Source organism: Dromiciops gliroides, chromosome 4 (genome assembly GCF_019393635.1).
Source record: "Dromiciops gliroides isolate mDroGli1 chromosome 4, mDroGli1.pri, whole genome shotgun sequence".
Taxonomy (NCBI): domain Eukaryota; kingdom Metazoa; phylum Chordata; class Mammalia; order Microbiotheria; family Microbiotheriidae; genus Dromiciops; species Dromiciops gliroides.
Window position 1 is genome coordinate 322317127 of NC_057864.1, and position 144179 is coordinate 322461305.

At 36.6% G+C, this 144179-nt stretch overlaps 2 protein-coding genes across 5 annotated transcripts; one reads left to right on the plus strand and one right to left on the minus strand.

Moving 5' to 3' along the window:
• Positions 1 to 13209: 13209 nt before the first annotated feature.
• LOC122753409 (phosphoglycerate kinase 1-like) lies at positions 13210 to 16301 on the minus strand. Of its 3 annotated transcripts, none has more exons than XM_044000788.1 (2): positions 16144 to 16301; positions 13210 to 15652 (listed from the first exon to the last, which is right to left on the minus strand). In XM_044000788.1, the coding sequence occupies exon 2, from the start codon at positions 15582 to 15584 to the stop codon at positions 14331 to 14333; it is 1254 nt and encodes a 417-aa protein (XP_043856723.1). In that variant the 5' UTR covers positions 15585 to 15652; positions 16144 to 16301; the 3' UTR covers positions 13210 to 14330. The 3 variants fall into 3 exon arrangements, with proteins under 3 accessions (XP_043856723.1, XP_043856722.1, XP_043856721.1); XM_044000787.1 differs by having other exon boundaries at positions 13210 to 15649; positions 16144 to 16241; XM_044000786.1 differs by lacking the exon at positions 16144 to 16301 and adding an exon at positions 15907 to 16131.
• MANEA (mannosidase endo-alpha) lies at positions 16256 to 94180 on the plus strand. 2 transcript variants are annotated; one of them, XM_044000783.1, is made up of 6 exons: positions 16256 to 16375; positions 43043 to 43140; positions 45428 to 46013; positions 75122 to 75231; positions 85784 to 85860; positions 86914 to 94180. In XM_044000783.1, the coding sequence occupies exons 3-6, from the start codon at positions 45467 to 45469 to the stop codon at positions 87548 to 87550; spliced, it is 1371 nt and encodes a 456-aa protein (XP_043856718.1). In that variant the 5' UTR covers positions 16256 to 16375; positions 43043 to 43140; positions 45428 to 45466; the 3' UTR covers positions 87551 to 94180. The 2 variants fall into 2 exon arrangements, with proteins under 2 accessions (XP_043856718.1, XP_043856720.1); XM_044000785.1 differs by lacking the exon at positions 16256 to 16375 and adding an exon at positions 37257 to 37342.
• Positions 94181 to 144179: the final 49999 nt, after the last annotated feature.

Genomic DNA, 144179 nt, shown 5'->3' on the forward strand with positions numbered 1-144179 from the left:
CTATTGAGGTAATCATATGATTTCATTGTTTTTTTTAATTGATATGGTCAATTATGCTGATAGTTTCCTATTATTGAACCAGCCCTGCATGCCTGATAGAATTCCCACCTGGCCTTAGTGTATGATCCTTGTGATGTATTGCTGTAATCCTTTTGCTAGTATTTTATTTAAAATTTTTTCATTAATATTAATTAGGGAGGTTGGTCTATAATTTTATTTCTCTGTTTTGGCTCTTCCTGGTTTGGGTATCAGCATCATGTTTTTCTCATAAAAGGAATTCAGTAGGATTTCTTCCCTTATTTTCTCAAATAATTAATACAATGTTGGGATTAATTATTCTTTAAATATTTGGTAGAATTCACTTGTGAATCCATCTGGTCCTGGGGATTTTTCCTTAGGAAGTTTATGATGGCTTGTTCAATTTCTTTTTCTAAAATTGGGTTATTTAAGTATTTTATTTCTTCTTCTGTTAATCTGGGTAATTTATATTTTTGTAGATATTTATCCATTTCATTTAGATTGTCAAATTTATTGATGTATAATCAGACAAAATAGTTGCTAATAACTGTCTTAATTCCCTGTTCATTGGTAGTTAGTTCACCCCTTTCATTTTGGATACTAGTAATTTGGTTTTCTTCTTTCCTTTTTTTTTTGATCAATTTAACCACTGATTTATCTATCTTATTGTTTTTTTCCCCATAAAATCATCTTGGAATTTTATTAATTCAATAGTTTTCTTTAATTTCATGAATCTCTCCTTTAATTTTCAGGATTTCTAACTAGGTTTTTAGTTGCAGAAACTGCCAAATCCTGTATAATTCTGACTATACCTCCATCATATTTGAATTATTTCTTCTTGGCTGCTTGCAGTACTTTGTCCTTGATCTGTGAACTTTGAAATTTGGCTATGATGTTCTGGGGAGTTTTCATTAGGGGATCTCTTTTAGGCAGTAATTGGTGTATTCTTTTGATTTCTATTTTTCCCTCTGGTTCTAATATATCAGGGCAGGTTTCTTTGAAAATTTCTTGAAAGGTATTGTCCATGCTTTCAATTTTTTTTTTTATCATGGCTTTCGGGTATTTCAATAATGCTTATATTTTCTCTCTTGGATCTATTTTCTAGGTCAGTTGTTTTTCCAATGAGAAATTTCACATTTTCTTCTATTTTTAATTTTAAAAAATTTTTATTGTATCTTGATGTCTCATAGAGTCATTAGTTTCCACTTCTTCAATTCTAATTTTTAGACAATTATTTTCTTTAGTGACCTTTTGTACTTCCTTTTCCATTTGGCTAATTCTGTTGTTTATGGAGTTATTTTCCTCAGTAAATTTTTGTATTTCTTTTTCATGGTTCTCTTGTATTACTTTTATTTCTTTCCCCAATTTTTCTTCTACTTCTAATTTGCTTTTTAAAGTCCTTTTTAAGCTCTTCCAGAAATTCTTTTTTGAGCCTGAAACCAATGTAAATTTTTCTTTGAAGCTTCACCTGTAGCCATTTTGTTACTATTATCCTCCTCTATGTTTATGCCTTGATTTTACCTATCACTGTAGTAACTGTCAATAGTCAAGCAATTTTTTTGTTTGTTTGTTTGCTCATTTCTGTGCCTTTTATGTTATTGGATGTTTTTATGAGAGTTGGGCTCTATTCCTGAACTATCCCAAGTTTTTGTGCTGAGACTTTGGGTCCTACTGATGGCTTTCACTGGGCTTTAGGACTCAGCTACTTGCTTTCTCTGTAGAGTAAGCTTCCCTTCTGATTGGTATGGAGGGGGGGTTAGTCCTCCCTTTTGGTCACCCCTGGATGTGGACTGGTCTTCTTTAGGAGTGGTGTCTTGGTGCTGGGTTGCAAAAGTTGACAAAGTCTTTCTGGTGGCTGACCCTGGAGGAGTGATCTTATTGTTGGACTGCCTCAGGGGTGGTGCCCTGCTGCTGGGTTGCTCTGTTAACAATGCTTCTTTGTTGCAGGACCTTGAGGAATAATTTTGTTGTGAATCTGCCGAAGTACAGAGGCTCTGCTGCTGGGTTGCTATGGTAACTAAGTCATTCTGCTAGCAGGCCTTGGAAGAGAATTTTTTTGTTTTGTTTTTAGATCTGCTGAGGGTTGGAGTCCTCTTGCTGCTGGTTTGCCCTGGAAACAGTCTTTCTGCTGATAGGCCCCAGAAGCGGGAACTTGCTATTGACCAGTGTTGGGCAGAGCTTCACCTCTGGTCAGTAGTGAGGTCAAGTCCTCCTGGTGGCTTGTGCTAGTTATGGGATGCTTGGTGAGGGTCCTGGCTATGCTGCCCAGACTGTTCACTTGCCAAGGGAGCTGCTGGTTTGCAGGAGGGTGGAATCTCACTGATGATTTGCCCCAGGCTCAGAGCCCTGCTTCAGGCTCCCTTCCATGAGCCCAGAAACTGCTGCTTCGCTGCTCCTGGAAAGATTCAGAGGCAGTTATGCATTGGTTTAGAGGAGAAATTTGGGAAAGCTCCAAAGCGTTCCTTCCTCACTCCCCCATCTTGGCATCAGAAATCCTGGGAATACTTTCAATGCTGGTTCTGAGATTGGGATATATCTAAGATATGATTGGGATATAAAAACAGAAAGCATAAATAAAATGCATTTTAGTATAATTGAACTTAAGGAAAATAAATACCAATTATCTAATTATGAAAAATACATCAGATTTAGAATAGCTCAAGTAGTCAGATGAATATGGTAATACTTTTACCTTTGATTTTTGAATGCCAAACAGTTACAGATTACTAAGCAGTATGTTCTCCTTGATCACTATGACAGTAATGTGATATTTTACATTAGGCACTTGACAAAAATATCTCTGCACAATCAGATTTTTGAGAGTCAAATGACAGGTGGTCTTGATGTTTCAATTTTAAATTTCCCCTGCCTTCTTTGATTTGACTTCTGATTTAAGGAACTTCTTAAAGTAATTTCAGAAAAACATCTTATTGCAAACAAGGTGCTTACTGAAATTAAACTTCAAGGACTAGGTTAAGACTGAAATGCATCTTTTTTATCTTAATACTGGTTGGCAGATTTCTGAAATTCATTAAAATCCTAGATTATGTGTCTTTTATGTTATATCTGAATCCTTAATAAAAATTAATTTTACTTATAGTTAATATTTACTTGGAGGCAAATTTTTATTCCTTGTCTACCTAGCTCATTGTCACATTATGAGTGGTATGGGTGAAAAAGTGCTAGATTTAGAATCAGAAGCTTCGTAAGAGTTCTGACTTTGCTGTTCATACCCCTTGACCCAGTGGTAACACTACTAGGTCTGTATCCCAAAGAGATCATAGAAGAGGGAAAAGGACCCACATGTACAAAAATATTTATAGCAGCTCTCTTTGTGCTGGCAAAGAATGGGAAATCGAGTGAATGCCCATCAATTGGGGAATGGCTAAACAAGTTGTGGTATATGAATGTAATGGAATACTATTGTGCTGTAAGAAATGATGAGCAGGAGGATTTCAGAGAAACCTGGAAGGACTTACATGAACTGATGCTGAGTGGAGTGATCAGAACCAGGAGAACATTATACACCATAACAGCAACATTGCATGATGATCAACTGTGATAGACTTGGTTCTTCTTAGCAGTGTAATGATCGAAGACAATTTCAAAGAACTCATGATGGAGGATGTTCTCCACATCCAGAAAAAAGAACTGTGGATTCCAAATGCAGATTAAACCAGACTGTTTCTACTTATTGGCTGTTTTTTTTTTTCTTTCTTGAGGTTTTCCCTTGTGCTCTGATTCTTCTTTCACAACATGACTAATGCAGAAATATGTTTAATGTGACTGTACATATATTACCTATATCAGATTGCTTTCTGTCTCGGGAAGAGGGGAGGGAAGGGAGGGTGGGAGAAAAATTTGGAACTAAATATCCTATGAAAACAAATGTTGAAAACTATCTTTACACATAAATGGAAAATAATAAAATACTTTTATGTTAAAAAAAAGAGTTATGACTTTGCTACCTTCTATGTGCTACATAGATCTAGTCACATAACTTCTTTCTACTTTAGTTTCTATATCTGCAAAATAAATATAATAATACTTGCTTTACCTAACTAAAAGTGTTACTGGGAAAAGAGCACTTTGTAAACCTTAAAGTAATACTATAAATGCAAGATTTTTTTCCCAAAAAATATTACTAAGTCAAAGAGAAAGTTGGATTAGAATAGGAATTCTTAACCTGGGGCGGGTAGTCCATGAATTTATTCATTTATTCACTTATTTATTTATTCATTCATTCATTTATTTATCTATTCACCCATTTATTTATTATTTATCTATCGATCTATTTATTTATTCACTCATTCTTTCATTTATTTGTTTATTTATTTATTCATTCATTTATTCATTTATTTGTTCACTCATTTATTAATGCATCTATTTAATTATGTATTTATTCATTTATTTATGCATTTGTTTAATCATTTATCTATTTGGTGTTTTTTATTTGTTTATCTATCCATCTATTTGTTTATTTATTTATTTACTTATCTATCCAGCTATTTTTTGTTTTTGTTTGATTTTTTAAAAATCTGTCCATTTATTTATTTTTTGTTTATCTGTGTATCCATTTATTAATTTATTTATTCATTCATTTGTTTTTATTTATTTATTTGTTTGTTTTTGCAAGGCAGTGAGGGTTAAGTGACTTTCCCAGGGTCACACAGCTTATAAATATCAAGTGTCTGTGGCCAAATTTGAACTCAGATCCTCCTGAATCCAGGGCTGGTGCTTTGTCCACTGTACCACCTAGTTGCCCCATGAATATATTTTTTAAAACACCTTGATAGCTTATTTCAATGTACTTTTCTCCTCATTATCCTATGTATTTTTTATTCATTTAAAAGCATTCTTTGGTGGTGTCAATGGGCTTCATTATGCTACTATACGCATCCATGCATGGCACAACAAAGTTTAAGAACTGGGCTAAAGGATTTCTAAAGTTCCTTGGGGTCTAAGATGTTTTATTTTACTTCAAAGACATCAGTGTTAGAAATTCATCAACCAGTGGTCAACCTTCTAGTGATGTGTGTTCTCGTAGCAAGGGAGCTCCTCAGATTACAGGTGCACAACACAAATCCATTGCTTACAGTAGTAGCTGAAGCTTTTCCACATACATAGAATCTACCAAAGTCTTTTCTCTACTTGTATAATCTTTCATAAGCAAGTATCATCTCCTTGCCTTCAGAAGCCATTAGAGAGTAGTTTTAGTAGAAGATTGCTTTTCTCTAATAAAGAAGGAAAGAAATCCATCATTGATTAGTGTAAAGTATCTAGGTATACATAGCTATTGCTGTGTAGAAATGAATCAAATACAATGCCATGAAATATAGGGGCATATTGAAACATAATCATATAATTCATAAATATGCACCCCTTATGCTAAAAAAGAAATTTCACAGAAAATTCTGTTATTCAAACATGAGATCTGATGCAATGGCGATGACCTGAAATCATTGAGAAGAATGATTAGGTTAGCTCTAAATTATCTGAAATATTTTTTTTTACCAATTTATAAGATCATTGTTTTTCCCGTTACTCTATAGTTCAAATACAATTAATCAAATAACTATCTTTCATTCACTGTCTATATGTCACGCAGTAGAGGATCCACAGACACAAGGCCAAAACCCAAACCCCAAACTAAAACAACAAAGAAAAAAAACTGCACAAAAAAGAATAAATCAGAAGAGAGTGTAAAAGCCACTCAGATTCTTGCAAAGATGACCTATGACATTTGACATAATCCAGATCCTATACATTCTAATTGCAGAAATGAGGAAACAGCCTGCCTTTGAAGAAAGTGTAATTTTTTTCAAATTTTCCTCAAAAAGTTGTTACCAAATATTAGTACTGTCGTACAAGTGGTTCAAGTTCCATTTGGTAGAGGTTGATCTTTAACTAATGCATTGCTGAATTCCTCTGTGGCTAAAATCAATAGAAATTCCCAAAGGAATACACAGCAGTAATAAAATTAAAGGCTTCCAGAGGCATAGGTGCCAATGATATTGACTGCACAATTGAGAGGTTGCTGGTTCCCTGCCAGATGTATGCAAAAATATTCATTTAGTGATGGTTGTGATTATCAGATCATAATTGCATACTAATTGTCTTTAATCAGGGTTGGCTTAACTCTATGAGCTAGATCTATGCTAAACTAATAGCTCCCTTCAGCAAACTTTAATTTCCTACATGTTATTTATTAGAAAGCATGAAAAATGACCAAATAGCATCAGTAGATTGCATTAAGTAAATTTGGATATTGGAAGGTATTTAACTCAAGGGAACCCAGAGGGAAGTTACTAGTGCTATTTATTCTGTTACATATGGCTTGGTCTTAAGACTTTTTTAGTGAGCAAAAATTTATATTAATCTTTACAGGTGCTTTATCTTGCTACTTTTTTTTTTTTTTGGCTGTGGGGCAATGAGGGTTAAGTGACTTGCCCAAGGTCACACAGTTAGCAAGTGTCAAGTGACCGAGGCCAGATTTGAACTCAGGTCCTCCTGAATCCAGGGCCAGTGCTTTATCCACTGAGCCACCTAGCTGCCCCCTACAGCTGCTTTATATCTGTCACTCAAATGTCTGTCTCCATGCAGGAGTTAGCTGTCACCAAATTCAGCTTTGCTTAGAGTAGTCACTTATTACCTTGGATTTTAAAAGCAAACTAGGTTCTTCTATAAACTAACTAAAAATGCAAATGGTGAGGTGGGTACTATTCATGGACAATTTCTAGAAATCTTTAGATATAACATTTATATTCTCCATCAGCTTAACTTGTCAACTAATGTCCTTCCATTCAAACTTACTAAAACAAAAGCTCTTGAATTCCTGCTCTCCTGATGTTCTTCCATATCATTTCTCAAAAATAGGTCAGCCTTGGGGCAGCTAGGTGGTGCAGTGGATAGAGCACTGGCCCTGGAGTCAGGAGTACCTGAGTTCAGATCTGGCCTCAGACACTTAACATTTACTAGCTGTGTTACCCTTGGCAAGTCACTTAACCCCAATTGCCTCGTTAAAAAAAACCCCAAAACCAAAAAACAGGTTATCCTTGTTTTGCTTTCTCTACTCCTATTCTTGAAATGTTGAGCATTACTGGAGAAAGTCACAAAGCTATATTTACTGGGCCCATTACAAAGTACACTATTTAATGTTTCTCAGGATCTCACTGCCACTTAGCAAATCATGGAGACATTCCTTATTCATTCACTCTCACATATGCCATTCTTCAGTCCTTAATCTCTATCTTTCTCCCTGATACCTGAAAACCTTATTTTTTTTTCCTTTGGAAAGGATCAAGACCCTGCTCTCCAACTCACATTTTTTCTTAACTCTTACACTATTACTTTTGATACAATTCCCTCATGCCTAATGCCAGAAACTTACTCCATAAATTATCCTCTTGCTTCTTCAATTTTCCCCCTTTCACTATCTCTTTTCCTCAACCTAGAAAGTTCTCAGCTCTCATCTCTCCTAAAAAAAAAAATCCCCTGACACTGATAAACTTGATTTTCTTTACCCTTTCATTGACAATTTTTTCAAAGGTAGTCTACATTCTTGGCTAGAATACTTCTGTATACCTGGAAATCTTACATTATCACACCCAGTGACTGAAACCAATGTCTTTGAGGTCACCATGAAATTCTAACAAATAAACCAATTTTTTTTTCTTGTTCTTCATACTGCTTTTCTTACCTATCAATTAGTTAATTTTGTTTTTACTTGGAAGTCTACCCTCCCTTGGCTTCTGCTGTATTCTACTATCCTGATTTTCCTTCTAGCTACAATCATGGGTTCCTAGAACCAGGAGGTTGGAAGATTCCTTAGAGACCATTTAGTCAAATTCCTTAACTTTAAAGGGTAGAAAATTTGTGACATACTGAAAATTTTACCGAGAATATCAAACTTTATAGAGAAATGACTTTCCTATGGTCCACAGGAAGCCAATCATAGTGTAGCCACAAACTTTAAGGTTCAGTACTACAAAGGATCATAGATCAAGAGCTATAAGGACTCTCAAAGATCATCTAATTTACCTGCTTCATTTTATAAAAGGGAAGACTGAAACCCAAGGAGATTACAGGATTTGTCCAAAGTCTCACCGGTTACTAGCATAGGCCAAATTTAAACTCAGATCTTCTGATTCCAGAGTCAGTGCTCCTACAATTGTACCATAATTCTTCCCTACAATTAGATCATGCGAATTAGAGCTGGAATGTGCTTTCATGTATCATCATTTTAAGAAAAGGAAAAGGAGTCTCCAAGTAACTGACGTTTCCTGGTTATATGGACAAATAAGTAGAAGAGATGAGGTTCAAATCAAGGTTCTTTGACCATAAATCCAGGGTCCTTTCCCATCTGTCTGCTGGAAACTACATATGCCTATTTCACTAGCATCTCAAAGTCAAGGTCTATAAACCTGAACTTATTATCTGCCACCTTGTTATATTCAGAGCTTGTTCTATAGTAGATTGGTTCAACATCTAGGTACTAGACAAACTCACAGATAAAGGGAAAGGAATTAAGGGAGGTCCAAGAAGCAAGAGAAAGGAAGAAATACAAAATAAGCCAGGATATCAATTATCATAATAGAGGTTCAGTGATGCAGATATGTTGGCTGGTAGGTGGAGCAGAATGTTTGGGATTCTGACTATAGGAAATGAGAAGACAATCTAGACAGGCAGGTAACTATCATTAAATAGGTTGGCTCTAGAAGTGGGGAGAAAGAATCCAGTTATAGGGACTGGAGCTGGAGGGGATGAGTCTGTCAGTCAATAAACATTTATTAAGAATCTACTATTGGGGGCAGCTAGGTAGCACAATGGATAAAGCACCGGCCCTGTATTCAGGAGGACCTGAGTTCAAATCCAGCCTTCGACACTTGACACTTATTAACTGTGTGACCCTGAGCAAGTCACTTAACCCTGATTGCCCCGCAAAAAAACAAAACAAAAACAAAAACCCTTACTATTGTGCCAAGCACTGTGCTAAGTGCTGGGGATACAAAGAAAGGAAAAATACAGTCCCTATTTTCAAGGAGCTCATAGTCTAATGGGAGCAATATGCAAAAATCCACATAAAACCAAAATATATACAAGATAAAGGGGGAATAGGAAAGGTTTCCTGTAGAAGGTCAGAGTTTAGCTGGGAATTGAAAGAAACCATAGAAGTCAGGAAGCACAGAAAAGATGGAAGAACATTCCAGGAATGGAAGATAGCTAGTGAAAATGCCTAGTCAGAGGGCAGCTAGGTGGCACAGTGGATAAAGCACTGGCCCTGGATTCAGGAGGACCTGAGTTCAAATCTGGCCTCAGAAACTTACTTGACACTTACTAGCTGTGTGACCCTGGGCAAGTCACTTAACCCTCATTTCCCACCCTGCCCCCCAAGGGGCATGTCTTTTTTCAAGGAATAGCATGGAGATCAGTGTCATTGGATTGCAGAGTTTATTTGGGGGTATAAATTTTACCAAGAATGACATGGTGCAACATAGACAGATGAAACCACAAATCTGTGAAAGTAGTGACATATTGTATCCTTATTTGAAACCAAGCTTAAAATTTTTTCTTCTTGACCTTTTTAATGGCATCAATAATAGTAATGTTCAGTTAAAGGGGCAATAAAATTGTTCATTTTATGTAATATTTTCATGCCTTTTTTATTCTCATTTGTACTTGGTCCATAATAAATAGTTCAGAGAATAAAAATTAGTATTAAAAATTCATATCTCGGGAAACTAATTCTATTCCTTTTTTAAAAAAAATTAATGTCCAAATTAATTTGAAAGTTATCTATAGTTTAGATACAAAATCAGATGATTTCTATTTCCATTCCTTTTGATTTTTATCCTTAAACTAATTATTCCCACCCCTGCTCTACACCAAGCCCAACCCAAATTCCATTGAGGACCAGCATAATCTCAGGTGAGACTGATTGGCTTGATGATTTGATGAGCCTGGATATCATACCTTGTCTTCTCAGGTATCTAAGCATTCCCTATCTCCGACCAATTCCTGTTCTGCTGTTTCATAATGTTGAGTCTCTGTCCAGACTAATTTCAAACTTTCATAATTAGAACTTTGGTTGTCTAGGAACATATCTTCCATTTATAGTATTGTTCTAATGGTTGACCCAAGAGGGTCCCCTAAAGTCAAGTTGTCATAGAACTGATTTATAATATTAGGTAAGGTACCCTCATATAAGAAATATTTTGTATGCACATAGTACAGACAATCTCAAAACTCATTAGTATTAATTCCAGTTTATAGATTAACTGGGGACATTATTCTTATAGATCATTTGTTGAAAAACAATGCTAATTAAGTCCCTTCTAGCCTGGATAGTCTATGGTTCTGTTATTTTATAAATACCTGAAGGAGCTATGCTTTCTTTAACATAACAATCTCTAAGAGTAAGAATTCCTGTGGTACAAGACTTCTCTCTCAATCAACAGATTGACAATATATGAATGAAACAAAGAAAAAGCATTTATTAAATGCTTAGTATGTGAGTCAATTGCTAACCCCTGAGGATACAACCAGAAAAAGCTAAACTCCAAAAGAGCTTATATAAAAGAAAATTCAGCTACAAGGCAGATGGAAAAAAGAAGTCCTAATCATTCAAAAGGGGAATTATTGATAAGACTGAGGCATGCTTACTTTACATCAAGTAGGTCAGATGTGATAGTAAGTTGGGTATGTAAGACATAAGAGACAGAGTAGATGTTATGGCCTAGACAGGTAGAGGCAAGTGACATGGCAGATGGTGAGGCTTGATGGCCCTCCATTTTAACTGAAGAAATAAGAATGTGTGCCCTCTATCTCATCTAAGCCATGTGAATAGTCAAACAGCCAGGGGAAGGGAGAAAAAGAGAATGAAGGGGGTGAGAGCACCCTGTGGTTACAGGCCTTCTTGCCTTGTTATGTAGCTCAGTCGAGGTCCATATAGGGTGACAGTATAGCATAGTGGAAAGAGTGCTAGATTTAGAGTCAGAGGACCTGAGTCTAAATTCCAGCTCTGCTACTTGCTACCCTTGTAATCTTGGCAATTCACTTAATTTGTCTGGGTCTGTTACCTTCTGTACAAAATGACTAGACCACCTCTGAAATTCCTTCCAGCTGAAAAATCTTCCATCCTATGGCTTTGAAGAGAGCTCTAGGCAGTAGCCTGACAACGTAAAATTAAAGGTAATGTCAAAAATGGGATTTAAAGAGAAAATGATCCTTTTTTTTTTAACCTCACAGTGTCAATATAAAAGGAAGCAATATACTTAAAAATCACTTTGGGGATAAAAAAATTAATAAATCTAAGGAATTCTAATCTAGATAAATCTCTTAACTATTCCTAGACTGGTCCCATGATTTTGTTACAGGAAACTCCCTTTCCTGATGCAGACTGGCTGGGACCCATTCTGTGATTTAAAGCCTGAGATGATTGGTACAGTGAGAGATTACGTGACTTGCTCATGGTTACACAGGTAATATGTGTCAGAGGCAGGATTTGCATGCAGGTTTGTCCAAATGCAAGGTTGGCTTGACATTCACTATGCCTGTCATATAAAATAGATGAGCCATTACTACTATAGATCCTTGACTAAACACATTACAATAATTTGTTCAGACAGAAATCTCTAAATAATATAATTATTAGAAGGTATTTATAAAATGCCATTGAAATCCAATTCCCATTTCCTTAAGATACCTTATTAGAAAATTAGATAGGAAATTTGGCTAGATTGCCTTTGGGAAGTAGTGCAGTTTTTAAATCACCCCAAGCTTATAAGTGAAACAATGGCCTATATTTCTTTAATACCAATATTCTAGTATTGCTATATGTCTGCAAATCAAGGAATATTTCAATCTCCAAAGAAATGAAATTCAGGTTTTCTCAAAAGGCAATGGAGAAGAGCAAGGATAGTATAAGTTCCAACATACAATAAATGAAAAATTATATGGAAGTAGCAGGATGAAAGAATGCAACTAAAAATGTAAAAGAGGGGGAAGCTAGGTGGCACAGTGAATAGAGCACCAGCCCTGGAGTCAGGAGCACCTGAGTTCAAATCCGACCTCAGACACTTAACACTTACCAGCTGTGTGTGACACTGGGCAAGTCACTTAACCCCAATTGCCTCACTAAAAAAAAAAAAAAAAGTAAAAGAAAAAAAATGGGCCAGTTTCATTCATAGGAAAAAAGCATTAACTGATGGGCATCCTTCATGATCCATTGGTACCCACATGCTATAAAGAGGCAGGTCTCTCTCCATCCCCCAATTGGATGACACCTGGTGGTAGATTGAGAAGCAGACATGGATGGATTGCAGTCCTGCCGTGTTGGATACTTACATTAGTGAGGTGTGATCTATGGAGGCAATAGGGTAGATAGCAATTGACTAGGAGTCAGGAAAAAACCTAGTTTTATAGGGCAGCTAGGTTCGGCCTCAGACACTTAACACTTACTAACTGTGTGACCCTAGGCAAGTCAACCCCAATTGACTCACTTTAAAAACAAAACAAAAAAACAAACAACCCCCCCCCCAAAAAAAAAAAAACCAAAACAGTTTTAAATTCTTCCTCTGGGGGAAGCTAGATGGCACAGTGGATAAAGCACCAGCCCTGGACTGAGGAGGACCTGAGTTCAAATCCGGCCTCAGACACTTGACACTTACTAGCTGTGTGACCCTGGGCAAGTCACTTAATCCTCATTGCCCTCCTGCCCCCTCTAAAAAAGAGAATGAAGGATAAATTCTACCTCTGACACTTATTAGCTGTGGGAACTTGGACAAATCACTTACCCTGTCCCAGTTTTCTTATTTATAAAATGGGGATAAAAGCACCTATCTCACCAGATTGTAGCAAATGATATGTATATAAAGTGCTTGGTAAAGTTTGGAGCTCTTTATAAACATCAACTATAAAGGGAAAACAAGTACAATACACATAACTTCTCTTAATAAAGAGAATATTAATATTTTATTTATAATATTTTTGTTGATGAATAATTTAAAAAGTCTTAAGCAATATTGTATGTTTTCAGGTGATTAAACAAAACATTTTCATCAGTGTTAAAGTTAACAAGTTTGATGAAATCAGTGCCTTTGCCAATATTGGAATGTAGCTAATCACTATAAGGAAAATTTGCAAACTGATGGTATGCATATGCAGGTAAAGGAAAGACAAAAACTTTTCCTCTCATTTTGAATCAGGTTTATTTCAACCACCAAAACTTTAAAATAATCATGTTAATACATAAGTAATTCCACAGAAGGATAAAAAAAAATCTCGACAATGTTTTCTCATCAATAACTTTCAGGTTATTTTGTTTATTGGGTTATTTTAGGAAAAACTGTGCATTTGGCCACAAAATGAATAAACCTCACAGTAAAAAGTCCTATTGTTCTGTCTCTGTGGAGTTAGCCACCTTTGGGGTAGAGGTATCACACCAGTCCCTGTGACAGCAAATTTTAAATTGACATGTAAAAGAGCAGATCACCTATCTACATCACTTGTACCTTTCTAGAGAACCCAAAATTTAGAGATTAAGCTGATTTTAAGCTCAGGTGATTCCCTCAATGTCCCTGCTAAATAAGGGGCATAAAAGGAACAAAGGGAGGAGGTGGTAGTAGAGAAGTTAACAGGAGTACTACAGCCTCAAACATGTGGCAGACGGGTTCTAGGCCCAGAGGAGCTGAGGCTCAGCTGTGGCTGATCTGGATCAGAAAAGTTTTAAGTTTCTTTGGAAGTTACCAGGAGTTTGGCCTATCTTGCTGCCGCCACCGCGCCCCCCCCCCCCAGCCAAGTTGGCACTCTTATGAATCTTCTCTTAACAAAACATTATTAACCTTCCCTTCTTAAATAGTAATCATCTTGTTTCTACACCATTACACCATGGGTGGTGATAAAAATAGTGGTTACAATACTAACAAAGCTGAATTGTACAGCTTCAAAAGAGAAAAAGAATATGGTTAATAGCGCCTTTAACTTTTTCAGTTATGAAGATAAAATATATAACACACATATATATTCTACAAATCACAACAGTGGAAAAAACCAAGGTTTTATCTTGTTTTCATACTGTAGTGACAAAAAAGAGTCACTAATGTACTAACAAAGGTGAATGGTACAATCTATTTAAAAAGATAAACAACATAGTCAACAGCTTTTTGGACTTTCTTTTAACTTTGTAAGGGCAAAATACACACACACATATATATTATAAATCATAACAATGTGTTTAGAAACACTAAAGAAGGTAAAGTTGGGTCCTGCAGTCTGGAGGATTGTGTACAGGAACCAACAGGTGGAAAACTCTGTTAGATATTGCTCAGGGCAGCCACCCCAGGGAGGACTTTGCCTTCCAGAAGCTCTAGACTAGCACCACCTCCAGTGCTCACGTGGCTGACCTTATCTTCAGTGTTCCATTTGGCACAGCAGGTGGCAGTATCCCCACCACCTATGATTGTGATGCAGCCGTTTTTGGTGGCCTCCACCACATTGTTCATTAGCTCTTTTGTTCCCTTTGCAAAAGTTTCCCACTCAAACACTCCAACAGGACCATTCCACACAATTAGCTTGGCACGGGCCACAACTTCAGCAAATTTCTTGCTGCTCTGGGGACCACAGTCCAAGCCCATCCATCCAGCAGGTATGCCAGACTGCACCGTAGCTTCACCAGCTGTGGCATGCTCGTCAAACTTTTCTGCAGTGACAAAGTCAACAGGTAGGGTTATCTTCACACCCTTCTTCTCAGCTTTAGCCATCAGGTCTTTAACAATCTTGGCTCCCTCTTCATCAAATAGAGAATTGCCAATCTCCATGTTGGAGATAACCTTAAGGAAGGTGAAAGCCATCCCACCACCAATGATCATCTCACAGACTTTGTCTAGCATGTTGTTGATCAGTTGGATCTTGTCTGCAACTTTAGCTCCACCTAAGATGGCCAGGAAAGGTCGCACTGGGTTCTCCAGGGCTTTGGCAAAATACTCTAGCTCCTTCTTCATTAGGAAACCACATGCTTTCTGGGGGAGGTTCACTCCAACCATGGAGCTGTGGGCCCGGTGGGCAGTACCAAAAGCATCGTTGACATAGACATCCCCCAGCTTGGAAAGGGATGCCCGGAAAGCTTCTACTTTGGCTGGATCAGCAGTGATCTTTTTCCCAGATTCATCTTTGCCTTTCCCCTCTTCTTCCACATGAAAGCGGAGATTCTCCAATAGGAAGACAGAACCATCAGCAGGGTTAGCACAGGCTTTCTCCACATCGGGTCCCACACAGTCCTTCAGGAACTCAACATTTTTGCCAAGTAAGGATTGGAGCTCGGCTGCCACGGGCTCCAAAGAGAATTTGTCTGGCATGGGGACGCCGTCGGGCCGGCCTAGGTGGCTCAAGAGCACAACCGACTTACAGCCGTGATCCAGGCAGTATTTGATGCTAGGGACGGCGGCTTTGATCCTCTGGTTGTTGGTGATCTGCTTGTCCTTCATGGGCACATTGAAGTCCACCCTCATGACAACCCGCTTTCCCTTCACGTCTACCTTGTCCAATGTGAGCTTTTGGGAAAGAGACATCTTCTCTGGGGCATCCGTAGCAGGATGGTCCACGGGGCTCCTTCTGCTGACTCTGCTGCAACCTACTTCTAAAGAAAAATAATACATAGTCAACGTTTTTTCTGACTTTCTATTAACTTTGTTTCTAAGGTAAAAATATACATATGTATATTCTACAAATCGCCAAGAATGTGTTTAGAAACGCTAAAGAAGTTGTTCAAGTGGAGTCCTGCCATCTTAAGGACTGTGTACAGGAACCAAAAGGCGCCCCAGCACTTGCTGAGACGGTCCGTGCGCGGCCATGGTGGGGACTGAAGCAGGGGAGTCACCGACCGACTCTTACCAGAGCCAACCCAACTGTAACCCGGCGGCCGTTTCTAGCACACTGTCGGGGCTCGCGCAGGGCTCCACCCAGGTGGCCATGGCTCTAAAATCGTCGGCCTCGAGGTGGGAAACTCTCATCATTAGGACAGCCCGACCTTCAGTCCTCCTGTCCTCCTGACGGGTCCCTACGCACAAACACACAAAACCCTCCTCCTCCCCCAACTCTTCAAACAAGCCGCCAGCCAGCCCCACTCACCCCTTAAGCTCCTAGCAATGACTCTGACCCAGCAAAGCGCGTTCCCGCGCACGCCCACGAGGAGGCGGGGCCTATGTTGGAGGTAAGGCCAGGGTCTGGCCGTGCGCGTACCCTGGGAGACCGTGGGGGAGGGGCCACGGCTTAGTTCCGCGGGAAGGGTTTGAGACTGTCTCCTCCGGCTCTCCGTAGTTCTCTCTCTGGCGTAGGCGATTTCTCTGTACCTCCAGAACTGGTGAGTAGCGGGGACTTTGAGCTGCCGGAGGTTGGGTCACAGTGACCTCCGGTGCCCCCCTGTCAGCATGCTGTCCCGACCTCCTGCTCAGTTTCCTAAGTGCTTCCTAGCCTTACCCCCCAAACATCCTTAGGGCAGCTGGGGGAGTCTGGGCCGAATCCCGCAAACCCCGTGGCCTCCTGCCAGCTCTGACTTCTTCCCTCATCTCTTTGGATTGTCATCCTTCCGTCCTTTCTCCCATCTTTCCTCTCCTTCCCTCCTTTCCTTCCTCTTATCTTCCCTCCTTTCATTGCAGTTTGAAAAACGTCAATAATAGGCAACTAAATATGTCCAGAAGGAAGCCCTTCTACTTTGGAATTGTTAAGAGCGCTTTCCCTTCTCTTAAATTGAAGTCTTCCTCCTTTTCTCTTTGCCTTCTCTTCTCTCCTTTGCTCTCTCTTAGCTGCTTCCCTCCCCTCTTCACATCTCTGTAATCACTTCTCACCTCCCTAAGGCACACCTCTTGTCCTTCTACCCCTTTCTGAAACTCAGTTTTCAGTTTTGTTTTTGCCTCCTCCCGCCCCACCCCCTTCTCCATAATGTACAGGTGTCCATTAAGACATATCTCTGTTATTGCTTTTGTATATGACTTTAGCTAATTGGGGATTCGAGACGTCTTCCCCCTAGTGTTCACTTCTGAAATTATTAGGTGACCCATCCAGGGAATTTTGTTCCTAGTTGAGAATTCCCTTGGGAGTAGAGGGGAAACGTCATGGCCCACAACCTGTTTCTTGTGACTAATATGTTTTTCCCCTTCAAAATTGGTAGCAACAAATCCCCCATCCTAGATCAGAATTTCTCTTGAAATAGTAAGTTGGTGGTTTGAGGAATCCAATGGGTCGAAGTTTTCCTGTGCTATCACGCTTGGAAGTCTTTTGATTAGCATTGTCTGCTAAGACAAATTACAATTGTGTGGAAGAAACCACTAACATTTATCAGGTAGCAAGAAAGTGCAAGGCATTTTGCATGGAACTTGATTAAGGTCCTTGTTCTCTAGGTGCTTATAACTAGTTCAGAGATAGGCGGCTACACAAACATAGTATCTATTGGAATGAGAAAAGTGCATAGGAAGGACCAAACTAGAAGCTGGGGAAATTAAGTGCATATCATAACCTTTGCATTTTAGAAACAAGGGAATTAATAAATGGTTTTTGAAATATGGAACAAACTCCATTTAGTCATGACTCAACCAGTTTGTTTTATATTTTGGTGTTTTTTTCAGTGAATCAAAAAAGGTAATGCTCTGGATAAGTGATTTTAAATCATAAAATTAATATTTTGCCCAGTAATAGAATTTGAAAATTACACAGCATTTACAGCTTGGAAGAGACCCTGGAGATCAAACGTGATGGAGTAGGAAGGCTGGTAGGTTTAGAATCAGAGAACCTGGGTTCTAATCCCAAATCAGGTACTTAAACGCTTGGCCGGATTTTTGGCAAAGCCATTCCTGGGCTTCAGTTTTCTATTTGTAAAATATAGGGTTGATTGAGAAAACTTCTGAAGCCCCCTCCTACACCTGACCTGTGGTCCTATGAGCTAATTCAAATCTTTTAACTTGGTGGGGGGTGGGGGGGAGGGGGGGAGGGTGAGGGGGAGGTAAGACGGTTCTTCAAGTATCTGAAACCAGAGTCATTTGGAAAAAGGATTAGATTCTGTTGGCTCCAATAGTACAGAACTAAGGGTAATCACTAAAAATTGTATAGAGATAGATTACTGCTCAAGATGAGGAAAAATTCTCTAACAATTCCAAAAATAGTGAGAGACTGTTTCAGGAGAGATTTAGTGAAGTTTTGTTTTTGTTTTTTCAAAATGAATAGGCAACCACTTGTTGATTATAAAGAGGAGATTCCTGTTCAACAATAGGTTGGACTAGATTATCTCTGAGTTATCTTCTAACTCAGAGTGTTAGTCTATATTTCTGCCAGGGTTCTAGTTTCTATTTTATGAATTGAAAAGTAGTTGGGATAAGATATTAAGTATGATGTATACAAAACTACCGACATCTGGGTTTATTTCAGTATTGAAAAAAAATCCTGATTTTTAAAAATTGTGATTTTCTTTTGTAAGCATTCAAAATATAAGAATAGAATGGGAATGTTTAAGAAACAAGACTAGAAAATACCAGCTTTACTATTATAACATAGATAATAGGGATTTTCCTGTTACATAACTATAAGACACTATTAGGGACATTGATGTTGACCTTATTTAAGTTCTGGATCTTGCCTATTGTGTTGCTGGGCTATAAAGGGGAGGATGGTCCAAAGCTCAGGACTTCAAAGCATATTGAAAATGTTTTTATTGTTTTCATATCCATAGTTTACTTGGTGACTAAGATAAAACATAATATTCAGGGTGAATTCTCCCTTTAGTTTTTGGCTAGACAATGGTCTCTGTAATAATTCTTCATAAAATGTTAATGTAAGCATTACCATGAGGACTGTGTCATTAAGAACTAAGTAGTGTTATAGAAAGTCAGGCTTTCCTAAGGGTTGTGATTATTGTTCTGGATTTAAGTAATAGACACATCAATTTTTCAATCAAAAATAAACTTGAAAGCCTTATTCTCCACAAGCTCTCCACCAGTGCTAGTTGTCACAGTAGGTAATGGTTACCTTGCCCTCATCCCTTCCAATCTTTGTCAAAGTCATAAAATGTATGCAATTGAATAAAAAAAAGAAAGTTTGAAACCATTGTATAAAAAGTTCTTTTTAAACATCTAATTCTGTTTTGAAACATTTATTTTGTCTCTGAAATGAATTTTAAATTACTTTTGTTACAGCTTTTAACAGCTAGTCTCTCAGTTCAGTGTTCATACATTATTTAGGATCTACAATGATGGCAGTACAAAAACCTCAAACTTAACATTACATATCTTAAAAAGTAATAGTTTTTCTTCTCACTTGTTTAAGTTGAAAATTTCACTAAGACTTCAAACCTACTCAAATGTGTTGGAAAAATTTTGGATTGACTATGGGAGAAATGGATTTAGCAGCTAAGAGATCATTAGTAACTTTGGAGATAGTAGTTTTTCTTATTCTTATTCTTATTATTTTTTTTGGCGGGGAAATGGGGGTTAAGTGACTTGCCCAAGGTCACACAGCTAGTGTCAAGTATCTGAGGCCGGATTTGAACTCAGGTACTCCTGAATCCAGGGCCAGTGCTTTATCCACTATGCCACCTAGCTGCCCAGAGATAGTAGTTTTAATGGAATGAAGGTCAGAATACAGATTGTAAGGGGTTAAAAAGAAAGTAAGAGAAGAGAAAGTAGAAGTATCTACTATAGATGGCCTTTTCAAGAGATTTAGTTGCAGAGGTCAGAAGAGTAGTTGGCAGGGATGGAATGATCAAGTGATGATTTATTTTAGGATGGAGAGTAGATGTGGGTATGGTTGTAGTTTTTAGGAAATAAACCAGTAGAGAGGGAAAGACTGAAAATAAGAGAAAGAGTGAGGATGACTGTTGGAGGAGATAGAATCCATTTGATCCTTTGGATAAGGATCCTTTTTTTTTGGGGGGGGGGGATCCTTTGGTAAGGAGTAAGGCCACTTGGTAATGTGAAATAGGTGAAGGAGGAGAAAGTAGCAGAAGGCACCAGAGTGATGGGTGATGGAGAGAAGAGGAAGTTAATGGTGAGAATGGCCTCAGTTTTTTTCTGCAAAATATGAGGCATGGTTCTCAGCTGAGAGACTGGGTGGGGGAGGGGGGAGGGGTGAAGCCATGGGAAGTTTGAGGAAGGATGAAAGATTTGTAAGAGCTACTATGGAGAGTGGATAGTGAGTTGATAAGGGAGGTATAGTATGATTTCCTATGAAATTTGTTGTGGTGACGGCAAGATCAAGGGTATGATCTTTGTGTGTGGCTGAGGTAGAATGGAGGAGAGTTCATGGGAGGTAAGTAGGTTGAGGAACTATTGAGTAGTTAGGATATTTGAAGAAGAGTCAATACATATGCTGAAATCCTTTAATATAAGGGCAAGAGTTGGGGAGGAGAGAAAAATTATAAGCCAGGTACCTTGAAGAAGAAAGGAGAGTAAGGGGGGGGCGGTGTTTGTAGACAACAGCCACTTGGATTTTGATTGATTGGTAGATATGAATAGCATGCACCACAAAGGAAGAAGAGGGAATCTGGAATTGGCAAAGAGTATTCCAACTCTCCTGCTGAACTGAGGAGACTAAGTAAAGGTGATTCCAGTATTGGAAAGGGTGGCAGGGGAGCCTGTATCATCATGGAGGAGCCACATTCAATAATAGCTAGTAGATGGCAGGACTGGCAGAGGAAAAGATTTAAGATAAAGGAAACTTTGTTGCATACAGGTGTTTTTCAATTTCCTTTTGTAAAATGGGATTCTCTCTACAGGTTTCACCCTACATCATTTTCTTTTCTCCTATCTATTGAAATTCTGTCTATCCAGATTAAGTGACAACTCTTTAGTGAAACCTCCCTCCTTAGGCATGTGATGTTTAAAATCTAACTGTGATGTCTAAAAAATCTAATGTGTGGGGGCAGCTAGATGGCACAATGGATAAAGCACCGGCCCTGGATTCAGGAGAACCTGAGTTCGAATCTGGCCCCAGACACTTGACACTTACTAGCTGTGTGACCCTGGGCAAGTCACTTAACCCCAACTGCCTCACAAAAAAAAGAAAGAAATATGGGTGATGTAAAAACATGATTCCAATTAAAAAAATATATATATATATACATATATATGTATGTATATATAAAATCTAATGTGTGGTTGCCTTAAATTAGAACCTTTAGCACTAGTCTTTGGGCATTAAGCATTTATTAAAGCATACTAGGTATTAGAAAAAAGAGAACACGTGGAGTTAAGAAAAGGCCTATCTAGCCTAGAGTTCCAGCCTGGTCTGGTTCTTCCTCAAGTCCTCTACCATGAGCCTGCTTCAATCATGAACTCCCCTCAAAATGAGGGTGGAAGGCTTTTTATAGATCTGGAGCAGAGGCAGTCCTCACTGCTTCAAGCTGATTGGTAGACGTCATCCAAATCCATTGGTTCACTGGACTTGAAGGTGGTCTCAGTTGAGTTCAAAGTCCTTAGCTTCTTAAGGGTCAGCCAGGTGTGGTTACAATCTAATTTGAAGTAGGCTAATCAGCAAAGTCAATCACTCTCACTTAATGCAACCACTTTAGATTAATCTCCAGGTGAGCCTTTGAGTATCTGCCAAAATCCCATTATTTTCTCACAGGCACTTGTTTTAACATGTTTTTGTTACCTGTGTTACGCACTTATATTCTAACTTAAGGTATATTCAAATAAATATAGAATTTATCTTACTAAATTTTAAGTTCCTTTACTTATAGCTCCTTTAGTACCTAAGCCAGGTCTCTGTAGTTTCATGTTCAAGATGTGTTTGTTAACTAAATGTTGTTGAACTAATTATATTGTAAAACTAGTTAAAGTACCTAGGGGGAAAAATTGAGTATAAAAACAAAATACTAATGTAACAAACAATGTTTGGCTTAGGTTCTTAATGATTTGAGTCTAATTGAATGAATTATAGAATCAGAGTTTTAGAGTGATTATAATATTAATGATGAAGAATTTTAGTTTCCCAGTTCAGGCCCCTTATCTTACAGGTAAAAAAATGAAGCCCTGAGAGGACCCAGGTCTCTATATTATATGTTTAGCATCAGTTATAGATGTGATTTTTGCCAATTCTTTGTGCAGTGTTTTTGTTTTTCTAAATGCTATTTGTATAAGAATAGCTAGTTTAAAAAAAAAATTGCCTCTTTTTTGAAATGAGCTATTTACAGCTTATTCTATTAAAATGGATACAATTGTTTTCCTCCTCATTAGTATCTCAAAAAGCCTAAATAAATTTTCATTTATTTAGAATTTCTAGTTAATGAGTTTTCTAACCAATGATTAATTTAGTTACCACATATAAGAATTATTTAGCATTAATGCCATAACCAAAGTAATTTCATCTGATTCTGATGTCATTGTTATAGACAAAGTGTTATGTTACAAGATTCCTAAAATATAGTTGTATGTTGTCTTGTTCAGCTTCATATCCCCCTATTCCCCTTTCCCCTGCCTAGTACAGTACCTTGAATATAGTAGATGTTCAATAAATACTTGGCAAATTGAGTTATTATACCATTTGAAAAATATTCCAAATTTTAAGCCTTCTACTTGTTTCGATTCATGTAGGCATCTTCATGGGCACAGTTTAATACACTTTTTTTTCCTTTTTTTTTGTGAGACAGTTGAGATTAAGTGACTTGCCTAGGGTCATACAGCTAGAAAGTGAAAAGTTTCTAAGGCTGGATTTGAACTCAGGTCCTCCTGAATCCAGGGCTGGTGCTCTATCCATTGTACCACCTAGCTGCCTCTTAATACTCTTTTCTAAGAAAAATGTTTACCTTTAGATGACATTCCATTATAGCCAATATCATACTGATATGAATATTATATTCAGAAATTAAGATTGTAACCCATGTATGTGTGCCCATCCTTATGATTCATCTACAGGCTGTCCTGTAATGTCCCAGGGGGTTCATCTTGAAAGCTGAGAATCTTCCTTGGTATAATGAGATGCCAGCAGGGCATGTGGGCTGGCCCTTGTTTTTAGAATTTTAAAGCATCATAGAGCTGTGAGTGACCTAAGAGATAATCTTGTTAAAACTTTCTACAGATGAGAAAATCTTATTTCAGAGAAATTAAATGACTTAACCGAAGGTCACAGAGGTAGTAAATGGTAGAGCTAGGTTTGAACACTGGCCATCTGACTCCTAAATTCTGTTCTCTTTTCACTATACAATTTGTTCAACCCATCCAATTTTTTTTTAATCTTATATATATTTGAGATGTAGTCCTTTAAAAAAAAATACCTCTCCTGTATAATTGCTTTTTTTGTAGTATGTTGTAGAGCACTCATTCTTATGAGCTTGTCTAATTCCTATTGATAGATATTCAGCTTTAGGTCTTCTGAGACATTGTTTCATGACTATTGGAATCCTAAAAACAATTATTTTTTATGAAAATTATAAACTAATGATAACATATATTTTAAAAAAATACCATCTTTAGGGGCAGCTAGGTGGCGCAGTAGATAAAGCACTGACCCTGGATTCAGGAGGACCTGAGTTTAAATCCAGCCTCTGACACTTGACACTTACTAGCTGTGTGACCCTGGGCAAGTCACTTAACCCTCATTGCCCCACCCCCCCAAAAAAATTTTAAAAAATACCATCTTTAGCTTCCATTTTCATGGTTGCTTTTATGGTAAGCCTCCCCCCCCTCCACACACACATGTAAATGATCACTGAAGTTAGAAGTTAGAATACCAATCTATTGAGAATTTTAAAAACTGTACACTGCTTGTTTGGTTGTGCTTTTGGGGGGAATTTAGACAAAAACAACAGTTAATTATTCACTTTAAAATTATTCTTTATTTTAAAAAAAATTTTTTTTACTTAAAAATTATTGACAATATCCAGCGTCTAAGGCATTGTTAGTTGCTATGTGGGATACAAGGAGATCAATTTGGTATGGAATATGCTAGCAAGCAGTTTATAATTTATACTAGATGGTAATGTGAGAGAATGTCATAATGTTAGAAAGGCAATATGGTGGTAGGTAGTACAAGGAGTCCTGAATTTGAAGTTTGGTGAGACTTGAATGAGAATGTAGGCTCTGATACTACCTATTTCTCTGACCTTAATAGTATTTACTTTTTTCCCAAATCACATGTAAAGATAGTTTTCAACATTCATTTTAGTAAGATTTTGAGTTCCAAATTTTTCTCACTCTCCCCTCCCCAAGACAGCAAGCAATCTGATGTAGGTTATATTTCCACATTAATCATGTTGTGAAAGAAGAATCAGAACAAAAGGGAAAAACCGCAAGAAGGAAAAAACAATAACAACAATAACAAAAAAAACCTGAGCAACAAATAAAGTGAAAATAGTATGCTTTGGTCTGCATTCAGACCCCACAGTTATTTTTCTGGATGTGGAGAGCATTTTCCATCATGAGTTTTTTGGAATTGTCTTGGATCATTGCATTGCTGAGAAGAGCTAAGTCTATCCCAATTGATCATCACACAATGTTGCCATTACTGTGTACAATATTCTCTTGGTTCTACTCACCTCATTCAGCACATTGCTCCAAGCAGAGTTCAGAAGTCCTCCATCACCTAGAGACAGCCTTCCTCGGCCAGCCCAGCACCACCCAGAATGGCATTCACCTCAATCTCAGTCTTTTTCCTCTGCCAAAAGAGGTGGCTCTTACACACTGATCAAAGCTAACTGACTAGCATCATTCAATTCTGTTAGTTGAAGTGACCTGAGCATGGTCCATATTAAAATGAGCTCTACCTTGATGAGGTCAGGGTCTAGTGAAAGACAGACCCCTGAGGGCAAATGCACTTTCAGATACATATGGTTTTGATCTCTACTTAGTTTGATTTCTATTGTTTCTTGGGCTAGCTTTGAAAGAGATCAGCTAAAATTATCTCTACATGTAACTGGAAAATAATAAAATACTTTTATTCCAAAAAAAAAAAGAAAAAGAGATCAGCTAAGGTTCCTGAGCTAAGCATCCAGTATGTGTGTGTGTGTGTGTTCCCCCCATAATTAATAATTATTTTCTCACACCAAATGTTGAATTGGTTTTGGCCATAGAAACAGTGGAGGAAAAAAAACAAAGCGGATGAAATGACATAATTTGAAATTTTAGAATATTTCTTAATAGCAATAGCATCTGGTAGATAACCAGTCTTTCCCATCTTTAGAAATGAAAATGAAGGGGCAGCTAGGTGGTGCAGTGGATAGAGCACTGGCCCTGGATTCAGGAGGACCTGAATTCAAATCCAGCCTCAGACACTTAAAACTTACTAGCTGTGTAACCCTGGGCAAGTCACTTAACCCCAATTGCCTCACCAAAAAAAAAAAAAAGAAAAAAGAAAAAGAAATGAAAATGCACAAGGTTCATTTTAATATTAATTCACAAATTTTTGCCTGACATTTTTCATGATCCTGAGTTTAAAATGATGTAGCCAAAATATTTATAGTAACACTTTTTTAGTAGAAAAGAAGTAGGAAACAAAATATATGCCCATCTATTGAATGGGTCATAGCTAAGCAAATTGTAGATTTGACTATAATGGGATATTACAGTATTTTAAGAAATTACAAGAAGAATACAGAGAGTGTCAAAGGCTTTGGTGGATTGATGCAAAATGAATGATTTAAGCAGAGGCAAAAAAACAATATATAGTCCAACATTGAACTCGGGCTTAGGAGAACTGGATTTAAATGTAACTTGTGAATCTTTAACAAAATACATAGAGATACAATACAACATAGATTATGTCAATTTTTGGTTTTCTGAGTCAGTAGGGTTCACAGGAATCTGGTTCTGTTTGTGATACTACTGTGACCATAAACTGTGACCATAACAGTGTAAATGGAAATAACAATAACTAGTTAAAAATGAATGTTGTTAAACTATTTTTTTAAAAAAAAATTTGGTCCCCAAAAAAGAAATAGAGTGGAAGGAAAGGGTTTGTTGAAACCCAGGTGTTTCAGAGGTTCAGAAAGTTAAGGCTACTGAAAGAGCAAGATCTAAAATATAACTCTGAGGTGGGGAGTTGGGGGGTTAGCAGAAACTGCTCCCAGTCTCCCCCCTCACCCATACCTTATTCCTGAGGTGGGAGGCAGAGCTGTTTTTCCCTTGGGAAAATTTAAGGATTCCTTGAGGGTTGGAATCTTCAGGTTTCTTGGGATCCCACTACATACCTTAAGTATCTGTGCCTAGACTTATGCTATATGACATTCTTATCAGTGATCTGGATAAAGACATAAATGATATGCTTATCAAAATTACCTCTGACACAAAGTCAAGAAGGCTAGCTAATCATTTATTGAATGACAGAGTCAAGATATAGAAAGATTTTAACAGGCTAAAACATTGAGCTGTGAGGGCCAAAATTGTATATACTGAGAGCTACTTGGGTGATTTGCCTTAATATTGGGGTCCCGGAAATATGAGGGACCCTTTTAGGTTTAACCTCCCCTCTGAACTGCCCTATTTAGATATTTCTCCCAGGTCAATAAGAAAGGAGCCCCTAAGCTTTAGTTAACAAAAGGATCAGATCTTATTACTTGGGAATTAATTAAACAACAAAGGTGAAACTATTAAAAATCAAAGATAAGGAAATAGGAAAATAGAAATACAGAGAAATGCTCTTAACTCTAAATTTAGCTTAAGCTGGTTCAAAGGAATTTAGGGTTTTCAGTAAGTAACTCACCAACCTGAACAGCCCGCCAGTCTAAGGTTGCTTATGCCATCAGGACCTCAGTCACCAGCCAGAGAGCGAACTCTCATTCTGGAAGTCACTCTAGAGTTGGCGTTCCAGAAGTGCCTCGAGAGCTTAGCGGTCCAGAGGTGCCCTTTAACCTCCCTTCAGGGAGTGTTCAATCTTTTCTCCCCAAAAGGGGAGGTCCTTCAAAAGCTACCTATACCACAAATAATTTTTATCACAGAGCTGAATCTAACAAGATGAAATTTCATGAGTATAAATGTAAAGTGTTAAACTTGAGTTTAAAATCAGTTTCACAAGTTCAACATGGGGGATACATGAAAGAGACTAAAAAAGATGCTAGAGTTTTAGTGGATTGTAAACTCCATATGTCATAAGTATAATATGGTAGTCAAAAAACCTAGTGTCTTAGGTACAGTGTTGAAATTTAGGAAGAAGTTAGTATGAAAAGGTTTATTAGAATCATTTATACTGTTCTTATGGATAAGATATCAAAATGTGGGCTAGATGATAGTAAAATAGGATGAGTTTGAATAAGATTGAATGGCTATATTCAAAGAATAGTTATTGCTAACTTAGAAGATGTCTAATGGATTGCCCCAGAGACATTTTTTTCAGTGACTTAGATAATAACATATATTGTATCTTTATCAAATCTGAAGATGATATGAAGCTGGGGGATACTTATGGGATGACAATCAGAATGCAGAAAAAGGTCTTAAACCTAATTTAGATGAAATTAATAAGGATAAAGTCATACTTGGGTTTAAAGTGTTGACTTCACAAGAAGATGGAAGAGGAATGCTTAGATAGTAGTTTAACTGGGAAAGAAAGGAACTTTTTTTGTAGGCTGCATTAGGAATGATAGAACAGCTAAAAAACCAATAGAATTTGAGCTGCATTATGTAATGATTGGAATGACTCCACCTGCTGGAGACTTACTATAGGAAAGCTCCACCATGAGGAGAATGCCTCAGAGGGCAAGGCCAGGTGGCTTTTCCTTGGCGTCAGGAAGTAACATTTGCGCATGGGTACTTTCCACCAAGGCTACCAGCCAATCAACTTAAGCCTCCCATTTTCTGGAAGGGACAGGAAGGAGGAAAGAGGGCCTGCGCGGAGAGGTCTGTCTCTTTTGGGTTCCTGACTTGATGGTGGTGGTGGTGGTGGCAGAGGACCCCACAGGAAATTTGAGGAAAGATAGGAATGCCAGGCTGTTGGAATTCTGTTCTCAATCTTTCTCTTTCTATCTTTCAATAAGCCCTTAAAAACCTAAACTCGTTTTATCAGTGATTTTAGTCAGTTTCCCTCAAAACTGGGGGAACAGATTAGAACCCACATTTAGAATCTTAAATTACACAATTACAAGAGTCATGGCTTCTAGAAATCAGAAGGGGGTAGTTCCCTTTATTGTGTTCTGATGATATTTGTAGTACTGTTTTTAGTTTTGATGACCACAGTTTAGGAAAGACATTGATAAGCTAAGCTAGAGAATGTCTAGAGAGGGATAACCAAAATGGTGAAGGACTTTGAATTTCATACTGTTTGAGGATTGGTTGAAACTACTGGGTTTGTTTTACACTCAAAATAAAAGACAGGATTGGGGTCAGGATGGGTAAGGGAGGGGAACAAAAGATAGTTCTCAAGTATTTGAAAGGCTCCCCCTACTTTGAAGTCTCTTAAACCTGTTCTGTTTGGCCCTAGAGGGCAGATCTATTATGATGGTTAAAATTTATAGAGGTAAACCTAGCCTTAATGTAAAGAAAAACCTTAACAATTAAAGAGAATTTGAAAGTGGAATAGGCAGGCTCAGTTTTTAAAGCAAAGGGCTGGCCACTTTTTCGATATGTTGTAAAAGAGAAATCTTTTTGGGGAATACATTGCACTAGTCAGTGTGGTCCCTTCCAAATCTGAAATTCTCTGTTTTCATTAGGTTGGCATGGCAAGAGGAATACTTTTTAGGCATAGCAGACAATACAAACAACTGTACTGGACAACATCAGGGAACTGTTTAAAATAATCCAGTTTGGTAGGATTGTAAAGTGTGAAGGGGAGTATGTATTATAAGATAAGCCAATTATGGAATTTTGAAACTAGGTTGTGGAGGCTCCTGACTGATAATTTAAGGAGTTTGAGTTTTCTTTGACATTGAATGAAAATTTGGGTTTTTTTGTTTGTTTTGTTTTTTAAGCAGTCTGTGCAATAAAAATATTCTGTGGCAGTTGCACATAAAATAGATTAAAGTAGGAAGATATTTAAAACAAGTAGACCATTTGGAAAGGAACTGCAGTAATTCTGATAGAAGTTATAGTCAGGAGGGATGGACAAAATTTTTAGGACTTAAAATGTCCAGGTCTTGAACGATGATTGCGTGGATATAGGTAGTAAGGGAATGGAAGAAGTAATCAAATTTTCAAGCCTGGAAGAATATTGGCATCATTAACAGAAATAGAGAATATGCAAGTAGCAGATGTTAGGGGAAAGGTGATGCTTTAAAAAAATATTGTTATAGATGCCACTGAAATACACTGCTTGCTGGTGATGTACAGCAGGCAGTTGAAGATAGGAGTCTAGTTCATTGGAGAAGATGGGGATAGATTTGGGACTCTTACATACTTGAAATCATAAATAAAACTACAGAACAGGATGATGGGAAAAATATAGAGAGTAAAGAGGGGGCAGCTAGGTGGTGCAGTGGATAAAGCACTGGCCCTGGATTCAGGGGGACCTGAGTTCAAATGTGACCTCAGACACTTGACACTTACTAGCTGTGTGACCCTGGGCAAGTCACTTAACCCCCATTGCCCTGAAAAAGAAGAAAAAAAAAGAAAGAAAGAGAGTAAAGAAAAGATGACTAAGGACAGAGTCTTATCTGAATGATGTCTATATTTAAAGAAAAGAACACAGAAGCTGAGCCCACAAAGGGTGTAGTGAAGCAATGGTGAGAGAGCTAGGGGTATTTAAAAAGTTTGAGAGACATAGTTTCTGGGTAATTTAATCATTTTATTAATAAAGCATGTTTATTAATAAAAGGATGGTCATTTGGCCATCTCTCTTATGCCAAAGATGCCTCATTGTGAAAAGTTCCCAGTTTTATATGCTCTTGGGTCATCAAATGTCCCCGAGTGTGGCAATCAACTCTGACTGGTTAACAATTAATGAGAAAATAAATATTAAAATGAGAAGGTAGGCTATATTAAAATGAGGATCTTGGGGGTACTGAACCTAGATCACCTGAATGTTGATCAGAGAGACTTATCAATTTCCATATTACATATTGGACAAAAGGGATAATCCTTCCCAGACCTGTCTGAACAAACACAATGAGCAGTAATGCATCCATAAACCTAAATTTAGAATTACTTTTACCGTCTTTGAATAGATCTCAGCCATCCTGGCCTGGTAAGTCTTTTAGAAAGATTTCCCACAATGATTGGCTTCTGGATGAGAAAGAAGAACAAGGGAAAAATGCCTTGGTCCTAATACAATAGTTAGTTATTAATACTAGAGAGAAAAATCATTTCTCAAAGAGGAGAATGATGAAGGCAAGGGAGGAAAGAGTATCTAGAAGGAAGTAGTAGTGGTCTTTAGTGTTAGATGATCCTGGCAAGTCAAGAAATAGGAAGGACAGTAAATATTTGATGATGGTGATCATTTGAGAGCTTGTCACATTAGAATGAGAGGTATTTTTTTTTCCTGCCAAACAAGAAAAAGGTCACATTATCTGAATTAATATGCATCCTGAATATGGTCCCAAATCAATAGACACTAAAATATCAACTGCAGGTAGACAATAAACCATATCAGCTATACTAACTCATCACAGGCTCTTCATGTAATATTAGTTGAAAACTTGTAGGAATGGTTATAGCATTAATTAATTAGAAAATTAAAGGACCTCCTTCTATACATTTATTATTATTGTACTTTTAAAAAAACATTATTTTAAAGTAAAAGCACTCATCCACTGACTTCACTATGATGTACTAAATACAAGAAACAAGTAAGAGTGAACATTAGAGATGGGAAAACTTGTGGTAGTGTGTCATGTCCATTTAAATAAAAGAAAGTTTGGATTTGGCATAATTGATATTTTTCTATCTGCATATCTTAAGGCATAATTAAGGGAGAATTTTGAATAAAACTAATTCATATTAATAAAATACATGTTATTCATGATACTAAATACTCTTAAATTGGCTGCTACAAGTAAGGTCCTATCTTAGTTTCTGGGTAAAGTACCTACCTTGTGTGGGTAGGCAAATAAATATAATAAGCAATTTCTTCCCTTCCATTGAAATTTTTATAGCTTGCAACTCTCTTCAGTATACCATGTCTCTCTTTCAATGTGAAATGAACACTTACAGACCGTGGTTAGGCATATAAAAATAAATTAGAAAAATTACTCTATAGACATAATGATCACAGTTTTAGCTCTATTGGAAAAATTTTGGACTTCTTTGAACTTTTTTTTTTAATTTAAGGACTTCAAAGAAGAATTAAAGAGATCAGATATTACCATTTAATCTTTGCAATAAAGCTTGAGGAGATAGAAATATCAACTGGTGTTCTTTCATTCTAGATTTTGGAAATGAAACTGTGGTGTGCAATAGGTGAGTAAGAAATATATTAGCAGAGAGAAGCACCTCATCTAAAACTTATTAGAAGTTTTTAAGGGAAGCTGGTTAGGGGCAGATAAGGATTCTCTTTCTAGAGCCATGCTGGGAAAATGAAACTGCCAGGAATTTAAAAAGTATTGCTAGTGGTTATGAAGGATTTTCAAGCTACTGCTTGAAGATGGTAAATTCAGAAAGAGAAAGGCTGATTTGAGAAGTAAACAGCTGGTTGAGAAAATATCTGAGAAAAGGAGTTCAATTCCTGAGCCATGCCTTTTTATATAGGATTTTTATGGATTCTTGACTAGGGATAGAATCTTATCTAATGAAGACCAGTTTAAAAAAAAAATCATTTAAAAAATTACAAATCTAATCAAGAGGGCTTTTAACTGAGATAAAAGGAAAAAAGAAAACTGCACATATATTTGCCAACTCAGATTTCACAACATTAGAAGACACAATATTATAGGGAAGAGGAGCAGCAAAAAAATACATGCCTTTGATATATATAAACAAAGGTGTAGAATTTGGGTAATAAGGTGCACAAAAGATTAACACGAGTATCAATGAGGCTTTAGTTGAATGTCATGGATGATTAGAACATAACCAAGAAGAGAAAATGGGTAGGAAAATAGTACTGCATGTTAAGAAGTAATGTAGTATACTCATGTGGAAATTTATGACCGGGTTTGGGGGTAGTGAGCATGATGGGGAAAGATTGGTGAGGAATGACAGACGGGAAAAAAAAAAATTGAATCATTGTTTTAGTAGTATACTACTGATACCCGGTCCGAAGTAGGAAATAGATGATAAGGTCAGCTATATAAAGAGACTGTCTAAAGAGAGTACCATTTGCCCTCTTGGTGATCTCAGTAATACAGCTTATGTTTTAAAGAGATGTATAGAAAAAAATGAGAAAAAATAACAGGTAATTGAACATGAATACAAGATATAGTCAAATCTCATAATAATATTGTCTGCAGTGTTAAAGCTCAGAATGTTAGGCTGGTGTGAAATCCTAGAATAATAAAAAATGACCTAAATTCATGTTGGAAATAAGAGAAGGTATAGGACTATAATTTGGGGTGAATAAGTTGAGGATAATATGTGACAGAAGACTGAACTGTTTAACTCCAAATTTATCCAGCCCTGATCTCGCTCTTTTTTGGGGGACAGGGAAATGAGGGTTAAGTGACTTGCTCAAGGTCAAACAGCTAGTAAGTGTCAAGTGTCTGAAGCTGGATTTGAACTCAGGTCCTCCTAAATCGAGGGCTGTGCTTTATCCATTGCACCACCTAGCTGCCCCCCAATCTCTCTTATGCCCTTCAAAGTCACATTTCCAACTGTCTATTAGAAATCTTGAACTGAATGTCCCATAGATATTAAACTTAGCATGTCCAAAACTGAACTCATTACCTTTCTCCCTAAATACTTCCTACATTTTAATTTCTCTGTTACTGTTGAGGGTATCACCATCCCTTCAGTTACCCAGCCTTGCAACCTAGGTGTTATCCATGATTTCTCACTCTCACCTCCTATGTGTACCTAAGACCTGTTGATTTTACCTTTATAATATCTCTCACAAACACCTTCTTTTCTCCTCTGATATTTCATTGCTTTGCTGCACATCCTTATTACCTCATGCTTGGGCTATTGCAATAGCCTGTTATTTGTTCTCCCTTCCATAAGTCTCTCCTCACTCTAGTCCATCTTCCATTCAGCTGTCCAAGTGGAACTTCCTATATTGAACGCTAACCCTGCTGCCCAATAAACTCCAATGTCTCTCTATCATCTCCAGGATCAAATATGAAATTTAGTTGTTCATTTAAAGTCCTTTATAACCTTCCTCTCACCACATACACCTGTATTTTGGGATGCAGTGACACTGTCCTTGCTACATTCATGCTAGAAACTACATCTCCCAGATCAGGGCATTTTTACTATCTGTTTGCCCACAATTTGCTTCCACCTCATCTCTGCCCCCAGGCTTCCCTGTTTTTCTTCAGATCCCAGTAAAAATCCCACATCTTATATATAATTTGTTCTTTGTCATCAACCCTATTAGACCGAGCTTCTTGAGAGCAGGTCCTGTCTTTTGCCTTTCTTTATATCCCCAGAACTTAGCACATTGGCTGGTATACATTAGGTACTTAATGGCTCAGTGGATAGAGTTCTGGGCCTGCAGTCAGGAAGTTGTTGTTCATTGGTTTTTAGTCATGTCCAGTTCTTCTTGACCTCATTTGGCATTTTCTTGGCAAAGATACTGGAGTGATTTTCCATTTACTTCTCCAGCTCATTTTTACAGATGAGGGAACTGAGGCAAACAGATTTAAGTGACTTGCCCTGGGTCACAAAGCTAGTTGGCCAGATTTGAATTCAGGAGATTGAGTCTTCCAGCCTCTAGGTCTGACACGCTATCTACTGTGAAACCTGGCTGCCCTGGAATCCTAAGTTCAAACCCTAATGTCATCAAGGGTCATAGAAAGAATTCAATAAAATAGTGGACCTGGTAGGGGGCAGCTAGGCAGCACAGTGGATAAAGCACTGGCCCTGGATTCAGGAGGACCTGAGTTCAAATCCAGCCTCAGACACTTGACACTTACTAGCTGTGTGACCCTGGGCAAGTCACTTAACCCTCATTGCCCCACCAAAAAAAAAAAAAAAAAAGATAGTGGGCCTGAGAATGGTTTTGCTATGTCTTGATCAACTTAAAAGATAGATAGGTAAAGAAACTTAAAAGAAAGGTAAGGTAAGGAAAAAATGAATGTACAGTGGCAAATGGGAGAGAGGGGGCTTATTTCATGTAATTAGAATATATAAATAGAAGCTATACAAACATGGAGGAAATATTTGTAAAAAATGGGCTCTCTAACCTCAAAACACACACACACACACACACACACACACACACACACACACACACACAATTTGGTATAATATATTCCCAGGTATATAGGGATCTGGGAGAAGGGGGAAGAGAAGCACATATAACAAAGAGAGTAGATTGAGGAGGAAATTGGTCATAAGGAAAACCAAACTCCACTTTCAGACAATGAATGATGAAGTTTAAAAGAAATGGTAAGAACTTATAATTGGATTCATTGTAAGGAGAAGAGATAAAGGAGAATATTGATAGACTCCACTCTCACCATTCTTTTCTTCTTTGTAAAGGGCAAAGAGAGGAAATAATATGAGAAAAGAATTGAGGGAAAATACACAATTTGCAGTTTATGACTGCATGTAAATGACATGAACTTGCCTATAAAATGGATAAGGATTGCAAAATAGGTTAGAAGTCAGAATCCATCAAAATTTTTATTATAAGAAACTCACTCAAACTATAATGATTTACCCAGATATAAAATAAGGAATTGAAGCAAAATCTATTATTTTAACTATATTCAAAAAAGAAAGGAAAAAAGTTGGAGTAGCAATTAGCAATTATAATTTCAAACAAGTCAGCAACAAAAATATATTTGTCTAAGAGATAAACATGGAGACTGCATTATCATTAAAGGCATGAAGGGACATGAGTTAACATTAATACTTCATATATAAGCACCAAAGGGCATAGTATCTGACTATTTAAGGAAAAAGATAAATTATAGAAAGAAATAATAAAGCCATAATACCTGGGGACTTCACCCTTTTAAGATCTAGACAAATTTAATTAAAAATTAAGAACCTAAATAAAATTTAGAAAAAATTAGATCTGATCTAGCTATAGTGACTACTAAATAGAAATAGAAAAGACCATATCTAGTTTTAAGCATTCAATGGTAAACTTATAAAAAAATATGAGTTTGTATTAAGGCATACAAAACCCAGAAATTGAGAAAAACATATTAAATATAACCTTTATTGACTGTAACATAATAAGCATTATGTTCAATAATGGGCCATTGAGGAAAGGATTACAAATTAATTGAGTTCTGTATAGCTAACCTAACAAAAGGACCAAAAATTTTATAGAAGTCGGTAATTTAATCTGTGTTGTTTAAAATCTAAATTGTGGGTTCTGATCTGCCTCCACCCCCAGTCTTGGGGGAAGCTGACTAAAATCACTGATAAATTAAACAAGAGTTTAGGCTTTTAAAGATTTATTAAAATATATATTATAAGTTAGTGAAGAGAGAGAGAGATTGAGAACAGATTCCTTATAGCATGGAAATCCTAGCTCAGATCTAATTTGGTATAGCCAGAGAGAAAGAAAGCAATTTCCTTTTCTAGCAGCCCACATGAAATCTCACTGCCACGCAGGTGTCCAAACAACTAAGAGGCCCCACCCCCCCACCCCACCCCTGTTCTCCATCTGCTGCCACCACTCTTCCTGGATGAAAAGAGGTTGATCCTCAATGACTTCTCCCAGAAGCCATCTGTGAAACAGGAAGCAGACCTGTCCATACACACAGCCCCAAGCTAATTGGCTGGTATCTCTGATTGACAAGTCCCACAGGTGATTCTATAGATGTAACTTCTGGATGCAAAAGTCACATGGTTTCTAAATTACATGCTTTTTCCTCATAGCGGAGCTTCCCTACAGTATCTCTCCAGTAGGGAGTGCAATTCCAATTCTCACAAATCAAAGAAAATGCAACAATAAGACAACATCAAAACTGTTTTGGATTCAACCGTCATCCTTTATTTTTAAAGAGGACCATTGACCATCACAAGTGATGTCTTGACTCTTCTGTGAATTGGATTTAAGTGAGGCAGTTGAGCAGCTTTGAAAGCCTTACTCTCCCAGAGTCCATCCAAGTCCAATGGCAAGACAAAAGTCAGGTAACTGTCATTGGTAACTTAGGAGAGATCAATTTCAGTAGAATTATAAGATCAGAAGCAGGATCTTAAGGGGTTCAGAAGAGAGTGAAAGGAGAGGACGTGGAGGACACCTCTTATAGACAACCTTTTCAAGGAATTTAACCACAAAGGGCAGAAGAGGAAAATAGTAGGTATGGAAGGATCAGCTGAAGGTTTTTTGAGGATGGTACATATATGGGCATGTTTATAAGCAGCATGGAATGAACCAGTAGAGAAGGAGGGATTGAAAATAAGAAATAAGAGTGGAGATGATAAAGGGGGTGGTGTGTTGGAAGAGAGAGGATAGAGGTGTTAGCCCTGGTAAGAAATAAAGGCCACCTCAATTTTTTTCTGAAAAAAATATGGGGCAAGGTTCTCAACTGAGAGAGGAGACAGTGGGAGGCTTGAAGAGAGATTGAAAAGGGTTTGAAGGAAAGTGAAAAGTGGGATAGTGATATACCTGATAAGGTAGGTATAGAAGGATTGCTTATCAGCAGCAAGAGCCCATTTGGGGTTGTGTGATATAATTTTTTTAGTGTACCCAGTCAGAATGATTGTGTGATTTTTCTCCTTCATTCGGTAGCACATGTGTAGGAGCAAAGGTGGCAAATGGGAGCGATCCAAGGCTGAGACTTGGCAAGGCATAATTGATAAAATGATAAGGGAGCTGGGATTCAAGAGAAAAGAACAGTATAGAGTTTGATTGGTTCACCAAGAGTTCCAGATGGGGAAAAGAGGAAAGAATAGTATGGAAAAAAAGTAAGACAGACAGGTGAAAAGTAAAATAGATTATAGGGAGACAAGATTATTTCAGGTAACATTTATAGCTATCTTTAACCCAGAAAAGGTCACAGTGTGAGATAATACAGTTTGGGGTTAGCATTCTACTCTTAACAGAAAATAGTCATTTAAGCTCTTAAAACTACTTAATTTCTTCTTTGGCTACTCCTCTCAAGTGCTCTCTCCTAGGTAATCACAAGTGACCTGAAGTAATCAAAAAGACCTTTGTCCTCTGATCAATACCATAATCCCTTCAGAATGAGAAACTATAGTATAGCTCTTGGATAGGCCATAACCTTCCTTTTGGAGTTGGAGAATGCAATGATTTTAACTAAACCAGAGGTATTTTCTTCTAAAGATTGATGCTGAAGTACTCTCTCAATCTTTTGGCTGAGGGACATTCTACGTGAAGAATGAGACACTTGTTTTCTGAAGTAGCCATGGTATGTTTTTTTGTTTTGTTTTTCTTGGCTAAATTTACTTGGGAATGTAGAGAGGGGGCAGCATAGAAATGCAAAGTAGGTGGCACAGTGCTTAAAGCCCTGGGCCTGGAGTCAGGAGGAACTGAGTTCAAATCTGGCCTCAGACTTGCTAGCTGTGTGATCCTGAGCAGATCACATGATATCTGTCTGTCTCACTTTTTTCAACTATAAAATCAGAATAATAATAGCATTTATCTCCCAAGGTTGTTATAAGGATCAAATTAAATAATATTTGTAAAGTGCTTAGTACAGTGCCTGGCACATAGTAGGTGCTTGATAACTGTTTGGGCCCTTTCCCCCTCCCCTTACATGTTGTCTACTCCTTGATAGTGATGAGCAAGTTTCATTTTTTTTTTGTCTTTATATCTCCATTGCCTGACACTTAGAAGATGCTCAACAGTTTTTTTCTTTTGTTTTGTTGTGGGAAATTCTGACGGAGAAACCCCAACAGCACTCAGGAATAAGGAAGAGCAGTTTATTGATGCGCCAGCCCAAAGCAGAGTCACCTCTGAAACTCTGGGCAGCCCCCAAGTGTCCAAGCTGCAATTTTTATATCTCTTAAGTGCGAAATGCATGCAGGTTTTCACAGGTACATTGTGGTGAGCTACTTGGCAGACAGGAAGGCATATTTCAGTAAACAGAGGCATATGTCAGGAAGTTGGTACTAAACCACAGACTTCAGGGGAACAAACAGTATGTTCTACTTTCATTTTGGGGGTCTCAGCTAGAGCCTCAGTTTCATCCCCTGTATTTTCCCATATCATTCCCCCCTTTGATGCCCCCTCTATACCCCCCAGGTTCTAGAGGGGCATCATCTAGGGCCCACTTTGATCTCCCCACTCCCTCCAGTTCAGGGGACACAGCCATAACTGGGGAAACAAAGTCTGAGTCAGCATAGACAGACAGCTGGGGAACCAGGAAGATGATAAGGCAGTTATTTAGGCAAAACAGATATATAGCAAGTGCCAATTTACAGAGGAGGAAAATCAAAATGGTTAAATGAGTCTCTTGCATCAGCACAGGGGTCTTGGGAAAGCTGTCCATGTCAGGCAGTCATCCATTTCTGGGCCAACGGCCTGCTGGCAGAGTCCCATTGCTCCTTCATGATCTGAAGCTTGTTGGGGCAATCAGGAACCAACTCGCATCTCCACCTGTCACTGGGCAGCTGAGCCTTCTTTACTCTGGAATGATGGACCCAGGGAACGATACCTGCAACTTTAAGAGACGTGGGGGTGACAAGAACCACTGTGTGGAGGCCTGTCCATATATGTTGGAGGGGTTCCTTCTTCCAATCCTTGCCCTAGACCTGGTCTCTCAGCTAGAAACGATGCACCAGGTAACCAAGGTCGTATCAGTTCCCTTTCTAGAACTGTTCTGTGTATCTGGGCTAAATAAAGTCTTCCCTAGCTAGGCCAAGGCTGCATCCTGGGTGAGTTCTATTGCTTTGGAATCATGGAGAGCCCTGGTGAGTGGGGGTGGTCTCCCGAATAGGAGCTCATACGGGGAGTATCCTATGACTCCTGGTGTGCCTCTAACTCTAAGCAGGGCAAGGGGTAGCATGCCTACCCAATGCAGACTGGTCTCTTGACAGAATTTAGCTAGGGTAGACTTTAGGGTCCTGTTCATACGCTCCACTTTCCCTGAGCTCTGAGGTCTGTAAGCAGTATGCAATTCCCACTTGATTCCCAAACACATGACCAGCCCCTGCACCACAGTGGCCACGAAAGCAGGGCCATCATCACTCCCAGTTGTTAGGGGAAGGCCATAATGGGGCAGAATCTCTTGGAGAAGGACTCCAACCACTTCTACTGCTTTTTCTGTTTGGGTTGGAAAAGCCTCCACCCAGCCGGTGAAGGTGCAGATCAAAACCAAAAGATATTTATAGCCTCTGCAGACTTTAATCCCTGTGAAGTCTACTACCAAGTCCTCGAAAGGGGCTGTCCCTTCTGGCTGAACCCCCAGAGGTTTATTGGGGCCCTGGCTGGGGTTATTCTTAGCACAGGTCTGGCATTGTAGGCTGGCAGAAGCACACAGGGAGGCCATCCTAGCAGCATAGCAATATTTCTGAAGCATGGCTTCTAGGGCAGTCTTCCCCAGGTGGGTGAGGGCATGCTGCTGGAGAATGAAAGCATATGCATCCTTCCGAGGGATAAAGAGGCACCCATCTGGGAGCACCCAATTCCCAGTGGTGTTCTGTTGTGCCCCCTCCTTTTGAGCCCAGCCTACCTCCTCGGGGGTGTATGCTGGGGCTTCAGTTTCAGTTTCTACTGGCGCTGATTCCCCCCTTTGCACAAGGTGGTAACCCTCCCTTGTGTTAGCCCAATCTGCTGCCTGCCGGGCTGTCCTGTCAGCAAGATTGTTCCCTTATATGATGGGATCATCCCCAACCTGATGGCCTCAGCAATGAATGACTGAGACCCTTCTGGGTTTCCAGACAGCCTCAAAGAGTTGCAGGATTTCAGACTGGTTTTTAATATGCTTACCCCCTGAAGTAAGGAGCCCTCGCTCCTTGTAGATGGCCCCGTGGATGTGGAGGGTTGCAAAAGCATACCCTGAGTCAGTATAGATGTTCACTGACATGTCCTCTGCCAGTTGCAGGGCACGTATGAGGGCCCATAGTTCTGCCCTCTGGGCTGACCACCCCTGAGGCAGGGGCCCTGCCTCCATTACTGCCTCCTGAGTAACAATGGTGTACCCTGCCAGTCGTTCACCATCCCTCATAAAGCTGCTCCCGTCAGTGAAGAGTTGGATGTCAGGGTTAGGCAGGGGTTGATCAGACAGGTCGGGCCTGCTAGAGTGTATTTCCTCTACGACTTCGGCACAGTCATGTTCGGGGAGGGGGGCGGGCGTGCTCGGTGGGCAAAAAAGTGTCAGGATTCAGTGTCTTAACTGTCTCAACCCAAACTCGGGGATTTTCATGTAGGAGCCCCTGATATTGGGCCAGCCGTGGATTAGATATTCACTGGTGGCCATGGGAATTCATGAGGGTGATGACACAGTGAGGGACCCTAACGTGGATAATCTGTCCCAAAGTCAGTTTATCAGCCTCTTTGACAAGGAGGACAGTAGCTGCCAGAGCTCTCAGGCAGGGAGGCCATCCTGCTGACACAGGATCAAGGTGCTTGGATAGGTAGGCAATGGGCCTCTCCCATGACCCAATAGTTTGGGTAAGGACCCCCAGGGCAACTTTGTTCTTCTCAGTCACAAATAGATTAAAAGATCTGGAGACATCAGGGAGACCTAATGCAGGAGCCTGTGTGAGTAGACGCTTAATCTCCCTGAAAGTTTACTCTTGTACCTCCCCCCAAAATTGGGGCTCCTGCTCCAGTCCCGAGAGGGCCTCATACAGGGGTTTGGCGAGCTGGGCAAGCACTGGCATCCAGATGCGACAGTATCTGGCTGCCCCGAGGAATTCATGGAGCTGCCTCTTGGTCCTTGGAGTAGGAATGTTGAGAATGACTTTTACCCTTTCTACACCCAAAGTTCGGTGGCCCTGTGTGACAACAAACCCCAAATACTTCACCTGGTTTTGGCAGATCTGGACTTTCTTCCTGGAGACCTTGTACCCTGCTTTAGAGAGGAGATCCCGCAAGGCCTGGGTTCCCATCCAGCACTGGTCTTGTGTAGATGTGGCAAAGAGGAGGTCATCTACATACTGGATCAGGGTGCAGCCAAGCTCCTGCCAAGGGAATGCCTGGAGATCCTGTGCCAGCGCTTCCCCAAAAAGAGTGAAGGAGTTCTTGAATCCTTGGGGAAGGCAAGTCCAGGTTATCTGGGTTTTCTAGCCTGAGTCCGGGTCCTCCCACTCAAAGGCAAACAGGGGCTGACTGGCTGGGGCGATTCGCAGGCAGAAGAAAGCTTCCTTGAGATCCAAACCTGTGAACCAGGCAACCTCAGGGGTTATCTGGGCCAGTAGGGTGTAGGGGTTAGGAACCACTGGGTGGACTGTGACGGTGACATTGTTGAGTGTGGAAGATTGACTCAAGGAGGTCTATCATGGCCTGGGGCTTCTCAGAGTAGGGAGGGGTATGGTTTTTCCAATTCAGGTCATTGGTGGTGAAGGGCTGATAATAGAAGACAGGCCAGTCTGGTTGGTAAGTCCCATTTGGGTTCTCTCGGCCCTGCCTCAGGGTCTCTCGGAGGGGCATCTGGAAGGCAGGTCTGGCCTCAGCTACATGAGGGGGGCTCGGTCTTCCTCTCCAGTCTGGGGGAAAGGGCCGGAGGAAGCAGAGGAGATGAAGCCGACAGAGAGGGAGTCTCGTAGGGAGCCAGAGCTGGATAGAGGTTCGGATTCTGGGGTGATGGTGGAGTTGAAGCTGAGATATATGGGGGAGGCTCGTCTTCTGGTGCCCCCTGTAGGATGACTAGCTTGTGGGGGTCTGACCCTGATGCCTGGCCAACAAAAATCCTAGCCTGTCCCTGTGCTCCCTTACACATCCGAACCCATGGGGGCTTGGTGCAGACAACGTCCAACCAGGAGTCTATATAGGGGAACTGATCTGGGTGCTTGGGCTGGTCTAGGAGACCAACTACCACCTTGTAAACTGCTCTGGTGATTTCTGGGTCTAGAGTTTCATCTGAGGGGCAACCCACATTGTCTTCATGACAACCCTTCAAAGTAGGTGCTATTATTATGACCATTGAGACTGGATTTGAACTCAGGTCTTCCAGACTGAGTCTGGAAGAATGCTATCTATTGTTCCTCTATCTGCCACCAACTCAATTGCAAAGTTGGCTTTTTCTTTTTTGGTGGGGCAATGAGAATTAAGTGACTTGCCCAGGATCACATAGCTAGTAAGTGTCATGTCTGATTCCAGATTTGAATTCAGGTCCTCGTGGGCTTGTGCTTTATCCACTGTGCCACCTAGCTGCCCCCACAAAGTTAGATTACCATCTATTGTGCCAACATGCCCCATATTGCCTGTCATAGCAACTGACTTTCAAGGCTCTCTATATACTTCCACCTATCCTCATACATTATCCAACCCAGTTTCATCCTCTATAATGCTATTCTTCCATTTCTGTTAGCATTTTCTCCTCTATGCCTCCTGAACATTATTGACTTATGTCTTTATTTATGTTATTTTCTGCCTCCATCCTACCTGGGATGCCCTCTTTAATCCCTAATGCCTGTTCATCCTTCAAGAATCATCTTAACTCCAATGATACTATCCTTTGTTCGTCTCTCACTTCTCTCTACTTCTATATAAATATGTAAAATATATAAAAATGTAAATATAAATATAAATGTATTTTATTCTGTAATGTTTTTAATTATCAGATTATTTTGTTTGTATACAAGTTTCATAAATGCTTAGTTTCCTCATCTGTAAAATGATTTAGAGAAGGAAATGGTAAACCACTCCAGTGTCTTTGCCAAGAAAACCCCAAATGAGGTCATGAAAGTTGGATACTACTGAGACAGCTAAACAATAATCTCTTAAAGAGCAGAGACTGTGTCTTCGTGTCTTGCACAATATTTCATATCCAACAGCACTTTGTGCAGCATTGGGCACATAGTATATGCTCCTTAAGTGGCTGATGAAACAAATGCCATAGATGGATGTTAATGCTTTTAGTCCTTTGAATTTATCAGTAGAGAGGAAACTATGGATATTAAACAAACATGTAATACTAATGCTCTGTGTTCTGCTTTTTTAGAATCATCTGGATAGTAAATAAGCACAGGAGGGTAGAAGAAAATACTCATTGATTCTGAGAAGATAAGAAGTGCTTCACCTCTCTGGCTTTAAAGACAAGTACGTTCATTTCTCAAATGATTATTGGCATATGCCTTATTGTTGATGAATTATTGGTATTTTGTCTCCTCAGAATAGCTTGTCCTTTAAGTTGTACTTACAATTTGTTCACTTATATAATAATTTTATCTCATGTTATTTTATATATCATATATTACATGTAATATACATATTATACTTATACAATAATTACATTGATAGGTAAAACAAATATAGTAATTCATTTTGGAGCATTTGAAAATATACCTGTATAGGGAGGAAGGGAAGGAAAGGGAAGAAACATTTCTATAGCATCTACTATGTGCTAGACACTATGCTAAATATTTTAAACATATTATCTCATTTGATCCATACAACAGTCCTGTGAAGTAGGTTCTGTTATTATCCCTATTTTATAGTTGAGGAAACTGAGGCAAGCAGGTTAAGTGACTTATCCAAATGACTTGCCCAAGGTCACAGAGCTAGTATCTGTATCACATTTGAACTCAGGTCTCCCTGACTCCAGTCTCAGCTCTATATACTATTCCACCTACATATATACAGAGTCCTTTGAAAGTCTTTGTGAAATTTTAAGCTATTTAAGTTTAAACTCCTAAAATGCTACAATCTATAAACACAAACACCGGAAATAAAAAGGAAAGTTAAGGATACAAGCTAAGGAAAAGAAGTATCTGTAGTCTGGAGCAGTTGAGCAACCAAAGCCAATAGCTACATAGAAGGAGGAGCAGGCCAAGGCCTGGGCAAGCTCCTCTGTAATACCCCAGACTGAACTTTCCTGTTTATCTGCTACCTACTATTACAGCTAAGGCTTTTTCTATCTCTTCCCTTATTTCTTTGCTAAACTCATTATTAGTCATTTAGGAGAAAACTATCCCTAACCTCCTTTCATTTCTGTATTCCTTAACCCTAACTCTAACTATCTCCTACTCCAGTCCTTCCCATCCCTTATAGTAATTTTAAGCTAATAAAGTTTAAAACTGCACTAAGATTTTTATGTTATTCTATATAGTAAGAGCCTTAAAGTTTAGGCAGAAGAATTAGATAAACTTTATTAATAGTAGTAATAAACTTTTTCTCCTAATAAACCTTTTCTCCAAACCGGTGAACTACCACAGTGATATTATAAAATCCCCAAACTTACCTACAAACTATATATCTAATTTCACTTAGGATGAACTTAAGAAAATGAGAACAAGAATAAGGTAGTGGTAGAAAATCGGGGAGAGAATATAGGTTAATGGTAAGGAATAATGCCTTCCAAGTGCTTTAAAAATTTTATTCTCTATAGTTAAGGGCTTCTTTGAGATTGCTAGGAGACTGGAAAATAATGCTGAGAAATTTTGTGGAGATTAAGGGTCAGAAAAATTATTAATTGAACAGTCTATACCTTCCATTGGTTATTCATCTATCTAAATTTTCTAAGCAAACAGTGCTTAAAGGCATCTAATCAAATGATTAATTTCTCCCTTAGAACATATATAGTAAGTCCTAGATAGCCAGTGAGTAAATAGACATTTTGTAAACCTCTACAGCAAAAACAAAATTACAGTTTCCAAAATGGTTTGCTATCAGCTAACATTTCCGCCCCCCCCCCCTCGAATTCACAGTTGAAATTTTAAAAGCTTCATACTGAAAAATTATTCATAAAAACTTTAAAATTGTGGACATTTAATTATTACCCATTTCTTAGGAATGTTTTTCGTTGAGACTTCCAAGCTGAATAGTAAGAAATCAAGAACTAATAATACCTTTCACTTCTTTTTTCTCCTTTCTATTAAAGGCTGTCTTTTCCCTTGGTTATATTCTGTACCAGCACATCATTTATAGAGTGTGAAGACTCTTCTTCTTTAGAAGAAAGATACGGAATAATCCCTTTTGATGTGGGTTTTAAATACAAACTTAATTAACCTATAGGTATTTTTTGTTAATTAATTATTAGATCTTCTTGTTAAAAATAATATTTGGGAAATTTTAGCACGCGTGGATAATAGGATTTCTCCTGTCTTAGTAGTAGTTTATATTTAATAAGTTAAATAGACTTGACTTTATCCTTACTAAATTTGATTAGCATTTAAATGAAACCAACAACTCCAGACTATTATTTTTATAATTCATATTAAAGTATGTCTCAGACCTTCATCAAAATTGATACTTAGAATTAGTATTTACACAATTTTTCCTGGGTTTCTTATTATTATGAATATTAGGGAATATACTTTTTAATTTGGATTATATAGGAAAGTATTGTTAATACTATTTGCTAATTTTTTTCTTTAATCAATTGCAGCTGGACAATTGTCACTTTGGATTCTAAAATAATGTCATCATGGCAAGGTTTCGAAGAAGAACGTGCATCATTTTATCACTTTTTATTTTGTTTATTTGCTCCCTGATGATGGCTTTGAAAACCTTGAGACCTGATAGAGCTGTTTTTGGGGATACATTTGGACTTGATCTTCTACCAGAACTTCACCAACGCAAAGTCCACTTGGAAACTAAGCCTGACATGCCAAATGGGGCCAGGGATGATAGTATAACAAACAGCAAAAGTATAAAGAGTGTTGCTGCCAGTAGCCTAAAAATTCCTGTGGTACCTGAGATAAACATGGAAGATCTGCCATCCCCTAATTATAATATTCATGTATTTTACTATAGTTGGTATGGAAATCCACAATTTGATGGCAAATATTTACATTGGAACCATGCCATCTTACCACATTGGGATCCCAAAATTGCTAAAAATTATCCAGAAGGCAGCCATAGTCCTCCAGATGACATTGGGTCCAACTTTTACCCTGAGTTGGGAACTTACAGCTCCAGAGACCCTTACATCATAGAGACTCATATGAGGCAAATGCGCTCAGCTTCAATTGGTAATGACTTTTTATTTGTTACTTTGATTTGATTGTGTTGGTACATTGATAATTAGACCTTAGATCTTGGTAATCATATTCTAGTTTATAAGGAATCTTTGTGCCTAAAGGCAAGTATGGGGTAGTAGAAAGATTCTGGACCTAGATATAGGAAACCTGGGTTTTAATCCCACTTTTTGACAATAACATTGGGCAAATCATTTAATGTCATTTAAATTCCTCATGGTACAGCAGAAGGAACACTAGATTTGGAATTACAAGAAGGAGCCAGGTCAAAAGCCAGTGTTGTCAGCTATCTGACCTTAGGCAGGTCACTTCATTTACTTGGGTCTGAATGTCTCATCTGTAAAATTAAGAGGTTAGACTACATGATTTCTAAGTACTCTTTTGACCCTAAATTCCTGATCCTATGATGTCTTATGTAGGGATAATACTTCTGTTACCTACCTCTCAGGGCTTTTTTTTTTTAATAAACCATTTAAAGTATGCTCTTTGTTCTTGTGACTGTTACTCAAATTGAAACCTTTTTGGCTTTTAGTCAGTTTCCCAAAAGCAAGAGAAAACCACCTTTCAGCAGTGCTGTTAATTATATTTTAAATTTGGATGTTCTTATTTTCTTAAATTGGCTGTTTTCAATGACTACCATAGTATAAAGAATTTTCCTCATTTCCAAATTTAATTCCTTTAAAATTTCTAAATTTCCCACTTCCTTAATAATATCATAAGGAAGTTTTTAAGTCTTGGTGTTTAAATACCCCCTCACTCTCTCTTGCAAGAGTATATTCATGTGGGGGCAGCTAGGTGGTGCAGTGGATAAAGCACCGGCCCTGGATTCAGGAATACCTGAGTTCAAATCTGGCCTCAGACACTTGACACTTACTAGCTGTGTGACCCTGAGCAAGTCACTTAATCCCAGTTGCCTTACAAAAAAAAAAGAGTATATTCATTTATATCAGGTTTCTTTTTGGGGGGTGAGGGGTTGGGGGAAAAGGGAAGGAGAGGTGATGTGTCTTGGAATAATTTATAGAGAACCTTTTAAAAAAACCCTTTTTACAGGGCATAATTTTTTTCCTATCATTTTTATCTTTATACAGCACAGGGCTTCTTAACCTGAGATTTAGCAAATTATAATTTTTAATACTTTTATAATTCAATATAATTTGTATCCTTTGTAATCACATATATATTATATTATGCATTTTAAAACATGATTCTTGAGATGGGGGCCATAGTCCTTACCACACTGCCTAAGCAGTCCATGACAGCAACAGCAACAAAATATTAAAAACCCCTGGTCTAGCTACTCATTCTGAAAAGTTAGTGTTATAATTTAAAAGAACCAAAAAAATCCTTGTAGAGTTAAGGAAAGGTAAGAAACAAAAGACTTTGTTTTGTATATGTTAACATTGCAGAGGACCCAGAATTGGACCAGATGTGGAAAGATTGCTGGTCTCACTAATATAATTTTGAAGTACTGTACAGGCTAATGTTATAAAGCAGTTAATCTTATTAATTGTAGATATAAAAACCTTGGGAAAATTATTTTCTGTGTCATAAAGAGTAGCAGTCATATAGAACATATAGGATACTTTGGGCTCTGACTCTGTGGCCTCTGAGAGCTAAGTTGGATTGAGAAAATGCTTAGTCTTGGTTCTTTATGCAGACTAAAACTATGCCTTTTTCTAGAAGGACAATTTTATATTTTAATTTTTTTAGACAAGGAAAAATATAGGTTTTGTATATTCATTCATTGGACCAATTTGTTGCTTTTAGATAAATGTTTATCTACTAATAGCTGAATGGGTTTTTTTGTTTTGTTTTTCCAAAGCATATGAGCATAATTTACTCATCTACAAAGCAATTATTTCTATTTTAACTATTTCCTAGTCCATCATGATTTATCATCAATATAACTATTATGCTGATTATCATATGATTTAATTTGATATATTGTATTCTCATTTATTTGTTTTGATATGATATGCTGATTTGCTTTCCGCCCATGTAAATTATTTAGATATACTGTCAAAATGTAAGAATACTCCACCTAATATTAATTGGTTCCATGAAAAAGAAACATTACAGATGGTTAATTAGTTTGTGAGTTATGAATGGGAGATTCCTGGCAGATCAAATTTGAGACTATAAAAGCTTAAATTAGGTGTTTACAGATACCTGAGACAATGTAATCTTTATAGTGGTAGTACTGTTTGCCTCTTCCTCTGTCCTAGAGACCCAAGGATTTTTACTAGTTTGTCTGTTGCTACTGCTCTCCATGGTTATATTTATTCTGATTGAGGCCCTGTTTCTTATTCACATGACTATGGACAGTGATGACAACAGTAGCAGTGGCAGTGGAATCTAACCAACAGAGTTGAATTTAGAGAAAGTTAAAGGGTAGGTCTGGCCACCCGTGGACATGCATAAAAACATCCCAAGCCTCTGAAATGTTCAGGATAGTATTTTGATGACTTATTGCCAAATTGAACTATGTTTCCCACCTGAATATTGAAATTTTAAGCTTTCCTCAGACCTTGCTTCTTATTCAGCCTCCTGGCTTTTGATTCTGGCATTGGCCCTGCTTGCAGCCCAAATACCACCCCTTTTAGCTCTACAACCCATCTTGTTTAAATACCTTGATTTTTTTTTTCTTTTGGCCAAATATTTCTAGTCCCTCCACACCTGTGGTATTCTATTGATGCTGTATTCTCTCACTTTCCTAAGCCAGGGACATACCATTATGAACCATGGAACCTATCTTACTACAGCAGCACAGTAAAATGGAGTGATGTGAGGTCACTAAGATCTAGATGGTTGTTGTTGTTGTTCAGTCGTGTCCAACTTTTTGTGACCTTGTGGACTATATAGCATGCCAAGCCTGGCTATCTTTCACTATCTTGCAAAGTCTGTCCAGGTTCATGTTCATTGTTTCCATGATATTATCTATCCGTCTTATCTTCTCCTGACCCCTTTTCCATTTGCCTTCAATCTTTCCCAACATCATGGTCTTTTCCAGTGAGGCCCATTTATTCATTATGTGGCCAAATGTATTTAAGCTGCAGCTTCAGTATTGACCTTCTAAATGAATAGCTGAATTAATTTAATTAATTTAAGCATTGACTCATTTGACCTCCTTACAATCTAAGGTACTCTCAAAAGTCTTCTCCAGCACCATGATTCAAAAGCATTAATTCTACAGCCTTCAGCTTTCCTGATACTCCAGCTCTCACAGCCATACATTACTACTGGATAAACCAAAACTTTGACTATACAGACCTTTATCAGCAAGGTGGTATCTCTTCTTTTTAGTATACTGTCCAGATTTGCCATAGCTTTTATTCCATACCTGCAGTTGCCATCTGCAGTGATCTTTAAGCCCAAGAATGTAAAATCTGACACTGCTTCCATTTCTTCTCCATCTGTTTTCCAGGAAGTGATGGGACCAGTTGCCAAGATCTTAGTTTTTTGTTGTTAAGCTTTAAGTCAACTTTTAGAGTCTCTGCTTTCAAGAGGCTTCTTAATTCCTCTTTACTTTCAGCCAACACAGTGGTATCATCTGCATACCTGAGATTATTGATATTTCTCCTGGCAACCTTAATTCCAACTTTTGATTCATTTTGCATGATGTACTCTGCATATAAATTAAATACATAAGTTGACAATATACTGTCTTGTTGCATTCCTTTCCAATCTTAAACTCATCAGTTGTTCTATGTTTGATTCTAACTGTTGCTTCTTGGCCCAAATACAAGTTCCTCAGGGGACAAATAAGATGAACTGGTACTCCCATCCCTTTGAGGACTTGCCACATTTTGTTGTGATTAACACAAGTCAGCTTTAGTGTGGTGTTGTGTAGTCCATAATCAAGCGACTGTTGGCAATATGGTCTCTAGTTTCTCTCCAGCCTGATGTTCTGGTTATTCTCACTATTGCTGAAGCCTAGCTTGCAGAATCTTAAGCATAACCTTGCTGGCTTGTGAAATAAGCACAGTTGGTCAGTGATTTGAATATTCCTTACATTGCCTTTCTTTAGAATTGGGAAGTAAACTGATCTTTTCCAAGTCAGGGGCCACTGTCGTGTTTTCCAAATTTGCTGCTTATATTGAGTGCAGCACTTTAGCAGCAGTCTCTTTTAGGGTTTCAGCTCAGCTGGAATTCTATTACCTTCACTAGCTTTATTGTTAGCAATGTGTCATAAGGCCCACTTGACTTCATTCTCAAGGATATCTGGCTCTAGATCCAGATGGTCAAATGGTACCTGATTGTAATAGACATTATTTGACACATGAAGTGCAAAAAGCCCTGGTTTAAGGCTTTTTAAAAACAAGTGTGGGGGTTAAACCAGTTTTTACTTTAATCTTTAAAGTGCAGTTTTCTTTGATAGATTTGATCCTTACATTGAATGAACTTTACTATCACAGAGTTTCTGTCAGCATAAAAAAACAAAACCCCAAAAAATCAGCTTGGTATTTTGCTTTCAAACTTGGAAACTGTGTGTAAACTACATTTCATAATCTTGTGTATTTTTAGCCAAAGTGTGTTAGATATAATATAAGCATAAATGTTACATTGAACTAGTTTGAATTATTTAAAATTATAATGACTTTAGATTCAATAATTGTCTTACTAAAGTAATAGCTCTTTTGTAATCTATTCTACCACTTAGTGTGACCCTGAGCAAGCCTTTTAACCTCTCTGTTTCTCAGTTACCTCATCTTTAAACTGGAGATAATATTTTACCTACTTGACTGGAGGAAGCTAAAATACTCTCTGGAGCTCCTTTCCAGCCCTAGCATCTTTGAATTATTTCCTTGTCATAGAATCATCAGATCATATGTTTAGAGTTGGAAGGGATTTTTGAGGTCATTGATTTCTTCATCCCCTTTTTACATATTAGGAAACTGAGGCTTAGATGAAATGACTTGCTCTCGGTCACACAGTGGCATTTAAACCTCTCTTTTCCTAGCTTCAAGTCTAATGTGCTATCCATTGTATTGTAGCCTTACTATTAGACAGTAGTAGCTGTTTTGAAACCCCTGTTCTCCCATATCAAGATCATTAGAAACACATGTTGCTATTTAATTTGGAAAAACCTCAGAATTTCTACTTAACAATTTTTTGTGTGTGGGTTTTTGTTTTGTTTTGTTTTGTTTTGTTTTTGCGGGGCAATGGGGCTTAAGTGACTTGCCCAGGGTCACACAGCTAGTTAGTGTCAAGTGTCTGAGGCTGGCTTTGAACTCAGGTCCTCCTGAATCCAGGGCCAGTGCTTTATCCACTGCACCACCTAGCTGCCCCCTCTACTTAATTTAAAAAAAAAAAGATTTTAACTTTTCCTCTTCATTTCTATCCATCATAGTTGCTACTTTCAAAAACTAGAACTAGAAATCAGCATTGGTTTACTTGCTAAAATCATCATATCCCTTCTTTCAAAAGGTCAGAATTCTAATTTCTGGACCTGGTGACTTTGAAAATCATGAAATGAAGTGGTAGAAATGGAAAACATAATTAGATGAACTACATTTTCAAGTTTAAATGTCACTTATTAAATGTCACCTAATTTGATGCTGTCCTTAAAGTTCTCTTGTGGAATAATTACATTTGTTATAAGCTTATATTTATTTATGTATTTGTTGGGTGAGATATACTTCTGCCTCTTAGGCAAGTTTAAAACCCTTCCGCATTGTTGCTTGTGCTATCAGAGCTCATAAGATGAGCTCAAGAGATGTGTTAAGAAATACATTACAAGTATGATGGGGCATAGCAGTACAACAACACAGCCATGGAAAAATGAGTACTGTTTATGAGAAACAGTAAAAAGGCTAAACCAACTGGACTGTAGAGTTCATGAAGTACACAGTGAGACTGAAGAACAGTCAGTTTCTAAATCATGTTTATTTGTTTTTTTCAACCTTCACAACATCTCCAACATCTGCTTCCTTCCTCCTCAGACAGATGCCACCTTGGTTCAGCCCTTGATAACCTCTCCCTTAGATTATTGCATTAGCCCCTTAATTGGACTCCATGAGGTCTCTGTCCGCTCCAGTCCATCCTACATACTGCTGCCAGAGTAATTGTCCTTAAGCTCAGATCTATGTAATCTGCTTACTCACTCAACTCTACTGGCTCCCTATTGCCTCTAGGATAAAATATGTACTTCTCTTTTCATACTCTTTTTTTAAAGGCCTACACAACTTGTTCCCAACTTATTTTTTCAGTCTTATTGGGCATTGCTCAGTTGCTCTTGCTCTCTAACATCTAGTCACACTGGCCTTTTGCCCCCCCCTCACCGATACTCCCTTTCCTATCTGAACTTTTGACACAGGCTGTTCTGTGTGCCTAAAATGAATTCCTTCCTTACTTCTGCCTCATAGAGTGAGTCCCTCTCTTCTTTTAAGGTACAAGCTGGTATGATCCTCTGCATCAAACTTTTCCTGTTCCCTTAAACTTCTACTGCCCTCCTCCAGCTATCTTCAATTTAATAATTTTATATTTATACTGTGTATAATGTATACTTGTTATCCACCTTCATTAGAATGTAAACTCATCATGAACGGGGATTATTTTGTTCTTTGTACTTATATCTCCAGTGCCAACATGATCTCTGGCACACATAGATGTTTAATAAATATTTGTTGATTGTGACTAGGGTGTAATGAAGGGTTTTAAATGTCACACAGAGGGATTTCTTTTGCATTTGTAGAAATATTTTTGTAATCCTGAAAAGTTGATTAAGAAGTACTTTTAGATTAATTTTTTCCATTTGTTTGTTCATGCAACAGATACTTAACTGAATACCTATCCGTGAAAGCAATGTGGGGAGATTGATAAAAAGAGAAAGAAAATATGGCCTTTAAGGAGATTACAATCTAATGGAATATAGAATACTTACTGGAAACTACAGTTCTAGGCAGAATATGCATATGGAAGTATAGAATCTCCGAGTTGAAAGAGGCACCAGTAGCCTGTAGTCCAAGCTCTGCCTGAGCAGTGATCTCTATAAGAAACCTAGAAGTGGTGATTTTTCCTTCGTTCAAAGGCTTCCAAGGATGAGGCAACTCAGCCTCCCAGAACTGGCCTTTCCATTTTTGGAGAGCTCTCGTGGATATGGAGATTTTCCTAATATCCCCCAAATCTTTCTCTACAAAATTTATTGCTCTGAAACAAATATAACATGTTCAGTTTTTCTTCCATTTGACAACCCTTCCTTCAAATACTAGAGAACAGTGATCATGCTACCCCCTGTCATATTCTTAAAGATAAATATCTCCAGTCCCTTCAGCTGATGTTCCAATGGCATGGATTCAAGTTTTCCATTTCAGAAGTTGTTTAATCCAGGTAGAGTACAGTGGGACTATCATCCTAACATCAGCTGGACCCTTTTTTCTAGAATGATAGTCTCTATCTTGCACTAACATTGCTCACAGTAGCTTTCTTCTCATCGGGTTTCCAGTGCCGTTCTCTCTACCATCCCTCTACCATCCCTCACTGCAGATGACCTCACCTGCTTTTACTGAGAAAACTGAGGCCACCTCTCATGAGCTTCTTCATTTTTTGTACTCTCTATCTTAAAACCTCTCCACATTTTTGCCCATGTCTTCCTTCCTCTGTGACCCTTCCCTTTTCTAAGTTTGACTCTTATTATTTGAGCCCTTGGTCCCATCCTATCTTTTCTGTAAGCTTGTCCACTCTTTCTTATTCTTTCTCGCACTGACTACTGGTCTCTTTACCTCTGCCTACATGTATTATAGTCAGGTCTTCCCTAACATTAAAAAGGAATAACATTGACTTTCATTTGTCCCTCATAATCCCTCAAGCTATCATATCTCTACTGTCTTTAATTGTTAAATTCATTTACACTTACTGCCTCAACTTCCTCCCTGTACACTCATTTCTCTGTTCTTGGGAATCTAGGCTTCTTATCTTGGGTATTAATTCCTTGTTAACCATCTTTATTACATGCATTACTATCTGGGTATTATTCTCCTTGACAGAGAAAATCTTTTCATTTGTACTGTTGTGTACACTTGTTCTCTCCTTCATTATGTTGTAAGTTCTTTAAAAGTAAGGCCAGTGTCATCTATTTTTATATCCTCAGCACTTGACAACTTAGCATAGTGCTTTGTACATTCTACATTCTCACTGTTTGTTAAATTGAATTACAGATAGAATTTAATAATTGTATTTTCTCTTTGTCCTTGATTAACATTATCTTCCTCGGTTCCAAGTAGTTATCTTATCCCTGTGATCTTTCTCTTGAACCTAATCTAGCTTTAAAAAGACTTTTTTTTGGCTGTTCTTTTCCTCTATTATAAGCCTCGGGTTTGGTTATTCAGTCAGCATGTCATTCTTTTGTATTCATTTTGTACCTTCTTTTGTTTACTTCCTTTTGCACTTTTTCTTTAAACCTGAGTGGGTTGGTGGGTTCTCTCTATCTGCATAATTTTCTTTATGTAGCTCCCCTTTTTTCCCTTGTCAGAATCTTTTCCATTTACATCATAGGATGTCATTCTAGAAGGGATCCCATTCCTCTTGGGATGTTATTCCCCATGTGCCATTTGAGGGCCTATCCTTTCTCTGGATTCTGACATCTGCTTTCCTCAAAGATAAGGTATCTGTCCTATTTTTCCTGACTCTCCACAGGTTATTCATTATAAACTCAAGAAGGTGAGATCATTTCCTCCCAAGGTTTTTCCCATTTCTGTTTTGGCAGCCAGTTTCTTATCAGTCAGAATTAGGTCCAAATTAGCAGTTTTTCTCATCATTTACTCTACCTTTTGAAGTATAAAAGTTTTTAGATTAACTTTGATGTTTTGATCTAGTATGTGAGTTAAGTAAGTATAATCAAGTACTGCACAAGATTCTTATGTTGGAGAGGCAGATTCTGCTTATATTCTAAATCTGTGGTACTCTTAATATCTTTGTTAATCAGCATCAGCCTTGTTCTCATACTTATAAATTTTGCTTTGGAGTAATAAAAGTGGACTATCATATTTTTTGCCTCATCTTTGCCATTACCATTATGAGACCCAGAAAAATATAAGAATGTTATGTCTATATATCAATACTGTTATTTTATTAGTAATATTTATTGAACATTAACATTAACAAAACATTGTGTAGAATATAGCGATAGATACAGTCCCTACTCCGTGAACCAACAGGTCATAAAAATGTAAGAATGTGAATGATTTCATGGGTGTTGGATATTTAGTATATGGTTTCATTTGGTTTCATTAGCCTTGCATAAGCCATTAGCTCTAATTCTACTACTGCTAATGAAAAATTTCCTGAGGCTTGAACAGGATGAAGACAGTAATAAGTCTACAGCATATGAGAGTGGGTGGGTAGAGACCATAATATTAATAAGAAAATAAATTAGTAAAAGAAGAGGAAAAGACTAACTCCTAGAGAAGAAGATAGAGCATGCAGGGGAGGGAACAATTGGAGAGAAAGGAAAGTTACTGAAGATGTTATTTTCAAAAGGAATCAGTGACTTTTTTTTTTTTTTTTTGGTGAGGCAATTGGGGTTAAGTGACTTGCCCAGGGTCACACAGCTAGTAATTGTTAATTGTCTGAGGCCGGATTTGAACTCAGGTTCTCCTGAATCCAGGTCTGGTGCTCCATCCACTGCACCACCTAACTGCCCCTCTGCTCATCATTTCTTACAGCACAATAGTGTTCCATCATAATCTCATCTTTTGTAGCTAAAATAGCATTTGTGAGTGGCTGGTTGGTAGCTCAGGTTGAACCCCACAGTTCCTTTTCCTTGGTGGGGTCATCACAAGTCCAGGGTCTAGTCCTCAGCTTTGCAAATTCAAAAAAGATTCACCCAGGTGAGCTGACTCTGAGAAACCAATTCATTTAGTAATTAAAATGTCATTAATTTGTATTATATCCATTTCTGTATATTTTGGTTTCCCTACTGCTGCTACTACTACAACTACAGTGTTTGAAGACTTATAAAGTGCTTTCATCACCCAACGACTCTGTGAGGCCATAGTGTGATAGGAGGCTGGAAAAGTTGTTAGGTGGTGCAGTAGATAGAGCACTAAGCCTGAAGTCAGCAAGACCTGGATTTAAATGTGACCTCAGTCATTTACTAGCTGTGTGATCATGGTTAAGTGACTTAACCTCAGTTTGCCTTAGTTTTCTCATCTATAAAGTTTGGATGTTAATAGCACCTACCTTGTAGTTAGCTTGTGAAGATTAAATAAAATAATAATTATAAAGCACTTAGCACAATGCCTAGCACAAAGCAAGCACTATCTAAATATTATTTATTTTTATAATTATAATTATTATTATTTTAGGAAACTGACCCAGAAAAGTTATATGATTTGCTGAAGGCCATATAAATAGTATATTTCTAAGTGAAGACTTAAGCTTGGATCCTCTCATTCCAGAATCAGTGTTCTTTCTTCTTAACACTCTGCTTCTTCTTCTACTATATCAGAGTATAGGCATTATTTCCACATGCCTTTTCTCTTTCTCTTCATCATCTTAGCCATGTCCAAGGCCCAACTCAACTCCCTACTTCTGTGAATATCTTCCCAGATGACACTGATATACCCTATCTTTCTTTCTTTTTTTTTTTTTGGTGAGGCAGTTGGGGTTAAGTGACTTGCCCAGGGTCACACAGCTAGTAAGTGTCAAGTGTCAGAGGTTGGATTTGAACTCAGGTCCTCCTGAATCCAGGGCCGGTGCTCTTTCCACTGTGCCACCTAGCTGCCACTACCCTATCTTTCAATGCACAAAATACTGCCCTGTGAAATATCTGACATTACTTTATATTATACAATTTCCATATCAGAGGAAGTATGGAATAGAAAAAATTCAGAACCACTTGAAATAATTGCCAGTTGAAGGAACAAAATATTTTAATTTCAGAGGGTGAAGTTAAGAGTATGATTTCTGTCTTCAGTTATTTGAGGAGCTGCCATATTGGAAAGGAATTAGAGAAGTGATACTGGAACCCAAAGTGACTTTTCTAAGGTCACATACGTGTCAGAGATAGAACTACACCTCAAGTCTCCTTATTCAACTTGAAACTGCATGACCATTGGTTAGTATGTTGTTGAGAAAGTTTCTGTTTTGAATTGGTCTTGGGACAGGATTACCCGTGAGATTGCTTACAATTCTATGGTTCTGTGATTCCATTGAATATGCCCTCAAGTTGATCTTTTGCTCCTTTGTACCTTTTACATGTATTTGACTCTAAGCAGAACATTACTTAAAGTAATTGTTTATTATATCTGCAAGCATTTTTTTAACCTTAGAAAAAGGGGAAAAATATAGTAAAGGGTGCAGTATTTAGGTAGTGATGACAAATTATAGCATTATCTTTTTTATCCCGAGTGCTTTTCCCCCCTTTTTAAAAAATTCCAAATGCAACAAACATCAAATAAAGTATTTCCATTTACATTGTAGAACAAAAGGAGGAATTATACCTGAAACCGTGATCTTTATTATGTAGAGCTTGCTTTTCCATTTAAATATGTGGTAAATTCAACAATTATCAAACCTTCCTACTTTGCTTCCTTCTGGCTTTATGTTGTGTTCTCTGTCACTCTCTTTGTGTGTGTATGTGTGTGTGTGTGTCTCTCTCTCTCTCTCCTTTTGGAGGAAGGAAAGGATCCTATACCTACTGTCTCTCTCCTCACCTCTTCATGGGGTGGGGGGAGCAGTAGATTCTCCTCCTACTTATATGAATACTCCTTAGTTTTCTTTGCTATTTGCACAGGAATCCTTAAGCTTCTATCCTAGACCCTTTTAAAATTACCTCTCTCACTATAGTCATTTCCTTGGTAATTTCATCAGCACTCAGTGGTTTAATTATTACCTTTGTGGATAACTCTCAAATCTCCATATGCATTTCTGATTTTTGCCTTAAATTCCTGGACAGCTAAACTTGGATACCACATTGTCACCTGAATTCATGATATTTTAGGTCCGTAGGGGTAAATGAAAATAAGTGTTGCCCATTTTTTTCTACCCATTTTATTTCCTACCATTTAACAACAAATTCTTGTCTAAATAATGATTTTGTTGTCAATCAATGTTTATACCAAGAAGAGAAAGAGAGCCATGTACCAAATTTACATATTCAAGTATTTCAGATCATTCTTTACAGCATCTGAAGGACTGGAGATGGGGGATGCTTCAGGTGTCTAAGTCTGCATCTTGAGATGGCCCTCCAGTAGCTGTCTAAGTGGATGTTTGCAGTATCAATTCAGGTTATAGGATTGCAGCAATAAAGTGGCCCTTGAGTTTTCCTTTTTTGACACAATGGGTCCTATCCTATCTTTGACATGCATTAAGGAAGTTTTAACAGTATTCCATGCTTCCCAAGACTTCTCACTCAGTGATTGGTTAGAGAGGAACTAATTTGTTTCTTCTGCTCCTAGATCTACTTTTTGAAATCTTTGAGCATTGTAATTTATTAGGGGAGTTGGGAAAGATGAAAGAGAGAGAAGTGAAGTGTCTAACTCCCTGTGGTTGATTGTAGATTTATTATGCCTTCTTTTGTAGATCATTATCAACTCCAATAAACTTTCACAAAGCCCATAGGTTCCTTCACAATGGAGGATTTACCAAAGGACAAAAGTGCTCCTTAGACTTATGGCTTTAAATTCTGACTCTAAATCTTAATTGTCTTCTGCCAGTCTCCCAATTCCAAAGTATTCTGTGTTCAGTAAACAGGTTAACATTCATTCAGGGGGTTTCATTCAATCACATATTATAGGAATTTTCATCAATGAAATGAACCAGTAGTCATTCATTACCTGAGAGCTATATTAGGCCCTATAGCACTATATCAAAGTTGTCTAAAATGGTACTAAGGTAGCCTTGTATAGAATTAGACTTGGAATCAAAGGATTGGAGTTTGAATCCTAGTTCTGTTACTACCTGTAATGTCTTTGGGCAGGCTAGTCTCCCTTTTTAGGTCTCAATTTCCTTATCTGTAAAATGCCAGGATTGGATGGTTTTTAAATTCCTTCTAAATCAAGCAGGCATTCAACAAGTATTTATTAAGTATCTACTATATGTCAGGTGTTAGAAATACACCTATAACATTCCCTAAATGACCATCTTTCTCTCAAAATCCTCTCCTCCTACACTTTTCCCTATTTGTGGTGAGGGTAATGTTATCCTCCTATTCACCCAGGTTCATCACTGAAGAGTCATCCTTAATTCTTTCCACTGACTCAATGCTTCCCCAGCCCAATCAATCCTCCTGTGAAGCTTTACCTGATATCCCCAGTCGTTAATATTCTTTCCTCAAAGTACCATACCTTTATTTATATGTATAAATAGTCCATCTCCCTACTGGAGTTAAAATTCTTTGAATAAAAAGGGACTGCTTATTTTTTAATCTTTATATCTCCAGTGCTTAGAACAATATCTTGCATATAATAGGCACTTATATATAACAAAATGCTAACTTTCAACAGTATTATAAACCCTTTGATAGCAAGCACTATGAATTAGGTTTTTCCCCCAATCTCTCAGATCACCTAACATAGTTAATTGTACTCAGTAAATATTTGACTGATTTGTTGGTTAAGAGGTGATAAAAACGTACTCAACATTGCTTCTCATTAGTGAAGTTAAAACCTCATTGGGAAGAAGAGTAAAATGACCTCTAGGGCTAAAATCGATTCCTAAGTGTGATACCCTATATCCCTATAGAGTATTGTTATATATTTCCACTCTCTAATTATGTTAAACTTAGGGAAGCTAGAGATGTGTTACGTTAACCCCAAGACTTCATTCTATTTTTTCCTTAGAAATTTTATGCCAGGGATTTTTCTAACTAAGGATCTAAGAAAATTTTATAGTACTTGAGCACAATAGCAAATCAGTAAATTTCACTAGAATTGTAAAGTAGCCAAGGGAACTAATTAGCAAGTGAATACAATTAAAATAGATTGAATAAAGTCCAGAAAAAGCTATTTCTCAGTCTCAGACCAAATAAAAGTTTTATAAGAGTATAGACAGTATATTCCCAGCTTTCATAGGAATTTGTTCATTTTTACTGAAAATTTTTGAACCTTTGAAAAACATTAAATATACTATTATAAAAAAGGAATAGAGGAAATGTGGGTTTTTTCCCTTTTATTGATAAATGTGCACATATCCAAAGGAGAACCATGAAGAAAGGGGAAGGGACTTATCAACCATGCTATATCCGGATTTGCTGAAGGGTCTGAGAATGTTTGACCTGGAAAAGAGAAAGTGTAGGAGAAGGACATGATGACTGTCTTCAGGCACTTAAAAGATTGTAATACAGAAAAAGGACTCTTTGCTTTGCTTGGCTTGGCTTCAGAGTACAGAACTAAGAGGGGTAGAATTTGCAGGGGCTGATTTCAGCTCTCAGTGTGAATAAAAGCTTCCTAACCAAGGTATCTCGAAGAAGCATGGGGTGCCCCAACCCTGGGAAGAAGGCATGTAAGTAGACTCTGGCTAACCCTCAGGGATGCCATGGAGAAGGGTCATGTTCACAGATGTGTTTGATTAGATGTCCTCTGAGGTCTCTTCCAACTCTTGAGAGTCTATAGCCATATAATCCAGACTTATTATGTTTAATATTTTATGTGATCTGGGGATGCATTTAGATTTAGTTTCTTTGTGTTCCTTTGAGAACATATTTTTTAGATTTCAATATCCATATTTAGTTTTTGTTTTCAAAGCGGTGGTATTCCTTTTAGTGGCACCTTTGACCATTAGGATATCTACACAAGAAGTACTGAGTATTCAAGTTTTAGACTCCATTTGGTTCAAATTCTGGGAGCTGGCCCCTGTTTGTTTTTTCTTTCCCCAGGGAAGGAACCTCATTAGTATTAGAATTCATAACTTTGTCTTAAATATCTGTTAAATACCTCTTGTGTACAGAATTTTAGAGGAGAGAAGCTCTTCAGAGCTGATAGTCTAGTAGGGGTACCACATAGGCATCATTTGTATTATGGTTATTTTTATAAATGCATAATAAAAAGAAACCCAAGTACTGTGTGAGGTTTAAGGAGGGAGGAATGAATTATACTATTATAGATAAATATATCATAGGTCTGGAGCCGGAAGGAACCTCAGAGAACATCTAGTCTTGTTCTCTCATTTTAGAGTTGAGGGAACAGCTTTCCCAGAGTCATACTGGTTGTAGGTATCAGAGGCAGAATTAACCCAGGTCCTCTGACACCAATCTGTGCGCTTTCCTGTAGGATGAGAAAAAGCCTCATGAAGGAGTTGTCATTTGAATTACACCTTCAGGAATAAAAATGATTTCACTGGAGGGGGGAGGGGCAGGAAGGAAGAAAGGAAGAGTAAAGGCAAAGCATGGTACATTTCATTATGTGGAAGAAAATGAACAAAGGCAAAGAAACAGAGTGATTGAGAGAGTTTGGAGTTGATGGGATTTCAATTTCGAGAACAACATACATTTCAGAAGGTAGTATAAAATAACTTAGGGAAATGTCATTTAGAGAAAAGATGCCAGGGGTGTTGCTGAATCACTGTATGTCATAGGTAGTTGGGTACTTAGAGATTCTTTAATTCATCAGGAGATGGAATAGAAATCCCCTTTACAATATACTCAACAAATGAGTTATTTAAACTGTGCTTGAACCCCAATTGATAGGACTATCTACTGAGGCAGTCCGTATTGTTAGAAAGTGTTTTCATATATTAATCAAAACCTTCGTTTCCACAACTTCTCTTCTTTTTCTGCACCTTGGGGCCAAGTAAAACAAGTCTAATCCTTCTTCCATATGGCATATGGCTTTACGGCCTTTGAAATAATTGAAGAAAACTAGCATGTCCCCACCAAGTTTTGTCTTCTCCAGGCAAACATCCCCATTTTTTTTTTCCTTTGGTTAGCCAGTAGGAGTCAAGTGACTTGCCCAGGGTCACACAGCTAATAATTATTAAGTGTCTTAGGCTGGATTTGAACTCAGGTCCTCCTGAATCCAGGGCCAGTGCTCTATCCACTTCGCCACCTAGCTGCCCCTCCCCAATTCTTTTAACTGAGCCTTCTATGACATTGTTTATGGTCCCACCATCATCCAATTGACTGCTGAGCTCACCACAGTTATCAATATCCTCTATAAATATGGTGTCTAGATCGGAACACAGTACTTTGGCTGTGGTCTAACCCTCACAGAGTACAATGGTATTATCATTCTGTATCTATTATGTAGTTTTATAGAATTGAATTTTTGTGCTTAGGACAGGCTGCTATTATATGAGAGATTAAAATAGATGATTTCTAAGGTAAATGCTATGCTTAAGATAAATGAACAGTCATGTCAATATTGAAACTAGATATTTTCCCATACATTAATAGACTTTACAGATTTTTATTCATTATTGAAAACCTCCTATGCAATTCCATTAAACAAACATTTATTAAGTGGGAAGCAACAAGGTATAATAGGATAGAGGGCCAGCTTTAGAGTCAGGAAGACTTGGGTCCAAGTCTTGCCTCTGGTACATACTACTGTAGCCCACTCTAAGACTGGAAGTTTCAAGTCATTGGCCAATCTACATTAGTGGAGGAGGTTTCCATATTAAGAGTTCCCTACACCAAGGACATAATAGTTCCAAAAGGAGACTACCTCCTCTCTTTCCCATGCACCTCCCCCCAAAAGTATAAGGCGCACTATGCCAGACTCTGAAGATAAAAGAAAATCCAAAATAGTTGCTGAATTGAAGGATCTTATATTCTATTGGCAAGATAAAATATATACATACATAAGTATAATAACCCAGGAGAGGAAAAAAATGTTAATAACTATAAAGATCATAGAAAGCTTTATAGAGCATTTTGCAAGATAATTAATTCTAGAAAGGATTAAGAGTAAGTTTAGATAATAACTAATAGCTAATAGGTAATAACTGTAGTTAATAGCTAGTAGTCCATTTTGGTCAGATTGTAGAGTCTGTGAAAATGAAATAAAATTAGAAGTCAATTGATAACAAACATTAAGTACTTATTATGTGTCAGGCACTATCTAAAACACTGGTAATAATACAAAGATAGAAATGAATCATATTGCCCTAAAGGAGCATATATCCTCAGAGCACTAATAATAATGGAACCACATTTGAACTTTGCTATGTTTTAATTACCTATGTACTGAGTGAAGATGTGTCATTGGCACTTAATATGAAATAAAGAAGGCAGGAGGAAAAAATCTGTGTGGGAAAATGCAGTTATAAATGTCCTCAGAGATAAAATTTCAAAGCATAGCCAACTACAAAGAACTTGGGGGGGGGGGTGGGAAGGAAAAGGCTATGAAGAGTATTTTAACCAACAAAAAACAACCAAAAAGGCATCAACAACTTTGATATTTCATGTGTCCTTGAGATGAAGAGTGCTCTCCACTGATGCCATTGACATCCCCTCTGTTCCTTAGAGTGGGTTAAATGCTACTCTGAATATGAAAAGCACACTGGTGTTAAAGTCAGAGAAACTTGGGTTCAAATCCTACCTTTAGTACTTCCTGTGTGACCTTGGGTAAGTCATTTAACTTTCTTCAGCCTCTCCTTCCTTATCTGTAAAATGAAAGAATTGACTGCCTCATACATATTGGATTGGATGATAGCACAGAAGAGGAAAATGACTAATGTTGTAGGGGATGTGGGGAAAATGAGACATTAATGCACCATTGGTGGAATTACAATTCAGACATTCTGTGGAGCAATTTGGAAATATGGTCAAAGGGCTATAAAACCATGCATACTCTTTAACCAAGCAATACCACTACTGTGTCAGTATCCAGAAAGAGATTATAAAACAAAAAGTTAAAGGACCTATATGTACAAAAAATATTTCTGCAGCCCTTTCTGGTGCAAAGAATTCAAAATTGAGGAGGAGACACCAATCAGTTGGAGAATGGGTGAACAAATTGTGAGATGAGATTATGATGGAACACTATTGTGCTGTAAGAAATGATGAGCAGAGGGGCAGCTAGGTGGCACAGTGGATAGAGCACTGGCTCTGGATTCAGGAGGACCTGAGTTCAAATCCAATCTCAGACACTTAACACTTACTAGCTGTGTGACCCTGGGCAAGTCACTTAACCCCAATTGCCTCACCAAAAAAGAAAAGAAAAGAAATGATGAGCAGGATACCCTCAGAAAAACCTGGAAAGGCTTACATGAGCTGATGCAAAGTGAAATGTACTGTATACAAAGTAACAGCAATATTGCAAGATGATCAGCTGTTAATGACTTGGCTATTCTCAGCAATGCCGTGATCCAAGATAACTCTGAAGGACTTATGAAAAATGCAGTCCATCTTCAAAGAAAGAACTGATGGTGTCTGAGTAGAGATTGAAGCATATTTTTAAAGTTTATTTTTCTTAATTATTTTTTCTGTTTTATTTCACAACCTGACTCATGTGGAAATGTTTTGCATGACTACACACGTATAACTTATATTGAATGGCTTATATTCTTAAGAGGGGGAAGGATGGGCAGGGAGGAAGGAAGAGAATTTGGAACACAAAGTTTTTAAAATGGATGTTAACATTGTTTTTACATGTAATTGGGGAGAAAATTAAATTAAAAATTAAATTAAAAAGAATTGGGTTAGATAGCTTCTAATATTCCTTCTAGCTCTATGAGCCTGTGAGCCTCCTATGACTTAGTATCCTATTCTGATGTCCAGGGAAAGAATAAGCATTTGTATAGCATGTACTATGTGTTAGTCACTGTGCTAAGTGCTTTACAAATTTCCGTTGAAACTCACAACAATCTTGCAAGGTTGTTGCTGTTATTATCCTTATTTAAAGTTGAGGAAACTGAAGTAAATAAAGGTTAAGTGACTTGCTCAGGAGTACATAGCTAGTACATACTAGGGCCAGATTTGGGCTTAAGGCTTCCTGATTCCAGTCCCAGCATTTCATCCCCTGTACCACCTAGCTGGTCAAAGATTTCTGGTCAGGGGAGTGGCATGATCACACCTGTGTTTTATGATATTTAGTTCCTGTGTAGAAGAGAGATGGAGTCAACAAGTCATGAGCATTTATTAACTACCTCTCTATGCCAGGCACTATGCTAATCTCTCAGGATACAAAAAAAAAATGTCAAAAAGACCCCCCAAAAAACCCAGATCCTGCTCTGGAGGAGCTTACAGTCTAACAAAAGAGACATGTAGACAACTATGTATAAACAAGATATATAGAGGATAAACTGGAAATAATCAATAGAGGGAAGGCACTAGTGTAGATGAAGGTGACGAGAAGCAGAGAGAACAGTTAAAAAAGACTGTTACAGTAGTCCAAAAAAGGTGATTAAAGTCCTGAAGCAGGATGGTGACTGTGTGAGGAAAGAGAAAGGGACAGATATGAAAGATATTGAGGAGGCTGAATGCATAAAAATTAGGTTAGTGGTCGGATTTGGGTGGTGAGTAAGAAGGAAGAGTCATTACTAAGAAACTAGGGTGAGTGGGAATCTGATGGTGCTGACAGCAGAGGGGGTACTTTAAAGGATGGAAAAGTTTTGGGGAGATCAGTTCTGATTTTGGGATGTTGAGTTAAAGATGAGATGCTAATAGGGAATCCAGGATAGGTTCAACAAGTAGTTAATAATACAGGGCAGGAGTGCAGGAGAGAGGCAGAATATATATCTTTGTGTGCGATAAAAATAACAACATAATTCATGCATACCCTTATGGAACTATCTGGAAATAAGATCTTAGTCTTAAGTCATCAGTTTGTAGTGTAAAACCAAGAGCAAGGGATTGATGGATAAACCAGGAATATGAAGTTTTAACATGCAGCTTTTTGGGGATCATATATCTAGAGTTGAAAGAGAATTTAAAGGTCATTTAGTTTAGCATCCTTATTTTATAGACAAGAAGACTGAGGCCCAAGGATTTTTACTTTCCCATGGTCACATCTGTTCTTGATAGTCTTAGTGGTCACTACTTCTTCTAAATGTTCATAATAAAGTAATGGGCAAGTTCTCTTTGATGTGGGCATTTTCTCTAAAATCGCAGATTTTAGGTGATCTTTGCCTGCTTATGGTGTCCATACCTTCTCTCAGATTGGCTTTCTTATTATTTTTCCCCAATTCCTTTTAAAAAAAATATGTATTTTTAGGGGGCAGCTAGGTGGCACAGTAGATAAAGCACCGGCCCTGGATTCAGGAGGACCTGAGTTAAAATCTGGCCTCAGACATTTGACACTTACTAGCTGTGTGGCCCTGGGCAAGTCACTTAACCCTCATTGCCCCGCCCCCCCCCCCCCAAAAAAAGAAAAGGTATTTTTAGCATTCTTTTTTTTTTTAATTTAAAATTCTTTCCCTCTCTAGCTTCCCTACTCCCATTGTGATGGCAAGAAATGTCCTATTAATTATATGTCCAAAATCATGCAAAACATTTACATATTATCCATGTTGTAGAAAAAAATCAAGAAAAGGTGAAAAAATTATGCTTTAATTTGCATTCATACTCCATCAGTTCTTTCTCTGGGGGTGGATAGCATTTTATCATAAGTCCTTCAGAATTATCTTGGATCTTTGCCTTCATCAAAATAATGAAGTCAAAGTTTTTAAAAATTGAGTCAAAATTTGTTTTTGCATGTAATTTGGAAAATAAAATTCTAAAAAAAATAATGAAGTCATTTGCAGTTGATCATCTTATAATATTGCTGTTCCGTATATGATGTTCTCATCATTCTGCTCTCTTCACTTTGTATCAGTTCATATAAGTCTTCCCAGGTTTTTCTGAAACCACGTTGCTCATCATTTTTTGTTGGGGAGGGGGTGGGGGAACGGGGCAATGAACTGCGCCATCTAGCTGCTCCTCATCATTTCTTATAACACAATGATATTCAATCATAATCATATATCACAGCTTGTTAAGGCAGTCTCCAGTTGATAGGCGCATTCCCTCAGTTTCTAATTCTCTGATATCACAAAAATTGTTCCTTTTTCTTTGATTTCTTTCACATACAGGCCTAGTAGTGGTATTGCTGGATCAAAAGATGTGCACAGTTTTATAGTACTTTAGGCTGAATCAATTTGCAACTCCACCAATAGTGCCCAATTTTTCCACATCCCTTCCATTTGCCATTTCCCTTTTCTATTATTTAGCCAATTCGATACATGTGAGGTGGTACCTCAGAGTTGTTTTAATATTCATTTCTCTAGTCAGTAGTGATTATATTCTAGCTTTGATTTTTTTCTTCTGAAAATTGCCTGTTCATATCCTTTGACATTTATAAATTGGGAAGGTACTCAAGGTCTTATAAATATTATTTAGTTTTCTATATTTTGGGAATTGGGGACTTTATCAGAGAAACTTATAAACATTTTTCCTAGTTTCCTGCTTTTCCTCCCCTAATCTTGTCTGCATTAGTTTTGTTTCTGCAATTTTTTAAAATTCAAACTAATCAAAATTATTCATTTTATATCCGGTGATCCTATCTATTTCTTATTTTTTTGTTTGTTTTTTAGTGAGGCAATTGGGGTTAAGTGACTTGCCCAGGGTCACACAGCTAGTAAGTGTTAAGTGTCTGAGGCTGGATTTGAACTCAGGTACTCCTGACTCCAGGGCTGGTGCTCTATCCACTGCGCCACCCAGCTGCCCCTTATTTCTTATTTTTTAGTCACAATCCTTCACTTATCCATAGATTTGACTGGTAAATTTCCCCATATTCCTTTAATTTGCTCATTATATGACCATTTATGTCTAAATTATGTATCTATTATGACCTTATCTTGGTGTATGGTATGAAATAATCATCTATACCAAATTGCTTCCCAATTTCCCCAGCAATTTTTATCAAATAGTGAGTATTTTTTTCCCAAAGTTTAGATTTTTTTATTTATCAAACACTTGATTACTCTGGTCATTTATTACTGTGTATTGTGTATCTAATCTATTCCACTGATCCATCTCTCTGTTTCTTAGCCAGTACCAGATTGTTTTGAAGATTACTACTTTTTTTTTTCTACACGTTTTTTATTCATTGATTCCCTTGATATTCTTGACCTTTTTTGTTCTTCCAGATGAATTTTGGCATTATTTTTTCTAGCTCTCTAAAATATTTTGTACTCTATTTATATCATAAAAGGAATTAGGTAGGACTCCTTCACCTATTTTCTTAAATAGTTTATATAGTATTGAAATCAATCATTCTTTAAAAGTTTGGCAGAATTCACTTGTAAATCCATCTTGTCCTGGGGATTTTTTCTTAGGGAGTTCATTGATGGCTTGTTCAATTTCTTTTTCTAGGATAGAATTATTTTCTAGGATAAAGCTATCTGTTTCCTGTTAATCTGGGCAGTTTATATTTTTATAAATACTCATCCATTTCACTTAGATTGGCAGTTTTAGTGGCATATAATTGGGTAAAATAATGCCTAATATTTGCTTTAATTTCATCTTAATTAGTGGTGAATTCACCTTTTTCATTTTTTTATATTTAGTAATTTGGTTTTCTTAATAATCAAAAGTTTATCAATTTTATTTTTGCCACATAAAATCAGTTTCTAGTTTATTAGTTTAGTGGGTTTTCCTTTTAATTTTCCTTATCTTTCCTTTGATTTTCAGAATTTCGAATTTGGTGTTTAATTGGGGATTTTTAATTTGTTATTTTTCTTGTTTTTTTTTAATGCATGGTGAATTTATTGATCTGTTCTTTTCCGAATTTATTTATATAAGCATTTAGAAATATAATGAGGGCAATGAGAGTTAAGTGAGTTGCCCAGGATCACACAGCTAGTAAGTGTCAAGTGTCTGAGGCCAAATTTGAACTCAGTTCCTCCTGAATCCAGGGCTGGTGCTTTATTCACTGTGCCACCTAGCTACCCCTACCATTGATTCTTAAATGATCTCTCCTTGATCAGGTTTCCAGGTCAGTTGTTTCTTATATGATATGCTTCTAATCTATTGACTTTGTTTTTGTTTTGGTATTTCTTATTGTTTCATGGAGTCATTAACTTCTATTTGGTCCATTTTTATTTTTAGGAAGTCTGTTGCTTGGATGAGGTTTTGCATATTTTGAGTTAAACTGTTCATTCTCTCCAAATCTCTTCTCCATAGCTCTCATTTGCTTTCCACTTCTTTCATTTATATCACTTTTAAAAAGAAATCTGTATATAGTCTTTAATATTCCCATTCAGAAAAAGTCTTAAATCTTTCAGCTCTAACATCTCCAACACGTGGTTCAGTTCCATATTTTCTTTTTTATCTGTCTTATTTGTTCTGCTTTGAAAGAGGAGCATTACATTCTCCTATAATTAGAGGGTCTCTATGTCTTTTCACAATTCGGTTTTCTCCTTTGTGAATTTACATGTTTGGTCATAGATAGATAGAAAGAAAGAATATGGTATATAATTTGTGCATATGTACATATATATATATATATAAATAAAATTGACAGTGGTCATCTATCTGAGAGCATTCTTTTTCTGTATAACTACTCATTAATAATGTTGCAACCTATTCATTTTTACTCAAGTGTCTCTCCATTCACTTTTTTTTTTTTTTTGGTGGGGCAGTTAGGGCTAAGTGACTTGCCCAGGGTGTCAAGTGTCTGAGACTGGATTTGAACTCCGGTCCTCCTGAATGTAGGCCTGGTGCTTTATTGACTGTGCCACCTAGCTGCCTCTCCATTTACTCTTCATGACTTGCAACTCAAATTCTTAGGTTGCAGTATTTCATGATGATGCTATGGAAAGCTTCATTGGAAGAATATTAGTGTTAAAATATGTCTTTGTATTAAGGAAAAGCTTGTTACAATCATATGCATATACTCTACATATATATGTGTGTGTGTATTATATATATATACACATATATATATACACATATGTGTATATATATGTGTGTGTGTGTTTATACACACACATATTTTTTTAGTTATTAAATAAAGGTTTTATTGGTCTTTCAAGAATGGAATCTATTTTTTAAAACTTAAGTATTAAATTTTCAAAATAGGCCTATTATTCTATCATTTCTTCTGACCTATTGTGTTCTTTCTCTTTTTTTTTTCCTACCCTATCCCTTACATTCCCTCCATTGCAGGAAAAAAAACAAAACCCAAAAACCCATGCATTGTCAAGCAGAACAAAGCCCACACTGGCCATGTATAGAAATATATATTTAAGAAAAGAAATATATATTTTATTCTTTATCTGGACTCCATCTCCTCCTTATGCTTCTTCATTGATTCTATGTAGTTCCTGTTCATAATTTCATTTGATCAGAGTCCTTGTCTTATTAAAATAACTTTTGGATTTATGTAATTTTTATTCTGAAATTAATAGACATTTATAAATATTAATTGGGTAATACACAAATAAGGACTGAAAAGAGGATTATTTTTATATGAAACTACCACAATACTGTACAGCATCTTTGTCTAATTCTAAACTTCCTTCTATTTTCTTCTTTGTATATTTAAATGTTTCATTGATGCCAATTTCTTTAATTTCTTCTCTTTTAGGAAACCATTTTATCACTATCTACCAATCTCCCTCTCTAGTGCAAGTCCTCGCCATTTTTTCTTTTATTAATTTGCCCCTCCTTAAATTGAAGGAGTGAATGACAAATTAAAACCTCAATAGGAAAAACAAAAAAACAAAACAAAACAAAACAAAAAACCCTCAGTGGGTACAATCCTAGACCGGCAAAACAAATTCCTGTATCACCAATGTCCAGAACCATATGTTTCTCCTTTTTATGTTCATCACCTCTTGGTTTAGAAGAGAATTCTGTGTTTCAACATCATTCCTTTATACTCGTTTATTTGCATTAACCAGAATTCTAAAGTCTTTCACTATTGATTTTCTTTATAATGTTATCATTTTATGAAATTAGTTCAGCTTATTTTGGTGTTTCAGTTCATTGGTCTTTCCAGTTTCCTCTGAAACTGTTCATATCATAATTCCTTATCCCATTCCTTATCTCATATCCAATAATATCCCATTAGAATTATAACAATTTGTTTAGCCATTCCCCAGTCGATGGGTGTACTCCCTTTGTTACTAAAATTTTCACTACAACAGAAGCTATTATATATTTGTACACATAGGTCCTTTTCCTCTTTCTTTGATTTATTTAGAATATGGATCAGTAGTGGTAGATGCTATTGGGGGGTCAAAGAGGACACATTGTTTAGTAACTTTTGGGGCACAGTTTCAAATTGCTTTCTAGATTAACTGAACCAATTTACAGCTCCACCAACAGTACACTAGTATGCCTTGTTTAACACATCTGGTCCAAAGTTTGTCAATCGGCTCCTGTTATCTTTGTCAGTCTAAAATGTGAGATGGATTCTCAGAGTTGCCTTAAATTTCATTTCTCTAATTATTAGTGATTTAGGGAATCTTTCATAGGTTTGTAGATAGCTTGGACTTTTTTTTCCTTTGAAATCTATCTGTTCATATCCTTTGACATTTTTGTCTTTCAAAGTTCCATTTCTTCAAACATGTTGTTACTGTATACATTTTTCTCCTGGTTTCAGTTCACACAAGTCTTCCCGAGTTTCTCTGAAACTGTCCCTTTTATCACTTCTTACAGCACAATCATCTATTATTTTCTCTAAACATAATGCGTTTCTGGGTTCTCATTAACAAATCTAGAAAGCTTTCTCTCCCTCACTTGAAGAATCTACCTTGTTCTTCCATCACTGGGCTGTATGTACTTCAGAAAGCAGTGTTTAGGAACTTTTAAGTTACTTCAAATGGAAGATTCCAGCTCCTAGCTCTTAATCCCAAGCCTCTTAACATGTTGTCACAGATAAATTGTGTGCTATATTTTAGCAATACCAGTAAACCTTGACAGCATGCTGCCAGAGTAGATTTCCATTTTCCTTGACTGCCTTGACATTTGGCAAGAATAGTTCATTCAGAGTAGGAAAAAACTTGATAAGATCAATTGAAGGATTTTCCCCTTATTTCTCATTGTGTATTATCCCAAGAAATTTCCAAGGGATGTAGTCAAAGTGTTTTAACTAAATGAAGGTAATCTTGTATTTCTGAATAGCTTTTGAATATCAAAGAAACTTTTCCATTAGGCATATTTATAGATACCCCTTAGATTCCAGAGTAAATTAATAACACCTAGACCTTTGTTTACTTTTCCCCAAAAAATCCTGCCTTAAAACTAATAAAGAAAAATAAACATGCTTTCTTTAAATTGGTGCCAAATTAAAAAAAATTTAATTGGTTTTAAAATACTAAAATATTTAATAACTGTAAACTGTGGAAGGTCTAAATTTGGGGGCTCCGGAACAGCATGGCAACAGAAGCTACAAGATAGTAGCAAAAAGAATGTTATTGAAGCAACAGAAAAATCAGATGAGGTTGAGTTTGTGCTACTGTCAGCAAGGGGAGGCCCCAGTAACATCCCTGTGGAGGAGCTAACTGTATAATGAACTTCCAGCCTCCTGTTTTTGATCTGAGTAGAATCCTCAGGCCAGAGTAGTCGTTGTTATATGAATGACAGTAATTTCTTTTTAACCAACTCAGTAATTGGATCTTGTACAATGTCACCCGGTGTACTTGGATATTATATAATAAATATTATACAATTGTGAAATTGTATAATAAATATTAATAATGAAAATGAAAGGACAAAGAGTATCCTGGTGGCTATCTTCAGGCAGAGGTCACTGATTTGGGAAACTGAGAAATCTTTTGTTTCTTCTGTTTTTACATAAACTCTTTAGAGAATTCCCTCTCTAATCAGAATTTTAAAGGAGTCATAAGAGGACATCTGCTATGATACCTTTTAGATCACATTCATATTAGGTTATCTCAGATTAACCTGAACTTCTTATGTTCTTTTCTTAATTCTCTCTTTCTCTCGCTCTTGTTTAAACTTTTCTACAGCCTTGACCATGCCAGTTACCATCTTCTCCTGGATTCTTTCTCCTCTCTAGGTTTTCATGACACTGTTCTCTTGGGGTCTCTCAGGGTCTTCCTCCTACTTGTCTTACAGTTCATTATCAGTATCCTTTGTTGGTTCTTTATCCAGGTCACACCCACAAATAATTAGTACTCCCCAAAGGTCTTTTTCCTGCATCATCTTTTATTTTCACTCTATACTATCTCACTTAATACTTTCATCAGCTCTGAAGACTTTAGTTATCATCCCTATGCAGAAGATGTTCCAGATCTACATATCCAGTCCGCATTTTACTATTACTGGCAAGGCATCATCATCATCTTAGCCATCGAAGCCAATTATAAACCTAAGTATCATCCTTGACTCTGCACAGTGAACCCACCTATCTAATCTCTTGATAAGTCTTGTTATTTCTTCCTTCCAACCTCTCCTCTATGTTCCCTTCTCTCATCATTCACAAAGCCCTGGTATACGTCTTTACTACCTCTTATTTATACTAGTGTAATAATCTTCTACTTGGTCACCCTACCTTAAGTTTCTCTCCAGTATAGCCCATCCCTCACCTAGCAGACAAGTGGTTTTCCTGAAAGGCAGGTCCGACTGTCACCCTTACCCTGACTCCTATCCCATTCAATAAAACGCCGTGATTCCTTATTACCTCCAGGTTAAAATATAAAATCCACTTTTTGGCATTTAAAGACATTTAAAACTTGGCTGCTTCCTGCCTTTTCAGTCTTCTGATGCTTTATACCCCTCCATTTATTCCAGGATTCAGCGGGTACTTGCTGTTCCTTACATACAACTTCACAACTTACTGCTTTTGTCCAGTCTCTCTTCCATGTCCAAAATGTGCTCTTCTTCCGTGATTTCCTTTGGGACTCAACTCAAATACCAACTTTTTTTGAAGCCCTCTCCTGGTTTCCACCCTTAACTGTTTCTTCAGCCTCACCCCAGGGCCTTCTCTCTGACTTTACCTTCCAGTTACTCTTTATAATGTTGTATGTACATCTTTATTTACATTCTGTTTCTCCCTTTAGAATGCTCCATGAGGGCGGGGAGTGTTTCCCCTTTGTTTCCCTGTTGCAGAGCACAGTGCTCGTTAGGAAGTGAGGCCTTATTGAGTGTCTGTTGACCCACTGGCAGCGTCTTTGTAAAAATAGATAGGCACATTTTTGTAAGTATTCACTTGGGGGACAGGTAGGTGGTACACTGGGGAGAGAACTGAGCTGGGAGTCAAAAATAGCTGGGTTCCAATACCACCTCAAACACTTATTAGCTGTGCAACCTTTGGCAAATCACTTAACCTCTAATTACCTCAGTTTCCTTACCTGCAAAATGGGAGTGATGATGATAACAAATGAGATAATAATGGTAAAGTGCTTAGCACAGCACCTGGAACATGGTAAGAGCTATAGAAATGTTAGCTATTGTTATCATTATTTTTATGCTACATGAATGCTGAAAGCATTCAAAGTAAAGATCTATTTAGTGTTAGTCTGTAAAGATCTTTTGGGGGAAAATATTTGGCAAGTTTTACTTCATGGAAAAGTAGAGCTAATCCTTGAAAAAACCTAAAACATTTCTGTATCTTATAGTTAACCTTTTTTCTTTTTGGATGATGGGATCCTTCAAGACAGGAATTGCTTCCATCTATCTCTTTGGGGTCTTTCCATATCTTTTTTAAAGTGTTTTGTATGTAAATTATATTCATTAAATGCTATTGCTAAGATAATGAAACATCATTTGAAAATATATTGCTGTCTTGGGGAGGGGGGAGGGAGGGGAGAGGAGGAGAAAAATTTGAAACTAGAAGTCTTATAAAACAAATGTTGAAAACTATCTCTACATGTAACTGGACAATAATAAAATTCTTTTATGAAAAAATAATAATTAAAGCAAGCTGGTCACTCTCAAAAAAAGAAAATATATTTCCTTTTATAAGTAAATTATTGCAAACAGCTTTAAATAATATCAGGTAATTCAACCTGCATTTGTAATTAATTAAACTTTAATAAAAAGATCTTTAATATGTAGATCCATACCACCACCTTCTATTAGTAGATGTTTTCTTTTTATCCAGTCTTATTCTATGTGGACTGATCTTCTAGTACTGCTTTCAAAATAGCACTTCCTCTTGAATGTTGATTATTAAGCTATTAAAAGAAATTACTACTTTCAATTTATGTAGTACCCACAAATCATCTCTTTCTCTGTTTTGTTTTTTTGTTTTGTTTTTTCCTTTGTCTCTTAGGTGTAATAGCCCTATCTTGGAACCCACGTGGTTTAGCTGATAATAATGGGGAATCTACTGATGAGTTGGTGCCTGCTATTTTGGATAATGCTCATAAATATAATTTAAAGGTATTTTCACCAATATATCGAAAAGTAATTATTTTGAATAAGGAAGATAATAAGTATAGGCTATGAAGTAGATTAATTATGTAGCCATTTCGGTTAGAACCTTGATTTATATAGCAAAATGGGACTTTATATCTTTTTGCTGCAAATGTATTCTATTCATAGGGGAATATAATTTAGAGCTGAATTTCACATCTTTTGGGGAGTTTTTTACATGTATTTTAGATTATTAGTCTTTTTTCAAATAACCTTTATATTTATTTATGTCATAATGGACAACCACAAACATTTTAGCAGCAAAGTGGATGAAAATGAATGAATAATGAAAATTTGGCTGTTTATGGGTTTTGAAGGACAACTAGGTGGCACAGTGAACAGAGTACCAGGCCTGGAGTCAGGAAGGCTCATCTTCCTGAGTTCAAATCTGGCCTCAGACTATTAGTAGCTGTGTGACCTTGGGCAAGTCACTTCACCCTGTTTGTCTCAGTTCCTCATCTGTAATATGATCTAGAGAAGGAGATAGCAAATTATTCTGCTATCTTTGCCAAGAAAAGCCTATATGTGGTCACAAAGATCAGGTAGGACTGAAACTACTGAACTTAGGGGGATCAGAAACAGAAACTGATTGATTTTAAGTGTTTTGTCCTTATTTTTATCTTTGAACTATAAAAATTGTTTCTGTGAGTTCCTTAATATTTGTGACACTTCAATATCAAAAGAAAATTAACTCCTATAAAAATAGGGAGAAATTATATTTCCAGTTAGCATAATTTTTACTCAAATGATATATGTGAGTGTGTGTGTGTGTGTGTGTGTGTATAGATATATAACTTGATGAATTCTACACATTCCCTCATGTTTGAAAGCCCAGAAAGCTCTAGGAAAGAAATTCTTAATTTATAGTATGTGTATATAATATATCTCTAACTATATCCATATCTATATATGTGTGCATACACATACATGCACATACATATGTGTATAATGTATGTATATACATGAATGCATATATTAGTTTTGCATGTATATAAATAATTGCTATATTTCATTAGTAATTTTTCTTTGTAATCCTGTGGATTTTATTTTACACATTTTAAACATTCCGAGAAGTCCATGGGCTTCCCCAAAGGACATGACACAAAGGAAAATGACACAAAAAAGCTTAAGAAACCTTGTCCCTAGGACAGAGAATTCTCTTCCAGCTATTAGGATATGCTTATCCTGCAGCCAGGTTAAAAAAAGTCAGGATCCATTAAAATTATTATTTCTGCCTATAAATTGTCCTTAGCCATGTCCGTGTATGTCATGGATACTTGGTCCTATATGCTGCAAACTATTCCTCTAACAGCAAGAATATAAATGGATGTTTGGGACCAGATATATTTAAAGTTTATTCCAAAATCCAGTTTAAAAAACTAATATATAAGATATATATAAAATGTTAGCTCTGATCTGACAAGTGGTATGGAAAAATGACATCTAGATTTTAAAATCTTTTTTCTTTTTTTTTTTTGTAAATGGTCATTTATGACTTAAAATCACTATATATTTTAATCATACTGCTCCTGTTGTCATATGTGTAATTCGGAGGAAGTTTATTAAATATATATTTAAACTTTGGAGTAATTGGCATAAATGGACTAGTGTTATATTTATATTACCTTAATATATTATATTTACATAAATCCTACAACCTTGCTTTGAAAGCTGTTGTTAAATCTGTCCTTACTTAAGGATATCTGCCTTGTCTATAGCATTTATGCCTATATAGCTACCTGGAAAGGCTAGTGGAACTCTCTTTGTTGCCTAGCACTGTCCTTCCCAGGCACTTAGCCTTGGAAAGAAGGGAAAAGTGAAGTCTAATTTACAATTGAAGTTCTGGAGATGAAAAAGGGGAAGGAGGAAGGGATGGTAATATCCTTAGACACTTCTCCCCTGATATGTTTGGCAGCTTTCTGGGGCCTTCTTCCATTTATTTAGCCCATTCCTACCTGGAGGCCCCATATGCACTTCACTGATGAGCCACTTACCCTGTTTCTCACTTTAAATTCCTTTGATAGCCTAAGTATAGTTTATCTTCAAAATGTAAATGGATTTAACTTTAATCCTTTGTGCACAAATTAATATTCAAAAAATAATGAGGATTTTACATAAGAAATATCTGATATATAATCATAGATGTGATGAAAGTCTTGCTCTTGTGGAATTTACAGTTGAGTTAGAAGGGGAGGATAAATACTCAAATAACTGGTACATAGGAAAATGAGAAACGTAAGAGAGACTTAGGCAGTGTTATGAAAAATTTGAAGAAGGAAAGGACACATTTGTGATAAAAGGGTATCAAGAAGGGCTTCATGGAGGAGGCTCATGCCATATGAGTGGCCTTGAAGGAAAAACTTCAAGCTGTGATGTGCATTTGACTTCGAAGGAGAGGGCTTTCTGCTGGAGACGGAGGGAAGGTTAAAGAAGGAAGAAACAACCAAAGAGAAGGAATTTCTGTCAAACTCAGTGATCAGAAAGGTCAGCATCCCAGTCTATGGCAGAGGGCAAGGCATGACCTTGCACATTATTCACAGACTGAAATGGAAGATGGTGTTTGGCATGGAGTTGCTTCTCATTTGTTGAGAGGATGACCTGTATGAATGACAGATTCCAGCTTAGCTATCCCAAATAGGATTTTGGAACACATAAAAGTGTAGCATCTTAGTATTATTCATTCATTCAAGATCATATTTGCTGTCTTGGTGCCCCCACACTAGTATCACTAAATGAGCAAGAGCCAAAAAGCTGCTATTATTCAGCCATCACAGCTACCCTATTCCATGATTGACCACAAATGATCCCCCCCCAAAAAAAAAAACTGAAGGAAGAGTTTCAACAAGTGAAAAAAAAATGAAATTTGGGGGGTTTTGGAGGGACATGGAAAAGCCAAGAATAGAAGGCAAAAAAAAAAATTACTCAGTGAAAAATAAATAGGACAAACATCCCTAGAAATTTAATACAAAACACTTAGAACAAAATCAAATGCTTGGAGAATTTAAATAATATATGAGATGTGTACTATCAAAATAATAGAACTAAAAAAAAACCAGAATCAGTAGAGATAATTTAAGAAAACATTGATAAAATAGGAATCTTCTGCCATATTTTAAGAAATAATAATAGTGAACATTCCTATAGACCCTGCTATTTTCTAAACACTGTGCTGAGTGCTTTACAAACATTGCCTTCATTTGATTCTAATAACAACCCTAGAAGATAGGTGCTATTATTTCCATTCCACAATTGAAGAAACTGAACCAAACAAGTTTAATGACTTGCCCAAGGCAATAAAAGAAAACCTCCCAGAAGTAGTAAAAGCAATCATTCATTCAATCAAGAATTTAAGTACCTATTATGTACTAGACACTGGACTATGTGTTGTGGTTGCAAATCATAAATGATATGTCTGTATCTTCAAGGAACTTAGATTCTAAAAGTGAGAACAGCATATACACATTTAAGTACATACAAAATGACCATATGTAAAGTAAATATAAAGTAATTGGAGTGCACTAGTAGCTGGGGAAATTAAGAAAGTCTATATATAGGAGGTATTCTTTGAAGAAAATTAGGAACTGATGTTTAAAAAAAGTTGGGGATTCTTAAGAGTCAAAGATAAAGAGGGAGAGAGTTTTCGAGGTGAAAGAGGAACTTATCCCCAAACCTCCAAATCAGCAGCATACCTGCATCTTCTGGAGCTAAGCTTAAGGTTGGGTTAGAGGGCTGAATGGCTGACTGGGGGGGGGGGGGAAATGCAGGAGTGTCTGTGGGACCTAAGGAGGAATTCGGCTATCCCACCCCAGCAGGGAGCCAGGAAGAAATCCTGAGCAGCAGGAGGCCCAGGTGGGGGTGGGGCACTGGCTCATCAGAGCTAAGAACCACCTCAGCACTCTACTGGCTGGTTAACTAGCAAGTTGGCTTAAGGTTATCAGACCAGAGAACAGGCCAGGTGAGAGAAAAACCTGTCCTCCCTCAAACTGAAATACCTGGGGGGCAGGTAGGTGGCGCAGTAGATAGAGCACTGGCCCTGGATTCAGGAGGACCTGAGTTCAAATCCGGCCTCAGACACTTGACACTTACTAGCTGTATGACATATATGGTTTTTTTGACCCTAGGCAAGTCTCTTGACCCCAGTTACCTCACCCCCAAACAAAACAAAAAAAACACTGAAACACCTGGGACCCTCTGAAGCTTGGGACAGTGTAGCTTAGAAGTAAGGCCCCACTGTAAGAGGGAGTTAAAAGTCAAGTAAAAAATGGCAAGATGACCAAGCAAAGAAAGTTGAGAACAATAGAAAGTTTCTTTAGTGACAAGGAAGATTGAGGTGTGCCCTCAGAAAAGGATAGCAACCTCAGGGCCCCTACATCCAAAGCTCCCAAGAAAAATATGAATTGGTCTCAGGCCATGGAAGCACTTAAAAGGTACTTTGAGGAGAAAGTAGGAGAGATAGAAGGAAGATTTAGAAAGGTGGAGGAAAGAATGGAAAGAGAAATGAAACTGCAGGAGAATCATAAGAAAAAATGCAACAGCTTGAAAAGCCAAATGGAAAAGGAGATAAAAAAAGCTATCTGAAGAAAATTATTGTCTAAGAATTAGCATTGAACGAATGGAAGCTAGTGACTTTATGAGAAACCAAGACACAGTAAAGCAAATCCAAATGAATAAAAAAAATAGAGGGCAGTGTGAAATATCTCCTTGGAAAAACAGCTGACCTGGAAAATAGATCCAGGAGAGATAATTTGAAAATTATTAGACTACCTTAAAACCATGATCAAGGAAAGAACTTAGACATCATCTTCCAAGAGTTTGTGAGAGAAAATTGCCCTGATATTCTAGAAGCAGAAGGTAAAATAGAAGTTAAAAGAATCCACCAATCACCTCCTGAAAGAGACTGCAAAAGGAAAACCTCCAAGAATATTATAGCCAAATTCTAGAGCTCCCATGTCAAGGAGACAATGTTGTAAACTGCTAGAAAAAAGGAATTCAAATACTATGGAGCTACAATAAGGATAAAACAAGATCTAGCAGCATCTACATTAAAGGACTGGAGGGCATGGAATATGATATTCCAGAGGGCACAATAACTGGGACTACAGCCAAGAATCATGTACCCAGCAAAACTGAGTATAATCATTCAGAGGACAAAATGGGACTTGAATGAAAAAGAGGGCTTTCAGGCATTTGTGATGAAAAAACCTGAACTGAATAGAAAATCCGACTTTCAAATACAAGGCCCTGGAGAAACATATAAAAGTTAAAAGAAAAAAAAAATCATGTGGGATATTGAACTGTTTACATTCCTACATGGGAAGATAATATTTTGAACTCATAAGAACTTTTTCATCAAGGAATACACAGAGGACACAGGTCTGAACCAAACATGAAGGGATGATATATGTAAAGAATTTTTTCTTTTTGTTTATCTTTGTGGGGAAAACAGGGTGGGGTGTCTTATGTCTGGGGCCAGATTTGGGCTCAGCACCTCCTGGGTCCAGGGCTAGTGCTTTGTCCACTGTGCCACCTAGCTAACCCATGATGACATCTTTTAGGGTTGAGGGGTAGGAGAAATAGACTGGGGGAGGGGAAAGGGGGAAGGGGAAAGGTGGACTGGGGAGAGGTAGTTCACACGAAGGAAACAAGAAATTCTCTTCTTCATCTCTGCCTCATAGCTTCCTTGGTTTCTTTTAAGTCCCAAATAAAACCTCACTTTCAGGAAGCCTTTCCCCATCCCCCTTTAATGCTAATGCCATTCCTCTGTTTATCCTCAGTCTATCCTCTTTATGTCTGGCTTGTACATAATTGTTTTCATGTGTCTCCTTAGTTAGACTGTGATCTCCTTGAGAGTAGGGACTATTTTAAAAAAATCATTCTTTGTATTCTCAGTACATACACAGTACCTGACACATGGTAGGCACTTAATAAATGGTTGTTGACTTACCATCCCTGCTACCTTCATGCTTGCTCTTCTCATGGTATTTCCAAAACAGGGAGAATGTTGAGGCTCTCTACTTTAAAAAAGCAATCCATTTCAACAGTTTGACTATTGTTGTCTTCTTCAGAGATGTTGTAAGAGATTCCTGCTTTAGCTTGATTACTTCTGAAAACCTTTGCACATCATAGATTCTCTGAAATAAAGCATAATGTAAAAGAAATCAATTTTAACTTTTTGGCTACAATAAACATCATACATAGAAAATATTGAATTAATCCTAATGGAAAAATTCAAGGTTTTTAGCTGTGCCCTTGTAAAATATAATCTATCTTTGTGTTAGATTAAAGTTAAAAATACATGTATAGCAACTGGGGAAGTTAATAATCCTAGCTATAATTATCTGACCGTGGTTCATGATGGACAAAAAAGAATTCTCTTCTTTATAATTTAACTATGTTTCATTCATAAACTGTAGCATAATGCTATTTTCATTAAATCCTGCCTAACTTTAAAATTGCTTCTATGAAAACTAGTAGCACTGACTAATGTAAAATACTGTTTACTTTAATTGGCCAGTTGAAAGCAAAAGAGTTTTACATTAGACTGATCTGAAGTTTATAGGAAACATTTTTTTTCATAGAGCCTGAGGCCTAGAATTCAAAACAGTGAAATACAGTATAATACATTGTCTTAAGTATTTTTATAGCTAGTCATGTGTCAGTAAAATTTGAAGTGAAAGTGAACATCTTTACATTCTATGTTTTAAAAATCTGTTTTCATGACTTGATTTCTCTGCAGAGAAATATTACATAAAGCATTTACTCAACATTGTTACTTTGCATTGTTATGCAGAAATGGAATATAAAAAGCTTTCCTCAGCCATAATGTTTTTATTGGCACATAAATGGGCAAGCTTTGTTTAGTTAAATAACCTAGAATACTCTGTAAAGAAGAATTCCTTTATTTTCAGGGTTTTTTTTTTTCCTACTATATTATTTATAGTAGTTTCAGGATACTGAAAACTCCATTTGCAGATTTTCTCTTAATACAATTTAGGCGTTTAAGATGTATGTGATATCAGTAAATAAGGTACTAGGAAAAGACCTCTACAGCACTGGTATGCCTTATTTTATAGTCTAACCATAGAATTTTAGCATAAATTGTAGGCATACATACTGTTTACATTGATCATGTTTCTTATTTTTAGTGTAGTTAACAAGCTTTCTGTGGAAGGGTTATATGGTTTAAACCTTTTCAAAGTAGAGAAGATTTCCCCTATAAAGACACAGGTTTTATGTTTCAGCATAACATAAAGCAGGTTTGCATACTGCTAATTTAATTCTGTGGATTTCTGGGGTGGAGCTAAGATGGCAGAGGAAAGGCAGGAAGCTCTTGGAACTCACGACATGATTGCTCCAGAAAACCTCCAAATAATGCCATAGGACAATTCCTGCAACAGCAGAACCCGCAAAAGAACAGGATGAGATTATTTTCCAGCCAAAGATGTCTTAGAAGTTTAACAGAAGGGGGCTGCTATGCTGGGGCGAGAGTGGACCTCAACCCTGAGTTCACGCTGATACAGATCCAGTCCCAGGCAGGCCTCACCAGAGAAAAAGAACCCCAGAGCCTCAGAATCAGCTGCAGTGCCAGAGTCTTCTGGAATTAAGCTCACAGTCTGGTGAGAGGGCTGAGCGGTTGGCTGGGGGGAGATTACAGGGTTCTCTGCTGGCACTGAGGCAGAACTTGTCACCACTGCTGGGAACCAGGAAGTAGGCTTGAGTGGTGATGGCCCAGGTAGGGGAGGGGCACAGGCTCATCTGAGCTAACAATCACAGCACACAGTTTTGCTGCCTGGTTAATTAGCAAGTTGGCCTGGTGTTATCTATGGACCAGAGAACAAGGCAGGTGAGCGAACAACCTGCCCCTCCTTAAATACCACCTTAGACCCCCTGAAGCTTGGGACAGTACATCCTGGAAGTAGTGCCCCACTTTAAGAAGGAATTAAAAGTCAAGTAAAGGAGGGGCAAGATCAGCAGACAGAGAACGATGAGCACCATAGAAAGTTTCTTTAGTGAGAAGGAAGATCAAGGTACACCCTCAGAAGAGAATAGCAATGTCAGGGCTCCTACATCCAAAACTTCCAAGAAAAGTATGAATTGGTCTCAGGCCATAGAGGTGCTCAAAAAAGACTGAAGATAAAGTAAAAGAAGTAGAGGGAAAAGTAAGAGAGGTAGAGGAAAAAATGGAAAGAGAAATGAGAGTGATGAAGGAGGATCATGAAAAAAAGTCAACAGCTTGAAAAGTCAAATTGGCCAAATGGAAAATGAGGTACAAAAGCTCTCTGAAGCAAATCATTGCTTAAAAATTAAGACTGAGCAAATAGAAGCAAATGACTTTATGAGAAATCAAGACACAATAAAGCAAATCCAAATGAATTAAAAAAAAATAGAGGGCAGTGTGAAATATCTCCTTGGAAAAACAGCTGACCTGGAAAATAGATCCAGGAGAGATAATTTGAAAATTATTAGACTACCTTAAAACCATGATCAAGGAAAGAACTTAGACATCATCTTCCAGGAAATTGTCAGGGAAAATTTCCCCAAAACTCTAGAAGCAGAAAGTAGAATAGAAATTGAAAGAATTCACCAAACACCTCCTGAAAAAGATCCCAAAATGAAAACTCCCAGTAATATTATAGCCAAATTCCAGAGCTCCCAGGTCAAGGAGAAAATATTGCAAGCAAACAAAAAGAGACAACTCAAGTGCTGTGGAGCCACAGTCATGATAGCACTAGATCTAGCAGCTTCTACATTAAAGGATCAGAGGGCATGGAATATGATATTCCAGAGGGCAAAGGAATTGCAATTACAACCAAGAATCACCTACCCGGCAAAACTTAGTATAATCTTTCAGGGGCAAAAATGGGACTTCAATGAAAAAGAGGACTTTCAGGTATTAGTCATGAAAAGACCTGAACTGAATAGAACATTTGACTTTCAAATACAAGACCCTAGAGAAGCATAAAAAGGTAAACAGGAAAAAGAAACTAAGAGGGATGTTAAAAGGTTAAACTGTTTACATTCCTACATGGGAAGATGATACATCTAACTCATAAGAAATTTCTCAGTATTAGGGCAGATGATAGAAATAAATCTAGATAGAGGGCACAGGTGGGAATTGATTATGAAGGAATGATATCTGCAAAGCATTTATTTTTTGTTTATCTTTTTGTGTGTGTGGTGGTTGGAGATGGGTGACATGCCCAGGGAAGAGCAGTGGGTGAGTGTCTTGTGACTGGGGCTAGATTTGGGTGCAGGTCCTCCTGGGTCCAGGGTGGGTGCTCTGTCCACTGTGTCAACTAGCTGTTCCATGATGATATATTTAGGGTAAAATTGAGGGGTGAGAGAAATATGCTGGGGGAGGGGGAAGAGGACAGGTAGAAATCCCACATGAAAGAAACAGGAAAGGGCTTATGGAGTGGGGGGAAAAATGGGGGAGGATTGAGGCAGTGAATGAACTCATCAGAATTGGCTCAGAGACCTTAATCTCATCAGAGTTGGCTCAAGGTGGGAATAACATACACACTCAATTAGTTGGAGTAATCTATCTAATTCTGGAGGAAAGTAGGAAGGGGAGGGGTGAAAGAAGGGAGGGCAGATTCGAGGAGAGGTCAGTCAGAAGCAAATCCTCTTCGAGGAGAGATAGGGTGAAAGAAGATGGAAAATAGAGTAAATATCATGGGGAAGGGAATAGGATGAAGGGAAACAGTTAAGAATAGTAATTGTGAAAAAGAGAAAAGGAAAAAAAAATGTACCAAAAAATATATATATATTATAGCAACTCTGTGGTGGCTAAGAATTGGAAATTGAAGGAATGCCCATCAAATGGGGAATGACTAAATAAGCTGTGGTATATGATTGCAATGGAATATTGTTGTGCTATAATAAATGACTAGCATGATGATTTCAGAAAAACCTGGAAAGACTTATATGAACTGATTTATAGTGAAATAAGTAGAACCAGTACAACATTGTGCACAGGGATAGCATTATTTTTCTGTGAGCAATTGTGCATGACTTAACTATTCTCAGCAATACAATGATCCAAGACAATCCCAAAGGACTAATGATAAAGCATACTGTCCACCTCCAGAGAAAGAACTGATATTAATCAAACACAGACTGAAGCATGCTATTTTGCATTTTCACTTTTTTTTTTTTACTTGAGTCTTTTTATATAAAATGACTTACATGGTAATGTTTTATATAATTGCACATGCATAACCTATATCTGATTGCTTACCATCTCAGGGATAGGGGAACATAGGGAAGGAGGGAATGAGAGAGGGATAGAATTTGGAATTCAAAACTTTAAATAAATAAATAGAGATAATTTAATGCTGTGATTGATCCATGTAGTTAATGTGGCATTTGATACTCATGTTCAGTAACCATTCATTGAAAGCTATGACTAAAAAATCATTTAATTAAACCTGATATCACATGGATTTTAATTTATTCTGGACTTAATAAAAAATTTCTATTTTTTTCCCCTTCTAATATTCTAATTCTTTTTTTTTAGGTCACTTTCCACATTGAACCATACAAGAATCGAGATGATCACAGTATGCACAAAAATATCAAGTACATTATAGACAAGTGAGTTTCTTTCGATGATTATTGCTATTGTTTGCTCTTTTACTTTTTCTTATAGCAAGATATTTGCTTAATAATATTTGAAGTTGTTTCATAGTCTGCAGCAAAATTATTTGTTACTTAAGTGACTTTCCATTATAATTTGTTAACCATCTCACAAATGACAAAGTGAAAGGACCAAAACATTTAATTGCGTTGTAGATGCAAGGAATAGGCAGATCGATGGCACAGTGGTTAGAGTTCTAAGCCTGAAGTCAAGAAGATTCATCTTTATGAGTTGAAATCTGGCTTCACACACATACTAGCTGTGTAACCCTGGTAACAGTGTTATCCTCAGTTCCTCATCTGTAAAATGAACTGGAGAAGAAAATGGCAAACTATTCTAATATCTCTGCCAAGAAAACCCCAAAAAGGGTCACAAAGAGTTGGACATGACTGAAATGACTTGACAACAAATAACAACAAAATTAATACAAGGAAGCCACAAATATTTTTATCATTTAATTTATTTAATAAGCTTTTTGGACTTCTCCTTTCAGAAGAATATGTTTAACTGTTTTTGTCCTCAGATTATTGTACTATTAACAGTTACAGCTTTTTTTAAAAAATTCATCAGAACATGGTGACTCCTGTGGTAAAAATTGAAGAATTTATATTGTACTCACTTAAAATCACTCCCAAGTGGAGGGGAAAGGAGATTTTTATTTTTCCTCAAAGGATAAGAAAATATAACAGACACATCTTCCTCTTACAAAAAACCTAATCAACCCAAGTAGAGTATTTAATAATATTACCAATTTTAGTTTTCATATTTGCCTAAGCATTAGACATTTTATTTATGTTTATGTATAATTTCTTGTTTATTGACATATCTAAGATCTAATTTCTACTCTGAAAAATTCAAAATATTATAATGTAGCAGCTTTTGGCTGAATGATTTGAACAGTGTCTTTAAAATGCCCTAATAATCTTCAGGTTGATACCAAAAAAAAAGACTTTTCTCTCATAAGTTATTTCTGATTATTTACATCCATATTGTATATATTTGTTTTCTAGATATGGAAGCCATCCAGCTTTTTACAGGTATAAGACCAACAGTGGGAGAATCTTGCCCATGTTTTATGTGTATGATTCCTATTTCACAAAGCCAGAAACCTGGGCCAATCTTTTAACTGCCTCAGGGCCCCTGAGTATTCGTAACACTCCCTATGATGGATTGTTTATTGCTCTTCTTGTAGAAGAAAGACACAAACAGGAAATCCAGAGAAGTGGTTTTGATGGAATTTACACATACTTTGCCACAAATGGCTTCTCTTATGGCTCATCACATCACAACTGGGCAGGCCTAAAAGCCTTTTGTGACAGCAGTGGCTTACTGTTTATCCCAAGTGTGGGGCCAGGATACATAGATACCAACATCCGACCCTGGAACAACCACAACACTCGGAACCGAGTCAACGGGAAGTACTTTGAAACTGCTTTTAGTGCTGCGCTTCAGGTGCGACCTGATATTATTTCCATTACCTCCTTTAATGAGTGGCACGAAGGGACTCAGATTGAAAATGCTGTTCCCAAGAGAACTGAACGCATAGTTTACCTTGATTACCAGCCTCACAAACCAGGTATTTACCTGGAACTTACTCGTAAATGGTCTGAAAAATACACTAAGGAAAAGGAACAGTGGCTTGTGTGAAGTGAATCCAGTGGCCACTTTAATATATTTAGTCCAAAGTGCTGTCATAATCATAACAGCCCAGTGTAAGTAATTATATTTTGTCAGGTATACAGAAGAAATCTTAAAGTCAATATGCATCATTCCTATATCTTTATTAGAATGAATATAGACTTTTTGTAAAGGGTTAAAATAACAATATTGTCATTGTCAACCTCTTTCAAGTTGCATTTTGAAAGTATTTGAAAAGAAAGCTGCGTAAATTTTTATAGTCTATAAATCAGATTTAACTAACCTCTCTAAGATAATTTCTGAAATATTTATGTACAGTATTAGCATAGTTTATGTTATTTAAGGTTGGGATTGAAATTCAACTTTTATGACAGTTTAATTTTTATTTTGTAACCTGTTGTACAGAAAGTAATTAGCATCTAATTAGAGGCTACTTGCTTCCTGGACTCAAAATCCAGTTTTGGTTTATCTGTGGTAGAAATCACTGTGGTAGAAAAGCAAGGTACTATAAAATAATGTGTTTCCTTCTTCAATTTTGAAAGCCATTTCCCTACAGTAACTCAGCTAGCTAAATTCATGCCTTCTTAAGAATTGAGGCTATTGGTTACTGGAACGAAAAGCAGCAAAAAAATCTCCTAAGATACAGCATACATATAATCTATGCCTTAAGTTAGCATTACTAAAGTGTTGTTAAAGATAAAGGGACCTTTTAAAAAAAAGAAAACAAAACAAAAAACCAAAAAGATAAAGGGACCTTTTCACATAGCTCAATGTATATTGTAACTTTGCAATTTTCTAAGTACATATACTATGTCAAATGCTATGCAAGTCATAAATACCTTCTCCGTGTCAGAAAAGGTTTTGTTTGGGATCTTTAAAATCTTGAATTTGTGGGATTAAATGATTAGCAAAATGCCATGTACAAGTTCATCTCTATCATATATATGCATGTATATTTACATATGTGATGTATATATATGGTTTTTAAGGCTATTCAGTGCAAAAATTTTTTTTACTACACTTATTTGTGGTATCTTATTCCTTAGTCTTGTCAGAGAAGTGATTATCATTGGATTGAATTCAGCAATGAAATTTTAAATTAGTCTGAATGTAAGATTTCTTTTTTTTTTACTCACATGTAAAACTTGAGTATAGCCTTTAGTCAGTATTCATCTATATATTATTTTCTTTTCAATTATTATTTTAAGGGCACAGTCTATTTTAGGAAATGACCTATATACAGATTGATATGATAGTGTACAAAATTATTTAAATGTACATAGGGGAAACTGAATGAAGAATTTAGGTTAATTTTATTTCTACAATTTTACTTTTGCCCAAGTTTGGTTTTATTGTGGTGAGAACAAGAATAGTGTTAATTTTTTCAATATATAGAAATATGCCTATATTTTAGTACTTGGCACTTTCATAGCACCTTTAATCTGAGAATTAAAACACTTAAATATGGAGATCAATGGTTATTAACAGTAGCTGTTTGCTATTTAAAAGTAACCTATTGTCAGACAGTAATCACTCATAGTATTGAAATTCATCTATTAAGTTACCACCAAACCAGGATGTTGAAATGCAACCTTAACTAGTACTGTAAATTATTTACTTGTAACCCCATTCAGCAAAACATACTGAATCTGCTGTTATAGCAATACAGTTAAAGTTAAATATAGAATCTGTGTAGGGGTGAAGAGATGAGAATAAGATAAAACAATAAATGATAGGTCATCCAGAGTAGCAATATTTGTCTTTGAAAAAGAGTCAGAAATACACATTCAGACACAAAGGCAAATACTTCATGACCCTCATTGTAGTTTGGCCTTGATTTATCTGTGTATGTAGAGCAAGTGGTAATGATATGCAGGTTATCACAAATAATTGAAAATCAGGAACAATGTAGTCTAGCTTAATCACTTTTATGTGTTCCTTCAATATATAGTGATGTATCCTTTGCCTTCCTCACACCAGAAAAACAAATAGACTACTGTATGAATTACACTGACATGGTAATTGTAGCAATAATAATAATGGTAGCTGATATTATTCTAATGCTTTACAGTTTGCAAAGCACTTTGCATACCTTATTCATTTTATCCTCACAACGTCCTGTGAGGTAGGTAATACAAGTGCTATTATCCCCATTTTATAGCTCAGAGAGATTCAGAGAAATTAAGGGGCTTGATCTTATATTTCTTTACTCCAAATCTAACACTGTACCAACTGTGCCTCCCAATTAACCAGAAATATCAATTAAATGAAATCACTTTGTGAATTCCATCTTTAGGGGAAAGAAATAAGTCATTTCTCCCCACCAACCCCCTCAATAAAAGTATATCACAAAAGCAAATGTGTATTAATATTTAAAAGTTACTTGTAGGGTACCAATACTGGTCTAATTTATCTTTATATTCATTCTACAACTACAAGACCGTGCACTAAAATTTTACATTCAGAATGATACAATCAATTTTCAACAAGGAGGCAAAAGTCAAAAACATGAATATTAATAAATTAAAACTATGGAAAATAGGGGCTTAGGTTCCCACAACCACTAAAACTAATCTTTCACTACAGATTGCTAAAAGTACACTTTTCTGCATACAATTCTTTATAACAAAACACTAATTCTTACAGTATGCACTTTGCCTAACACAGCAACCATGAAATAACCTATAAAACAAGGTACACAAAATAAAACTGATAACATGCAAAACATTTTTTCACTAGTAATTCCCTAGAATTCTGTGACCTTTTGTGCTAACATCTCAATTTAAAAAAAAAAATTATTTCAGACAATATTCATTTCTTGTAAAATATGAAATCTACAGTACTATAAATACTGCATAGTAAACACAGTTCTTAAAACTAAAACTTTTTTTTTAACCTGAACCTTAAACTTACCTTCTACTGTGTCAGATGGCAGTGTTAGGGTACTGTATGATATACTACTTCCCCCCCCTTTTTTTTTTGCATACTTTCCTCTTTTTTGCAGATATAATGAACCGTTGATTCATTAACACCAAACTCACAACCAACATTCCAACACAAAGTTAGATTTATCTAACACCTTTAATTTTTCACTAAGACATATCACTGGCTTAGAGCCAAATGGACTTGCTCTACACTTTGGGGGCAAAATTGCAACACAAAACTTGAATGTTAAAGGCAAGCAATGAAAATATGCAACAGATCCACAGGGAGCTCTTTACAATGGTAGCATGAACAAGACCAGTGAAGTCCCTAGTAGGATACTAGTCACTCCACAAACTTACATGCATCATGCCTCTTATTTTTTTCTCTACTTCACATAACTGTGAATGTGTGTGGTTACCAATGCAAAAGTGAAAATAAAGTTACTAATAAATCACAGAAATGTTTGAAGTCATGAAAGTTAAACATAAATGTTGAGAATTGACTATAATCTTGAAGCAGGGCAAGTTTCTCAATCAACAAAGAAGGTTTCAGAGTGTTTATTTTGCTTATTAGTAAGGCAGTTAGGGAATTAATATGTTGAGTTTTTTAAGTTTTCAATAATCATGGTTGAAACAAAAAGAGGCTTCAAAGAAGCCAGTTAAGTAGAGCATCCCATTACACTCAATATTTCCTTTAAGAGATTTTATCACAAACCATTATTGTATTGAAATAATCATGTACTAAGTAAACCTATTTATTTAATGTATTAAAAAAGCTAATTCAATGACATTTTAAAAAATTCAGTATAGCCACTATAGCATGCTTGAAAATGAGGAAACACAGCCCAAGGTAAAGAGAGGCAGTGATAGGGAGTCTGGAGACATGGCTCTAAGTCCTAGCACTTCCACTATGACATTAGGCAAGTCCCACTTAATTCTCTGACCTCTATCTGCTTATCTACAAAAAGAAGGGATTCAACTCCATGATCTAATTTCAAATCTAAAATTCTATGTTTTGGGGGCAGCTAGGTGGCGCAGTGGATAAAGCACTGGCCTCAGATTCAGGAGGACCTGAGTTCAAATCCAGCCTCAGACATGTAACGTTAGCTGTGTGACCCTGGGCAAGTCACTTAACCCTCATTGCTTCCCCCCCCAAAAAAATTCTATGTTTTTAACCCCGTTGTTTGCCGTTTCTAGAAAAAATAGTTGCTCTTGGCCTTGTGTATTTCATATTTAAAAGAAACCATAACTCTTTCTCATTCCAGCATTTGCTCCATAACACTTTGTGTCATTTCAGTTAGGTTTCTAAATCATAGTAGTAGCTAGCACAGGGGTTTTCACACTTTTTTGAAATTACGGAACATATATTTTTACTCCAATATTTCCATGGATGTATAACTTCAGCACTGTTAGTGTGTCCAATTCCCATATAAATCACAACCCCATTTTAAGACTAAGAAATTAAGTGTTCTTAAAGTGATGCTATGATTGAAAATCCCATTACTCTATGGCCAATCTAGTGATACCTTCTATACTAGAAGCCTTCCTAATTTGGAAAGACCTACCACACTTTGTACTTCACTAATAAAGCCTTCACACCATGATGAGTCATGGGGGTGAATAGGCCTTTATATTCACATAAAAAGAATTTATAAAACCTTATTAAAGAGATAAGGTTTTAATGATAAAAATAGTGCAAAATTTATGTTAAATAACACTCAACAATCCACAGAAGGATCATTCTAAAATAATAAATAGATTATAGTCATAAAGTAGATTGAAAGCAAAAGTTATAGGAATATTATACTTGTTCTCTCTTTTTATGTTCCTTATTTGGGTCACAGTATCACAAATGTAATAAATTATTTTCATTATATGTAATAACAAGCACCCTCTTCACATTCTGGTGTAGTTCTTGGTTGCACTTGTGAACAAGGGCACTACTATTATTTAAAGCTGAGGAAATAGCTCAGAGATAGAAGGGGGGAAAAAAGACCTCCATCTTATTTAAAGGAGAAGGGCAGAAGGAGGGAGGGCAAGTAATTTCACATGCCCTCCCCCCAAACCTAAAAAATCTAAAAAAATCTAAAACCTAGTATTACTTTGCACAATACAGTCCCATGCTAACTTGTGCAAAGTACTGTATAGAACAGGGTTTTCCAAATTCTTTAGTCACACAGATCTTTTATGTTTCAGTAGGATAAATCTTGGCATTTTGGGTTGGTTTGGGTTTTTTGGGTTGTTTTTAAGACAGTTTAAAAAAGGCTGAGCTTACAACCATATCCTGACTGTTTGACCTATGCTGAGTCATAGAATTTCACAGTTGAAAGGGATCTTTGACACCACCTAGTCCATTCCTTTCATTTTATGGATGATGAAACGATGTGTCTTATTCAAGGTCATGTAGGCAATTAGTAGCAAAGCCTATAGTAGACCCAGGTTTTCCTAATTCTCAACTCAGTGCTTTTTTTCACAATGCCACTGCAGTCTTTTAAATTTTCATAGTCTTAAGTCTTCAGAGCTTGTAATATTTAGATTAAGGCTACCTCTAAACTATTTTCTTAGTCTTCTCTATGATTTTTAGTGATAAGCTAATGGAAATGAGCTTCTTATAAGCCTTTTACCTGAAATAATTCTAAATACATATTTTTGTTTGTTCTCTACAAATAATTAGAACTGTTCAGAAAATATGCTAAATCAATATTTTATTTTGAAATCACAAAGGATTTCTTCTGATGAGGGTTTGAGCTCAAAAGCAGGAATAGGTAAATACCAAGATATATTAATAGAAAAGAGGTTGGAGTGTGATTTATCTAGAGATGACCATAACTTTAGGTCTCTCCTGAAAAGAAATTAAGTTTACTTGGAGGATTTTCAGAGAAAATAGTGCCTTTTCAGAGGAAAGATTCTCTTTCATTGAATAACAAATGTGAAAGTCATTTTTAAACAATGCATTAAAATAAAACAGTCCTGTGGAGTTTCATAAACTCGAAAGTGTGCCAGATTATTTTTAATTTTAAATTGTTTGTAGTTGGAGAATTTGTCATTTCCCTTAAGATGATTAGGCCACACCAAATCATTACTATTCCCAGTCCTATTGTAACCCAGTTGTTACCATATTGATAACTTTGTGTGGCTAAATAACCTCATGGGAATCAAGAAACAAGTATTTAGTTGTTTTGTTTCCCTTCCAAAGATTACAATTCTTTAATCATAAGAAGATGAATTTAGAGCTAAAAAGAACATTAGAGACCCTCTAGGCTAACCCATCATTTTACAGATGAGGAAATTGAGGCCAGGAAAAAATAAACGATTTACCCAAGGTCACACAGCAGGTAATAAGTGGCAAAAATATGATCTAAATCCAGGTCCTCTTCATATCCAGTGCTTTTTTTCATTGTACCACATACTGCCTATCAAATCAACAGATTAACTTTCATAGGCAGTTGGAGAGATAACATACAGCTATCACTTTATTCCTTCAGTCAGCAGATATTTTTCCAGCTCCTACTATGTGAGAAGCCCTGTGATAGATGCTGTGTGGGACACAAAGACTAAATCATAACTGCAGGACCAAGTAAAATATAGGAGAATTGGGGGCAGCTAGGTGGTACAGTGGATAGAGCACTGGCTCTGGATTCAAGAGGACCTGTGTTCAAATCCAACCTCAGACACATGACACTTACTAGCTATGTGACCCTGGCTGGGCAAGTCACTTAACCCCAATTGCCTAACCAAAAAAAAAAATTTATATATATAATTACAAAGTGCTATTGGAGCTGAAAAGTATATAACTTTCATCTACAGAATATAATGTGGTCATATCTGCTCATCTTTTATTGGACTTACTTAAATAGCTATAACCAATATTGATCATTGCTGAAATAACCATTGGAACTCTGAAAGACGATAATTGGTTTATGAAAAGCTCTGAGTTTTAATGAAAGTTATTCTTCAAGGGAACCAATGATTGGACTCTGACTTGGTACCAGTTTGATAGTTTATATTTTCCTTGAAGTCAGCATGTACTACTTCTTAGAGATTTTAGAGAGCGTTTTCTCCCAAGTCATGTTTCTTTGATTCTTAAGAAACAAAGTTTATAAACTGTTTCTCAGGTACTCTCTGCAGCATGCTTTTCAAACAACATAGTTTTAAAATTTCTTGTATGACACATGAATAGGATAAAGAAATTGACGTCATTAATTTAAATTCATTAGATTAGCTTTTAATACAAGATAATAGATTAACGGAATAATTAGTCTGGCACATGGGCTATGATAGCACCCATAGTAACTGTTTATGTTTTTAACATGTGGGTTTTTCTACTGTAGATAATTTGCTGGTATAACAGATAATATTTACTAGCTCCGTTAAGATAACTTTGGAATCTACTGTAACCACATATGTCTCAGATCTTTTAAAATAGAGTTTTTAAAAAGATTTGATGTGTATATGTAATGTGAATTTCAATGTATAGATGAGCTAGTTTATTATATAAAATAATTTTTTATCTTACTAAATGCAGGGCATAAGTATTCTACTTATGAGATATGGGATCCTATTTTTAATATACAAGTTTGTTTTCGATTGGTGATTAATGACTAAAGAGTCACGGCAGGTACTTTTTAATATATTCTCCTTATCTAAATATGCAAGTATCAACAGGTATAACAAGTTTCACTGTGCACAATTATTTTATCATATGAGTTGTTTAGAAAATATTTTTTTAAACATCTGGGACTTTTGTTTTTTAATTTCTGTTAGTAAGCTTTACCAATGCAGTCTGCTATTCCATAGCAAGTTGACTTGTAATAAACCATCGTAAATGCCAAGCAGATCCTTTTTCATGCACTTTCTTGACAAGTTCGATCCATTTTACTAAGCATATATATTGGTCCTTATTCCTCTAGTACCTATAAACATTCCTGCACTAGTGATTCCACTTCCAAAATCTCAATTGAGATTAAAGGGCCCACTTCCATGTTAGAAGAGTAATGTATCAATTTAAATCAGCACATTTTTGTCATTTTTCCCAGTAGTTATAATACTAAATTGAAAAACTTTCCTTCTTCCATACATAAGATCTTTTAGGTATCAATAACTCTACATTAAAAAAAAATCTGATCAAAAGAAAATAAGGTAATACACACCCTATTATATATCAGTGATTTCACTTAAATGCTAGTAGTTTAAATTTAGGGCAATTGTCCTTGCAATTTCAGATGTGACTTTGCCTTAATTGTTTTAGTAAGTTATTCTTCCTTAAAGACAAAGGAACCTATAGTACAGTTAATTTATACTCTAGCTTGCAAGGAAGAGTGCTAGGGTACATGATTAAAAACATTAAAGTTTTTATTTAGTCTCATTTTTGACAGTGTTACTTGAAACTAGGGCATTAATGACTAACATTTTTTAAGGGCTAAAAATCAGGTAATCTTTGCAGCCAAAACTTAGTGAATTTTAGTATATTTTCAACTTGTATGGTCCAGTTTTGTTTTTAAGAGTATGTTAGATATGTAATTCTTGTCTGGGTAAACTGGAAGTCAGGATCCATTGAAAAATGGTCACGGGGGCAGCTAGGTGGCACAGTGGAAAAAGCACTGGCCCTGGATTCAGGAGGACCTGAGTTCAAATCCGGCCTTAGACACTTGACACTAGCTGTGTGACCCTGGGCAAGTCACTTAAACCTCATTGTCTCACACACACACACACACACACACACACACACACACACACACACAAAATGAGGAAAAAAAAGAAAAATGGTCACAGTGAAATATTTACATCATTACACTGTATAAGATGTACCATTGTCAAAATAAAGGGGGAAGGATTCACTTAGATGTAATGTTGATTACTATATGTGTTGGGGGGGGCTATTTCTTTAAGGAAGAATGGGCTAGAACATTGTTGTCCTAAGTTAAAGGTCACTTCAGAACTTCCAGGAGATAAAAACAGGAAAAATGTGGCCTTCATAATAAATAGGAATCATAGATTTGGAGTTGGAAAGGACCTTAGAGTTCATCTAATAATGAGGAAGATGAGGAAGATGTGGAAACTGAAGTGAATAGCAGCACCATAATTGAACGCAGCTTCCTCTGACTCCAAATTCCTCTGACTCTACATTATGCTGCCTAGAAAATTCAGAATACAACATTTTAAATCAACCTCACATATGAAAATATGTAATATTTCAGAGTTAAATTTCTGGGCATAATCAGACCATACATTATTCTGTTGAGTGAAATATAGTATCTAATGCAATTCTTCTTCATATTTTTGAGGCAGCCAATGCAAAAGAGATTTTGAAATTTAGATGGAATTAGATCATCATTAATGAAATTATATTCCAAAAAAGCATATATCTTTGAGTTTCACTCTACCACTAAAACAAGTGACACTGATAATATGGAATATTCCTATGTTTTAGTATTTGTTATAAGGCAATGTTATGTTATGCATGTCTCAGAAAATGCAAAAAGAAAAAATAAACACAAACCTTAGAGTTTGAAACTGCAAGAATATTTTCCAATATATTTTATTTGTTATTTAATTACTGAGAAAATTGAATTTTTTTTCTTTATTTATGCCTGCCTTTGCTAAATAAAAGAGATCTCCTCATTAAATTGTTGCTTGTGGCTTGGGTTTTGTGAAATCAGATTTCTCTGAAAGCACTCAGTTGAAATTTCCCTTTTCCCCAGGGAAATTACACTGTAAAAAAATGTCAAGGAAAATGTTTCATTTCCTTTAGGGTTTCAACTCCAAGGAAGCATAGTTTTTTGTCATCTTGGGACATGACAAGTAGCAGTATAGTGTATTTTCTTTGATATGGTTAGAATGTCAGTTGACTGTGAAAGAATAATTAATTTAGGAGGTGACTTAATCACTATTTTAGATTGCTTATTGATTCATCATTTTTGATGTGTGCTGTATATTCTGTAAAATACAAGCAAAAGAAGGGATAATTTATAAGGGAAAGACAATCCTGGGTGTTGAATCCTGACAACAGCAAATAAGAACATAAGGCATTTAGGCCCTACTTGTACCTTGCAAGGAGGGTAACTCTGCATGGGCGCTGGTTCTGGGATGAAACATTTAAAATCCCCCTCCTATAGGTGTAGTACTGAGCTGTCTCAGATCAGCTGTCTGCCACTTGTCTGAAATTTAAAATCAAGACTTAACCCTTCCCTCCAGGCATACTATGCCAGCAGTCTGCCTGGTAAAAATTGTTGAAACAATAAAGCAAAAAATTTAATAATGTTCATTTTAAAATAATCTTTTTTTAGTCATAAATTAAGCTTACCTCACTTCGCTACTTTTAAATATATCTTCATCACTTTATGTCAATCTAAGAATGTAATTTCATGTCAAAATAGAAAATGTAGGTTGAGGGTACTTGAACTAACAGTAGAAGAGAGTACTTTCCTTTATGAAGTTAGAAAATAAAGAGGCATCCTTTGATCAAACAGGATTAATCATGCTGCTATTCCATAAATCCTTTCTCATTTAATCCAACAAGACTCACTTACACAATAGAGCAGCAAACCATTAAAAAAGAAAGGAGACATTATAATATTAGACTTTAAGTCCCAACATCTTAGTTTAGTTCTGCTGCCACCATCAAGAACCTTCATTAATCTTTCCTATTTTTACCTATGTTATTATTAAGGAATTAGAATGCCATCTGATATTTGTGTAGTTCTTTATAATTTTCAAAGTTATTTCGTGTATATTATCTCCTTTTAGTCTCATAACTAAAGGTGAGCAGGGACAGTTTCATCTTAATTTTATGAAACAAAGCTGGGACTCAGGGAGTAGACATCTTGTAATCATAGAGGTACTAAATAACAGAGCCAGTGCTTGAAATAAGCTCTCCTAAATCTAGGTCCAGTATTCACCTCACCCTGCAGCCTCTACTGTTACCAAGAAATCAGTGACAAAGTTAATTGAAACCTAGATCAAATGTATCCTTTCTTCCTTTTTCCATTCAAATCCTTAAAAACTGTCCCCTGTGTACTGAAAGAAAATAAAGAAAATAAACCTTTAAGCAATGAATTCCAATGGAGATTTAGCATGCATTATAATTAGGCAATGTTTTTGTGAGAGTAAATGATAGAAGTTTAGGTAAGTGATTGAAAAATGGTCCAGACAACATGCAAAGTGGTGCCAAATATATAATACATTATAACCGAATACACAGTAATGAAGCAAAAGGTCCTTATGATATACTATGTGATACTATATATAGCTATGATAATATATATGTGTGTGTGTGTATGTGTATATATGTGTATGTGTATGTGTGTGTATCCCCTTTCCTTTCCAGCACTGATTGCACTTTTATTCATATCCTGACCCCCAACTTATTAGTCATTGTGGCAGAATTGTAATACTCCTTATTCTGAACATTTTCCACATTCCTCCTGCCATTATCAGTCAGTAATTTCTCCCCTTTTTTTGAGGTTCATTCAATCTATATTTATCTCTTAATTGAGATTATGGTAACTTTTATCTACAAACCTCCAGGATGCTCTCCTTCCTTCAGTGAGTTCAGACAATTCCTGCCTTTAAACTAAGGCCTTCAATATACATAATGTTACTCTCTCAAACACACCTAATTTCCTAATTCCTCAATTTAGTCATTTCCTATGAATTACTCCACTTCATATCAGCTACACACACAAGCCATAATACCCTTGACCTTGCAATTGCTCACAAATAGACCACTTCCATGTTCATGAATTCCAAAATTCCTGTATCTGATCACAGTCTGTAATCATTCCCACTCTCCCTCTCTTTTGCAGCTCCACACCCTGTTCTTTGTCCTCCCTATGATTTCCAGTCTTTTGACCCCTCAGTTCTTTCTCAGGCCATCACCCCTTCACTGACTATATTCCCTTCCCCATTTTAATTCCTTGGTGTACTAAATCAATCCCTGTTCCTTTATCCTCTTACCTATCTTGGTCTACCAAGCCACAACCTTGGATTACTCACATCCTCTGCTACCTTCATTGCTATTTAGGGGCTGCTAAATAAAGTTGTAGAAAATCATGAAACCCTGCTGACTGGGTCTACTACAAAATTATGCTATTTAATTTTCATTGTGCCCTCACTACGGCAAGTCAATCCTTTCTTGCCTCCCCTACTTGATTTACTCTCCCACTTACCACTTCCCTTTCATGTCATCTCCCTTTTCCCCTCACCTCTCAATTGCGAATCTTGCCCGATATTTTACTGAAAAAAGCTGAAACAATTACCAAAAGCTCTCGCTTTTCTCCCATGTCATATCACTCAGATTCCTTCATCCACTATCTCCTATACCTCATCACACATAAAGAAAATTCCCGCTTCTTTCCAAAGCAAGCCTATATACATGCACAAGTGATCCCACAACAACAACAATAACAACAGAAGCACCATTATGTGGTGTTTTTCTCCCTAAAAGTCTGCAATGAAAAAGGGGTGAAAGCAAAACTTAAATGGAAGCTGTGGTAGAGGAACAGGCCTGAAACACCATGGACTTTAAACCTTATGACAGCCTACCTTATAGGTGATTTTTTTTTCTCCCTATTTTTTTTTTTGTGGGACTAAACTGAAGAATAGGAAGATACAAAAAATCTGAAAGGAGGAGAAAGAAGATAGAGGAGAATGTGTGATCTCCCCTAATCAATGGTAAACAACAAAGGGAAAATAACTCCTGTTATCCCTTAGCAAGAAGAGAGGCTACATAAGAGTGGGAGAGATGGTAGAGGAAGTAGAGGGGACAATTGATACTCATTGGTGGGAGGGGATCTCACCAAAGTACACTTTCATGTGGGAGGGGGAGAGATATTATATAATGGGAGGTAGAATCTTTACAATGGGTCTAATTCACACATTTGGTCCTCAGGGATACCAATTCTTATGAGAATATTGTTGCCTCCATCAACAGCACTGCCTCAGGACGAGGCAAATCAGAGGTCCTTGGGCACCCAGGATGCAGAAGGGTGAGAAGGCACCTGCTACATTACAGTAATTGATGCTTCAAAGAGTGAAGAACAAGAGGGTAAAAAAGAGGGAGGGAGCAAGATTTGGAAGGCAATAAAATGGAAATTGTTTAGAAGAGGGAACGTAAAATTATTATTTTAGAAGCCTTAATTCCATGAAGAACACAAAGAAATTAAAAAAATACGTAAGTATAAAGGACTATGCATCCAAAATATGTTAGGCAGAAAGGGAAGAGACTGATAAGAATAAGGCATATATATGCACACACACACACACACATGTGTTGAAAGTGAAAAAAACTAACCAGTTGAAAGGGAAAAGGATGGGGAATTTTCATTAACTGAGAAAAGGGAGGGAGGGATTGGATACCTAAATAAAAGGAAGAAAGAAAAGCTATAATTTATATAAAACCCCAAGTTAGACCCTGCAGAGACAAAGGTAGGGAAAGGTGATTGAGGGTTAAGGGGGAAAAGAAGGTGTGGAAAGTTTGCTTTAGGTAGATTAGCAAAAATAATTACAGGGACAGCATGCCTTAGGAAGGGGAACAACAACAACAAAAAAAAAATTGAGAAAAAAATAATGCTACAGACTAGAAAGAAAATATAAACCTTAGTCATAAATTTTAATGTGAATAGATTAGACTATCCAATAAAATGAAAGGGAATGACAGATTGGATAAGAAAATAAAATCCCACAATCTGTTACTAACAAGTAACATCTAAACCATACCAATAATATAATAATAAAAACCATATGGTTATAGCAATAGATGCCAAAAGAACTTGGTTCTCAGGAAATTGCAGAATGTAAGATAAATCCCCACAAATTCTGTTTTCCTATATGTAACCAACAAAATCCAAAAGGGAAGAGCTAGAAAGAAATTTCCATTCAAAATAACTACAGAAGCCACTTCAGGTACCAAGATGGCAGAGTGAGGAAGGAACCCTCTGAAGCTCTCCCAAATTTCCCCTCCAAACCAACAGAAAATGGCCGCAGAATCATTCCAGGAGCAGAGAAGCAGCTCACCAGTCTGGCAGGAAAGGTCTGGCTTATCTGGGTGGGAGGGAAGTGAGGTCTTAGAGCAGCAACAGCAGCAGCAGTAGCAGCAGCACCACCACCACCACCACCACCACTACCACCTAGGTTCACAGCAGGGAGCCTGAAGCAAGGCTCTTAGCCTAGGGAAATCCACCAGTGAAGCCCTGCCCTCCTGCAAACCAGCAGCCCCCTAGGCAAGTGAGCAGTCTGGGCAGCATAGCAAGGACCCTCACCAACCACTCCACCCCCAGCATAAACCACCAGGGAGGCCTTGACTCCACTACTGAGCAGTTATGAAGCCCTGCCCAAGGCTGACCAATACTGATCATGCCCCTGGGGCATACCAGCAAAGAGACTCTGTTACCATAGCAACACAGCAGCAGGGCCTCAACCCTTGGGCAAATTTGCTACAAAAAACTCTGGGGTCTGCCATCAGGAAAGCCCTGTTAACATAGCAACCCAACAGCCAGGCACCATGCCTGGAGAAGGCCAGTTCACACCCAAGGGAGAGGAGGACCACCCCCGAATATCAGTCAGAAGGGAAGCTTACCCTACAGAGAAAGCAAGTGGCCAAGCCCAGTAGCTCAGTTAAATTTACCAGTAAAAACCAGAACCTCAGCTCAAAAACTTGGGACAATGCAGGACTAGAGCCCAACTCTCTCATAAAAACACCAAGTCATTTGGGGTGGGAGGAGGCATAAAAATGAGCAGGAAAACAAAACAAACAAAAAGCTTGGCTATAGAAAGTTACTATGGTGATAGGTAAGATGAAGGCAGAAACTTAGAGGAGGACACTAGTGCCAAAATGACTATAGGTGAAGTTTCAATGAAAAATGTAATTTGGTCGCAGGCCCCAAAAATAAAAAATTTAAAAAGAACTTTAAAAAGCAAATTAGAAAAGTAGAAGAAAAGTTGGTAAAGAAATGAGAGTAATGCAAGAGAATCATGAAAAGAGAGTTAATAGCATGGGAAAAGATACAAAAATTTACTGAGGAAAATAACTCCCTAAAAAACAGAATTAGCCAAAATGGAAAAAGAAGTGCAAAAGGTCACTAAAGAAAATAATTCCTTAAAAATTAGAATTGAGCAAATGTAAACTAATGACTCTGAGACATTGAAAAATGATAACAAAATTTAAAAAGTGAAGAAAATGTGAAATTTCTCATTGGAAAAACAACTGAACTAAAAAATTGATCTAGGAAAGATAATATAAGAATTATTGGACTACCTGAAATCAATGATGGGGAAAAAAAAAAAAAAGCCTGGACAATATCTTCTAAGAAATTATCAAAGAAAACGTCCCTGATATATTAGAACCAGAGGGCAAAATAGAAATTGAAAGGATCCACTAATCACTGCCTGAAAGAGATCCCAAAATGAAAACTCTCAGGAATATCATAGCCAAATTTCAAAGCTCACAGATCCAGGAGAAAGTATTGCAAACAGCCAAAAAGAAACAATTCAAATATTATGGAGCTACAATCAGGATTATGCAGGATTTGGCAGCTTCCACCTTAAAGAACTGCAGGGCTTGCACAGTGATATACCAGAAGGCAAAGGAGTTAGGTTTACAATCAAGAATCACCTACCCAGTGAGAACTACAAAATTTATTGAGAACTGATTCCCCACCCAGTCCCCTCTTTCCCAGGCAGGTGAATTGCCTGGGGCTGACTGTCTTTGTCTTTTCCAGACTCTTGATGTACTTATGGACCTCCCCCAAGCAACTTATCCCCTCCTAATGTTCCCCACCTTACTCCCTGAACTTTAGGTTATTATGCAAAAAGGGTCCACCTACATTAAATAGTTTCTATTGAGAGTCAGTAACTCCTATACTTAAATTAGGAGCTGTTCTATTATTTCTTTTGTCAAAGGTTCATTTACATTAATTAGCTATATGTCACTCTTGGAGCAATCTTTTGGTTCCCTTTTGTTGTTACCCCCTTTAAAAACCCTGTCCTCTGTTCCCTTCTTTGGGTATTCCTAGCTTCTGAGCTTTGCATACCATGAGCTATAGTTCCTCTGCCCCTATTAAAGACCTTATTTCTCCTATATTGATTGTTTCCTTAATTTCCAGGTTAACACCAGCAAAATTAAATATAATCTTTTAGAGGTGAAATGGATATTTGATAAAATAGAGGACTTTCAAGCATTTCTCATTAAAAAGCCAGAGCTACATTAAAAAAAAAATTTGACTTCCAAATACAGACTCAAGAGAAACATAAAAAGGTAAAAAAGAAAAAAGAAAAGAAAAAAAAGTAAAATTCATAAGGGTAAAACTGCTTATATTTCTATATGACAAGATACTATGTGTAAGTCTTAACTTTATTACTTATAAGAGCAATTAGAAGGACTATATGTAGATAGAGGGTATTATTATTAGGTAACATTAATGGGATGATACTCAAAATAAAGGGGTGAGAAAGAAATTGCTTGGAAGAGGGGGGGAGATTAAATGGGGTAAATTGTCCCATATAAAAGAGGCATGGAAAGAGCTATTATAATGTAGAGGAAAGATGGGGTGGGGTGACAAAGCTTAAACCTTAATCTCATCAAAGTTGGTTCAATGGAGGAATGACAGTCACACTCAGTTGGATATGGAAATTTATCTTACACTATAAGGAAGTAAAAAAGGGATGAGCATAGTAGAATGGGGAGGGGAGACTGATAAAAGGGAGCGGGGAAATTGGGGAAGGCAGTGATCATAAGTAAAACACTTGTGAGGAGAGAAAAGATGGGAGGGGGTAAAAGTGGTAGGCATAAACAAGCAAAATAGCAGGGATATGAATGGGATGAACTCATCCATTAAAAGAAGCAGATAGGAATGGATTAGAAAAACAAAATCCTACAATGTGTTGTTTGCAAGAATCATTTGAGGCACAGAGATACACGCAGGGTAAAGAATATTGGGTGAATCTATTATGCTTTAGCTGAAACAAAAAAGCAGGGGGTAGCAATCATGTATTCAGACAAAGCAAAAGCAAAGTGTAGATCTAATTAAAAGAGATGAAGGAAAACTCCATAGACAATGAAGTCCATATCAATTACATAACAATTTATGCACTAAATGATATAGCATCAACATTTTTGAAGGAGAGGTTGGATACGTTACAGGAGGAAATAGAAAATAAAACTATACTAGTGGGGGATCTTAACCTTCCCCTCTCAGAATTACATACATCTAACCCAAAAATAAACAAGAAAGAAGTTAAGGAAATGAATAAAATTCTGGAAAAGTTAGATATGTTAGAGCTCTGGAGAAAACTGAATGGCAATAGAAATGAACATTCCTTCTTAGCAGTACAAAGGACCTACACAAAAACTGACCATGTATTAAGACATAAAAACCTTACAACAAAAATTCAGAGAAAACAGAAATAGTAATGTATCATTTTTTAAGTCATAATGCAATAAAATTACATTCAATAATGAACAATTTAAAGAGATTTAAAATTATTGGAATTAAATAATCTGATGCTTAAAAAAGTGTGTCAAGGAACAAATCATAAAAACAATCTATGATTCATTAAAGAAAATGACAGTTATGAGACAGCATAGCAAATATTATGGATGCAGCCAAAGTGGTACTTTGTAGAAGATGATATGATCCCGAACTGCTTACACTCAATAAAATAGAGAAAAAGCAGATCAATGGATTGAGCACGAAACAAAATCTAGAAATGAGCAAATAAAAAAGTCCCAATTAACACCAAATTGGAAATACTGAAAATCAAAGGATAGAAGTAATAAAGTTAAAGTAAGAAACCATTGAACTAATAATAATAAATAATTATAAAATAAAACTAGAAGCTGGTTTTATGAAAAAAAATGATGTAAAAATTTAAAATAAAATACTATTAAAAAGATTACAAAAATATATCAGAAGGATTATATGGACCAGTTAGGATTTTATACCAGGAATGCAGGGGCTGGTTCAATATTAGAAAAACTGTCAGTATAATTGACCCATATCAGTAACAAAAGCAACAGCAATCATATGATTATCTCAATAGATACAGAAAAAGCCTTTTACAAAATACAGCACCCATTCCTATCAAAAACACTAGAGAACATAGGAATAAATATAGCTTACCTAAAATGATAAAGAATATTTATCTAAAACCATCAGCAAGCATTATCTGTAATGGGTATAAACGAGAAGCTTCCCAGATACAATCAGGGTTGAAGCAAGAATGCCCATTATCACCTCTATATTCTAATATTATACTAGAAATGTTAGCTACAGTAATAAGAGAATAAAAAGAAATGAAAGGAATTAGAATAGGTAATGAGGAAACAAAACTATCACTCTTTGCAGATGATGTGATGTTTATACTTAAAAAATCCTAGAGAATCAACAAAAAAAAACCACTTGAAATTATTAACAACTTTAGCAGAGTTGTAGGATACAAAATAAACCCACATAAATCAACATTTCTGTATATTACCAAAAAAGTCCAGCAACAACAAATAGAGAAATCTCCTTTAAAATAACTGTGGCCAATGTAAAATACTTGGGAGTCTACCTCCTAAGACAAATCCAGGAATTATATGAACACAACTATAAAACACTTCTCATACAAATAAAGTCAGACCTAAAACAACTGAAAAAATGTTGATTGCTCATGAGTAGGCTGAGCAATATAATAAAAATTGCAATGCTACCTAAATTAATTAATTTATTAGTGCCATAAAAACTCAAACTAACAAAAAAATTTTATAGATCTGGAACAAATAATAGACAAAATTCACCTGGAAGAACAAAAGTTCAAGGACATCAAGGAATCAGTGAAAAAAATGTGAAAGAAGATGGGCTAGCAGTACCCAGATCTCAAACTGTATACAAAGTAGTAATTATCAAAACAATCTGGTACTCACTAAGAAATAGAGAGGTGGATCAGTGGAATACAATATGTACAAATTACACTATAGTAAATGATTATAGTAATCTAGATATGATTTTTGGAGCTTTGGAACAAAAACTCATTATTTGACAAAAACTTCTTGGGAAAACTGCAAAACATATGGTAGAAACTAGGAATAGATCAACATCTCACACTGTATATCTAAAATTTCAAAATGGGTCCATGTTTTACAACATAAAGGGGATATACCATAAGCAAATTAAAATAGTATGGAATATTTATCTGTCAAAATTATGGACATAGAAGAATTTAGGACCAAAGAAAATATAGAGAGAAATAGCAATTATACAATTTTCATATATACAATTTAAAAGTTTTTGCACCAACAAACTAATTTGACCAAGAAAATAGAAAACTGAGAAAGAACTTTTGAAACAAGTATCTCTGATAAAGGCCTCATTTCTCAAATATTTAGAGAGCTGAATCAAAATTATAAAAATACAAGTCATTCCCCAATGGATAAATAGTCAAAGGATAAAACAGGCAATTTTTAGAAAAAGAAATCAAAGTTATCTTAGTCATATAAAAATGCTCTAAATCACTATTGATCAGAGAAATGCAAATTAAAACACTCTGAGCTATCACCTCATACCTTATCAGAGTGGGCCAAATTTCACAAGGAAAATATTGGATGTTGGAGGGGATATGGGAAAACTGGGGATGCCTAATCCACTATTGGTTGGAGTTGTGAACTGATCCACCATTCTGGAGAGAAATGTGGAACTATGGCCCACAGGGCTATAAAACTGTGCATTACGCTTTGAACCAACAAAGTTTGATCCAGCAATACAACTGCTAGGTTTAAATCCCAAAGATATCCAAAAAAAGGGGAAGAGAGCTATTTGTACAAAAAAAAATATTCTAGCAGCTCTTTTTGTGGTGGCTAAGAATTGGAAAATCAAATTGGAAATCAAAGATTGACCATCAATTTGGGAATAACTAAACAATTCTGGTATATGATTGTGATGGAATATTATTGTGGTATAAGAAATGACAAACTAATAATTTTAGACTTGATATGAACTGATATATAGTGAAATGAGGCAGAACCAGGAGAACAATGTGTATTGGTGACAGCCATATTTGTTTGATGAAGAACTGTAAAAGACTTAACATTTCTCAGCAAGTACATGATCCAAGACAACCTCAAAGGACTAATGGTAAAGCATATTATCCACCTCCAAAGAAAGAAATTGAAATTGATTGAACACAGACCTGAAGAATGCAATTTTTACTTTCATTTTTCTTTTATTCAAGTTTTCTTATACAAAATGTCTAATATGGTAATGCTTACATAATTGCACATGTATAACCTATATCTGATTTCTTAGCACCTGGGGGGTAGGGGAAAGAAGAGGGGATAAAATCTGTAACTCAAAATTTTAAATGAAAATATTATTTTTTAACAAAGAAAAAAACACTATAGAAGCACGGAAGGATGTCTACTATAATTTAACCTAGGGACTTAAATGAATCTAATAAAATACTTTGCAGAAATAAAAACATCTAAGTAATTGAAGAACATTAGCTACCCATAGCTAGGTAAAGCTAAATATACAGAAATGGCCGTGCTTCCCTAAATTAATTATTCAAGCTATATGAAAGTGCCAAAAGAAGATTTTTACAGAGTTGAAAAAAAAATCAATACAAAATTCCCATAAGATAACAAAAGTTCAAGAATCTTAAGGGTAATAAAGTAGGTAGGGGAGTTGGTAAGGATAGGAGTCTATCAGTAGGGGATCTCAAACTATACTACAAAAGCAGGAACTATTAATAACTACTTGATACTGGTTTAAAAAAAGAAAAGCAGGGGAGGGGTGGTGGTAGAGATATTGATCATTAGAACAGATTAGTACTGAAGATAGAGAAGTAAACTAATAGAGTAAAATAGTATTTGATAAGATCAAAGACCTCAGTAACGGGAGGGAAGGACTTAATATTTGCCTATCTCTCCTCAAAACAAAAACTACAAAAAACAAAAATGAAAGAAAGTAAAACAAAAAACCTTGGGGCAACTGAACAAAGTCTGAAAGAAATAAGTTTAGGCAAGAAAAGAAAAAAAAAAACCTGGCATAATATACTAAGGTAAGGTTCCAAATTGATAGAAGACCAAATTTTAAAAGCGAGGAAGAAATTCCTTTTTAATGTATGGGTATGGGAAGAGTTCTCAACTAAACAAGTGAAGGATAACACAAGATAAAATCATCAATTTTGGTATGGATCAATAATCATGTGAAGAAATGTTCTAAAGCATGAATAATTAGACAAATGCACACTAAAGCAACTTTGAGATTCTCCTTGATATTTATCAGACTGGCAAAAATCACACATGAAAAAATATAGAGGACCTGTGGGAAATCATGTACAACAGTGAACTGTTGATGAGCTGTTAGGTTGGTTCAACCATTCTGAAAAGGAGTTTGGAAATCTGCCTAGAAAATCATTATACCAAACCTACCCTTTGGCCCAGCTATATCTCTACTAGGTCTATATATCCAAAAAATCCAAGAAAGAAGAAGAGGATCAAAATGTACAAAAATAATTATGGCATCTCTTCATAGTAGAAAAAAATGGAAAACTCTAGGTGTGTATGTTGGGGGCGGGTATCTTCCTATTAGGGAGTCTAATCAAATTGTTATATATTAATATAATGGAATTTCAATGTGTCATAGGAAATGATGAAATGGTCAGTTTCAGGAAAAAAAAACTGAGAAGATCTTTAGGAACTGATGCTGAGTAAACAAAGTAGAAGTAGGAGAAAATTTTACATAGTTTAGCAAAATTATAGAGGAAAACATCATTGAAAGATTTAGAACTTTTATCAACACAATGAATAAACCACAAGTGAAAAGAATGAAAGTAAAACATGCCAATCATCTCCTGACTTGAGATCACAAAATTAAAGACATACATTTTCAGATACAGTTAATGTGGAAATTTGTTTTGCCAGGCTATGTAGATATGTAGTGAGGGATTTCCTTTGTTTTGTTTTGTATTTAATTTGCTCAGTTGTGAACAGGGAAGTGGGAATTCACCATTAACACTGATTAGTACCTAATCTGTTCACTCATCAACCTCTCTCTTTTTTAACTATTGCCAGAGTTAATTTTTTAAAATTCAATAATGAAAAAGTAATATAATAAACCAAAAAAAAGAAAAGAAAACAAAAACATACATAAAATACCAAAATGTACCAAGCCAGGTAAATTTACCAGGTAAATGCTAAAAAGCAGTATTTGTAATGATGGTATCAAAGCAAATACAAAAATTCACAATAGAAACTAGATATAAAGAATGAAATTCTAGCTGTGTAACCCTGGGAAAGTCACTTAACCCAATTTCCTTACCAAAACAAACAAGCAAACAAACCCAGAATGAAATTAACATTATCTGAAAAAAATGATAGAAAACAAACTAGCATCATATTAATCTTAAGTGCTCCAAATGCCTTAACATCTAAATTAACGGAATTAGATAAAAGCATAAATGTCAACATAATAATAGGACATGTTGAAAAAGTCTAATAGAAAGGTGAACAAAAGGGAAAATTTAGATTTTAACATATTGCTTGAAAAAGCTCAAATACTTTTGATTAATTTTGGAGTTGGATTTCTAAGCAATGTACATTTTTTTAGACCCTCATGGAATTTTAATAAGTATATCATGTTTCAAGAACAGATATTACAGTTAAATGTAAAAAGACAGAAATACTAAACATAGTTTATAGATCATAACCCAATAAAAATAGTGATGTTTAGGGAACACAAACAAAAGGCATAGACTTAATAACTTAATTCTAAGATAAGGAAAAGGATGTAAGAAAACAAATAGAAAAAATTGCCGTAAATGTATCAAATTGGGTTTTGTTTTCCAAGTTATGTAGATAACAAATACATGCAAAGTGACCAAAAACTATTCCCCAATAGAAAAGTGGTCAATATATATGAACAGTTTTTAAAAGAGTTGAAAACTAGTAACAATCATGTAAAACAATTCTCCAAACAATAATAAAAGAAATGGAAATCAAATCAATCCCCACACCCAGAAAATTATTAGATAATAGTCAATGTTTTTTTTTTTTTTTTAGTGAGGCAATTGGGGTTAAGTGACTTGCCCAGGGTTACACAGCTAGTAAGTGTTAAGTGTCTGAGGCCGGATTTGAAACTCAGGTACTCCTGACTCCAGGGCCAGTGCTCTATCCACTGCGCCACCTAGCTGCCCAGATAATAGTCAGTGTTGAAGGGGGAAGGAAAGGGTGGCAAGCATCTATCTATATGATACCTACTAGGTGTCAGTCACTATGCTGAATGTTTTTACTAAATATTATCTCATTTTATCCTCACAACAATCCTGTGAGGTAGGAGGAAACTGAAATAAAGAAATGCTAAGTGACTTGCCCAGAGTCATACAGCTTGTGTGAGCACCATATTTTAACTGGGTCTTCCTAATTCTAAGGGCCTACAACTCTATTCAATTGGCCACTAATTTGCCTCTGGTTGTGGGAAGATTGGCATGCTAGTACATTGTTGTGGGATTATGAATATAATAATTTTGAGAAAAGCACTTTCAGTTATCCAAATAACATGACTCAAATATCCATACCATTAAATTGAGAGATTCCACTACTGCAATGAAGATATTGATAAAAAGAAAGTTTTCATATATACTAGGATATTTATGTCTGCATTTTTTGTGGTAACAAAGAACTAGAAACAAAGATGATATCTATCAGAGGATAGCTGAACCAATTATAGTACATGAATAAGACAGAATAATTCTGTACTTTAAAGAACTGAAAAATGTGAATACAATGAAATATGGGCTGACATGAACTGATACAAAGTGAAGTAGGCAGAACAATAAAAAAATATACACAATGACTTAATGTAAATGGAAAAAATCACAATGACAAAGTAATAAAAAATTAATATTACAAAGCATGGCCTTAATTAAGAAATATGAGACCTCTCCCCCTGAAACAATTGCAGAGGTGGGAGGTCCATCGGTGTGAAATATTAAATATACTTCTATGTTATTTTCATTCATTGGTCAGTTTTTCTGATTGCTTTTTTCTCTTCCTCTTTTTCTCTTTTTTAAAATTTTGTTATATCAAATGGCTCTCTGGGAAGAAAAATACATGGGCACATTTAAGTGATGTGAAAACAAATTATATCATTACAAATGTATTAAGTTATTCAATCCTAAATAATGAGTGTCAAAAAAATCATTGAAACAATAATTATTTGAAAAAACGATAATGCTAAACAACATATAAAAATTTCTGGGATTGGGGCAGCTAGATGGCTCAGTGATAGAGCAACCGGCCCTGGAGTCAGGGAGTACCTGAGTTCAAATCTGGCCTCAGTCACTTAACACTTACTGGCTGTGTGACCCTTGGGGCAAGTCACTTAACCCCAATTGCCTAACCAAAAAAAAAAAAAAAATTCTGGGATTTAGCTAAAGCCAGCTCCAGGATATATTCCCTAAGAACATACAAGCACAACCAAAAATAGACAAGGAAAGGATTTAATGAATAAAATATTTATTGAGGATACCCCTCTCACTTCAATTAATCTTAGCCATTCATAGTATATCACCAGGCAAGTACGTGGCACAGTGGATGGAGTAACTGAGCAAGTCAGGAATACTAATCTTTTTGAGTTCAAATATAGACTCTAACACTTAATAGCTGTGGTGACCCTGGGCAAGTCACTTAACCTAGTTTGGCTCATTTTCCACATCTGTAAAATGAGTTGGAGAAGAAATAGCCAAACAACTCCAGTACCTTTGCCAGGAAAATCCCAGATGGGGTCATAACGAGTCAGATATGAACAACAAAAGTTTATATCTATCACCCAAATGCAATGTGGAATGGGCTAGTATTTCTCTTCTTTGAAGAGGTAAAGGACTACAGAACCTTGTGAGGGGAAATGAAAAAATTGCTTTTACTGACAGATTTGTTTAGAATGTGTTAGTTTTATTTGATAAGCTGATGGTTACTTTTTATTATTCTTTGTTGAAGTGATAATTCACTTGGTAAGGGAGGATAAAGTTATATATTTAGAAATAAAGGTGATATGATGCAAAAATATTGTTAGGGTTTTTGTTTGTTGTTTTTCAAAGAAGTAAGGTGAAATAAAGCTGAAATATATGAAAGATCAACAACCTAAAAGCCAAGCAGACTTAATTCTAGCCCTGACCATTAACCAGCCACATTACAAAAAGCAAATGATTTCACCAATCCAGGTCTCAGTTTCCCCATCTATAAAATAAGAATCTTGAACTACTTCATGGCTTTTCACCTATTTGTATGTCATGGACAACTTTGGTAGTCTGGTTAAGTCTATGAATGATGTTTTTAAATGCACAAAACAAAATACATAGGATTTCAAAGGAAACTAATTTTATTGAAATAAAGTTATTATATATATATATATAATATAATTATACACGTATATGTTTTATTACCATTTGAACAAAGACTCACTCAGAAGAAGGCAGAGGTCGAAATAATTCAAAGAATCAGAAAACTGTCTGTCTGTCTGTACACATGCATGCATATGCATAACAAGTTAACAGGCCCCTGGAGAAGATGATCCCTAAAGTCTCTTCCAGCTGTAACAGTCCCATGATTCTATTTGGTGACATAATGACAGTATAAATTTCACTGTAAACTTTCTTGAGTTAGGATGTACATGATATTTTGAGGTTAGATCAAAATTGATAGCTTCTAGAGGGTACTCAAATTCACTCATTCCCCTGAGCAGGAAAGGTTACCTCTGCAATGTGGGGGCTGTCAAATTCATTCACTGCTATAACCCAGAGAGGAAGGCCACTGCTCTGAGAAAGGTGCATTAACATTTCTAGTCCACTAGGGTATCCTTTGTTAAATGATTAATACAGCATGTGAGTGACTTGAAAGACTCAATGATGTCTCCCAAAAAGCTTATTTTATTCACTTCCAAAAGTTTATACACCAGGGGGAAAAATACTTCATCTTAAAAACAAACAGCTTTGCAAACTTGCTTGAAGATGATCAGTTTATAATTCCTTACTATTAGTGGAAAGAAAATTGACTTGGAGTAAGAATATGTGGACTCAAAAGCTGATTGTGCCACTTACTAGTCACAGGCAATTGAATTCAATCATTTAATCTCTTTGAGCCTTAGCTTCCCCAAGTATAAAATGGGGATATTAATTATTTGGTCATAGTTGGAAAGGATATTAGAGATCATCAAATCTAACCCCTTTATTTTATAGATGGGGAACTAAGGTCTAAGGAGATTAAATTATTTCCAAAGTCACAGAGCTAATAAGTAAAAGAACAAGAATTCAAACCCATGCCTACTTGAAGGAATAAATGAAAAACATTTATTAAGCCATGTGTTCAAATTTGGGGGGATATAAACTGAAAAGTCAGGTGTTGCTACTCTTTAAGAGCTCATGGAGGCCTAACACATCTTGTTCCAAATCCATTGCTTTACCTTTACTCAATCAAGCAATTAATCAAGAAGCATTTATTAAGTGCCTGTTATGTCCCATGCTCTAGGCTAAATGCTGGGCATACGTAAGCAAAAATGAAGCAGTCAGCACTTTCCCTCAATAAGTTCATATTCCAGTATGCCGGCCTTACACATTACCTAGGAAAAGAGATGATGGGAAACTAAAATAAAACCATTATTTTTATTTAAAGTGCTTTGTAAACATCAAAACATGAATAGTGGGCATCCCAGTCCCTGTATGTTCAAAGCAAGGTTGGATCAGCACTTTGTCAAGGATTTTATTTTGCTATTTGGCTACTGGAAGGAATTATAATCGTTTAATGTTCCTTCTGACTCTGGTATTCTATAAAACAACATTAACAGAGTTCAGGTTTTATTTTGTAAAGTTAAGATCATAATGTTATTGTTTTTCTTTTTAACACAAATACCAGATTCAGGGAAATTTCAGTATATAAACGTTACAGAATAATAAAAATTTGGTTGCTGACATTGATAAAACTAGAAGCAGCCTCTCAGTTATTTGCATAATCCCTGGGCTTTTTCTACTATGCATTTTATTAAATTTAGCACACCTATATAAAACAGAATAAAAGAGTTCATATTAACATGTTTTTTCAATCATTTCTAAGAATTCATGAGTCACATGTTAAATATTAAACTTTATTGCTCTAGTATTCCACTTTCCTTATGGATCAATATATCTTAAGATGAACATAATTAGAATCAGTACTGGTTTACTTCAACAATATCTCATATCTGTCCCTTTCTTTCCTCAAAAACCAGCACCCTAGTTCAGGTCTTCATTACCTCTTTTTTTTTTTCCCCAGGGTCACACAGCTAGTATGTGTCAAGTGTCTGAGGCTGGATTTGAACTCAGATCTTCCTGAATCCAGGGCCAGTACTCTATCCATGGTGCCACCTAGCTGCCCCTCTTTTTTTTCCAAGTTAAACATTTTTATTTATATTTTTATGTTCCAATCTCTATCCTTCCTTTCCTCCCTCCTCTCCCCCACGCCTGAGGCAGCAAACACTCCAATATGGGTTATACATATATGATCATGCAAAAAATTATCATCCTATTTGTCACTTAATGAAAGAATGTGAAAAAGAGCATGCTTCGGTCTGTTCCATCCACATCAATTCTTTTTTTTTTTTTGGAGGTGGATAGTATGTTTCATCAATATTCTTTTGGGATTGTCTTGGATTATTGTTGAAAATAGTCAAGTCATTCACAGTTCTTCATAGAATAATATTGCTGTCTCTGTGTACAGTGTTGTTTTGGTTCTGTTTACTTCCCAATACAACATTTCATTCAAGGCTTTCTAAGCTTTTTTGAAATCATCCTGTTGTCATTTACTTACGGCACAGTAATATTCCATTAACCATCATTTACCACAATTTGGCCATCTCCCCGATTGATGGAATACCTTTGATTTCCAATTTTTAGCTACCACAAAAAGAGCTACTATAAATTTTTTTGTACAAATAGGTCTTTTTCTCTTTTTTGGGGTTGTCTTTGGGATATAAACCTAGCAGTGGTATTGCTGGATCAAAGGGTATGCACAGTTCTATAGCCCTTTGGGCATAGATCCATATTGCTCTCCAGAATGGTTGAATCTTTTCACAACTCCACCAACAGTGGGTTAGTGTCCCAGTATTCCCAAAATACCTCCAACAACCAATATTTTCCATTCTTGTTATATTTGCCCTTCTAATAGATGTAAGGTGATATCTCAGAGTTGTTTTAATTTGTATTTCTCTGATCAGTAATTATCTATAGCATTTTTTCATATGATTATTGATAACTTTTATTTCTTTGTCAGAAAACTACCTCTTCGAATCCTTTGATCATTTATCAATTGGGGAATGACTTGTATTTTTAAAAATTTGATGCAGTTCTTTATATATTTGAGAAATGAGGCCTTTAACAGAGATATTTGTTTCAAAAATTCTTTCCCAGTTTTCTATTTGCCTTGTAATCTTGGTTACATTAGTTTTGGTTTTGCAAAAGCTTTTTAATTTTATATAATCAAAATTATGTATTTTACATTTATTTTTATTCTCTGTATCCTCTTTGGTCCTAAATCCTTCCCCTGTCCATAAAACTGACAGACAATCCCATGCTCCTTTAATTTTCCTATGGTATCATCTTTTATTTGTAAATCATGTACCCATTTTGACCTTATTTTAGTATATGGTTTGAGATGTTGGTCTATACCTAATTCCTGTCATACTATTTTCCAGTTTTCCCAGAAATTTTTGTTAAATTTTTTTTGTTCCAAAAGCTTGGATCTTTGGGTTTATCCTGTACTAAATTACTATAGTCATTTATTATACTGTTGTTTTTATCTATTCTATCCCACTGATCTACCTCTCTATTTCTTAGCCAGTACCAGATTGTTTTGATAATTACTGTTTTATAGTAGAGTTTGAGATCTGTTACTGCTAGACCACCTTCTTTTGTATTTTTTCATTGATTCCCACAATATCCTTGAACTTTTGTTTTTCCAGATGAATTTTTTTTTCTAGCTCTATAAAATATTTTTTGATAATTTGATTGGTATGGCACTAAATAAATAAACTTAGGTGGGATTGTTATTTTTATTATATTGACAGCCTAACCATGAGCAATTAAAATTTTTCTAATTATTTAGATCTGATTTTATTTTTGTGAAAGATGTTTTGTAGTTCTCATTATATAGTTGCTTTGTCTTGGGAGGTATACTAGCAACTAGCAAATATACTACAGAAATATATCACAAAGATCATGGTTCAATATTAGGAAAACTATCAGTATAATTGACCATATCAAAAAAAGCAAAGGAAATCATATGATTGTCCCAATAGATGGAGAAAAGGCCTTTGACAAAATACAACACTCATTCCTATTAAAAACACTAGAGAACATAGGAATAAAAGGAACATACCTTAATATGATAAGTACTATTTATCTAAGACCATCAGCAAGTATTGTCTGTAATGAGGATAACCTAAAAGCCTTTCCAGTACAATCAGGGGTGAAGCAAGAATGCACATTATCATTGTATTAAAAATGTTAGCTACAGCAATAAAAGAAGAAAAAGAAATTAAAGGGAGTAGAATAGGTAATGAGGAAACAAAACTGTTACTCTTTGCAGATGATATGATGTTAGAAAATCCTAGAGAATCAACTAAAAAGTTACTTGAAATTATTAACAACTTTAGCAGAGTTGTGGGATACAAAATAAAGCCACATAAATCATCAGCATTTGTATATATTACTAATAAAGTCTAGCAACAACAGATAGAAAGAGAAATTCCATTTAAAATAACTATGGCCAATATAAAATATTTGGGAGTCTACCTCCCAAGACAAAAAAAGCAACTATATGACAAGAACTACAAAGCACCTTTCACAAAAATAAAATCAGATCTAAATAATTAGAAAAATATTAATTGCTCATGGGTAGGCAGAGTCAATATAATAAAAATAACCATTCTACCTATTTTTAGTTTTATGTCCAAATCATTGATCTGCTTTTTCTCCTTTCTTGATGTAAGTGGTTAGGGTTATAAATTTTCCCCCAAGGAATTGCTTTTGCTGCATCACAATAAAATTTTGAAATGTTGTCTCATCATTGTAATTTTCTTTAATGAAATTGTCAATTACTTTTATGATTTGTTCTTTGACCTACTTATTTTTTAGGATCAGATTATTTAATTTCCAATTTTTTGGGGGGGGGGCAGGGCAATGAGCCTTAAGTGACTTGCCCAGGGTCACACAGCTAGTGTCAAGTGACTGAGGCCGGATTTGAACTCAGGTCCTTCTAAATCCAGGGCCAGTGCTTTATTCACTGCACCACCTAGCTGCCCCCTCAATTGGTTGTTAATATCCTTTTCAATTGTTCATTATTGAATGTATTTTATTGCATTATGATCTGAAAAGGATGTGTTTATTATTTCTGCTTTTCTGCATCTGGCTGTTAGATTTTTATGCCCTAATACATAGTTAATTTTTGTGTAAGTCTCATGTACTGCTGAGAAGGTATATTCCTTTCTATTCCCATTCAGTTTTCTCCATTGTTTTATTATATCTAATTTTTCAAGAATTTTATTCATTTCCTTAATTTCTTTATTATTTATTTTTCAGTTAGATTTATCCAGTTCTTAGAGGGGAATGTTAAGGTCCCCCACTAGGACAGTTTTATTATCTATTTCCTCCTATAACTCATTCAACTTCTCCTTCAAAAATTTAGATGCTATGCCATTTGGTGCATATATGTTAAGTATTGACATGACTTCATTGTCTATGGTACCTTTCAGCAAAATATAGTTTCCTTCTCTATCCCTTTTAACTAGATTTGTTTTTGCTTTTGCTTTGTCTGAAATCATAATTGGTACCCCTGCTTTCTTTGCTTCAGCTGAAGCACAATAGATTTTGTTCCAGCCCTTTACATTTATCCTGTATGTATCACTCTGCTTTAAATATGTTTCTTGTAAACAACATATTATAGAATTTTGGTCTTTAGTCCATTCTTCTATCTGCTTCCATTTAATGGGTGAGTTCATCCCATTCACATTTATAGTTATGATGACTGTATTTCTCTCCATGCTATTTTTCACCTGTTAATCCTTTCCACTCTGCCCCCCCACCCTCTCCTTTCCCATAATTGTTTTACTTATGATCACTACCTTCTCCAAAATCCCCTCCCTTGTATCAGTCCTCCCAACTCCTTCTATTATTACCATCCCCTTTTGAACTTCCTTGTAGGGTAAGATAGAATTCTATATCAAACTGAGTGTGTTTGTTGTTCCCTCTTTGAGCTAACTTTGATGAGAGTAAGGTTTAATCTTTGCTCATGTTCCCCATCTTCCCCTCTATTATAATAGGGTTTTTGTGCCTTTTTTCTGTATCTGTATGTGTTCACCCTATTCAGTTTCTCCCCTCCTACTTCTTCCATGCAATTTCTTTTAAGCCCCTTATTTTGGTTTCTATGATGTTGTGTCATCAATGTCACCTTATACACACACCCTCTGTCTATATATACTCTTTCTAATCATTCTTATATTACATTTTTTAGACTTACAAATTTTATCATACCTTAAATATCACCCTATGACCACAATCTCTTTATATATACTCCCAATTGCACTAATAATTACTTATACAATACTTATTAAGAATTACAAATATTATCTTATATAGAATTAGAAAGAGTGTAACCTTATTAAATTTCTATTTTTTAACCTTATTAAATTTCTTACAGTTTTTTCTTTCTTGCTTCTTTTTTAACTTTCTGTACTTCACCTGAACCTTGTATTTGGAAGTCAAATTTCCCATTCAACTCTGGCCTTTTAATAAAAATGCTTGAGATCCTCTATTTCATTAAATGTCAATTTTCCACTGAAAGATTATATTCAATTTTGCTGGTTAATAATTCTTGGTTACATACCTAACTCCTTCTGAGATATATATTCCAAGCACTGTTATCTTTAATGTGGAAGCCACCAAATCTTGTGTAATTCTGACTGTAGCTCCATAGTATATGAATTGTTTCTTTTTGGTTCCTTGCAATACCTTTTTTTTTGATCTGTGAGTTGTAAAATTTGGCTACGATTTTCCTGGGAGTTTTCATTTTGTAATCTCTTTCAGGTGGTGATCAGTGGATTCTTTCAATATCTATTTTGTCCTCTGATTCTAATATTTCAGGGCATTTTTCCTTGATAATTTCTTGAAAAATATTGATTTATTTTATTTTTTTGGTCATAGCTTTCAGCTAGTCCAATAATTCTTATATTACCTTTCCTGGATCTATTCTCTAGGTCAGTTGTTTTTTTCAATGAGAAATTTTACATTTTCTTCCTTTTTTTTTTTAACTTTTCTGATTTTGTTTTACCGGATATTGGTGTCTTATAGGGTCACTAGTTTCCATTTGATCAATTTTAATTTTTAAAAAGTTATTTTCGGGGCAGCTAGGTGGCGCAGTGGATAGAGCACCGGCCCTGGAGTCAGGAGTATCTGAGTTCAAATCTGGCCTCAGACGCTTAACACTTACTAGCTATGTGACCCTGGGCAAGTCACTTAACCCCAATTGCCTCACTAAAAAAAAAAAAAAACAAAGTTATTTTCTTCATTGACTTTTTGTAATTCTTTTTCCATTTGGCTAAATCTGGTTTTGGGGAGTTATTTTCCTCAATAATTTTTTGTATCATTGTTATTTTTTATTTCTTTTTCATGGTTTTCCAATTTTTTCTCAACCTCTTTAATTCAATTTTTAAGCTCTTCCAGGAATTTATTTTGGGCCTAAGACCAATTTGTACTTCTCTTTGAAGGTTCACCTTTAGTCATTTTGTTACTGTCCTCTATGTTTGTGTCTTAATATTTCCTATTATTGAAGTAGCTGTCAATAGTCAAACTTTTTCTTTTTTTTCCATTGTTTTTGTTACTCATTTTTGTGTCAGCAGCTTACTGAATTGCTAAAGTTGACAGTTGGCCTTGGAGGAGTGATTCCTTTGATGGTCAGGCCCAGGGTTGTTATGGTAACCAGTCACTCTGGTAGCAGGCCCTTGAATGGTAATTTAGTTGGGATCTGCTGAATCCCTGGGGCTGGTTTGCTCTGGAAATAATCTCTCTGCTGGGAGGTCACAGGGGTGGGAATCTGTTGTTGACCTGCTTAGGCAGGGCTTCACTACTGCTCAGCAGGCTCAGAGGTCTTCTGTAGTCCCCTGCTATGAGCTCAGAAGCTGCTGCTGCTGCTGCTGCTGCTGCTGCTGCTGCTGCTGCTGCTGCTACTCCTGGACCTCTCCTCCCTCCCACCCAGGTAAGACAGACCTTTCCTGCTGGGTTGGTAGATTGCTTCCCTGCTCCTCAGAGAGTCCAGAGGCAGTTATAAGTCAGTTTAGAGGGGAAATCTGGGAGAGCTGCGGTGGGTTGCTTCCTTACTGGGCCATCTTGGCTCGGAATCCCTCATTACCTCTTTCCTGGGTAATCCAACTGATCCTTAGATCTCAAGTGTTCTGTCACTCCAAACCATCCTCCACACAGGTACCAAAGTGATATTCCTAAAGTATAGATCTGATCATATCACTTCCTTGTTCAAGTGGCTATCTATTATGTATTGTACTTTGTGTTACTTGTTGCTCCCCATTGTGTAATGTTAAACCAAACATAGCTATTGTGGGGAAAAATGCTGTAGATCTTGGGCAGTTTAACTTTTCCCCGTGATGGTTTGTTTTGGGACCCAGCTGCAGGTCCTTTGGGCTAAGAGATTATAAAAGTTTTCATGACTTTTGGTGAAAGAGTTTCCTAAGACCCAGAGAACTTCCTTCCTAATTAGTTTTTTTTTTAATTTCTTTGCTAGTGGCTTTTGCCTACTTTTGTTTTTCTAAGCTTAATTTTAAGCACGTTGTGGTGGTTACCTTGTACATGAGAGTTGCTGGATGCTTTATTAAAGGGATCATTTATTGAATCCTTGGGCTTTTTACTGATCCCATGACAGCAGATGTGAAACCACAAACTAGGAAAATTGGGGACAAAGATAAGATAGGGTGAAATTGCCTTTCTTTGGAAAAAAAAGTAGAAAGTAAAGTTTTGGTACCCTGGCCCTCAGTTTGGAGCCCAGGTGGTAAAGAGAGTGGTGACATTTATCCAGAAGGAAGCAGTTTGGATAGTACTGGCAATAGCGGGATAATGGGAGAAGCAGCCCAGCAGCAGACAGTCACATTGGCAATGACACCCTGACTGTAGGCAGCATCTCTTATTTCTTATCTTAGCAGTGAGATCATGGAAGAGGCAGTAGCACCCTAGTCTATAGGGTATAGCCATATGGCTGGATAGAAGTATGGGCAACAGCCAGCTCTGGGAAGGCCTAGAAGAAGCTGAGGAGCATTTGGGCCATGTGGGATATAAGCTAACCCTGGCGTGAGCCATAACCAGTTGTGTATAGAGCCTAGCTAGGTGGGTGTATCTGGGAACAATGTAGACTAATGCTACCTTTTGCTTTGCTGTTTTTTATCCTTTCTGGTGGGGGTAGATTGTGCTGTGAAGTTTAGAATGCCACCCTGTGCTGCCAAAGAAACAACATGGGAGCTCAAAGTCTTGCTGATTTTCTTGATATGGCTGCCTGTCAGAATAGCTTGAATGTTACTGGAAGCCAAAAGAAGTAAGATTGAGACTTGTGGACCAAATATCCGGTGGGATTGGGGAAATTGAGTTAAACTCCAAAACTGCCACAACACCAACTAGAACTACCAGGAAGAAAAAACAATGGAGGAAACCTTGGGCATATTGAATTAATTTTGACCCCAGGTGATTGATTTGGGGTGCAACTGTAGGCTTTTTGGGAAAGAAGAATAAACAAAAAAATCACTTTTAGGATTCTGATGGAGGGTTTTCTGAACAAGGAGTTCCTCCTTGCCAGCTGCTCAATTTCTCTGATGGCAATTTTTACCTTCTTTTACTTTTCTAGGCTATTTTAAAAAAAACAAAACAAAAAAACCAACCACCTTATGGATTTCCTTTTGCTTCTCCCTGGGTGATAATCAATTTTTTTTTTTAATTAAAGGTATTGTTCACTTAAACCCTATAAATCTGAGTGATCCATTGTACTCAAAGTTGTAGAACCATGACCAAGACAAAACAAACATGTAAGTTCTGTTCTTAGTTAAATAAACCCAGATTGATTACTTCATAGGCATATCTCCTTGAATATCAAGTGTGGGATTTGTCTTCCTGGAGTCAGCTTTCTTATTCAAAAACACAGACTGATGTTTTGGAGAATGTATCCCTGGGAAAGAATAAGCACTGCCTGTCACTGCTTAGGCTTGCTGCAAAAATTAATCACTAAAGCAGTTTGGTATTTGCTGCCAGCTGCCAGACACTGTTTGTGGTGCTGAACTGCCAGGGTGCAGAAAAGCATGCTGTCCAGGGACTGAAAGCACACATGTTGAAGATAAGCAAACAATCCCCTCATTAACACATCTGTGCCCAATAGGCTAAACCCTAGCTTTCCCCTTCCAGTGCTAGCATGCATAGCTACAGCTATAAAAAAAACAGCATGGAGTTCAAAGCCTTGCTTGCTTGTCTTAATGTAACTCCTTGTCAGTACAGCTTAAATATCTCTCTCGGAGAGCAACTCAGGATGTTGGATATTGTACAGGAACTATCATTGAGCCAAGCTTCCTGGAAATCCATATGATTGAATTTAGAAACTAGGCCCCTCATCTCTTGTGTATCCTATGTATCTTTGCCCCTCAATCTCATTCAAATTGTTTATTAAGTATTGACTATATCTGTGGCATATAAGTGGCACAATTGATAGAGTGCCAGGCCTAGAGTTAGGAAAAACTCAGCTCATAAATTCAAACCTGGCTTCAGACACTTATAGTTGTGTGGCCCATGGGCAAGCCATGTAATTCTGTTTGCCTCAGTTCCTCATCTGTAAAATGAGCTGGAGGAGGAAATGGCAAGCATCACTCCAGCATCATTGGTAAGAAGACTCCACATGGGATCATGGAGAATCTGAAATGACTTAACAACAATAACAACAACAACAACCAATGTATGGCACTAAGCAAGGTCCTGGGGATATAAAGACTGATAAGAAACAGTCCCCATCCTCAGCTAAAAATTCTCTGTGTTTCCATGATAATGGATTTCCCTTTCAGTGATCTGCTTGACTGTGTCATTTTGCATTTGGCTGGGGAAAATCAGAAGTAGCTCTTGAGCCTGCCACCTTACTGAAACAAAGAGGCCTGTAACATAGTTTATCATCTTTATGGTCGTAATGGTCTTCTTTATGGACTTAGGAGTCATTTTCACAGGTTAGGGGCCCTACCTATCTTCACCACTAGAGGAATCTCAATTTGCCAAAGGAACACATACTTAATTCTGTGAAGGATGATGGTGGCTTTTCCTGAGATTTATAAAAATATTCCCAACAGCTGGGCCTTCTCCATTTAGATGCCAAGGTTTTTGCTGAGGAAAAATAACTGGTTAGATAATTTCACAAGATTCCCTACCCTATGAAAAGTGCTGCCAATCAGCTTGGTTCTCCTTCAGACTGGCATTATTACAAAAGACATTTTGTGCAAAATATTTTCCTTGGTGGCAGTGCCCTTCAATTTTCCTTTCAGCATGTATGAATTTGTCCATAAATGTTCCTGAAAATACTTCATAAATCCCTCTTTTCCCAACTCTGTTGCTACCCTCCTCATAATGGAATGAGTACCTTTGCTTGAGGTTTGAAATGAAATACATTGGCTTTCTTGGGCTGTGGGTGTTAGGAGAGCATGTCATTGATGTATTTCCTCAGTATTATCATGCTTGTTTCTTAGTTAAGCTGTGGTGCTTTCAAAGCAATTAATTCTCATCTTAGGTGAGGTGATTTGTGAATATAATTTTATTAAGTACTGTAGAAATATTTTTGATGACTAGCCTAATTTGGGCAGACTGAAGCTGATTGGGGTACTGATTCTGGGACTTGTGACTAACTGGCTATCTGACTGCTGTTAATTTAATCTGCGCTGTTTATAAAGTTCCACCACACTGCTCCACTCCCAAATTGATAAGCAAAATATTAAGAAGCCTCTTAACCAAATAAACAAAGCAGAGTTTATTTATGAGATACTATTGAAAATTAAGAATACAGGGAAATAAAATGTACAACCTGACTGCATTGCAGTGCTTCTCTTTCCACTGCTCTCTTTGGAACTTCTTGAATACAATAAGGGACTTAGCCACCCCTTGCCTTAGGGCACTCAGTCCTTTATTCTAACTCTGAGCCCCTTTCACTTTGTAAATCCCCCTGCTTCTAACTTTCCTCTCCTTACTGCCACCACTGAAGCCCTGTGTTTCTCTCTCACTGACCTTCTGTCTGTCTGCTCTGTCATTCTGCCCTTCGGCCTCTCTTTTCTCTGCTCCTAGTCCTTCTTGTCTTCTCCTGCGTCCTTGTAGCCCCCTGTCTGTCTTCTCCAACCCTTGCCGTCTCGTCAGCAGCCCCAGTCTCTCTATCTCATCCATTCTCCCGTCTCCTTGTCCGAACCTCTATAATCTCGTCAGCCCCTGCTTGACCTCTTCTCCGCCTCCTCTCGTCCGTCCGAACCTCTCGTCTCCCCACCCTTGCTGTCTAACTCCCAGGTCTATATATACCTTTTCTTCTTTCCACTCAAATCTCGGGGCTTCCTGCGCCCCCACAGACCAAGCTAATCCTCCAGCCAGGGCTACAGCTGGTGTGTGGGGGGGTTGTGCTCTCCAGCCTCACATACCTCAGCACAGGCTATCTGGGATCTTTCGGATAGCTCCGCTCAGGTCGGAGGAAGCTGGGGGCTTTTTTCCCCCAGCTGTCTGACCTGGTGTCTTTTATAGCCCATGGGGCTTTTGGGCTCAGCTGAAGCAGAGGGGGAGGGGTACCAGCCCCTCCCACACAGAAGAGACCCTGAATGCCTAAGGCTTTCCAATCTCAGCCCAAAGGTAGGGTCCTCAAATCAAAATAAATTTCCACAGTACCAAAGGTATGCCAACCACTACAGTGGGTATTGGAGCTACAAAGACATAAGCAAAATAGTTGCTATCCTTGAGAAGTTTGCCTTCTATTAGGGCATAAAGTATCTAAGTTTAAGTGAGGGGTTTCTACTGCATTTATGAGTGACCTCTGTTACATTAAGCAAATCTAACAAATATTTGAAAATAAGGACACACCATTCCCAGTTCACAGAATCATAAAACTGGGGATTTGGAAAGTAACTCGGCAGCCATCTAATCCAACTAATACCCCAAAGGAATTCCAACTATAACATACATGACAAGTGGTCATCCAGTCTCTGCTTGGTGACCTACAGTAAGAGGGAGGCTGCCACCTCTCAAAGAGCCCTCTGTACAGCTGAACAAGCTTCAACTGTCAGAAAGCTTTTCTTGATGTTAAGCCTAAATTTTCCTCTTTGCAATTCCCACCTATCCCTCCTGGTTCTATTCTCCAGGGCCAAATAGAACAAAGCTAAACCTTCTTCCATGTGACAGCCCTTCAAATACTTGAAGACAGCAATCATATCCTCTCTGAGTTTTCTGATCTTCATACTAAACATGTCCAGTTTCTTCATCTAATCATAATATGGTATGGACTCAAGGACCTTTGCCATAGTGGTTGTGCTCCAATGAATGCCCTCCAGCTTATAATGTTCTTAAATTATGCCACACAGAACTGAGCATTGTTTTCCATAAATGGTATGATCAGTGAAGAGTGCAGAGGGAATATCACCCACTTATTCCTGGAAACTATGCCTCTCCCAATAATGCTCAAGTTGGCATTAGTTGTTGTGTTACTGGTTTTTTTTTGTCTTCCATGTCATATTGCTAATACTGAACATGCAGTACACTAAAATCCCATGTTCCTTTTTCAGAAAAAAATACGATCTAACTATGTTTCCCTATCCTGTATTTGTGAAGTTTATTATTTTGGATTTAATTATAAGGTTTTTTATTTATCCCTTTTGAATTTATTTTTCTTATATTCAGCCCAAAGCTCCAATTTATCAAGCTCTTTTTGGATTCTGATTCTGTCTTCCAGAGTATTAGATATTCCTTATAGTTTAGTGCCATCATCAAATGTGATAATTATGTCATTGATGACTTTATCCAAGTCATTGATATAAATATCAACTGTCACAAGGCTAATCATAGGTCCCTGGCATTGCTCCATTGGAGAAATTTTGCCACAATGACATTGAACCATTAACAACTACTTTTTTGTTCTACCCATTCAATCAGTTTCAAATCTAACTATATCATTTTCTAGTCCATGTCTGTCTATCTTCTCTGGAGGGGTGCATGGGGTATATAGGGAAGACCAACACCTCTGGAGTAAGGGTTTGCTGAACCTTTTTTGTGGCTGTTCATCTACTTTTCGTGTGCGCCTTCCACCCAACTTTCTCACCTGTGGCTCCAAGAAGCAGTAGCATGCACAGTGGCCACAAATCTTCTCAGCAGATGGGCTAAATCAGGTTGAGGGTAAATAAGAGCCCTCAAACCCATCAGTGAGTTGGGAGGAAATAGCATGTGAAGATATCCCTCAGTGGAATAAGAGAATGAGAACAATTTGTTCCAATGGCCGTGAAGGCAGGTGAAGCAGACATTGTGTGGAATGCTTAGAACCTGGTCAGATGTAAAAAATGCCAAGGTCATCCATCACATCCTAGGTCATTTTCAATAATCTTGACTTTTGTCCTGTCACTGGACTTCCAGATGACTCTGGAAGAGAGAATGAAGCTGGTGACTTTGTACAACTCTACTTCAAATCAACTCCATTCAAGTCAAGAAATCACTCTCATGATGTCATTGGTCCGCTTTGAAAAGGAAGGATGGGGGGGGGCAGCTAGGTGGCACAGTGGATAGAGCACCGGCCCTGGATTCAGGAGTACCTGAGTTCAAATCTGGCCTCAGACACTTGACACTTACTAGCTGTGTGACCCTGGGCAAGTCACTTAACCCCCATTGCCCCACAAAACAAAAAACAAACAAAAAAACAAACAAAAAAAAAAGAAAAGGAAGGATGAACAACAATCTTCTCTGTAAGACCCATTGTCAAATGCTTTATTAAAAATCTGAGTAAACTATGCCATATTCCCCTAATTTAACAATCTAGTATCTGACAGAAAAGGAAATAAGGTTCATTTGACATGGCCTATTCTTGATAAAGCTGTGGTGGCTCTTAGTAATTATAGTTTATTTTTAGACACATACCAACCATCCCTTTAATGATCTATTCTTGAATTTTCCCAAGAATTGAAATAAAATTCATTATTTTCTGACTGTTCTCTTCCCTTTTAAAAAATAAATTAAAAGGACATTTGCAAATTTTCCATTCTTGTGATACTTCTCCCATTTTCCATTATTTTTCAACATTAGTGACAATGGCTCAGCAATCACATCTTCAAATTCTTTCAGAACCCTAGGAAATAATCTATCTGTTCCAGGTGCATTGACTTCATCAAGGGTGACCAAGTGTTTTCTTATCCTTCTCTTATTTACCTTGGGTATCAATTCCCGGTTAGCCATGGATTTTCTCATTTCCAATGCAAAGGTTATTGTCCTTGGCAGAGGAATAAAAAAACAAAATTAGAATTGAACATTTATGTTCAATCCTGATTTTTGCTATATTACCAATTATTTTGCTATATTATCAATTACTATATGGCTTTTGTTGTATCATCCATTATTATCTGTAGAAACATCATCCCTCCTTTGACCTTCCTTTTTCATCAATTATATTTATTTAGTTATTTATTTTTTATTTTTTGCAGGGCAATGAGGGTTAAGTGACTTTCCCAGGGTCACACAGCTAGTAAGTCTCAAGTGTCTGAAGTCAAATTTGAACTCAGGTCCTCCTGAATCCAGGGCTGGTTCTTTATCCACTGCACCACCTAGCTGGCCCCTACCAATTATATTTAGAGGCAATGATGATATTGCCATCCTTTAGCATCAACTCATCCTAGTTTTAGTACTTCTGTTATAATTTTATGGGAATGTGTCAAATTCTTATTTATCTTTATTGTCTACACCCTTATTACATTTTCTGCTCATTTACTTTTGAAAACTTAGATTTATTTGTGAGTTCCCTATGCAAATACAAAGGACTCTTCAGATTCCCCTAAGTTTTCCTTTTTACTGGGGTTGTTTCCCTTTGTGTGTTTATAATTTTAGTTTTAAACCTCCTCTATTACTTTTGGGCTGATTTCCCTGGTAGAATTTTAGTCTAAAGGATCAAACTTGTTCTTCATCTGAACCTCTTGAAATATTCATTCCCATACTTAAGGGTTCCTGTTAGAACATATCAGGATTTCCTCCCCTTCTCTGGAATATTGTACTTCCTTGCAAACTTAAGTATTTACCAGTTAATTTTCTACCCCAACAGGGTGCCCAGCATTTAAACTCCAGCCACCGGTTCCCCTAAGCCAATGACAATCTGATCCAAAATATAATTTCCTCTTCTTGTTTCCTCCACACTTTTGAAGATTGAACTCATTAAGGAAAGTCAAATGGATTTTTACTACTCTGCTTTAGGCAATAACTCCTCCATCAATACTGTATCATGCTTCTTTATCAGACTTATGATCTTTCCCCTAATCTCCTCATCTATTTTCTCTTTCTCTCTGTATGATCTATAGTTTACTCCAGTGATGATGTTTTTTCCTCCTTCCAATGGCCCTAATTCAAAAGCTCTCTTCCATGTTTTACTCCTCTGGTTCCTGGATTTCCTCAAAAGATTTTCTTTATTAAATCACAATGTTGTCCCAGTTATAGATTCCTTTTATCGATCCCATTTTAAAAATAAATTATACCCATCAAGAACCATATTCCAAGTTTCACCCAACCAAGTCTCAGTGATAACTATGAGGTCAAATTTGGCTCCATGCCTTAAGATTTCTAGTTCCTCTTCCTTGGTCCCTAAACTTTAATTATTTAGGTATAGATAATTGAGCTCAGAGATTTTACGGCTGGATCTTTTCTTGGCTTTTACTTCTTACGAACCTATGAGTATCAATTTCTGTCTCCTATGAACTTATATAAATGTATAGAAGTCTCAACTGGTATTTTGAACCTAAATGAGAGCCTTGTTTTAGTTATCATAAACACTCCTGGTTCTGAACATAGTGGAGAGCTCGTGTAATCTCAGTTACCAGGGAGGGTAAGGCTTGAAAATCTCTTGAGCTCAGGAGTGCTGAGCTGTGCTATGCTGATTGAGTATCCGCTCCAAGTCCAATATTAATATGGTGAGCTCCCAAGAACAAAAGTTCACCAGGTTTGCCTAAAGAGGGATAAACCAGTTTAGGTCAGATATGGAGTGAGTCAAAGTTCTCATGCCGATTAGTAATGTGATTGGGCATATGACTGCCATTCACTTCCTGCCTTTGTGAGATAGCAAGACTCAATTAAAAAAAAAAAACCAGAAACAAACAAAACACTTCTTGCATGCCTGCCTAGAGCATACTTATATTGTTGGTGTTCATGTTAACCCATGATACACATTGACATCTGAGGCTGAAAATTGTGCAGTTTTTCTATGCCAAACTGTTCATCACTCCACTGTGTATAATTTGAATATTGAACATCTCTCTGGTCTAACCATCCATCAAAGCTTCTTCCACTTGTTTACTTAAATATAGAGGTAAAAACTATTATAGTCAAAAGATATTTTAGTTTCTACATGCTTGTCTTTCTGAATAAATGAAGAGGTATTTTATACCTTTAAAGAAGCAAGAATTTCTTGAAGTTGTAAAAGCAGATTCTAACTTCAAATCTGCAGTGGGTGGACTTTTACACTGTGCCTTCAGTTTTTCCCAATGGTTCTTGTAAGGAAAGCACATCAACATTGCTTGCCTAGTATCCTCCCTTCCTCTTCTCTCTTGAAATAGTGTGATTGTGTGTACCATGAATCTGAGATTAAAATCCAGCCAGAAAACTTCTTAAAACCTCAAGTTGTTACCATGGAAACCCAGCATGGCATTTCAAATGTCAGGTTTCTCAAACTGCCTTTTGCAGCTCCTGGAGCTCTCATTCGCTTAAGTCTGACAGTCTCTCCCTCTCTCTCAGTGTTTCTCTGTCTCTGTGTCTGTTTCTCTCTCCTCTTTTTTCTCTTTCCTTGTATTCCCTCCCTCCCTTCCTCCCTCATCTTAAAGTATCAAAACAAGGAGTGTAGGTCAAATGAGACAGTGAGACAATATGCCTAAACTGTGCATTTAAATCATATTTCTACCACAAAGACAAAAAGTCATCAGCCAAACTAATCATACTCTGTTTACAGGGACTAAGTTCAGATTTCATTTAAAAGGATAAAAATAATTGTTATGTCTGGTCATCACAAACAGGAAGAAAGTATAAGAAGAGATATACTTATTTGTTCCTATAGCTGTCCCTAATGCACTGATCTTTGCCTTATCTACCCCTTGCATTGGCACTCAGAGCCACCACACAAAGTTATAGATGGATCTGCACAGAAGTTCTCCTTTCATTAGGGCTTCATAGGAATTTCAAGTTGGGACAATCAGGTACACAAGCGAGTGAGAGGCCACTTCAGAGCACCCCTATCATCCAACTCACATACCAACACAAATAGACCAAGAGTAGGACTAACCCCCCCCCACCCCCGCTGAAGCCAGGATAATGTGAACAAAAGCAAAGTGGGGAACAAAGGCCAGAGCAAAAGAGGTCTTGTAATAAGAGTTTATTTTTAGAGTTTCACAGCATGATAGCAAATATGAATTTTTAATGAAATAGAGGACTTCCAAGCATTCCTGATGAAAAGACCAGAGCTGAACAGGAAATTTGACTTTCATACATGACTCAAGAGAAGCATAAAAAAAGTAAAATGAAAAAGGAATCATAAGGGACTCAATAAAGTTAAACTGTTTACATTCCTATATGGGAAGATGATAGATGGAACTCCTAAGAACTTTATCATTTTTAGGGCATCGGTATAAGTCTTGTTGAGATGATGTCTAAAAATATGAAGGGGTAAGAAAGAGGGATTCACTGAGAAAAGAAGGGAGAGGCAAAATAGGGGAAATTTTATGACATAAATGAAGCATATATGGAAGAAATTACATAGTGGAGAGGGAAATGGGGTTGTGGCAGTCAGTGCTTGAACCTCACTCTCATTTAATATATATATATATATTTTAAAATTTTTATTTATTGTTTTTTGGTGAGGCAGTTGGGGTTAAGTGACTTGTCCAGAGTCACACAGGTAGTAAAGTGTCTGAGTCGCATTTGAACTCAGGTCCTCCTGAATCCAAGGCAGGTGCTTTATCCACTGTGCCACCCAGCTGCCCCCTCACTCTCATTTTAATTGGTTCAAAGAGGGGGTAAAATACACACACTCAACCAAACAGATACACACACACTCAATCGGTTATGGAAAGCTATCTTACCCAAAAGGGAAATAAGAGAGGAAGGGAATAAGGGAAGGGGATGTGTGTATGTGATAGAAGCAAGGGTGGATCAAAGGAGACAGTGGTCACAAGAAAAACAGACTTCTGAGGAGGGACAAAATAAAAAAGAGAGAGAAGAAGAGTAGAAAACAGGATAGAGGGAAATACACAGTTAGTAAGCAAACTTGTAAATGTGAATGGGATGAATTTATCCGTAAAACGGATGCAGATAGTTGAATTTATTAGAAACCAGAATCTTGGGCAGCTAGATGGTGCAGTGGATAGAGCACTGGCCCTGGAGTCAGGAGTACCTGAGTTCAAATCTGGCCTCAGACACGTAACACTTACTGGCTGTGTGACCCTGGGCAAGTCACTTAACCCCAATTGCCTCACTAAAAAAAGAAAAAAAGAAACCAGAATCTAACAATATGTTGTTTACAAGAGCCACACTTGAAACAGAAACACACACACACACACACACACACACACACACACAGAGTTAAAATAGGGGGTTGAAGCAGAATCTAATAGCTGAAGTAAAAAAAAAAAGGTAGGGATAGCAATAATGGTATCAGACAAAGCAAAATCAAAAATAGACTTAGTTAAAAGGGATAAGCAGGGAAACTACATTTTGCTAAAATATACCATAGATAATGAAGTTAATATCAAAAAATGTATAGCAGGTTTCCCTAATAAAGACCTCATTTCTCAAACATATAGAGAACTGAGTCAAATTTATAAAAATAAGAGCCTTTCCCCAATTGATAAATGGTCAACAGCTATGAATAGGAAATTTTTAGAAGACATCAAAGCTATCTATAGTTATATGAAAACATGCTCTAAATATCAATTGATTAGAAAAATGCAAATTAAAATAACTCTGATGACAAATGCTGGAGGGGATGCAGGAAAATCAGTATACTAATGAACTACTAACGAATATAATAGTGTATACCAAATGTACACAAATTGGTACAGTTGTAAACTAGTCCAACCATTTTGGAGAAGAATTTGGAACTATGCCCAAAGAACTATAAAACTGTGCATACCACTTGACTGCACAATACCACTACCAGAACTGCACCCAAAATAGGTCAAAGAAAACAATAAAAGGACCTATATGTACAAAAATATTTATAGTAGCTTTTTGAGATACCAAATGATTGGAAACTGAGGCGATGCTCATCAATTGAAGGTTACCTGAACAAGTTATAGTATATGATTGTGATGAAGTATTATTATGCAATAAGAAATGACCAGGGGAGTACTTTCAGGGGAAAAAATAAACATGGCAAGACCTATAGAAACTGAGGCAAAGTGAAATGAGAAGAATGGTGAGATAATTTTATTTAGTAACAGCAATGTTGTAATGATGTTTAACTGTGAAAGACTTGGCTACTCTGATCAATATGATGATACAAAACAATTCCAAAGGACTCACGATGAAAACATACTATCCACCTCGAGAGAGAGAGATATAAGGAACTCTGAGTGCAGACTGAAGTATAATTTTCTCTCTTTATTTTTCTTGCAATATGGCTAATATGGGAATAAATTTTGCATGATTTCACATGTATAATTGATATCATGTAACTTCCCTTCTCAGTTGATGGTAAAGGGATAAGAGGAAGTGAGGGAATTTGAAACATAAAATTTAAAAAGAAAAGAATATTTTAAATAAATAATAATTTTTTAAAATTGGGAAAAGCAAGTAGTGAGACAAGTGCCAGTGATTCATCAAACCAGACTTATTATGAGGTGTTTTATATGGATGACTGTTGACAGGGGCCAGGTTTCCCTGGTTAACATATGTAATGATTGGAATGATGCCACCTACTGGAGACTTGCTGTGGGAAAGCTCTGCCATGAGGAAAATGCCTCAGAGGGCAAGGCCATGTGGCTTTTCCTTGGCGTCCGGAAGTGACGTTTGTTCATGGGTGCTGTCTATCAAGGCAACCAGCCAATCAACTTGAGGAGCCTCCTATTTTCTGGGAGGAGACAGGAAGGAGGAAAGAGGGCCTGCACAGAGAGCTCTCGCTCTTTTGTTTTCCTGACTTGATGGTGGTGGTGGCGGCAGAGGACTTCACAGGAAATTTGAGGAAAGATAGGAATGCCAGGCTGTTGGAATTCTGTTCTCAATCTTTTTCTTTCTATTTTTCAATAAATCCTTAAAAACCTAAACTCGTTTTATCAGTGATTTTAGTCAGTTTCCCCAAAAACTGGGGGAACAGGTTAGAATCCACATTTAGAATCTTAAATTACACACATACATCTAATAATTGTGCCCTGAGCATGTTTGTTTCTTGTAATTTTACATCTGTGACATTAGTTATCCAGAACTCTGAGAATTTTATAGAGAGGTTGTGGAATCCATATGAAGAGGTGCCCACATGTTTCTAGCCATCTTGTCCACTGTTTTGGAGCTGGATCAAAGGCACCTGGGGAAAAAAAAAAACAATTGTGATATCAAAATGTAGGATAAAGTTTATCCAACCCAGATCTCCTTATTCTTAGTCCATTACTATTTCCATTATATCATTTTGCCTTCCTTAAATTGTGATGCTGGCTTCCTTAAGTGTGATGAGATCCTCACAAGAATGGTAACCAAAGCTGGGCAAAGGGTTCATTGTTTCAGGATGACGACATCTGAAGTGCATGCTTTCTCCCGGCAGTGACCATTCTTCCCATTTCTCATAGTCTGAGATGGAGGCCTGGAGAACAATTATCCCCAAAGAATTCCTTGAGAACTGGGATAGCCCCTCTCCACTATGGAAATATATTCTAAGCCACTGTTCTTGTCCATGTCAGACTGTTTTTTGCACTAATTATAACTTTGGACTCACTGCCTCAAAAGACATTGATTTCACCAGAAAAATGCAAGTCTCATTGGAAAGCAGGTTTGTATTTTCTAAATCACATGTTGAATGTTGCTTCAATAAGTTCTACTCATTTCCTATATGATGGATTTAGCTAACCAAGCAAATTTATCAGACCTTTCTATATAAACCTCTAGTTAGTCTCTGAGGTTTCCCTGAGGCTGCAGTGACTTCATCATATTTCTTTTTTATTTGTTTTTACTAAGCATGCAGATTTTTAGCCCTGAACCTCAGCTTGATTTTTACATAATAATTGTCTATTTGCATATGCTTTACATGTTAATTATAATGCTGCTATTCTCTCTACTGTAATTAAAGTTAGCACTTTATGATAAAGCCCTATTTTCTGAATTTCAAACCATGACAGTAAATATTCCCTGAGGCTAAAATTTAACTACCAAGTTGTTGGCTTTCAAAAATATGTATACACACATATATACATATACACAATATATACACACATACACACAAATTGTGTATCCATGCATGTATGTATACACATCTACATGTATTATATATACATGTGTGTATGGGATGGGATAGTGGTAGACTACTCTGAGGACCTGACAAAAGATTGCAAAAGTATTTTGTTTGACTGTTTCTGATTTCCCAGTTGAAATCTGCCCTAGTTTAGGAATGACTAAAAATCATCATTCAAAGCTGGACCATGTATCCTCAAGTGCATTAGTCCAGGAGAGTCAATATTATATGATAAGAACCTGCACCAGTTGTCACAAGACTTTGGTTTGTGCCTTGGTGCTAATATTTCTTATCTATGTTACCTTGCACAAGCTGTATGACCTCTTGTATATTGTTGTATATTTTTTATCTATAAATAGCAATTGGGACAGCTAGGTGGTACAATGAATAGAATACTAGGTTTGAAGTCAGGAAGATTCAGTTCCCTAAGTTCAAATCTGGCCCCAGACACTTACTAGTTGCATGACCCTGGGCAAATCTTGCCTCAGTTCCTTATCTGTGAATGAGCTGGAGAAGGAAATGGCAAACTGCTCCAGTATCTTTGCCAAGAAAGCCCCAAATATTGTCGTGAAGAGTTGGACATGACTGAAACAACTGAACAACAAAATAGTAATCATAATACTTTATATTGTGTAGTCTATTTTCAATATCATTGGGGTGTGTGGAAAGTACCTTCTAAAACCCTACTGAGTCTTTTTTTTTTCATATTAGCTCCACTCTCTCCATATAGATAGTATTGTACTATAGATTTTTCAGCTGGAAGGAATCTTAATCTAGCTTCCTCATTTTAAAGATGTGGAAAGTGACATCTAGAATGTGAAGTGACTTGCTCAGAGTAACACAGGTCATAGATAACAGAACTTGTACTAGAAGTCAGGTCTTCTGACTCCAATAGCAGCATGCTCTCTACTATAGAAAACTGTATCTGTGTTGATAAATGAAGTGTTCTGAAGTTATCTCCAATCAAATATAGCCCCACTAAGAATGAGTGACCTTGTGGCTGGTGACCAGAGGCCAACTTCACTTGTGTACCTCCTGGACTTCCAAACAGGTCTGGGGTGTTGGGCATGATTCTGGAGACAGTTCTGGGGTGTTTTACGTGATGCTGGGTTTGCAGAAGGGAGGTGGAAAAGGGCGTGACTTCTCTATGGCATAAAGAATACTGTCACAATGTTGTGAGCATGTGTGAAGGGAAGAATGGAAGCCAGAGCTTCTTGGAAAAAAGAGACACATACAGATTAGATGGACACAGTCCTTAGGAAAGGCATCTCCAGGGGAGAAAAGAGAAAGACTTTGGAAGTCATCAGAAATGTAGGGGGAGGGGCAGCTAGGCTGCGCAGTGGATAAAGCACCGGCCCTGGATTCAGGAGTACCTGAGTTCAAATTCAGCCTCAGACACTTGACACTTACTAGCTGTGTGACCCTGGGCAAGTCACTTAACTCCCATTGCCCCACAAAAAAAAAAAAAAAAGAAAGAAAAAGAAATGTAGGGGGAGCCAACTTCTCAACATGACCCTGATTTCTTGTTTACCTCCTAGAGAGAAAATTTTCCTTTGGGTGAGATTGGGGCTTTCCCCTTGATTGAGTTGAGATCTTATTTAACTCCAATTTAAACACTATCTCTATTTGAATATTTTTCTAGTATATTCTAATAATTTTTTTTTCTGATTTCAGTGGATAAGTAGCTTTATTTACTAATCATTGTATGTAATAGTGTTTTGGGTAACCAACATTTACTGTTAAGTGTAAGCAAAGCATTAGCAACCAGGAAGCTTTTGTGCTGAAATAGATTTGTACTCCTAGACCAGAAGTGTTTAAGGGATATAGATTTATAATATGAGAGTAATTCTAGATCCAGGTGAAGGAAGGCACAAGTACCTAACTACTGATTCTTCTCACATATTTCTTTATTTCCTCTAGACAGAAATCATTGTCTCCCTTGGAGAGGGGTTGGCCAGATTCCAGAGATCTCTATGTATGCCATTAATAAGCCTCACTAAGACAACCTGTGTGGACATACATAACTTAGGCTGGCATACACATATCTTGGAAATGGTTCACAGGTGAAATTAAACCCTGAAATACTACGCACTCTCGGGCCCCATATATTGTCCACTGTCATGAGCATTATTTCTTTCCTATCTCTGCTTTGTATCCAAATAAAAAAAAAGATTTGTGATTATTTAATGTGACCACTTCTATAATAATCATTTGCCAAAATCATTGACTCTAAAAGGATATTTTCTTGCAGCCAAAAAGGGTGATACATAGTTTGTGTGGTAGAATGGATTTCAACTGACCTTCTCCACACAAAAAGCCTAAAGATGCATCTCATATGATTCCTGTCTGCTCACAGTTACCATTTTAGTTCAGAACCTCACCACCCCTCACCTAGATTGTTGAAACAGCCTCATAACTTGTACCCCTGCCTCCTCTCACTTCAACCCCCCCCCCCGCCTCATACACCATGGCCAAAGTAAATTTCTTTAAGCACAGATCTGACTATGTGACTCTCTTCTCAATAAACTCCAGGGGCTTTCTCTTGCTGCTGGGATCAAATAAAACTTGCTGTTTAGCTTTTAAAGTGTTACACAACTTGGCCCCAACCTATCTTTTTAACCTCATTGGAAATTACTTCCCTCCCTATATTCTGTAATCCAGCTAAATTGGCCTTCACTGTTTCTTGCACACATACTGTGTCTTCTATAGAGTTCTATGTCTTGGCACTCACCACCCTACAATCTCTTCTCATCTCTGCCTTAGAGTCCCTCTCTTTAAAAGATACAACTTCAGCAACATCTCCCACACAAAGCCTTTTCTGTTCCTCTTTGACCACCTACTCCCAACCCTCCCAAATTAGAGTGAGTTTTGCTGCAATGCTTGTTTTATAAATGAGAGTTTGGTCCAATATAATTGGTATATTAGAAAAGAATTTGAGCATAATGCAATTTTGTGTTTTATCTACAAGGAACAGCAAGAGGGCATATCAAACTATACTATTTCTTAATAATTTACAAGATGCGACACTTCCAATGCCTACTTCCATAAGCAAACTTCAAGTCTTTTTCAATTTAAAGTGACACATTTATTATAGTATAATAATATGATGTTATATCATATTAATATATAATATATCACCATAATACAATAGCATAATTATATTATTACTTTTTACACATTTTGTAGTTATAATAATATTACTGTAATAGTTTATATTATATTCTTCTGAACTATGGACTTAGGAGGATGGATCTGCCCCGTCCTTTATACAACCTTCCACCATAGCTGAGACCCCTGGCCCAGAGCTGAGGCCCACTGAGGCAACTTTCTCACCCCAAGTAACTTAACTGCCAAACTGAGTCCTATAGGAACCTAAGCATAGGCCAAACAGAAGCTTGAGATTGTGGACACCACCACTATTTATTGCATTGATTTTGTATTTCTTAACTATTTAACATGTATAAAACTAGGTTGCCATTTTTATGAGGTTTCTTTTTTTAAAATGTGTTATTGACAATTTTTGAGAGTTGTGCCCTCTCTCCCTTTTCTCCCAAAAGTCCCATGGTTTTTATTGCTCAATTTTATATTGCACAGTGTGTTTTTGGGAACACATATGTCCTATTATAGCAGAACTGACTGTAACTTGCATTTAATTACTTTTTATTTACATAGTTGCATATATTCTTTTTATATTTATGTTGTATGTTTATATATGTGCATACATACATACATACACATACATGCATACATATTTGTTGTTTCTTTCTCCAATTAGGATATAAGTTCCTTATAAGTAGGGATTGTTCTATTCTTTGTCTTTCTATTTCCATGACCTAGTGCAGGGCCTGGCACACAGTAGCCACTGAATTAATTTACTCAGCATTTGTTCAGGTTTTTAAATGCTACCATTTCTTAATTAATGGGGACTACACACACCAAATATCCTATGGAAAAAAAGACAGAGGTCTTCTTTGCCCCACCTCTTTCCCTGAATATATATTTTTTATTCTATGAACTTTTTGTGGAAAAATAAGAAGAAAAAACAAGATGAGCAGATGAAGGAGGACTATGACCTAAATCAGTGGTAAAAGTAAGGGTACTGGGGATAGAAAGGAATATACCTTTTTCTCAGCAGTACATGGCACATTTTCAAAAATTGACCATGTATTAGGGCACAAAAACATCATAGTCAAATGTAGAAAGGCAGAAATAGTAAATGCATCCTTCTCAGATCATGATGCAATAAAAATTACATGTAAGAAAGAGCCAGGGAAAAGTAGAATGAAAATCAATTGGAAACTAAATAATTTCATTCTAAAGAATGAATGGGCCAAACAAGAAATCATAGAAACAATCAATAACTTTATCCAAGAGAATGACAATAATGAGACAACATACCAAAATCTATGGGATGCAGCCAAAGCAGTGCTTAGGGGAAAATTTATAGCTCTAAATGCTTACATGAATAAAAAAGAGAAAGAAGAGATTAATGAATTGGGCATGCAACTTAAAAAGTTAGAAAAAGAACAAATTAGACATCCCCAATTAGACACTAAATTAGAGATCCTGAAAATTAAAGGAGAAATTAATAAGATTGAAAGCAAAAAAAACTATAGAATTAATCAATAAAACTAAGAGCTGGTTTTATGAAAAAACCAATAAAATAGATAAAATATTGGTTAATTTGATTAAAAAAAAGAAAGAAGAAAACCAAATTACCAGTATCAAAAATGAAAAGGGTGATGTTACCACCAATGAAGTGGAAATTAAAGCAATAATTAGGAAATATTTTGCCTAACTGTATGCCAATAAATTTGACAATCTAAATGAAATGGATGAATATTTACAAAGATACAAACTGCCCAGGTTAACTGAAGAGGAAATAAAATCCTTAAATAAACCCATATTAGAAAAAGAAATTGAACAAGCTATTAGTGAACTCCCTAAGAAAAAATCCCCAGGGCCAGATGGGTTTACGGGTGAATTTTACCAAACATTTAAAGAACAATTAATTCCAGTATTATACAAATTATTTGGAAAAATAGGTGAAGAAGGAGTTCTACCAAATTCGTTTTATGACACAAATATGGTGGTGATGCTAAAATCTTAAATAAGATATTAGCAAGGATATTACAGCAAGTGATCACCAGGATAATACACTATGACCAGGTAGGATTTATACCAGGAATGCAGGGCTGGTTCAACATTAGGAAAACTATTAACATAATCAACCCTATCAATAAGAAAACCAACCAAAATCATATGATTATCTCAATAGATGCAGAGAAAGCTTTTGACAAAGTACAGCACCCATTCCTAATAAAAACACTAGAGAGTTTAGGAATAGGGGGAGCTTTCCTTAGAATAATAAACAGTATCTACCTAAAGCCATCAGCAAGTATTATATGCAATGGAGATAAATTAGAGGCCTTCCCAATAAGATCAGGGGTGAAACAGGGATGTCCATTATCACCCCTATTATTTAATATTGTTCTAGAAATGTTAGCTTTAGCAATCAGAGAAGAGAAGGGAATTAGAATAGGCAAGGAGGAAACAAAACTATCACTCTTTGCAGATGATATGATGGTATACTTAAGGAATCCTCGAGAATCAAGTCAAAAATTACTTGAAACAATTAACAACTTTAGCAAAGTAGCAGGATATAAAATAAATCCACGTAAATCATCAGCATTTCTATACATGACCAACAAAGTCCAGCAGCAAGAGATAGAAAGAGAAATTCCATTTAAAGTAACGGTAGATAATATAAAATACTTGGGAGTCTACTTGCCAAGACAAACCCAGGAACTCTATGAACACAACTACCAAACACTCTTCACACAAATCAAATCAGATCTAAATAATTGGAAAGATATCAATTGCTCATGGATAGGCAGAGCTAATATAGTAAAAATGACAATACTGCCTAAATTAATTTACTTATTCAGTGCCATACCAATCAGACTACCTAAAAATTATTTTATACAGCTAGAAAAAATAATAACAAAATTCATCTGGAAAAACAAAAAATCAAGAATATCCAGGGAAATAATGAAAAAAAATTCACAGGAAGGTGGGTTAGCGGTACCAAACCTGGAGCTTTACTATAAAGCGGCAGTCATCAAAACTATCTGGTACTGGCTAAAAAATAGAGTGGTAGATCAATGGAATAGGCTAGGCTCAGGAAATGCAGTAGTAAATGACACTAGTAATGTAGTGTTTGATAAACCCAAAGACTCCAGCTTCTGGAATAGGAACTCAGTATTTGACAAAAACTGCTGGGAAAACTGGAAGATAGTATGACAGAAATTAGGCATAGACCAACATCTTACACCTTATACTAAAATAAGGTCAAAATGGATACATGATTTAGACATAAGAGGTGATACCATAGGTAAATTAGGAGAGAAAGGAATAGTGTACCTATCAGATCTTTGGAAAGGAAAACAGTTTTTGACCAAACAAGAGATAGAGTATATTATAAAATGCAAAATGGATGATTTTGATTATATTAAATTAAAAAATTTTTGTACAAACAGAAGCAATGCATCCAAAATTGGAAGGGAGGCAGAAAGCTGGGAAACAATTTTTGAGGCCAGTGCTTCTGATAAAGGCCTCATCTCTAAAATATATAGGGAACTAAATCAAATTTATAAGAATCCAAGTCATTCCCCAATTGAGAAATGGTCAAAGGATATGAACAGGCAGTTTTCTGATGAAGAAACCAAAGCTATCTATTCCCATATGAAAAAATGCTCTAAATCTCTAATGATTAGAGAGATGCAAATTAAAACAACTCTGAGGTACCACCTGACACCTATCAGATTGGCTAAAATGACAAAAAAGGAAGATAATAAATGTTGGAGAGGCTGTGGGAAAATTGGAACACTAATGCATTGTTGGTGGAGCTGTGAGCTGATCCAACCATTCTGGAGAGCAATTTGGAATTATGCCCAAAGGGCGATAAAGCTGTGCATACCCTTTGACCCAGCAATCCCACTTTTAGGTCTTTTGCCCAAAGAAATCATGGAAGGGGGAAAGGGACCCACATGTACAAAAATATTTATAGCTGCTCTTTACGTGGTAGCAAGGAATTGGAAGCTGAGGGGGTGCTCATCAATTGGGGAATGGCTGGACAAGTTGTGGTATATGAATACAATGGAATACTATTGTGCTGTAAGAAATGATGAGCAGGAAGAGTTCAGAGAAACCTGGAGGATCTTACGTGAGCTGATGATGAGTGAGATGAGCAGAACCAGAAGAACATTGTACACAGTATCATCAACATTGAGTGTTGACCTACTGTGATGGACTATATTCTTCTCACCAATGCAATGGTACAGAAGAGTTCCAGGGAACTCATGATAGAAGAGGATCTCCAAATCCAAGAAAAAAAAAAGAAAGAAAGATCTGTGGAGTATAGATGCTGATTGAACCATATTATTTCTTTTGTTTTGGGTGCTGTTGGTTTTTTTTTTCTTTCTATTTTGAGGTTTTGCATCACTGCTCTGATTCTTTCTCTTGTAACAGGATTAATGCAGAAATAGGATTAATGTTATTATGTGTATATATATGTGTGTGTGTGTATATATATCTATATCTATATCTATATGTATAGAGATATATAGATATAACCTATATCAGATTACCTGCTGTCTAGGGGAGGGGGGGAGGGAGGGGTGGGAGGGAGAAAAATCTGAAATTGTAAAGCATGTATAAACAAAAGTTGAGAACTAAAAAAATAATAAATAAAATAAAATAACTGTAAAAAAAAGTAAGGGTACCAATAAAATCAGAGATCTCTTGAAGTATATGGTTTGACAATTGAAACAATTACTTAATTCTTGTTCTTCTCCCTCCTCCTCCTCCTTCTCCTCCTCCTCCTCCTCCTCACAGTAGATAGGGTGGTGGGCCTGAATGAGGAACTTTTGAGTTCAAGTCTGACCTCAGACATGTGTGATCTTGGGCAAAGTGACTTAACCTCTGTTTGAATCAGTTTCATCATCTGTAAAATTCTTCCCCTGATTCTTATTGACAACTCACCAAAAACTAAGTATGTAAAGAGGATTTACTCTGAGACATTATAGGAGAAAAATCAAGAAGTTGGTTTTGGGGGCAGCTAGGTGGTACAGTGGATAAAGCACTGGCCCTGGATTCAGGAGGACCTAAGTTCAAATTGGCCTCAGACACTTTATATTTACTAGCTGTGTGACCCTCATTGCCCTGCTTCCCCCCAAATTATTTTTTACTGCTAGGTTTATATCCCCAAAAGAGAAAAAGACCTATTTGTACAAAAATATTTATAGCAACTTTTTTTTTGTGGTGGCTAATAATTGGAAATCAAAAGAATGCCCATGAGTTGGGGAATGGCTATACAAGCTGTGGTATATGATGGTGGTGGAATATTATTGTGTTATAAGAAATGACAAGCAGGAAGACTTCAGAAATGTCTGGGAAGACTTTCATGAATTAATATATAGTGAACAATATTGTTTGATGAAGAACTGTGAATGACTTGACTATTCTCAATAATACATTAATCCAAGACAATCCCAAAAGAATACTGCTGAAATATACTATCCACCTCCAAAGAAGGAACTGTTATTAATGGAAAAGACTGAAGCATGCTATTTTTCACATTCTTTAATTAAGTGACAAATATGATGATATTTTGCATGGTCATATATGTATAACCCATATAGGATTGTTTGCCACCTTGGGGAGTGGGGAGGAGAGGGAGGGAAGAAGGGAAAGTGATTGGAACCAAAAAATCTAAATAAAAATGTTTCATCTGGAAAAAAAAATTTAAGTGGAGGAGGGGTATGCTAGGAAGGGTTCAAGAGATATATATGTATTTATATACACACACATAAATATATATATATATATGTTACACATATATGAGTTAAGTCTTATTTATATAGTAATTATATTTCAACAAATTTGTCATATATTTTATATAATTTGACGTGCATATGTTATTTATAAAACAGTTATTTTAAGATTA

Bases quoted from the DNA above. Each gene is read 5' to 3' on its own strand.
- LOC122753409 (XM_044000788.1), bottom strand. From the start codon at position 15,584: ATGTCTCTTTCCCAAAAGCTCACATTGGACAAGGTAGACGTGAAGGGA.
- MANEA (XM_044000783.1), top strand. From the start codon at position 45,467: ATGGCAAGGTTTCGAAGAAGAACGTGCATCATTTTATCACTTTTTATT. The intron at 46,014-75,121 runs GTAATGACTTTT...TTTGTCTCTTAG, and splicing joins AATGCGCTCAGCTTCAATTG to GTGTAATAGCCCTATCTTGG. The intron at 75,232-85,783 runs GTATTTTCACCA...CTTTTTTTTTAG, and splicing joins CTCATAAATATAATTTAAAG to GTCACTTTCCACATTGAACC.